Below are 144,179 nucleotides of genomic sequence, written 5' to 3'. Positions count from 1 at the left end.
ATAGCATAAGAAATCAGGGACAAATTTTTAAAAATACTTAGAGGTAAATGAGAATAGATACACAATATATCAACATCTCTGGAACTCTATGAAGGTGCTAATTAGAGGAAAGTTCATATCACTGAGCTCATTCATTAAAGGAATAGAAAGTCACCTAATAAATAACCTATAATTACACCTCAAGGTCCTTGAAAAAAAGAACAAATAAAAATTAATATCAGTAGAAGACAGGAAATAATTGAAATCAGAGCCAAAATCAATGAAATTTAAATAAACAAACAAAAAGTTCCAAAAAAATAACAAAATAAAAAGTTTAATCTTTGAAAAAGTAAGTAAAACTGATAAACCCTTTTCCATGCTAACCAAAAGGATGAGGGAAAAAACTCAAATTTATAAAATTCATAAAGAAAAAAAGGAAATATGACACAGGTATCATTAAAATACAGAGGATAATCAGAAACTATTTTCAAAATTTATACTCAAATAAAATAAAAAATCTTGAAGACATCGACAGATTTCCAGAGACATATGACCTACCCAAATTGATCCAGGAGGACATAGAGAATTTAAACAAAGCTAGGGGAGGGGGAATAGGAAGGGGATTGGAAAGACAGCAGAATACAACAGACACTAGTATGGCAGTATGTATAAACGTGGATGTATAACCAATGTGATCCTGCAATCTATACACATGGTAAAAATAAGAATTCATACCCCACTCGAATCAAATGTATGAAATATGATATGTCAAGATCATTGTAATGTTTTGAGCAACCAATACAAAAATGAAAAAAATACATTATTAAAAATTAAAAAAAACAAAATTTAAACAAATCAATTTCAAGCAATAAAAAGCCTATAAACAATGAAAAGCCTAGGGTTAGATTGATACTCAGCTGAGTTCTACCAGATTTTCAAAGAACTAACACCAAACTTCCTCAAACTATCCCATGAAAAATAAAAGGAGAGAATATTTCCAAACTCATTCTATAAAGGTAGTATCACCCTAATCCATAACCAGACAAAGACACCAAGGAAATAAAACATCGGACCAATACCCCTGATGAACATAAATACAAAAATTCTTAATAAAATACCAGAAAATTGCATTCAAAAACATATTAAAAAGATAGTGCATCATAATCAAGTAGAGTTCATCCCAGGGATGCAAGATTGATGCAATATACAAAAATCAATAAATGTAATTCACTACATCAATAGACTTAAAACAAGAATCATATGATGCAGAAAAACCATTTGACAAAATTCAGCATCCATTCATGCTCAAAACTCTGAAAAAATAGGGATAGTAGGAACATACCTCAACAATGTAAAAACTATATAGTTAAAACCAAGGCCAACATCATTCTAAACAGAGAAAAAATGAAAGATGGAATAAGACAGAGATGCCTCTTTCATCACCTCTACTCAACATATTCCTTAAAATTCTATTCAGAGCAATAAGGCAAAATAAATAAATTGAAAGAATATGAATAGGAGAAGAAGAGCTCAACTATATATATCTGCCAATGACTTAATCCTATATTGAACAGACCCAAAAATTCCTATCAGAAAATTTCTAGAACTCATAAAAAATTTCAGAAAAGTAGCAGGATAAGTAATTAGCACCCATAAATCTATTGTGATCCTGTACACCAATGATGAATCAGGTGAAAGAATAGAAGAAGCAGAGATAAACCCACATAAGTGCAGTTATTTAATATCAGAAAAGGGCACTATAAACATATATTGGAGGAAAGATAGCCTCTTTAACAGAAATGGTACTAGAAAAACTGAAAATCCCTAGGTAGCAGAATGAAATTCAACCTCTATTTCTTTCTCTGTGCAAAACTTAAAGTGGATCAAAGATTTGGACATTAAATGAGATTCAACACATGCTATAAGAAAATATAGGTCCCATGCCCTATCATGTTGGTTTAGGATCCAACTTCCTCAATAAGACTCCTAAAGCATAATAATAAAATCAACAATCAATAAGTGGGATGGAGTCAATCTAAACAGCTCTCTCAAAGCAAAGGAATCAATCAAGAATATGAAGACAAAGCCTAAAGAATGGACAAAAATCTTTACTACCTGCACCTCAAACAGAGCATTCATCTCCAGGATATATAAAGAACTCAAAAAATTTACCTCCCCTAAAAAAAAATAGCCCAATCAATAATTGGGAAAAGGAACTAAATAAACACTTCTCACAAAAAGAGTCATGAATAATCAACAAATGTATGAAAAAATATCCAACATCTCTAGCAATTATAGAAATGAAAATTAAAACTTCACTGAAAATTTATCTCACTGACAACAATTAAGAATGCATGTAATAATAAAAGTTGGCAAGGATGTGGGGAAAAGGTACACTTAAACATTGCTGGTGTGACTTTAAATTGGTGCAACCGGTATGCAAAAAAGTATGGAGATTCCTCAGAAATCTTGGAATGAAACTACTGTTTGACCTAGTTATCACACTCCTCAGTTTATACCCAAAGGACTTAAACTCAGGATACTATAGTGAGGCAGCCAAATCAAAATTCATAGCAGCTCAATTCACAATAGTTAAGCTATAGAGCCAAACTAAGTGTCAATCAACAGATGAATGGATAAAGAAAATGTGGTCTACATACACAATGGAATATTAGTCATATAAAAGAAAAACTTTATGGTATTTGCCTGTAAATGGATGAATCTGGAGACTGTTATATTAGGAAAATTGGCTATTCCCAAAAACCAAAGGTCCAATGTTGTTTCTGATATGTGGATATTAACACACAGTAAGGAATGGGTGAGAATTAAAAGTTCAGTAGATTAGACAAGTGGAATAAAGTGAAGGGGCCTGGAACAGGAATAGGAAAGAAAATGGAATGAATCTGATTTAATTCTCTTATGTACATATATAAATACACTACAGTGTATCTGCACATCATTTACAATCACAAGACTGGGGTCTTAATTAAGATAAGATGTACTCCATGTTTGTATAATTATCTCAAAATATACTCTCAAAAATTTAATCATGGTTTCATACTACATAAGAAACAGTTTCTCCACCAGGGCTGACTTAACCATCAGGCTCAGGTGTCATGGTGCCTAGAGCCCACAATATTATAGGAGTCCTTGGTAATGATTTTACATCAACTTTTTTAATCAAATGAAGAAAATGAGTATAATAATAATTATTATGAATATATATCAATGGATATAGCCACACTTATATTAGTCTTCGTACTAGTAAGTCATTAAACATAATTATTTATTTGTGTGTGTGTGTGTGTGTGTGTGTGTGTGTGTGTGTGTGTGTTGCTGGGGGTTGAACTAAGGGCCTTGTGCATGTGAGGCAAGCACTCTACCAACTAAGCTATATCCCTAATCCTATTAATTTGTTTTATTGTAAAATGGTCCCTGAAATACAAAATGACTAGAATTCAAAACAGTTATGATACTAGTGCTTCATATAGTGCTTCACTTCACAGAAAACTGCCCCCACCCCTTGGTATTTTCAAGTCCACTAGATTTAACTATTTTTAAATCTCCTTCTCTTTCTTGATGAAGGACACTGTGTTTTAGCATCAAAAAGGAACTCCAGATCTGGTTTTCTGTCCCTCTTTGCCTGCTCATTCCTTTCACTGTGTATGAAGGCTGACCCTGCCTTTCTTCCCCAGCATTACTGACTTTAGTCTTATGTCCGTGATTACTTACTTCTTCTCAAATCAGTTTTATTAGTTACTGTCTTCTTGATTTTTTCAAGTGTTGCTGTGTCATCTACAGTAGATTTCAAATCTCTTCATTTATCATTTCTTGGAAATAAAATAAAATGTGAATCAGTGTGTACTTGCTCACTTCAACTTAATGACCAGTAATCCCCTTTATTCTTATAATGTGTTTTACAAAATATCATTAGAATAGTATTAAAAATCATCATTTTAAAATTTGTAAGGGACTTCTAAATAACAAAAGTAAATGACTAGATACAGGAAAGAATAGAAATATGATTTTTTAAAATATTTTGCATTAATCAGAAAATGTCTATGGCAACTCCTGTTAAATGTATTTATTTTAACTGCCTACTATGTGCAGTGAACTGTTTTAAAATCTATAAATACCATATAAAGAAACCTTTATATTTTAGTAGGTTGAGGGTGGTAGTAAATTTTTAAAAATATCTAAATAGTAAGGTTCATGGTGTTAAGTCTTAGAAAAAATGATATCATAGAAGAAATATTTATAGGTGTATAGATTTTGTTTATGTTCTTTCATCTAACTCATTAATAGAAGAGTTAGTATTTTACCAACTGTCATTGCTTTAGAAAAAATGCTCACAAAATGACTTGCATTCAATTTCATGTATTAATATTTAAATCTTATTATTAAATTATTTTCTAGTATTAATTATATAGAAATTATTGGGAAGGTTGGAAGGGGTATTAAAATTTATGGTAAGTATTTAAATACATATGATGATGAAAGTATTATGAAATAGTTTATCTGCAAGTTCCTTCTAAGAAAGATCACAGATAACCTTGAAACAATATATAATAATGATGAGTATATAACATTTTCCCTGATAGAACTACAGCTATTTAAAAAGTGTTTAATTATTATATTCATTGTTCAATTCCATAACTCAATCTACCTGTGATTTGTGGTTATAGATTGAGGTACAATGCGCATTTTCAAATACCCATCACTTTTTTTATAATAAATATTAGCCAATTGGAGTTTTTGACACCTAAGTCATCAGAAACTTTCACTGATTCCTTCTCAAAACTTTAATAATATACCTCAAAATAACCTTAGACTCTCCTTCCTTACCCACCTGTCAGTTTAAAATGCCTAAGGCTAAAATAATATTTCTTGCCTATAGCAACCCCATGCCACCTGCCCCAACTTGAACTACCCAACTTTCCCCCATCTCTCAAATATTCCATAGATTCTATCATATTGTACCTTATTTTTAAAGTTAAATTTAAACTCCAGGTTAAGGTCATTATTGATGTTTTTAGTTTTGCATTTTCTTTGCTTTTCTTCTTTTTTTAATATATAGAAGCCAATAGTCAAATGTACAATGGATTTTTTTTCTTCTATGCAACTTCATCACTATTACCTCTACTGAAGAATTATTTAATGGCTATATGACTGATGTGCTGTGTCTTATCCCTTACTCCCTGTAGAAGCATAAGCCCCACAAAGCTCAGTTACCTTTAGTTTTAGATCTGTTATAGTCCCATTGAAATACAATGAGTAGCACAACTCTGACAGATAAGACATTTTAATGACTTTTTTTGCCACCTGATTTAGTTATTAAATTTTTTATCTTATAAGTGATTTATAAAGTACTACCTGTGCTAAAATAACTTATAAAATCAGTCTAACTGATAATGATAGCATCACTTTAGTATTTAAAAATAATAAAAATGATAGTCCCGATTAATTTATTTAGGAAAGTCTCTCAGTATTGTTAGGGGAATTATAGAAGCTATGATGTGCCATTTATTTAGCACAGTTCTAATTTAATGTGGGATTGGTTGTTTGAAAAACAATGAAGCCTGCTGACTTTAAATTTCTGTATGAGAAAAAGGCAAATGTCAAAATGAGTAAAATAAATAGTAGATCCCAATGCTCTAGTTGTTGTTCTCACGACTTTTGAGAAGCTCAAACATCTTTCTGTAAGCTCCCCATATGTCCCCATGGACTAAATGGAGGAAACACTTCATTGTATTTAATCCACAAAGTTAGAGTGTGTAAAAATACCCCTGGACTGTTTCTTCTGAGTTTGAAGAGTAAGAACTCATTTAAGGTTCATTTCATTCCTCACCCAAACGAATTAGAAGGAATATCAATAAAATCAATTTGTAATTATACAGTTGTGAATTATCCAATTGATTAATTACCAAAATAACAGAATCAATTTTTTAAAATTCAACTCAGTTTGCACCTATATTATCCTGGTAGAATCTACCCAATACCTCATCAATGTTTTCTAAGTGAACACTTTTGAACAAATTCAAAATTTGTGCTAGCTAATAGATTCTCCTATATCCTGCATGCAAGTCTCAGAATTTAATAATTTAGTATCTTCCATGTGCAAACATATGTCAAATGTCGAATAAGAAACAATTGCAAATCAGTCTAATTAATGATCCAAGACTCACCTACTAAACATAAAGAATTACTTTTATGTGTTAAATTCAAACTAATATTATCAAGACTTATGGTGCAGTCTATACAAGCATTCAGCAAAGAAAGGATTGGATTAGGTTGAGACAGCTGTCAGGGGTTTTCTATAAATGAGGAATGAATGAACAGGAAACATTTCTCATATAAATTCTTTTATTTAACTGACATCTATTGATTATGTCCTCTGTTGAGCACAGGAATGACATAATCTAATTTATATTTGGCATCTTTGTTGAAGACCAGTACAGAGGTATAAAAGTAATTAAAAGCAGATGATTATTGAAACAATGTTATGAGTTTTGCACTAATCTAATAGAATGATGATAATGGCTTACCTCAATGGTAGCAGCAAAGTTATGAGGATTTTGCACTAATCTAAAAGAATGATGATAATGGCTTACCTCAGTGGTAGCAGCAGAAGTGGGAAATGTTAATGGAATTGAGAAAGGTAGATTTAACAGAATTGTGTAGCAGATTGGATATGGGGCATGAATAGATTAATCATAGTTTATTGTCAAAATTTGAATAATCATAAGATAGAAGATACATATATAATCAGAAAACATAATAATTATGTATCAATTTTATGCTATATACTTATTGAATTTTAATTAATGGAATTATTGTTTTCCTTGAAAAATTACTTATATTAATGTTCTACTGTGGCACAACAAATTACCACCAAGTTAGCAGTTTATACAAATGTATTACCTGATATTTGGGTTAGAGGTCTGAGTATAGCTTAACTGAGTTCTTTGCTCAGGATATCACTACTCTGAAATTGAGTTCTCTGTGAAGGCCAAACTGTCATCTCACCATAAAGTGCAGTGGTTGTTGACAAAATTTATTTACTTATGTCTGTTTGACTAAGGTCAGTCTTGCCTGCTGTAAGCTAGGAAGCACTTTCAGCTCCTTGAAGCTCCTCTGTTTCCTGGCAAAGTATTTTACTCACAAAATTTCTCTTAAGATTACAAAGGAATAGCATTTTTCCTTTACTATATCAATAATTTCATTTCCATTTGTCTTGCAAAGAAAACGTGATTCTATTTCCCAATGGAAGAATAAGAACCACACCATAATCTCCTGACATTGAAGCTATCAGATTCCATGCAGGAAGGGAAAGGATGATATAAACCAGTAAACAATTGCTCCAGATATCAATTCAGTGAAAGGTCCTATGGAAAAGGGCCACTTTAGTTAGGTGTGGTAACCCATGTCTGTAATCCTAACTATTAGGGAGGCTGAGGCAAGAGAACCAGAACTTTGAGATCAGTCTCTGCAATTGAGTAAGACCCTGGCTCAAAATTTAAAAATAAACAAATAAAAAAAAAGGTTGGAGATGTAGCTCAATAATAAAGCACCCCTGGGTGTAATTCTCAGTATTGGGTGGCAGAGGGGAAGCTACTTCTGTGAGTCTCTGATGAATGGGATTGGATTGCACAGGGATATGTTGCGAAAAATTGCCTTTGAAGAAACAAGATCTTAAAGGAATAGAGGTTTTAGTTATTAATGTAATGTATATCACAAAGTGAAGTATAGTAAACACAAGGAAAGAGCTGGCAAACATATAGTAATTATTTCGGAATAAATATCAAATATAATTGTATAAATACACAATGTTTTGAATATATAATAAATAATTGCAGATTTAAACTTGCATCCGTGTATTAGCATTGTGGTTTATGATTTAGGCAGTAACTGAACTATCTTTACCTTAGCTTTTATTATTAAAAATAATAGAAAGAAGAGAAAATAATGAAACTGAAATGGCTAAATCTATTCCTATTTTAACAGATGCTGCCACCGTTAGGGGCATTTGGAAATCTCATGGTTGCACGTTTGTTCCAATTATCTGCTTAGAAAAGTAGTATTTGAGTGGGAATTCTCCAGATTTACTAAATTTATTAATATTATTGTTGTGGGGCAGTTTGCTCAGAAAACACACTAAGTCCCAGTTTTGTCGAAATTGAAGAGTCTTTATTTAGCAGGCCATCCAGCAACTGCTCCCCACAGGATCCACCTCCCCCCACCCCAGGATTCAAAACTATCTCTGCAAGGAACAGCCCCAAGCCTGAGCATTTTAGGATATTTAAAGGCAAAAACTACATCCCGGTTGACATAGCTGTAAGCAAGCAGGTATAGAAGCTGGATTGGGCAGTCAGCGAGACAATGCAAAGGGTACATTGGTATTTCCCCTAGGACTTTCCAGGTTGGCATAGCACCAAGCAAGGAGAAGGAAAGTGGATCAAAATGACTCTAATTCAGTACAAGTTAGAGAATGGTTACTAATGTCTAGACAATCAATTTCTGACAAGTTACATTGCCCAAGAAAAATGGAAACCAGAGAACAATTTTACATTGAATATAAGAATTGCTATTTTGTGTTGCCAAGTATACTATGCTAGGTAGCCATTAATGGGACAGAGGTGGGGCTTTCCCACAGGAGAAGCATTTCTTACATGATATATAGTCTTAGGGTAAAATGCAGTCTGTTTGGTCATTGCCCATGTAACCTGGCCCATAACATTATCAAGTAGATTTAAAAAAAAAAGAAAAGAACTGTTTCTAATAAATTGGGAATAAAATCAGGAATTTTATACTTTGATCATAATGGTTTATTACTTTTTAAGAACATAGATCGTAGAATCAAAAAGTCTAATTCTTCATGTGAACTTTAATTAACTTATAATACTGAAGTATTTATTAACTGATATCAAATCTACAAGTTAGAAATCTTATTGTGTGATTTAGAAATTGTGTTTTTTCATCATTTTTATTTTCTTAAACTGTTTTATTTTTTCAGAATAGTCTTCAATCAATAGAAAAATGATTCAGCATGAGAGTTCCCACATTTTCATACCATGTTTCCTTTATTATTAACATCATATTTTGATATATTTATCATAAAGAACAAATATTAATATTATAAACTAAAATTATACTTTATTTTACTTTGTCTTATTTTTAAACTTACCTTATTTTTTCAGCTAATGTTCTTTCTTTCTTTTTTGTATTCCAGGATCCCAAGTTACCATATTACCTTTTATCATCATGTTTCCTTAGGCAATTCTGACTTTGACAGTTTGTCAGACTTTGCTTTTTCAAAGATTTCCTTTAGAGTTGAGGACAACTTGTAAGGCATTTTGTAATGCCTCTTTGCTAAAATATCTAATTTTTTCTCATGATCAGTCTGTGGTTATGGAGTTTGGGGAGGAAAACCACAGACATAAGTTGAAAAGGATCATCAACTAACATTAAATGTACAAATGAATGATTTATCATGTTTATTACTGTGGTAATTAACTTTGGACACATAGTTGAGGTAGTTCTTTTATTTCTTTCAGACTTTTCTATTATAAAATTACTCTTTTCTCCCTTTCCATAGTGTACTCCTCATAAAGTAGTAATTTTGCATAGCCCAAAGTTAAGTTGTAGGAAATTATGTTCACCCCCTTGAAGTTAAAGTATCTACATGAATTATATGGAATTTCTGAGTATCAGACAATGGCTCTTCTTTCCCATTTATTTATTTATTTAATAGTTTCTTAAATCAGTATAAAATCTTGTACATGTCTTTAAAGTTTTGGGTTATAACCCAATATTTCTTTATATATATATTTTTTTGTTCAAATTATGCCACCTTTGGACATTGAAAGCTGTTTCATTTGTTCCTGGGTATTTTGTGTGTGTGTGTGTGTGTGTGTGTGTGTGTGTGTGTGTGTGTGTTTCTTCCACTATGAGGTGCTCAGGGAAACATTGTCTACTTCATTTATTTCTTATTTTAATTTTAGAATCAGTTATGTCTCGTAGAAACTCTAGTTCCTTTTTTTGAAAATGGCACTAGAAAACTGAACTTGATTATAAGTGTACTGTTAGCTATTCTAATGTCTTTTGCATCTAGAAAATCTGATTTGACAAATAAAGGGAATGCACATATAAGTGTAGCAAACCACAATTACAAACGTATAAGTATTTCTATCATACCCCTTTGCATCTATATTAAAGTAAGCATGAGTTCATACTAATTTCTCCAAAATAAGCTATTACTGCATGTATAATTCTAATCTTGTCTGCATTGCTTACTTGCAACCTCCCATTCCAACAACAGAAACTTGGTTCCCAATATCTGAAAACCATTTACTTAGGTGTTCAGTTCAAGTATACAAAAAACAGTGGTTTCAAAATGTTCACTCTCATTCAATGGGAAACAATTTTATTAACTAAAATAAAGCACAGTTTCTTTTTCATGGAGTTCTAAAAATCCCTCATTTTCAGTTATTCAAGACAATAACATTTTATTTTACTCTCCTCAGTGATATTACTTGATAAATGTGTGATAATTAAATTATTATGGGAAATTCAGTATTACATCCTGGGATTCTTTAAATTAATAAATACATTTCTAAACTTGCACACCTAAATAACATTTTAATTGGCATAGTCAAGGTTCGTTATTTATGTTCTGTATATTGACCAAAGGATAGTGGCATTTATCCATCATTATTTTATATGGTGTAGTTTCACTAAAAATAGTTAAAAATTCTGTGCTTTACCTGTTAACTCTCTACCCTAGACTCTTGACATCCACTGACAAATTATCAATATCTGCATGGTTATCCTCTTCCTGTGTGTATCATAGACAGAATAAAATATAAGTATTTTTTCAACCACATTTTTTCATTAGCAAAATGCATTTAAAATATATTCATGACAATAGTTTATTCCTAAGTTATTACTCAGAAAGTTCCCATTTTGGGAACTCATTCTCTACTGAAGGACATTTTGGTTGCTTACATTTTGAGGAATAATAAATAAAGATGTTATCAATATTCATATGTAAGTTTTGTGCATCTTCAAATCACTTGGATATATATCAAAAGCATCATCACTACATCATATGCTAAGATTATGTTCAATTTGCAAAACACCTGATTAAGTCTACTTACCTGGTTAATATACTGATGAACTCTCCTCCAAAGTGGCTGTACCATTTTACATTTCCACTAACATTAAATGAAAGTATGTTGTCCCACGTCTTCAACCACAATTATTATCATCAGTTTTAGAATGTAATTATTTTAAAAACTGGTTTAGTGTTATTTCACATGTTGTAATTTGTACTTCTTTAATGACATGCAATGTTGATCATCTTTTGGTATGGTTTATATATGAGGTATCCCCTTAAAGCTCTTGTGTTAATGCAGGGGATGAAATCATGATATTGAGAGTCTTAACCCAATCAATAGATAAAATTAATTTTATGAATTAATAATCTGAATAGATTACTGGTTGTTATCTGTAGGCAGATACACTTTGGTTGGAGAAAATAGGTCACTGGGGACATACCCTAGGAAATATGTATATTGTCTTTGGTGCTTTGAACTTTCTCTATGCCTCTAGGCCACCATGATCTGAGCAGCTTTCCTCTGCCACATGTTTACACCCTGATGTTCTGACTCACCTCAAGCCCAGAGCATTTGAACTGGACAACTATGGATTGAACCTCTGAAACTGTGAGCCCAAATAAACCTTTCCTCCTCTAAATTTATCTTTTGTCAGGTATTGTGGTCACAGCGAGGAACATCTGAATAGTACATCTTTCATAGGCTTATTTTCTATTAATATATCTTCATTGAAGATATGTCTGATCATATCTTTTCCTTGTTATGCATTTGAGTATTTTTTTAATTGTTGGGTTTTAATGGTTGGTTCTTTGTATATTTTTGATATATGTCCTAGTCAGATGAGTTGTTTTGTATACATTTTCTGTCAGATTATGGCTTTGCTTTATTCCCTTAACTGAGTCCTTTGTGAAACAAATGCACTTAATCTATTTTTTGCTTTGCTGGGGATCAAAGTTGGTACTTTGTGCATGCTAGGCAAATGCTTTACCACTAAGCCATGTTCTTAAGCCAATAAGTACTTACTTATATGGAATCCAACTTAACTTTCTTTCTTTCAGAGTCCCTAAATTTGGCTGTGTTTCTGAAACTCAGCAATGTTACAATAAATGATATATTTTAAAGTTTAATCTCCAAATGACTTATTATGATATTTAGAAAAAAAATTGACTTTATGTTGACATTTTGTCCTTTGATCTAAATCAACTATTACTGCTTTTAGTTCCAGGAGTTGCTCATTGGTCTTTGTGATAGCCTACCTAGACCATTATAGACTGGACTGTCTCCTCCAAAATTTGTATGCTGAAGCTGGTCCTGTTTCTCAGAATGTTACTGGATTTAGAAAAGAAACTTTACAGAGGTAATTAATTCAAAGTGAGGTAACTGGGTTGGCTTCCAATTCAATAGGACTGGTATTTTTATCGGAAGAGGAAATTTAGATCCAGAGGGAAGACTGTCTAGATGTAGAGGGGGGATGATCCTCTACAGCCAAAAGAGGCCTCAGAAGAAACTATTCATCCCTACACCTTGATCTTGGACTTGTGGCCTTCAGAATAGTAAGAAAATAACAATCTGTCATTTAAATCACACAGTTTGTGGTACTTTGCTATGGAATTTCTTGCAAACAAATATATAAACAATCCTGCTATTTGTAACTAACAACCTTTTTATCTTCTTTGCCAATATTTATGATTTTTTTCTTCTGTCTTTGTACTATGTAGGGCTTTCAGTATAATATTTAATATTAATGGTATATGAGAGCATTTTCCATGACATTTTCTAAAATTTGAATGAAAATCACTCCGTCTCAAGTATACAATTAAATATGATGTTAGCTGTAAGTTTTTGTTAATTTTTTCCCAAGTTGAAGAAATCACTTTTATTCCAAATTAGCTGAAATTTTTCATCACAAATGGATGTTAAATTTTGCCAGAATTTTTTTGGCATCAATCAATAAGATCATGTGGGTTTTCGCCCATATCTGTTGATACATTGGATTACACTGATTTGCCAACCTTGCAAATTTGAAATAAATACCCATTTGGATCTGATTATTTTAACATGATAAAGAAAATTATATATTTGGCAAACTTTATAAAAATGTAAAATATAGTTTTTACTGTGAATTTCTTATTTTGTACTGGAATTTAGCTTTGTGGCCCTTACCGCTGAGCGGCATAAGGAGTCCTTTTATGCATTTTTTATTTTGTGATAGGTCTTATTAATTTGCTGAGATTTTCATTAAATTTCTGAGGCTGGCCTCAAATTTACAATACTCTTGCCTCAGTCTCTCTAGTCACTGGCATTACAGGGATGCGCCACAACACCTGACCTATTGTAATTTCAAAGTATAACTTTATTATTTTTTATGTGAAGTACCTCATTAAATGCATACTTGTTATAAATCTAAAAATACTATTACCCCAAATAATACCATTACTGCAGCTACATTTGATTAGAACCATTTATAAACACAATGTTGTTTTTAAATAATACATTCTATACAGTTTGCATTAAAAAAGACTAGAAGAGGAGAATTTTATAGATACTTGCTTTCCATATAAGATGTTTACCCCCAAATAGAAGTACTTATTTGCTTCCTCTATAGTTACTTTAAATATATATTTTTTTGTTTTGTTTGAGTTTCTATTTTTATCCTTTTCTTTGGAAGTAAAATATAATAGAATATTTGATAGAACTCTCACTTTTTCTTGCTTTGATAATATTTACAATGTCTTTCCTGGATTTATCAAGAAATATACAATTCCCTATAGTTAGAGCCATTCAAACTAACAGTAGGAATTCTTAGTGTTGATGAAAGTATTGATCATACAAACATTAAAATTATGTCTCCTGTAGCAAATGCCAATAAAGGAGTTCTACATTAATCAGGAAATCAATGGTGCTTGTCAATAAAAAGGCAACATCTGAAAGGATGATGTTGTTGGAAGATCTGGTTTTTGTGGACCAGAAGCCAAGTAACTCAGCAAGTGAACTGTTTACTTGACTTCAGGCTGCGCTCCAATTATATATGAAGAAATACAGAATAAAACTAAAATATAAGAAACTATGTGTTGTTCATTCACTAGTGTTTTTTTTTCCAAGAGTAAAGGCAAGGTTACTATAGCCATCTCCATTATTCATTCAATATCTAAAACACTTATTCAATATCTGTTTGCTACCGAGATTCAATGAACTGTTCCAAGTAGGCAGAATACTTATGATAAACAAGTTTTAATATTTTTTTAAATAAATCTTCTGCTTTTTCCAAAATCCTGTTCATTACTATTTATTAAAGTACACATTTTTGAAGTTTACATCTATAATCTTTGTACTTAGTTTGCCCAAAATTATTTTAGATATATGGCTCAATTAAAGTGTTTATATAATAAGACACCCAATTTCAGGTATTTAAAAGAAGACTTTCATGTAAAAAAAACCCTACTTTTTTATAAATAACTGAAATGGGAAAATTAACAAGGAGAGAAATGAATTACAGAAGATGGGGTAGAGAGAGAAGATGGGAAGGGAGGGGAGTGGGGATAGTAGAGGATAGGAAAGGTAGCAGAATACAACAGTTACTAATAGGGCATTATGAAAAAATGTGGATGTGTAACCTATGTGATTCTGCAATCTGTATTTGGGGTAAAATTGGGAGTTCATAACCATCTTGAATCTAATGTATGAAATATGATATGTCAAGAGCTTTATAATGTTTTGAACAATCAATCAATCAATAAATAAAATTGTATTTCAAAATATCAACTTATTTATTCATTTGTAGTAAATATAAAATATGAAAATTGATTCTTTAAAAATGTTGGCATTTTTTGGAAATATTTAGCTTAATTTGTAGATCAGATAAAAAGCATCTTTATGAATCAAAATGGCCCAAATGTAATAGAAAAATTTTTCTAATAGTGTTTTTTTTACTAATGGAAGGTGTTTCATCAGTGCTTGGTAAAAAAAAAAAAAAAAAAAAAAAGGAGATAGTAACAACAAAAAAAGTGACAAGAATAGTGGTAAGAAAATATTTTCTTTAGTTTGTCAAGAAACTCTGAGTCTAAAATTGAAATCATTAGTGGAATTGATTTTAGTGTACTTTATATTTTTTCTATAACCAATGACATATTTACCAATCCTTAAAATTTTGAATTTCCAAAAAGAATTTAAAAAACATCTATTAGTTCACTTTTTCTAAAAATCTTCTTTCAGTTATGCAGGATTGATTTTTGATTGCATCTTAAGTGCTGTAGGTAATAATTACATGAGCACAGTACAAGGTAATATTCTTTCTTTCAGATGTCAGACATCCATAAATGGAAGTGAAATAATATTTTTGAATTATTGTTATTACATAAACAAAAATGCCAACGTAGAACAGAAAATGAAAAACTGTATTCTGCCAATATCAGTGTTCTAATATAATTTTCAGTGCAACAATAATACACTTGTAAACACATATCATAATTTGTTGTAAACAAAGGAAAGCAAAATTAAAGTCCATGAACCAATAACTTCTACACAGCACACTGCATAGATTTATAAGATTTAAGGCTATTGTAACTTAGAAAAAGGTCATTTGATATGTTCAGAACAATTTCTTATTATTTTTTTAAATATATATGTTTTTAGTTGTAATGGACACAATACCTTTGTTTTATTTTTTCATTTTTATGTGGTTCCAAAGATCCAACCTAGTGCCTTACCTATGTTAGGCTAGCAGTGTACCACTGAGCCACAACCCAGCCCTCTTATGATTTTGTTGTTGTTATTCTCATTCCAAACAGATGCTTCGTAGTTTAACAATCACACATTACAGATGACCACATTCTTTAAAATATGGAAACATTTTTTTAACTAGCCAATGATTTAATTTAGAGAACTACTTATTTTGATCAGAATGTATATTCACATAAGTTTGCATTTTTGTAATATTTAGCATGTAATAAATATAGCCTTCAAAAAGGTCCCAGTGTTTTATATTCTGTTAGATATTACTGTGAGTGTATTATTATAAAGTGTTCAGACATAAGGAATCCAAGTAGATTCTACTTTTTAAAGAAATTACTCCAATACTAGGAATGTTCATGTAATAATATATGTAAATATATGCATTTATAATTTGTATGAATAACTTAATATTCTAATTTACTTGATTTATTTTTACATTAAACATGAACTTTCGAAGATTTTGATGGTCTTTGCGTGCCAAAACAATAATGGAAAAAAAATCAATGTCATTAGAAAACATTTGAAAACTTTAAATCATAACTGTTTTGTATTAATAAATATGGCAAAAAGTTAAATATTGATGTATTGGAAGACAATGACAGTGAAGTAAATGGAAACAATGTGTGTTTCTATTTTTAAAATTTATATTATCAAGTACAGGGGATTGAAACCTGGGCTTCACACTTGCTAGGCAAGGAGTCTACCACTATGCTATATTCCCAGCCCTCCTTAACCTTATTTTGAGACAGGTTCTGGTGACATTGGCCTGGAAATTGTGAACAGGACTCCTGCCTCAGCCTCTCAAGGTGTTTGGCTTTAAGGTGTGCATCACTATACCCAGCTTGAAAACAATATTTCAATACAATAAAATTGAAGAAGGAATCATGGTCAAATCATTTGATATAAATTATAAATTATTGTTAATTTTAAGAAGAAAAAGACAAAACTGAGAACTTAAAAATGTTGGGGAAATTACTCTGGGAAAAAAAGCAATTATTTGGGAAGTGCGTTCAGTCTAAATTATCAACCTTATTGTGATTAGCCTAGCTAATACAACTGACAATAATTAAGTTTTTAAACATATGTATTCTAGACTTATTAATCTAGTATTTATCATGCACAAAAACTAATATTAAATCATTTAACACCAGCAAAGTTAGAATAATTTCTATGCTAATTCCCTTTGCTGAAGAGCATAATTTTAATTATTTTTATTTGAAGAATATTTAATTCTAACAATGTTATTCCTGCAACAATTATAATTTATATAAATTTGAAGTTGATGTTATAAAATGATTAATATCACAAACAATCAAATTCAACTATTAGGAGTGTTTTAGTATCTATGTTACTAACATTTATAATTTTGTACAGACTCATTTGGAAACCAAACAGATCAAATCCTACTGTTTCTGTTTAGAATAATAAATTATGTATGTACCAGGATTTGAAATTATTTATTTTAAATTTTATATAATAAAACTTTTATTCTTGAAACTGAACTTTTGATATATATGTTTTTTACATTCAAATTTAAGAACACCATTTTATCATCCATGTTATTATTTGGCATCCTAATAACATCGATGATAATACTGTCTAAGTCCATTAAATGTCATGTATCAGGTCCCTGAGCTTCATATGGCTTATACTATCTGGAATTAATTTCTCTTATTAGGCCTTTAGTGTGCCAGGAATTTCTTGATTACTTGGTTGAATACAATATTGTGAACCATTGTTACACTGTGGGATAACAAAGTGATCTAGATCTCTTGGTGTTATAAAATGATGGAGGTCAGAAGAAGTAATATAGCCCTAGGGCAAAACTATAAATGTATATTTTGCTTGTGCAATGTAAACATAATCTATTTCTAATTCTCTTCTAGGATGTCAATAAATAATGAAAATGAACACACTCACCAAATCATTTCCAAATAACCACACCCAAGACCATAACATTCTTTTTTTAAAAACAACAACCAAAAAAAAAAAAAAAACCTTACATATCTAACATAGTAATTGGGTCTAGCATCTGTTGAGTTGTTAACAGCCTTGAGAAGTCCAGGTTCCTTTTTGTTTCTGCAGTGGTTATACTGGTAAATAAATGGAGATAGAATGAAGACCATTGACTTTGCATCTTCAAATTTTTTATTAATTCATGTCATGTTCTCTAGCAGCAGCATCATTTTTCCTTTGCTGCATTGGTAGAGTGTAAATTTCAGTGCCTTTACTTCACCTTCTACACTCTGAAAAATATTACCTTTCATACCAAGAAATCAGTGTGGTGGTTGTGCCAAATATTAAGTATGGCAATTCCAATTGCACATTTAGGGATTATATAAAAATGATCACCTGATGGTTTCATAGTACTTTGGGCAAGATTCCGTTTATTACCTTAAATGTCATAATGATGCTCTAGGTATCGGTGTCCAATAGAACCCCCAAATTTATTTCTTTTGGACACAACTTATCAAGTAAGTAGACATACATATCTTTGTTGATGGACTGGTTAATCAATATTGGTGCAGATTCCATGGTGCTGTGGCATACGTTCTTCCAGGAGATTTGGTCTCCTTTTGTATAAATAGATTCTGAATTTTAAAAAATGACAGTAATCCAGGAATGGGGCACAAGTGCGTATCTTTTTATTAGGATAATTGCTATCAGTCTCCTGGTCCTACCTTCTTATTTCCTTTAAAATTGGACTGACTAGTAACTTCTTTAGCTGACCACCTGCTTTGTTCCTTGTAAGACTAGGTTCTATAAGCCATCTCCTTAACTAACAGTGGGTCAAAGACACTTGGTTCTATAAGCCATCTCCTTAACTAACAGTGGGTCAAAGACACTTGGCTGCCACTCAAACCCTGCCAGTCATTAAGACAACTGGATAATTGTTATCTGATAGCTTCTTGAATTAAAGCATTGCTTCTTGTCTTCTCTTGTTTCAAGGTCAAATTGTGTACATTGCTGTCAGTGATTCTCATTCAGATTAGTGTTTTAACTTTCAGACTGACTACAGAGGAGAACTAAATCACATTTTTTTAAAAAAAATTATATTGGAGCCTCTCTTATCAGTGCATTCCTCATAGTTTTGGTAAATGTGTTCTCATTCAGGCCTTCACATGGAACATAATCATCTGTGGGTTTTATATTACATAATATATCCACTCCACTAAGATTTCTTGAACCTACTATTCCCTTATGTTGTCTGCTACAGCAATGCTACAATGTTTGTGTTTTACCTTCACTTAACATTGGTCATTGCTTTCTCTGGCTTCTAGGAGCAATCCATGCAGTCAGTTGCCACAATCTCCAGAGGTTTTTGTCAGAGATTTAAGTGATGTATCTTGGGAGAAAGTTCACAAATCAGTAAATTCTTTCCTAAGCAATCTTTTGTTCTTGGTCCATGATCAATATAGGCTCAATGCAGATTTGGTCAATACCATGGAGATACCAAGAACATGCATACCACAGGGGCCCCATGGTGCACTGAAATAGAAACTTTCATGTCTTCCCTTTGGTTGGAAACTGAATGACCACTGCCTTTGGAAGGCCTGACCTTGTGCAAGGTAGTATTTTGCAGCAAAGAAAACCCAACAAAACTGAGAGCTAGGGAAGCTGTCTGTTGATAGCTGGGTAATAAGTCCCTCTTGAAAGAACATCTGCATGGTGTATCTTCCTCCTCTCCATACAATGAACTAAATATTATATGAATATATCCAGAAAATTTAGACAACAAAAAATCATATTGATACTTTGGAACCAAGCAAAATATCAGCCTGCACTGTTATTGTTGACTAGATGGTATGGCAGTGAGTGGCTCATCACTGTCACAATTAAGGTAATTAATAAATAGATGTGATTATAGAAAACTAAATGCTTTCCTTAGCTATAGAATCCAATCCTCCCTCTTGAAATAAATAATAGACATGTTTGAATGAGCTAATAATCATGAACAAAAAAGCACATTCCATCCAGTCAACCACATGGCTTAATTTTCTGAATCTGTAAAATGATTCATATAAATAATCTGTCAAGAGGAAGTAGTTCATTAACTAGATTTTATATCCATGTCAAAAGGAAATTTTACATATGCACAAAATAACATATTACCAGAAAAACAAAATTAAAGGAATGCAAAACAAAAGCCCAATCAAGATTATTATATTCAGCATAAAGTTTTATGTTGTCACAGTATTAAATTGCTTATTTTCTAAATACTTGCTTCCCGTTGTTCTATTTATCTCATTGTGGAAAAATGAATGGGAATTTGCAGACTGGCTCTGGTATATAAAACACACTTTATCTCTCACTTAAGCCATTTTTTCCTTTAGTACTGGAAATTTAACATAGGAGTTTTCTTCATCTGAGCCAAATCCTAAGTCTTTTTTTTTTTAATTTTTACTATGAGACAGTGTCTCAGTAAGTTGCCCAGGCTGTCCTCAAACTTGCTATCATTCTGCTTCAGTCTCCCAGGGTGAACACCTGAAATTACAGGTGTTCATGAGACTAAGCAATGGAGACTAAGCAGTGTCATTGAGTGGCTGCATTGTCGCAGCCACCCCTCCTCTGGGATTTTCAGTGATCCAATAAAACCCCAGATTACTTATTTCAGTTTGAGTCAGATTTTATGGTTCTTAAACCAAAACTGGCTTAATGATTCAAATATTTTAATAATTTTGCAAGCAAGGAACTGGGATATTGAATTTTCTGTTCCCAGTTACATGTGGTATAAATTTGTAAGAGGCTGAACATTTTGTTAGAGGAACTAAATTTGTGCCCACTTAGAAGAAAAATATTGATAAAACAAATAAGCAAACCATTTTTAGCTCAATCATGGGAAAGTAGGAGTGCTGATCACCTACACCAACAAAATTATAATAGGGCTTTTTTCTTAATTTATTTCACTTTTTCTGTTCCTCCTGTGTTTTGATTTTGATTATTCTAACTTTTTAAGCAGAGGTCATGGACAGTGATGGCGTCTATGATTATATTTTTCTAGGTCTACCACCTGACAGAATGATTCTCTTCCCTTTTGGTATAAACTTGAAAGAATTGAGTAAGAGTTCTGTGTGGCCTCAGTCAGAACATACATATACTTGTCTTTCCAGAGACAACTTGTAAATCAATTTGTAGCATCTAATAAAGATCTGTAGTTGGAATAGGTAAAAAAAATAATTATTTTTAAAAGAAGGTTTGTTGAGTGGGAATTCCAAAAGCTATAATAAAATAAAAGTTCGGTAAAATGGTGGAAGAGCTTTTAGTATTGGTCTAGCTTAAGGATCTACACTTTTATTCACAATGGACAAAAATAAAACACTCTCCAAGACTGATTAAACTACCAGAGTCATTATCACTATTAGGATAATAATTTTAAGGTGAATTTAATAAATAAAGCTGAGATGAAATATGAGCTTTAATTTCACAACCTGTAGAAATGTAAAGGGCTTCTTAATCTCTTTTCACAATTTAAAACTTACAGCACAATGACAATCCACTTTTGTAATCATAAATACATTTATGTTGTTGACTAATAAATCATTCCTCCAAATGTTCAACTACTACTTATAATAGTTCTTTAAATATTATCTTATCAAAACTTATTTCCTGTAAATCTTATAGGAAATTTAACTTAAGACATCAGATATTATAGAGGATAACTTCAATGATTCCTCATCAATATGTTCAATAATATTGAAGAATATTTTACATTTCCCTATATGGAAATAATCCTCTTATGTAGAAATATTTTGGAATTTCTTTTCTTTCTTTCTGTTTGTAGCTTGTTCCGTACATCTATATTTTATATAAAACCATAATGGCACAATCTAACTTCAGAATCAGAATGATTCAAAGACAGATGCTCTAATATACTTAAACTCCTTGTTGTCTTCAATTATGCTAACATTTTTTTCTCTCTGAATTACCTGCATCTTATCTTCACTTAGTTCTCCAAATTTTCCTTACTTTTCAAGTGGTTGTTTGACTTGTGTTATTGACTATTACTTCTAACTAGCAAACTCTTTGCTAAAATGTGTTTTTTTTTCACCTAAACTTACATCAAATGATACAATGTATTATAAATCATCAAAATTTTATATCTTCACCTAATTTCAAAACAACAATATTTTTTATGATTGTACAGTGATAACTCATATTAAATATTGTAGTTTTAAAATATTTGGCTAATAGAGGCTTAGTTATAATGGAAATACTGAAAGTTTGAGGAGGGAATGTGAGTGAAACATCTCCCAAGATTATCTTTCAGGTGTAAGAAAATTATTGTGCATCTTTTTCTCTTTACACATCTCTGTTGTCCATGTACTACATGCACATTTCAACAAACTGTTCGGAAAAATATTTTTTCAACTTACCCATAATTAATGATTCTAAAAATATCATTTTAATAATAGCTTGAATTCCTAATAATTTCTACCTTCACTATTTTCTCATTGACTTTAGAAATATTTAAAGAGTAGAAAAGGAACAGCTAGTACATATTGTCTTCAATAGCTTCTAACTTGCTGTATTTAACAGTCTTATGTTAGAGAATGTATTTCTTAAGAATTATAGGGTTTTTTAATTGTTCACTCCATCCTTTAGTGGATTCACTGCCATAGAACCAATTAAGTTAGTGGACTCAAATACAAAGATATTTGAGGTATGATTGTAATGTCAGTCTTTCACTAATAAATATTCTAGGCACCAAGTCTTCTAAATCTCCTTTCTATATCTAATGCCTTGAAGGTGCTTATAGCACATGGATGTTTATAAATATTAAATCAATGAGTTAAATTTGATAAGATTCATGTAAAATATTTTCTTAGACAAAGAGGCTATGTGTATTTAATATAATACCTAAAATTAATGACTTCTATTCTTGTAACCTGGGTTACAAATAAAATATAGAAAAAAAAAGAAATAAATAAACAATTTCAAGGACTCATTATAAATAATGCACAATTATGTTTGTAATAACCGTTAGGGTTTTAACAAACAACATAACTGTTTACATAATTTTTTGTCATGTTGGCAAAAAAATTTTGAAATGAAGTGTATTATGTAAAAATCTATACCATGTAAATGTAAAAAGCAAAGACTCTAATATATGTGACTTTTGTGAAACATTCACATTTAAGAAGAACTCACTGGAGTCTATTTTTCTACTTATTTATAAGTCAGGGTAGAAACAAAGAGAAATGTAAGTAAATTATAATACATCTTTAATTACATCTTCAATTTTGGAGACTAAAATTATTCAAATTTATTGAAAATACTCTAACAATATACAGTACACTTTTTAAGTCTAAAGCCATGATAACTGTAGGATCTTGTTTAGATGTGAACATGAAGGTAGGCTCAGAGAATTTAATTGGTGAATGCCATTAAACACTGGAAATTAATAATAATTTTAAATAAAAATTCCGGAAGATGGAATAAGAAGTAGATCCCAACACATTTTATGAGGCTAATGCTTCAACACTATCATAACCACACAAAGACATAACACACACAAACACAAACATACAGAACAATATCTTTATGAACACAGATGTACAATGATGATTAAAATACTACCAAAACATATATAGTACCACAGAAAGGGGTTTCAATCTCAATAAAACCATGATGGAATAAAATATAAGCATGACCAAGTCAATTTATTCCAGTATTTCAAGATTCACTTAACATAAAAAATCAACCATTCCAACAAACCATATTAGTGAAACTATAAACTAAAACCATGCACATCTCAATAATTGCAGAAAAATCATTTTTTAAAAAATGCAACAAATATTTCTGATTAAAGTGCTCAACTCCCTAGAATTAGATTGATAACATACTCAACTTAGAGTTCTGTAAGGAAAAATACGTATAGGCAGTGTACACTTAAGGATAAGAGATTGACTATACTTTCCTAAGATTGAGAACAAGATAAACACCTCTTTCTCTCATAATTTCCCCTTAGAACCACACTAGAGATTCCAGTTGACAAATAGGTCAGAAAGATAAGTAAAAGCATTACATTTGAAAAAGGTAAAAGAAAAATGTTGCTACTCATAGATATCAGCCTTTTATGTAGAATATCCTAAGAAACTAACTTAAAAATGAAAAGAACTAACATATGAGCTCTTAAGTCAGCTTATAAGGGCAACATGGTCAATTCAGTTTAATTTTTATGTATTACCAGTGGGTTAGCCAAAATATAATCAATAAAACTATTAATAAAATATCTTTAAAGGAAATTAATTTCTATATTTGACATAAAGTTGTTGGAACAACAGGATATTTATTAGTGAAAGACTGAAGTTACAACCATACCTCACATAGTCCACACAAGTTAACTCAAAATGCATGAAAAAGCTAAACATATAAAACTCTCAGAAGAAAACAGCAATGAATAACTGTGACTTGAATTAGACAATTATTTGTTTGATTTAAAACCAAAATCACAAGAGACAAAAAAATAAATAAATGAGACAATCAATATTTAAATTTTTTTGTCATAAGTGATACCATCAAAAAAGTGACAATACAGCACACAGAATGGGAAAAAATGTTTGTGAATCAAATATATAATGAAGCACTGGTATTTGGTATATATAAAGAACATTGTAGGTGCTGGGGTGGTGGCTCAGCAGTAGAGCTATGCGAGGCCCTGGGTTCCATCCTCAGCACCACATAAAAATAAATAAATAAAATAAAGGTATTGTTTCCAACTACGTCCAAAAATTTTTTTAAAATGTTAAAAAAAGAACACTATAAAGTAAAAAAAATCAATCTAACAATAGGCAATAGTTTTAAGTAGTCATATCTTCAAAGATACACAAACAGCTGACAAACACAGGAAGATGCTCAGTATCATTATTCACTGGGGAAATGCAAATCAAAATCACAGTAAGTTATTATCTACCACCTACTAGATTGACTATAATCTCAAAACAAATGATTACCACTGAGAATGTGGCAAATTTGGTCCTATCATAAATTTTTGACAAGATTTAAAACGGGACATTTATATTGAAAATAATTTGGCATTTTCTCAAAATGTTAAATGTAAAGATTTCATACCTGGAAATTCCATTCCTAGGTATAGACAGTATATACTGAAGTGAAATGAAATCATATATTCTCATAAAAATTTGCACAAAAATATTCATAGCACCATTTTTCATAGTAGCTCAAAACGTGGAAGCAACCCAATTCCATCAATGCTGAATGAATTAGCAAATGGTTTTATGTATCATTATATATGTAAAAACATAGCTGTCTGAAAATAACACAGACTGTTTTTCAAGATTTACATATAAATTATTACTGTTGCTTTTGGAATGTGTACACTCAATATTTTAGATTTAGTTTAAAATTCACTGATGTACAATTTCTGGAATTTTAAACATTTCAATTTTATTAAAGATGTGAATATAAAATTAATGTTTTTTTTCTTGCTATTCCAACTTAAACTATCAAATTCTCATTATTATATCTTAAAAATTATAAAAGAAATCCTTACAGAATTTCTGTATTTACATCAGTTTTTACTCAGCCTACTTTCTTCAAAATTATATCTAATTAAACATTTATCTTAGGTATTCTTTGCACAAATGATCTCATGGGCATATGATATTAAAAAAATTAAATTCACTCTCAGTTTTTGTTCATTTATCCTAACATTAATTTAAAAACTTCAACTCATTGATTTTTTTTGTATAGTACAAACAAATGAAATCAACAGGACATGAACATCATATTCATAAGTATTAATCTATTCAATCTTTGCATATTTAATGGAGCAAAAATAAAACTCCATTTACTCACAAATTTATTTATAAATGTCAACATTTTGATTTATAATACACTGTTCAAATGTATTCTCTAAGTGTTTTAATGAAGTGAAGTCATATTCTTCATTTTGGTAGAGTCCTCAAATTTTTATTTGGTATACAAATGATACTATTTTTTTAATCTGTTAACAAAATATGTGAATTATAATCCTTTTATACAACCTCTCTGAATCAAATGCAATCTAAAATATTTCAAAATTTGAAGAAGACTTGGAACATAGAGAGGTTTTTTTTTTTTTTAAATATGCAAGTGCCTTTTTAGTCTCTGGTGTAGAAAAGTTACTTCCACTGTAAAATAGTCAGTGTTGTAAATTTAGATTTTACTGCATTCTAATCCTCAGTACCAATTAGCACATTTTATGACTCTATTTGGATGTTCTCCAAGTTTATATCCATGCCACCACACTTCATAATTACTTTATTTAAAGAGACTGCATCAGACCCTTGCTATATGGAGGTGGTCTGCTATCAACTTCTGGAATTACCACGTATATTAAGCAGATGTCAGCGCTACAGATTTTTAATTAGTTGCAGAGCATTTGTGTCATTTCCTCATATGTCCTAAGACTGTAGTCAGTCATTGCCAGACCTCCAGGTCACCATTCGAATCAGACAGAAAACACCCAAGGGAAAGTAGCATCCAAGGCCAAGCATATGTTACCCCAGCACTCTCTTAGAGTAATAACTTGGCAATAAAAATGAATATTAAAAAAGAAAGGAGGAAGAATGAAGGCAGCAGGGTCTGCAAATGATCACATTCTCACTTTACTTCCCATGAAGAAAGCTTCAACTGTACTGTAGCCCTCGGACAGGGTCTCTCCTGTGCCCTCAGCTCCCCACTGGAGACAAACTTGCTGGTGTGTGTGTGTGTGTGTGTGTGTAGACAAAGTGGTATACATGAAGTTTTGCATTGTAAGATAACAGACAACTGGCAGAAAAACTGAAAAGATACTTAGAATCTACGTGAAAGAGGAAGAGTTTAAGGTGATCCTCATATTTGAAACTCAAGATTACAAAATATTCAGGAAAATTCACTTTGGGTAATGGTTAGAAAGTAATCTCTGCGGTGAGATAGGCATGACTTGCATTCCTGCTCTGTCCTTCACATGTTTGGGAACATGGGGAGGTTATTTAACACCGCAAATCAGGTTTCATTCACATACTCATTCAATAAGGGTAGTGAGCAGTACATAAGGACAGTATGCATCTCCTTTTGCCCTGGTTTTACTGCTGTGGCTAGATGTTCCATAGAGGAGGGAAGAGGAAAAAAAGCGATCCCTGTGTCTAAAGATACAGAAGGCTGCTATGCCTCTCCTTTCTGAAAGGATCTCTTTCTTCCTCTCTTTGGTTTGCATGTAAACAAAATTTGTCCCTAAGTTAGATATTCCCAGAAGTACTGGTTTTATGATATGGAGATGTCTCCTTGAAATATATGGTAACTTTAACACTAATCTGGGTTCCTATCTCCTTGAAATATATGGTAACATAAACACTAATCTGGGTTGCTATCTCAGCATGTTAACTCTGGCTACTGAAGAGATAATAGATGTTTTAAACAAAGAATTGCAGGTCGAACTTCATGGTACATAAAAATGTTCTGGGAGAAGTGAAAGTAAATGTCCTCTAACATTAAAGCTTATCAGTTTCTTTGTCTTCTAGGTCTAGAAATCTAGTGACGAGCACTGAGAAATCCACAATTTTTTGTTCTTTTTTTTTTCCTTAAAATTTGTATAGAAAAAGCCAATACCAAATATAGAAACTATTCCTACTCTCTCCCTGATTATTTTTTTTACAGCTAAACATAGGCAAAATGTGTTCTTACTTCTAGATGTGTTTGTAGAGTTCCAGGAAACTTTATATTAATACAGAACTCAATTGTCTTGACAATACTTTGATGAAACTATGCTGTGTTTACACAAGAATTAACCTTATCTCCTAAAAGGAAAAGTGGTTTCTAAGATTGGGTTTGCCATCATAAAATTTAAGATGCAAATTTATTAAGAAAACATTATTTGACTATTGTAGTTACTAGATAAGAAGCTCTGGGTGGTTTTTTTTTTTTTAGATGAAGTTGGCTTTTATCATATCAGAAGTAGCAGTATCATACTATCCTAAATTTCAATTCAAGTACTATGTTTAATCTAAATGAAGTCATACTTTCATACTGGCAAAGGTCCCCAAATGTGTAAACACTATGAAATCTGCTCTCAAAAGGTCATCTGTGTCCTTGGGTGGAGGCCCTGAGCTCACCTTCCTCTTTGCCCCATCCCAAGTGTGCATCAATGGAGGGAGTGCCAATTCTCTCCATTCCCCTTTTTGATTCAGTATACTCCATAAAATTGAACACTGAAGGTGAAAGATAAGAGGTGCTGCAAACGCAGTTTGATAAATAAATTTTCAATAATAGTATTAAAGTTTTACCAATACTTCTCCATAAATGCCTATGTTTTGTGTAAGAATATTTTAGATAAATATATATCAAAGAATATAGATAAGTATATGATCTATAAGTCATCTTACCATTGTTAATTCCCATATGTGTAATTAAAAGAAATATATTGTTAGGTTTACTTACATACATGTATAGGTATGTGTTTAATAGCAGATTTCTCATTTTTCAACATTTTTTAGTATATTGTAAGATGTATTATTTTAAAAAAATTACAATGTCTTAAATACAAAGGAAAAAATCACCTTCATATTAATTTTAAAAGTGTGTCCACCCCTGAAGCAGGAAAAATTCGCAGGAAAGTGTGGCAGATCATAATTTCAGTGGCAGAAAGAGAATATTTGTAGTACACCAGAGGCCTGAGTATTTGAATTTCTGTCACTCAGCAGGTCAGCTAAATTTGAAAAAGGACCTTATCTTAAAAAAGAATAATGAAACAGTGTCATAATTTAGATTAAACTACATATCTATTATAGTTCAAAACATATATCATACAATTTATAAATGATTCATTATATAGTTGAAAAATTGGAATAAAAAATCTAATTCAGAAAACTAAACCAAAAGTAAATCAGAAAAGGAAAAGAAGAGATATAAACCAGTGACTAGATTAGAGTTCAATCATGATATTTTGGCCACTTTTCTTATTAGACCAAATCCATATTTGTGACTTCCATTACTCTTTACAATTTAATGATATTAATACATCTAATTTTTAAAGTTTTTATTAATCATATCAAAGTAATATATGTGCATACTTAAGTAGTCTGAGCTCCTTTTATTATGTCAAGATAAATAGAAGAGTTTAGGAAGTTAGTTTATAAAATATAATTTAAAACTACAGCCATAAAAAATAACTAATGGCATTAAATCTAATTAAGAATATGCAGGATTTTGTGAAGAAGATGAGAAAACTTTGTTTAATGATAATACAGTCATTTTTAATAAATGAAAAAAGATATAATATTGGTGAAAATGTTAGTTTTCACCAAATTAGCATACAAACCCAATGCAATGTCAATTTAAAATTTTATTTCTTTGTGGAAATTCATATGCGGTGTCTAAAAATCATATCAGAACTATTTAAGAAGACAAATGGTCAGAAATAATTCATCAATATTGAAGAAGAATAAAATGTGGAAACAATTGTCCCTAACACACATTGATTTACAAATTCTACTACTATGAAAGTGGTATTTGGTGAGATATACCAAAATAACAAAGAGCAGAACTGATACCCTGACACATGACGAGGTGCTACATGAAAATGTGGCATTTTAGATCCACATTGAAATAATGGACTGAGAATATCTGCAGAAAGATTAGTACCTCTGGAGAAAGCAAATAAAAATATCACATAGTTAAGTATGAAAAACAAAATTTAAAGCATGTTAAATAAGCATTAGTGAATATATTTAAGCTTTCAAATTAAGTAAGGGTTTTATAAATAACATACTATATATAAATATATTGAGAATTTGATTAGCAAAACTATAAAGGGCAATATTGATATATTTTATTACATTAGATTTTGAAATTATGTATATCAAATATGCCAGAATATTTTTTAAATAGAATAATAAATTTACAAATTAAGAATATATTCACAATGCATAAGGATTAAAATGACTATTTATAACTCTACTGACAGACATTTATAAAATGACAAATTAGGTAAAGAAATATGATAAGGAAAAAGTGTGAATAGTCTAACACATGACTCTAAGAAGATGAGTCCATGGGAAGGTGAAGCATGCCTCTTGAAATGGCTCGACACATAAAAAAATTCAGAGATTAATTTGAAGGGTATCATAACCTTATGTGTAATCCAATCTGTGTTCGTTATCCTTATTCTCTGTTCCAGATCCAGTTTCCATCTCTCATTTCTTTTCTTCACTTTTTTCAGTCTTATCTCTGCACTCTAATAGTTCATATTTGACTTTAACAATGGTACTTGCAGCTCCCAATGTGTAGGTTACTTTTTATGGCATAAAGATCTCTTCTTGACTAAAGCCTACAGCAAATTTGTATCCTAGGTCAAGTAGTGTTCTCTGAACATAGCTGCACTCACTGTACCTGGAAGATTGATATAAGGAGAGAATAACCCTGAAAGTTCAGGTAGCATCTCAGCAAATGGAACATTGTGCAAATAAAGTTTGCTATCTGTATTTGCTCCAGGGCTACCTTTCCAAGAATGTGTGGCAAGGAATCTTGAAAAATAGTGATAGTGTTTTCCTCTAGAGCAGAGGGCAGTTTATTTCCTGCCCATGAAGGAAATGTGTTTTCAAGGAAAAAACTTTGTGGCTTATAAAAGTGGAGTTTTCTTTAATTTAAGGATCTTTGTCTGTGTGACACACACTTATTCTGTGTGCAGCCTCCATCTAAGCTCACTTTGGTGTCATCTTAGTGAGACTTGGGGGAAAATGGTAACTTATGTGAACATGAAGTCTGTGCTGAGTCTGATGCTGTGAGTCATAACATTTCTTTTTTCTGACCCAGGAGTCTCAAGTGTTCTGCCAAACTTTTGTAGGCAAGATGTGAATTTGAATGTTGAATGAGTGGTTGGACTCTCTACAGCTTTCGCCATTGTACCTTATGCTCATCCAGTTAATTATCTCCATAGAACAATTCTTCTAGTAATGACACACCTGGATCTCTTTTACAATTTCCATCCATTTTCTTTATTTTTCTTTGAAACTTGCTTACATGTAAAAGCACAATTTACTCATAAAGTATTCCTAACCATCAAAATGAAATCGCAATGAACATATCTTACCAAAGCAATAATTATGACATTAGTGTGTTAATGCAAATTGGATCACATTAACTTTAAGAAATAAAACTGTGGCATACAGAATTAGTTTTATGGATAAAATCCCTTATTTGTAGATTCTAAAAAGTTGATATTGCTTTATGGTGATGAAAAAAAAATTTACTCCTTCCTTTTATTTAAATGAGGATGCCTAAACATATCCAAATACAAAATAACACTGTAGTGCTTTAATTATGTTGCCAGAATTATTTTGGAAATTCCTCTTTAAAATTACTTATAGAATTAAAAGAATATATTTGAGTATGTAAAATTACGGTGATGTTTATCTTTCAAAGTATATTTTATTTTCTTATAATGTACACATTAAGGATAAAATCTAATCATAAAAGTGGGTTGTGAATCTAATGTTAGCACTAAAAAAAGATGCAGCTATGAAGACACAATGGCAATGTTATTTCTTCTGTGGGACAATGAAAATATTTTTCATATCCATGAACTCTGAGAACAATAATGAATACACACTTATAATTAAGAAAATAAAGATGGAAATTCTGATTCAGGATAAGCTTTGACTCATTAATTGTTCAAGGTAACACTGCTCTTTGAGAAGAGGGAAATTATCTCAAACAAAAGTAATAAAGTAATCCTGGGCAATTTGCTCAGTAGTTTTGACCTATTTTTTTATGTTAAGTGGGGATATTCCTAACTAACTTACACAGACATTTTAAATACTAAATTAAAAATTTTAATCTATGTGAGGTACTTTGCATAGACTGTATGCAACATGTAATGTTCCTATTAATGATGGTATAGCTATGTTAGTTTTACTGTTCTTAGCTTCTTCTGAACTAGAGCATTTTATGCATTTAAAACTGGTAGGAAAGGGGTTGGGAATGCAACATGGGGTGTGTGTGTGTATGTGTGTGTGTGTGTGTGTGTTTGTGTGTGTGTGTGGGCGCGCGCACGTGCGCACACTGCTAGGGCTTTGAGTATCACTACTCTATATATCTGGGCTTAAGAGAGAATGTTTCTTTTACTTCAATCGAATACAAGGAATTTCAATAGAATTCCTTGGTGAATTTGACATCTGTTATATGGAAATTGAAGAATGCAATGCCTCATACATAACTGAAGCAAATATTACCAAAGAGGAAAGTAAAGTTATATGTGGCACCTTGTGCCCCAGAGGGTGTCAGGGGAAATAATGTCTATGCTTCCTTTAGACAAGTTGTACCACATATAAGAGAGACATTTCCCTCTGAGTTTAAATTCTCTCTGAAGAAACTGCTTGGAGAAGTCAGTTCACAGTAGTTCTGAAAAGCTCCTGGTATAGCCCTGGAATCTTAGGGGATCAGAAATCTACAAACCATATTAGATGCATTTGCCAACTGTTTATCTTTCCTTCCTCCTCTCTATATGCAACACTAGAGAAATCAGATGCAACCTGCCAGAGAATCAGGATAGCATGCAGAAAAGATGGAGACCAGAAAAAAGACAGCTGTGCCATCCTTTCCCAAGTTAACTTTTTAAAACATTTGAATATATCCACAGAAAGACACAAAATCAAAACTGAATAATTCAATATTTTTAACCAATTAATTACATTTATATAATACTATGAATATTAAGAAATATGATTCCTATTTCTTCTGATGTTTCAGTCACTACATACTTCATTCTAGTCAAATTTAACTGTAATCTTTATGTCTAAGTATCCATTTAAGTTTTCATTGCTCTTGAATTTTAGATTCATTGAATAATCAAGTATGTAGTTCTTGTACTTTTATTCTATTACTCAATAACATGTTTGCAATATAAATCCATGCAGGTATAAATTAATGCAATTTAATTTTTATTACTGCAATTATTCCCATGATTAAATATACAATAATGCATTTTCAGCCCTTTTTTATTAGCCCTTCTTTTAATGGGTGACTTATGTTGTTAACAGAGCAAATATAAATAATTTTGCTTAAATATACAAATATATGCAACTGTATAACTGATGTTCAATTGTGTGGCTGCCCAACCATTCTTCCTTTGAAGAGTGAGTAGAGATCCTGAGAGAGAGACCTTGAAGCATTCCTGTCTTTGACTTATCTTCATCAGCTATGAGTTTCTGATAATTTCCTTTCATTCAATGTTAGATTGATAACACTGATTTATATATTGCATAAATTTATATATTTTATTGTACATGTTTATGCATTTCTGTTGATTATGTTTCAGTAGAAAGAATTCTAGTCTTAAATTTAATAGAAAAGGATCAGGAGATTTCCAAAGTATATGTAAAACAGACACTATCATCATCAGAATATAGAAGCAACAGATGTCATATAGTTTTGTCAACCTTTCATATTTCATTCATTTTAAATCCTTTTTTTAGTGATGATATGACATTGGTCTAAAGTTTCCATCTCCTTAGTTGCAGGTGAACAGCTCTCTAAATGATCTGGACTGAACCATCTTTTTCCCTATTTGTGTGCAAATTTCAGGCAGAATGTATTGAAAAACTAAACATCCTGAGATAAAGAGGAAGTTTCTAGAATGCCCAGAATTTGTCCTCATTCTTCCTATAAACGAATATCATGCAATACCATAGCCCAGCAACTTAAGTGTATAAAATACAGAACAGAGTGCTATCAGGGTCCTTCAGAGGTGTTGTGAATTGGGACATGCACATATCTGCTCCATCTGCTCTGGGTCAACTGTCTGAGCCATGGGGAATTGGCTTTATATAGACCACAAGCTTCTTTTGATTCTTCACATTTATCTGTGTGTAATAAAATTGTTAACTGAGATCCCAAAGTGCAAATGGTAGAGATCTGAGTGATGTAGTATCTGTGTCTGCAGTGAGACTGCCAGCCTCAAAAACATTGCAGAGCTCTTGAAGCTGAGTTTATTGAAGACCTCCTTCCACTTAAGACCCTTGCAGAAACTGGCAAGATGTTTAGAGTCTTCCTTGAGACTGGAAACTGGTACATGAGGTTTCCTCTTAGAAATTAATTCCCATGAGTAGTCCAGATCATTCAGGGACCTAGAATCTCATTAGGTTAAGTGCCTTTTGACTGATTTACTAATTCTTGGATATTATCTTCAATGGGATATCCATGCTTTTCTGCTAAGGTATCTAAATTTCCTTTATTTCTAGGTAGAGACTTTAAAGTACATTCTGGATGAAATTCATAGCTCTGTTGGTTATATAGATTGCAAATACATTTTCCTTCTCAGTCAGGTCAGGTGAAGAAAAGTTCTTAATATAAATGTCAAGTTTACCAGTCTTTCTCTTACAGTTAGTCTTCATTTTGTCCTGTTTAAGAAATAATTTCTTACTCTACATTTGTAAAAATTATTTGTATATAACTTTTAGATATGTGATGACTTTACTTTTAACATTAAGAACTTCTAATTAAGTTATAACTTCTAATTAGATTGCAAATTCTAATTGCCTTTTTGGTATGCTGTGAAGCAGAGGTCAATACAGTTTTTGTCATGTAAACCTCCAAGGCATCTAACACCATTTAAAAAGACCTGCCATTTCCCCTATTATGCAGAACCAGCTTTATCATGAGTTAACTATCCATATGTGCATGGATCTATTTTTGGACTCTCTTCAACTTTATTATTCTATATTTTTCTCTTTTCAGTAATACTACACTGTTCTTATTATAGATACATAATGTTTAATACTGTCTTGGCTATTCTGGGGCTTTAGCATTTCCAAAAAAAAAAAAAGCCAATATAAGCTTCTTAGTTTACATTGTAAAAAACCGCTGTCATTTTTCCTGTTAATAACTAATTCAGAGAGGAACATCACACACAGAAATTATCTGATGAGTTATGTCAAATAAATGCATGCAACCTTCACAAAAATATAACTTTGAAAATTATAAATTTCTATTCTTACTGTTTCCTGAACACTATTTTATTCTTTTTGTTCCTAAAAGTAACTTCTATCTTTATTTCTAACATTTCTCAATTTTGCCTGCTTGCCTTTTAAAATTTGTAAATATGATTATGCCATATTTAAAAAAAACTTTCACTTAAGTTTTGTTTGTAAAGGTCTCTTTGATGCTTCTGCTAGTTGTTTCTTCATTCTGTCACTGGGTAGAATTCCCCTTTTCTGAATATATCATAGGTTATTTATCTATTCTTTTGTTTATGAAGGTGTGTGTTGGTTTCAGGTGTGAGATGTTTTAAGTGATGCTGCCAACAGAGCAGCACTTGCATATACATTTGCTTGGATATATTCATAGGGAAACATTGATATGTCCTAAAGTGTGCTCCCATTCACAGTTAGTAGAGCATTTTTTAAAACATTTATATTAATTTATACTTCCACCTGCCTGCAGTGTATGAAAGACTTGGTTACTATACATTCTTAGCAGCAGTTCTTGTAATTCTCAAAATCTTTAGCTATTAGAAAAGTTAGGACATAGTATGTTACTAAGGTAGTATATGATAGTCTAATCGCCAACTTTTAAGCACAATTTTGAGCATTTTTTTTCTCTTAGATTTAGTTGACTATCCTTGATATGACATATCTAAGAGTTTTTCCCATTTAACTTTTATAGTTTTGTCTTGGTTATTATTCATTGTAAATACAAGTCCTTTGACTAAGATACATATTAAAATATTTTTTTCACCCTCTGTCTTTCCTTATTAATCTCTTAATGGAGTTTTTGGATACTCATTAACTTCTAATTTTAAAGTAGCTTAAATTGATATATTCTTCAGCATGGTTCCTTTGTGCTTAGTAAACCAACAGAAAGAAAATTATATATTCTTCTATTTTTTTTCTTTGAATCTCTTCTGCTATTTGTTCTTTCCTCTGATACTGTGAGAAAATGGTTCACTGATGGACTGGAATATCTTCTTCAGCTACAAAGATACTTGAGCATTGGGTCCCTGTTTGAATTGTTTTCATTTAATTTATGGAAAATGGGTCAGTTATTAAGATTTGACATAATTAATCTATTTATGAGGATGAACATATGGGTGTAAATGTGGTTGTCAGGGATTTAACTTGTATATAAGAACATTGTACCCTTTGTTCAATATTGTTTAGTGTATTTAATTGTTAATGAGGAGTAAGTTATGCAATTTTGAGGAGCTGTGTGATTTGAAAGGTATGATATTTGGAGATAAACATAGCTGATAATTTCCTTATGCTAAAGTAGTCAGTCCTCTTGTAAGTTTGTCTCTTTTGGCTCAGTGTGTGTGGGGGGGGTGTGCATGTGTGTATATATATGTGTGTGTAGATCCACACATGTGCTTGTGTCTGGAAATTCTAGAAGCTGTGGCCTGAGGGTTGTGAGCCCTCTGGCACGCTGCTGTTCTCTTGTAACCTTTTCTTACCCCTAAGTAAACTTGGTACAGGGTCAAGCCCAAAATGTCAATGAATTTGACTGTCCTTTCAATACTCTATTGAATCATTTTTGGTGACCATACATGTATTTAGTTCATTACTCATCAGAGTTCAATATTTAAGAATACTGGGCAGCGGTTAAATATTCAAGTGTATTTAGAATAGTCAATAAAAAAGTTCTGTAAACTTTACTGCAAAGTTTACTAGTAACTATCTTTTCATAAACAATTATGCACATATTTGTTTATTTCAAGATTCTTTTGTTATACCATTTCTTTATTTTCATTCTTTTACCAGAATTATTTTTTTAAAGTGTAGTTTTTATTAACTATTCATGTATAGGTATTATAACTTTGTAATTATTTAAGGTTTTGTTGGCTGTTTATGGACTCTATAATTTCTGTGCAAAATTTAGAACTGAGCTGATCAATTCCCATTAAACATACACTACATCAATTAATGAGTTGAATATATAGGTCAATTTTAGGAAAATTGATCTCTTCACAGTATTTAAATTTCACAGTGCATTAACCTGATATATTGTTTTAACTAAGTTAAAGAAGACTGTAAGTTAAACAAGTGGGAAAACCAATAGGAAAATTGTTTAATTTCCTTTATAGTCATGGTCCCATGCTGTGCTCATTTACGGTCATTATTTAATTGTATCCTAGCAATAAACTTGTGACAGCAATTGTATTTTCTTTGCTTTATAGTTAAAGATGCTGATAAATTTTGTCTCTCTCTTTCCAATGCAACAGCTTTGTTTGGAAAAGTTTTAGTTATTAACTATTATTTGATATTTTATAGTAATTGTTCTCATTAAAATATCTTCTTTCCATTTTCATTTCACCTATATTTATATTTCAATTACATTTAATAAAGGCATTCTCATCACTATGATTTATGTACTTATTTATGTACATTAATAAACTAAGTTTAGTTTTTATTTATTAATGTATTATAGCTTCAATGATTTCACAGGACTTTATAATAATACACAGTATAGTGGAGTTTTAATAAAATCAAATAATGGAGTAAAAAAAGAGGACACATGGAGAAGAAAGACTCCAAGCTGGAAAGCCCAAGGTGCTTTCTTAGCCATACAGAATATGCTTTGTTTTGAGCCACCAAAATGAGTATAATGAATCTAGATTTCAGGAACACTCAAGCCACAGTTTCTAGTGGGTTTTCTAATGCTCAATGAGTTATCAAGCCACAGTTTCTAGTGGGTTTTCTAATGCTCAATAAGTTAATTTGGCTACTAAACCAGTTAATCCAAGCATTTATATTTTTAAAAATATTCAAGTAGAACAAAAATGCTAGTCTTAAGTAACACTTTATAAAATAAGTTATTATAAAATTAGTCCATTTCATCCTTATTTTGTCCAAGACTAATGGAATCCTTGAAGATGTGCATGAATATGTCCCAATCCAACTGTCAAATAACTCTATCATATGGAACACCCACAGGTATCAATTGTTTATATGTTTATTTGGAGGAGGTTGCATTTCAAATTTTATTTATCTCCAACACCTTTGTTATCAAATTACTTTGTGACATATAATTCCAGAGAACAATAGCAAGCAAAGTCAATTGAGTATTTCTCCAAATTAATCATACAAGTTTAAATTTCACATATTAATTTTGTCTTTATTTAAATATGTAGAGGGCTGCTCAGTGGTAGAGGCTATTTAATATAAATAGCTCCTAAGAATGAGTTCTAATATATAGATCATATAGAAATAAATATTTGCAGAGGCAAAACCAACACTGATAACTCTGTTCTTTAACTGATAGGTAACTGATAAGTACTTGGATATTAAGAAACACTTTTTAACAAGAGTTGCCTTTGCTAAACAATCAAGAGAAAAAATAGAAATATATAAAGGCACACTGTAATTTTTAATTAAGTAACTATACATTCACCTGAGCACAAGTCAGTGGTTTTCAGTTTATTAATTTTTAAAGAATAATAAATATCACCTTATGATTCAACCTGATTTCAATTAATCACTTTCTAAGTCAAAACTTGTTTTCTTTTAACTGGTGATTCAGTGAGGTCCTTATTGGGTCCTATCTGATTGAATAGAATTTCCCAAGTAAAATTTCCAAAATTAATTTTCACAACTTTAAGTAATCTAAATCGTGCACTTCACATGTATTTTAGCTATTTGCTAGAACTTCTTTTTTTCTTTTCTTCTTTTTATGTATCAGAAATTGAACCAGGTACACTTAACCACTGAGCCATATCCCCAGCCTTTTATATACATAGATACATATATACTTTCTCCTATATATATTATATTTATATTATATATGTATCTATATTATATATAATATATATAATTTTTTAAATTGTGATCCTCCTTCCTCAACCTCCAAAGCCACTGAGAATATAGGCATGCACCACTGTGCCTGGCTAGGTAGAACTTATTTCTAAACTAGAAAATTATAAAGTTAGAATGTAAGGCTAGGGAATGCAGCCCCCTATTTCAGAAAATGGAATGCAGAAAAACTTTGGATATATAATTCACCAGAGAGAAATAAATGTTCATGATACCAAAAAGCAACAACTTTACTCTTCATAGGAAAATACACTAGTTTTTGGAGAGAATGCTAATTTTAAATACAGATAAACCCAATATAGAAATTTTTAGCAACCACAGAATATCAGCAGAGCTTCTGAGATAGAGATAGGACATAAGAAGTGGCAAAAAGAAAGGCATTTTGGAGAGATTAAAAAATGTGCTCTATTCACACTTATGAAATACATATTGACCCCCAATAAACTTTAATATTTATTCTAAAGAATCATTATATCAGATGGTTTGTATAAGATGAATGATGCATAAATATTCATTTCATAAATCAACATATCAATAAAGATTATTTCTTGAAATAAGAGATGTAAACAGTATAGGAAAATAGTTTTAATCAAAACCAAAGGTATTTGTGCTGGGAATATAGCTCAATTGGAAGAGTGCTTGTTTTCTATGCACGAGGCCCTGGATTCATTCTCCAGTGCTTATTTTGTAATTTATATTCAAGGCCTGGTTATTTTTCTCTTCTTTTTCTAAAGAAACATGTTATCTTACTATTAAAAAATATAATAATAACTGCTAACCTGTATTAATTCATTTAACCCCCAATCAGTTATACTTGTATATTTTTATGATGTCTTTTCAATACATTTTTATTTAACTTGTGACATATTGGCTAAATTACAACATAATTACCAAAAACAAAAAAAACAAACAAACAAACAAAAAACCAGAAACAATTTCCAGAGAACTAGGCAGAATAAATAAACTGATAATATTAAAACATTCTCTTTTAAATATCCTGTTGGATATTTAAACAATATTTTTTCATAAAGAAAATTGTGCACTAAATAAATGATCACTCTTATCACAGTGATACATGTTAGCTTTCTGTATTTTGTTGAATATTATAATATAAACCAGGAATGATATATTACACTAAATGTCATCCTTCTCTGTGCATCCTGAACATAAATTTTGTATTTCAATTAATGTGTCAAAAGATGTTCTCAATTTAAAAGAAAAGAAAAACTAGCTAGTCATGGTGGTGCATGCCTGTAATCCCAGCAACTCAAGATGCTGAGACAGAAGGATCACAATCAGCAACTTGGTGAGGCCCTGTCTCAAAATTTAAAAATAAAAAAGGCTGGTGATATGGCACAGGGGTTGGTTGAGTGCCCCTGGGTTCAATCTTTAGTACCATTAAATAAAAAAAATATATTTTCATCTGGGGTTGTCAACATATTTACTTGATACAAGACCCAAAACAGAAATATTCTAAATGGTTGATTTGATTATTTTCCAGGTTAAGAAAGCTGCCGTTTTAGTTTTAATGAAATCAAACAACGTATACTAACCTCTGTTAACAAAATCTTTGATTACAAAGAATGATAAGGCTATATTTCTATTACAAAATTACAGATGAACTGCCAGTTTTATGATATATTTATTTTACTCTTAGAGGATGTAACCAAAAAATCGTCAATGTCAGGGGAGAAAAATTCTTGTGAGAAACAGAGGCATTAAGTCCAAACTCTGATGAAATGTAGGCAAAGAGACTATATTATTTTTTTCATCTGATTAGTTTTTTGTAGAATGTATAAATTATTCTTGATGAATATTTTAAAAGGACACCAAGATTATCGCTGTCATAGTAGTTGATGAAAAACACTGTTTTACAAATGATGTAAAACATTTGTTTTACTAAAGAAATGACAAATGGATGATGTAAATTTCCTTCTGTATTACTTTTCTATAAGCATTGTGTCTCACACATGGTGTCAGAGAAAGCAAATTACTGGATCAGAATGTCATATCCTACTTGGCTTTCTATCTTTTATTCAACAGCATTTTGCTATCTCTGATGTGAGAGAACACCTCCAAGCCTGTGCTCAGAATAAAACTCTAAACTTGGTTGCTTAAAGCATATTATGGCTAACAGAATGGGTGGAGACATAAGTTATGCCCTCACTATAAAAAAAGGCTCACTCTCTGACAAAATATTAGTTACCAACTCTAAGCCTTCTTCTCCATAAGTCTCAATCTGGACTTCTTTTTCATGTCCATTCATAGCAAGTATCCTCAGTCAGGTGAGAGGTAATCCCCACACTTCATGTCCAGTCTTCCTGGTCTGCTTTAAATTACAACTATTGAGTGCCTGCCCCTATCCTTGAGTTTCCTTTTACTAATTCCTGCTTATTGGCTATCAGTTTAAATTTGTCTTTGCTGTATCTATAGCTGAACCTGATGTCTTCCACAATGGATTTTCTATTGCAATAGTATTGAACAATGTCTTCCTTACTGTTTTAGCCAGTGGCAGAATATGTTTTTATTTAACAAGATAATTATGCTCCCAGTGGCAAATGTAAACAAAAAAAAAAAGATTACAAATAAGCTTTAAAAATTAGTTTATAGCAACATGATATGTAAGGAAAGATATTGTCACATATCTTTTAAAATGTCTTTAAAAATAAGGCAAATTTAATATGCAATGATAAATTGTATATTGGGGCATTGGCCATGGGGATAAAAATTATTGTTTTTACACAGGACAGAGTAGATTTATGCACCAGTAAGCACAGAATCTCCAGGTAATTAACTTTGTGACTATTGAATAATGTATAGTAAAGTATTGCCACTCATATTCTCTTGATTTGTTTCCAAAAATTGTCTTATAATAGAGAATGTGCTTGGATTATCCTCCTTAAAGGAAACATTTAGCTACTAATTAATTAGTTTCAAATAGCCTAATGAGAATTTGATTCTTTGATTGATCTTTCTTGCTCTTACAATAAAATATAATCATTTATACTATCTATTAGAGTGAGGAATTTCTCAATTAAATGAAATGCAAGGAATATTGCAAGTACCTCAATAATCATTAATATTAATACATTATTGATTCTACTCTGTAATATTATGGTAATAAACTTGAATAGTCATTTACTTTGATATCACTTTTCTCACCGTATAATTTGAAATCTCTTATTTAAATGAATATTGGAATCAATATTATATAAGATTAAATTCTCACACCAACTAAAGAAGAAGAAATTAATTGCCAGTTTGTAAAAGAATTTCTGGTAAAACATCTAGAAATAGTTTTGAGTAAAACAGTCATTAACAGCAACAACAATACTCCACACAAACTTAAAAAAATATATAACCAGAAATGATAAATCTCTAAAATAAACAAATAAATAATATTAAAAAAATATATAAACTTTTGTTTATTTTATCCATTTGGCTGAGTTGATAGTTATTACACCATCTTGACTAAAACCAAAGATTTTTCAAGGAAGACATTTTTACACAATGAAGGAAAGAATATAGCTGTGAAATATGAAGACTGTTTTCTGGAAAACCATGCATTTTCTCTTGAGTTTTAGAAGCCAAATTTGAACCTATTTTATAATCATTAAATACTCAAAGCAACTCATCCAAAACTTCCAGATAAATGCATAGCTTGATCTTAAGTGAAAGCTTAAAATATCTTTTGTTTGAAAAAATTAGAATATAACTTAACTCTGATGTTAATAATACATATCTGGAAGAAGATTAGGTTTTAGATAACTGGAAATAAAGCACCCCATCTTGGTAGAAATGCTCATACAAAAGATCTAATTCACATGTATGAATAAGTTATGGATTTCATTACTAATGCCCTTATAACTTCTCAATAAGATCATTGGATTTTTAAGTATTTTCTCTTCAAGAATCTGAACAAATCTTTCACATATTTGCACACATAAATATTTTCACATATTTGCACACATAAATACACAGTTTCTATTTAGTTGGTAGTTATTTTTAGCAATTAATTTATTTTGTATATTCAAGTGACATGTATATGAAAATTGTCTATATATATATATATATATATATATATATATATATATATATATATATATATCTGTACATGTATATACACACATATATACACATATATGTGTGTGTGTATATATATATATATATATATATATAAATACTTCTCTTATTTTGCTGTTATTTTAACTCTACTAAAGGTGTTTTGTTTATTGAAAACAAGTTACTGATTTTATAATATATACCCTCCACTGTTTATCTACTTTCCAAGGTCATGAAAGAGAGTTTTTTTTCTTTTTCTTTCTCCTCCTCCTCCTCCTCCTCCTCTTCCTCCACCTCCTCCTCCTCCTCCTCCTCCTCCTTCTTCTTCTTCTTCTCCCAAGCACTTCATTATTTTGCTCTCACATTTAATCTAAAATCTATCTGGACTTATTTTTGTGTGCCATGATGTAGGAGTTTAAATACTTTTTATTTTCCATGTTATTTTTTTTTTCTTGTGTAAAAAAACTTTGGTATTCAAAAATTATATAGACACATATGTGCATATCAAGTTAGGTTATCTACTCTGCTCCACTTTTGAAATTATCTAAATTTTGTAAATACTACACTTTTTAAATTATTATTGGTTCCTTTTTTTAAAAAATCCTGGCCTTTTACATTAGTATTCAAATCTGAACATCATATAAACTATAAGTTAAGCAAAGTGCAAGTTTGTTCAAATTTAAGATAAACTTCAGAGCATAATTACTAAGATAATTGTAGAAGAGTATAGAATCACTGAGTATAGAGACAAAGGGAAAAATGACCACAACAAAAATAATCATTAAGGGCTAAGAATGTAGTATACTGGTTGAGTGCTATCCTAGAATGTAAGAGACCCTGGGCTTGAAATCCAGTACCATCCCCACCACCAAGGCTTTGATAGAAGCATTGATCAATAAATTCTGCCTGAGTCATAAAATGGAGTACTATATCATGAAAAAGAATGAACCTCAGCTATAAGTTATGACAAAGTTAAATCTTAATATCATACTAAGTTAAAAAAGCAAGCACCAGAAATCAAAATAAAATATAACAGTGTTTTAAAATTTTAATTAATATAACTAATTGACATGTGTATGGCTAGGTAGATATAAATAAATATGTTCAAACTCTATGAATGCATATGTGTATGATAAATGTTTTAAAAGAAGAGAAGCTTAAAGCCAAAAAATAAAAAATAAATCTGGCACAAAAGAACACATATAAGTAAGAGGTTATGATACAGAATTTAGCAGATTACTAGATATGTTATGCTTGATAGGCAGTGTTTTTATGTATATGCAAAAGTAAATATGTCAAGTCTTTTAAAGTAGTAATTTCCATATACATAAAATCATATGTTTTTTAGGATATATACCATATGTGTACTATATTATAAATTTTGGAATTGTTTTCAGAAAACAACAACAACAACAACAAAAAAATCATGTGTTCTTATTTAGACCTTTGATCTTGGTCAAAAGGTGTAGAAGGGATGCATGCATTATTATTTGGAACTCACATACTTGAGATATAATATAATTATACAATTAAATACATGTCATACAGATATTTAATTCAATTAATATCATACTAATGACTATGAGTGTTTTGCACTGATTATTTTTTTTGTTTTGCAGAATATTTATGATTTTAATTGAATATTTTTAAAGAAATCCTGCAAGATTCCTTAACCATGAATTGATAAAGTGACAAAATTGAGGGTAATAAAATTCCCATCAAAATTGATATTTTGAAGAAAAATTAAGTGCAATAATAACCAACTTACTTCTAGTAGATTTGCTATTCAGGAAAGGCCATTTCTTCAATCAAAATCTCCTTAAACATGTTATCAAATATTGGAAACATTCTACTGGAAATGTTATAACAAACATACCACTAAAGTTTCAAGAGCATCCAAAACAAATTTTAAAAATATAAATAATTATAGATGCCATGTATGTTACTTACATTTGCCAAAGCATTCTTTATACAGAGTCTATATTCATCCCATTGCCTACCAAAGTTTTCTTGTAACTAAAAGACTACACTTGTAGTAAATTACCTAATAGTGTCATTATTTTTAAAAAGTATGGACTTTAAAAGATTGAAGACTAATTCTTAGCACTCTTGAGTGGAAAACAAAGAATCTTCAACCATCGATACAAGTTTTCACACAGTATCATTCCATAGTGATTTCAGATACCTAAAGAGAGATGTGTTTAATTTGTTCTTGTAAATTTTCAGTCCTCCACACAAAGTAAATTATTTTATAGCAACTTTGAAACTGTGCTCAAGACACTGAAAACCAGTGTTATTTAATAACGGTAAAAGGAGAAAAGCAAGATGGTTTGTCAATAACATTATGGGCCCAACCTTGTTATTATTTTATGGTGTTTGCCACTACACATAACTCTGAATGCTGAATGACTTTCTCCTTTTTCTCCTTCTTTGTCTCCCTTTGGTTATCTGTTGATCTCATTCAGAAGCAAGTACCTTCTGCAAAAGACAACTCCTGCATGTACACCCCCAATCAATTTGTCTCCCTTAATTTCAGATTTTCTTTTTAAATTACTTACTATATATCCACTTAGATGCCTATAAGTGAGTCCTTACCCTTAAAGAGTCCAAACTGAATTTTGGATATTACCCCCAAACCTATTATAAATTACTCATTTTTACTAAATTCTAATTAAATTATTTTATTTGCACATGTTGGAACCCAAAAGATATCTTTGACCTTTCTCTCAATTTACATTCAATCTCCCAGTATGTTCTGTGTACTCTTGTTGAAAGATATATCTAATGTTTGGTCATTTCCTATCTCCATTTTTACTTTTGCTACTGTCACTATAATTTCTGATAATGTTTTTTTGCAATATCTAGTTGGTCATCATTTGACCTTGCCGTATTTCTGTCTTTAATCCAAATGCACCAAACATGGACCTTGGGGGACATTAAGTCTATACATAAGATTATGTCACTGTCTGAAACTCTCTTCCAGAAAGGTTTTCTAAATCACTACAGAGCAAAATTCTCTAAAGTCAGCTATTTCCCTACTATCTTTGTGAATTTTTCACCTACTGTTCACCTCTTTATGAAAAGACCTCAGTATCCTTGCTGTTACATGTCACATTTAACATTATTCTGTACTAGGGCTCTTGACCAAAACTCATTTTCTCTTTCACTTTGTACTTTTTAAGACCTAATAAAGATGATAAGTACCATTCAAAATTGGACAGGCACTCCATGAGCATATCCACAATAATTCAGATAGATAGATAGACAGATAAATAGATATTCATCATATATGTATCCATATCAATTCATATATATATGTATGCCTATGTATATGTGTATATATATATATATATATATATATATATATATATATATATATATATATATATATATATAATAACTCTATCCACCTATATCTTCATGTGGATGTCTTACAACTGGTGTATGTATATGCATATAAATTACAGTTCTTTAAACATTATTTACTCTTTTAAAGTAATTTTTTTAAAGAGAGAGAGAATTTTTTTAATCTTTATTTTTAAGTTTTCGGTGGACAAAACATCTTTATTTTATTTTTGTGTGGTGCTAAGGATTGAACCCAGTGCCCTGTGCATGCCAGCCAAGCATGCTACCACTTGAGCCACATCCCCAGCAACTTAAAGTAAAATTTTAAAGTAATGTGCCTTTTAGAGCTCATAAAAACATTTTCCTCTTAATCTTCTCATGTAGAGAAGAAATGAAATTAAGAAATTGTTGTCTTCTTTTCATGTAAGATAACTAAGGTTAAGACATATTACATTAGAGGTCATACATGTTCACACATGGGGAAAACACATGGTGGCCACATCTCTTTTGAGAGAATAATTTGAGAGATTCCCTCTGTTTCTATGTTTTAGTTTGAGCCAGTTTAATTGTAGTGAAGTGCTTCATTGATGCCTCTCAAATTTTCACTTTCTCTGCTCAATAGTGAATTGGAGTATTTCATTAGCTATTGGGGAAATTATTTGCTCTTCTGTGAGTTATCTATTCTCATATTTTATTTGCTATGTATATAAACTTTGGAATCTGTTAATACCTGAAAAAATAGCTTATTGAGGGTTTTACTATGCATGTGGGTTGATAAAGTTGGGAAGAAATGACATCTTAATAGTAATGAGTATTTCAGTAGATGAACACAAAATATCTTCCATTCACTGAGAATTTCTTTATTTTTTTTCATCAGGGTTTTGAAGTTTTAGATATCATACATTTACAAATACACTTATAGCTAAATATTATCTATTTGTTTACTACTGTGTTTTAGTTTTCAAATATTGCTGCAACAAATTGCAACAAATTTGTTGACCAAAAAAAAAAGAGAGAGAATTTATTTTAATTTAGTTCTAGGAATCAGAGTCCAAATGACTCACTCAGCTAAAATTTAGATATTGGAAGATTTTCATTTCTTCTGGAGGTTCTAAAGGAGAAGCTATTTCTATACTTTTACTTTTTTTAATACCTAGAGCTGGTCAGAATACTTTGGTACATAGCCCAAATTCCATCTTCCAGCCAACAATAGACTGCTGAGCTTTTATATACTGCATCACTCTGAGGCTGTTTCCCCCTTCAACATTTTAATCTGCTTCTGATTAACTTGATTCCACTAGAATAACCCAGAATAATGTGTATATCAAAGTCATCTGAATACCAGTTTATATCCCATCTGCAACCACAATTCACTGTTAACACGTAATCTAACATGTTGCAATGTTCCAGTGATTAAGGAGAAAACTTGCAGAGGGATATTATCCTGCCAACCACAGTTTACAATCTTACACAAAGTTTGCATGTATCCTACATCAATGAAATGTTAAAATCATCCCAATGTTTATATTATAGATACATTTAAATTGAAAATTCTCATCTAACTTTCATCAGCTTAAAACTCTCCTATCAGAATTTAAATCAGTTATTGGTGAGTCTCTGTTTATAATCTATCCTGGGGCATAATTTCTAACTCTGGACCTTTGCAATTCAAGAAATAAGATCAAGTCTCTTATCAGGATGCAATGCTCCTCTTTTAAAAATCCTTTATAAATCTTCTTCTTTTGAAATTTTCTTTGTTTAAATACGTATTACCATTCAAGCTGTCTTCTGATTATGTTATCTTGTGTATTAGTTTGCTATGGAAAAAATACCACAGACTGAGTTGCTTAAACAGTAGAAATTCATTTTCTGACAACTCTGGGGACTGGAAGTTTAAGATGAATTTTGACAAGTTTGTTTTCTCCTGATGCTTCACTTTGAATTGTAAATGGCCCCTTCTCATTGTCACTCACATGACATTTTTTTTCCCTATGTCTAAACCTCAAGCAAATTTTCCCCATTTTATAAGAATACCAACCATATTGGAATAGGTTCCTATGCTTATGACCTCATGTAATATTAAATAACTCTGTAAAGAACTGATCTCTAAATGCAATTACAATGGGATTGCCATAGTTTGATCTGAAATCTCCCTTAATGGCCCATGTGTTAAAAACATGCTTCTTAGTGTTATATGATTTAGAGGTAATGGAAAGTTTAAGAGCTGAGACATAGTGGTCATTGGGGTGTGCCCTCAAAGGGGATTGTAGAACATCAGTCTCTTCCTGTCTTTACCAGTGGCCATGGGTTGCATATGTCTCCTTCACCAGACATTCTTGCGATGATGATATACTGTACCATGATAAGCCTGATTGCCCATTGACTGAAACCTTTAAAATTTAGACTCAAAATGAAACTTTCTTCTTTTTAAATTGATTGATATCAGGTATTTGTCATAATAACGAAAATCTGAATAAGAGAATTCATAGACTTCAATATATTAATTTTGCAATGCATATTTATTCCATGACACTATTAGAAAACAGATGAGGATAGTGGGAGCACATGGTTAACAGAATAAGATGGGTCCACTGTGCTGAGCCCCCACATTCTTTCTGTTCCAAGAAACAATTTACTTGAAGTCCTTTGTGGCCTAAATGGATAGGATATGTCACATTCCTCAGCCAACTACGTGTTATCTGCAGGAAAAAATGCAGGCCCAAGATAATGTGGATGGGAGGAACCCAGGAGATTTTTGTGACCAGATTCTGAAACTCAGGGAGATAAAGTAATTCCTCCTAACAATAAAATCTATAAAAATATATGGTTAAAATGCAATTAGAACCTGTCTGCATGGGCCAAGGTGACCCAGAGTTGCCATGGCTGTAGTCTGATGTCATCCTGCTAAAAGTCAAAATTCAAGAGGTGGACCTGGGTGGAACTCTCTGGAAACTTCTCTAGGATCCTCAAAAAGACGGGAGTGCAGGAGAGGTTCATTTTCCCTCTTGTCTCCCCTGTTCCTTTTCCTATCCTTCAATATACTCATGCCAGTTACTCTGAACAATATGTCTGACATATTTCTAACTGGATTGCAAGAATTAGGTTTGAAGAGCGTGCTCTGCACACTTTCTCAGTTCCCCAGAAGCTATGTAACATCACCATGATATATCGTTTTTCATTTCTTTATCCTACTTGTGAATTTATATTCAGGATTGATTTCTTATAGATAACATATAGCTGATTCTGATCTCCTTCTAATTTCTATTTCTGACATTTTTAAAATTGGTGTGCTTAGACTATTCACCATTAAAGTAATTATTGATATGTTTGGGTTAACATCCTCTATGTTTAGAGGTTAACATCCTCTGTGTTTTATCATTGCTCTTAATCTTTACTATTTTATTTTTCCTTTACTGACCTCTTTAATTGGAAATTTTAAATAATTCAATTTTTATGCTTTATAATATGATTAATATTAATATAATTGATATTACATATTTCTTCAATATTTTAGTGGTTATTATACATTTTCCAATAAAGGAAACATAATTACTAAACAGTATTTTAAGAAGAGTATTCTCAATACCTTTTCCATATCCATTATGATTTTTACATGACTGAATGAATGCACAGTGTACTTCAAGGATTCAATACACTGTTGCTACTATTACTTTAGAATGTTATAACAACTGTCTTCCTTTGCATAGATCTGGTTTTCTCTCATTCTTTACTTACTCTCAATGAACTTATTTTAACACTCTTTGCTGATATTTTCTCCTCAAAATAACTTCATTCAGTTCTTGTCATATTATTTAGCTGTGTTTGAGTCTGTGTGATCTAACTGTACCCTACTTTGACTAGAAATATTGCTGTATATACACAATCCTGACTTTATAAATATGTCATTAATATGATTTTACAACTTTAATAATTATGAAAGCCAGCTAAGGTAAGAAATCAGTTTGATTTTTTAAGGGAAAGACTTAAAAATTATCATTTCAATTCTGTGGGCCTCAGCTCTTATGTAAATATAAAACAAGAAAGTAGAATAATAAATATGATAAAATTATAAGAGAATAAATCTAATAGCTAAACAGAACCAGTAAAAAAATATACCATTAGTACCATGTAAACAGAATATTTTCAACACAAAGATTTATTTGAAATAAGACTGCTGAAAGAAAAAATATTTATTTTCCTATAAAGAATGTTTATCCAATAGGATTTTTGGTAAAATGTATGCATTTAAAATTATACAGCCATCATTTTTATTAACATTTCGCTTTGCAGATTTTTAATTTTGTAATTAACTTAAGTTTCAATATGTAAATAGTATTAATAATAATAATTATGCATTATATTAAAATTTATGTATACAATTAAACTGAACATGCAACAAATTTAGTGGGAACTCTAATAATCATATCTATAGATATTTTCTGCAGTGGAAAGCAATTAATTCTCATAATTTACATTATATTAAATCATTTATGTGTGTTTATGTTAGAAATCATTGAATACGTAGCACCTTAATAATTAATATTCATAAAATTGCTAGACTTTTGTTATAAAATATCTATAAAGTCACAAATTTTTATATTTTAAGAAAAAAAAGATTTTTTTGCCTGCCAACTATTAGTATATAAAAGTAAGGCATTGTAGCCTTTAAGTATATATAATAATATTATTCAAATTATATAATTCTAATATATATATATTAATTACTACAATTATATAAATTATAAAAGAAGCTTCACATGTAAACTTGTAATAAAATAGACTCAATTTTTTTTTTTTTTTGTATTGGGGATTGAACCCAGGTGTACTCAACCACTAAGTCACATCCCCAGGCCTTTTTTTTTTTTGTATTTTATTTAGAGATGGTGTCACTGAATTATTTAGGAATTCATTAAATCGCTGAGGCTTGCTTTGAACTTGCCATCCTCCTGACTCAGCCTCCTTAGCCGGTGGGATTAAAAGCATGTGCCATGACACAGGGTGACTTGAATGCTTTTTAAGTAAATATGTTGATGTCTATATAACTAAATTATTATTATAATCCCCACCACAAAACCTGGTTCCCAGGACCTAAAATGAATTTAAACTTATTTACATTCAGAATTTTTGCCACTTTTGAAACTTACTTCTCAAAATTTGTGAAAATTGCATCCTTATTAGTTTATAGATCAATTTGAGTTATAGAAGGAAAATTTAAAAGAAAGATTACTTATAAAAGAAAGCCAAATCGGTAGAGTATCAGGGTTTTTAGCCCCCCTCTCCATTTCCTCCTGACCTGCGGGAGAGATGGGGAAGAGCCAAGAAAGGCAAAGGTGTACTGGCCACCCGCACCCAGCCCTCTCTTGTGGGAGGACAATCAGAGGCGCCAGGGAGACCAGTCAAAGCAGGATCTCCTTTATTGAGAAAGTACACATAGCTAATATAATGCACAGGAGCCAATCAAGATAAAGGTCAGAGGGGTAGAGCGAGTTCATGTGTACACCCATCCCATGGTCTGTAAGGGAAAGAATGAGCTGTCCACAAGGGCAGAAGAGTCCCAGACCTATCCTGGAGATGGTCTGTTTTTCCCATCACCACCCACAGCTCCACCTCCTGGCTGATCGCCAGGAGCTATCCCAGACATATGTGCGGCCCAAGACCAGGAAGTAGGCAGCAAGTCATGCCCTACAGTAGAGAACTCTGTGGTCTATATCACATGCACCATTAGGCTTCACCAAGCAAGCAAGAGAATCCAGCTGCCTAAACCAGTGGAACCTTAATAGCCACATGGAAGGGTACAACTGTCAGAGCCACAGGGAGGACATACTCAACTAAAGCTAAATTGGGAGAAACAATTCCCTGAATGTTCTTTTCTTCTCTCCTCTGTTTTGGAAAGCATGGTCTGGCCAAATTCAGCAGTATGAGATGCAGATCATGAGAAAAAGAACAGTTTGAGGCACAGACACAAAAACATGGCTAATGATTTGGAAGAAAACCCAGCATTTATTTCTGTGTAGTTGAGGATGATTATGTCTGAAGAATATGGAAAATAGCAGAAAAAGCAGTTAGGTAGATAGGTAGGAACCAGATTGTGAGAAACATCTAATACTACAGCTGAGTTTGAGGTTTTAGCTGTAGAAAAGGGTGAGGAATGTTTTGAGAAAAGGTGTAACATGACCATATTTGTATCTAAAAATATCTCATTCTGTCTATGTTCCACTGTGTGTGGGGTGGTCAAAAATCAGGTATGACAGGATTCTGAATAACACCTTGAAAGCCATTGATTTTAATACCAGGAAAGTAAGTGATTACTAAAGAAAAGTTTGTAGTCAAAGAAGGAAAGATAATTACCACCTTAGAGTCATGAACTTTAGTTTTTAAAAAATAATTAATCAAATTAGAATTTCCAGTAAGTAGTTGGATAACCTTTTCTGGTGATTAGAAAAAGCATGAGTTGGCAGCAATGAGTTGGAAGTCATTTACCTAAAATGACACTTGAAGTCAAGCTAGAGAATGAAAGTGAATCACTCCAGGCACATGTGGAGTGTGCATGAGAGCACTGAGAAGGGAAGTCAATTCAAAGGAAAACATCAAGGTATTTCACAATTTAAGGAGTGAGGAGTAGCAAGGTTTTTGTTAAAGTATTGCTGAGTCCTGAGCACTCAATTACTGATTCATAGTTAAGAAATTGTGGTTTCTTATAGGCACTGTGCTGGGTCTTCTGGGTAGCATGCTGAAATATTGCTTTGCCTTCACAGAACTTCCTTTTGGTAAGCAGGGAAGTAGTACACTTATTAATCAATCCATGCATAATTATCTGGTGAGATTTCTGTTAAAGAAACAAATACTTGCCGCAGTCTGGCTGGGCACAAATCACCGAGCCACCATAAAGCACTTGTATGTTCAAACAGGAAACTTTATTGCCTGAACTCCAACAGCACTCCACACACCCTCTGGGAACTCTCCCGAACGTCACCCACAGGGTCCTTTCAGGCACACCACACCAACCAGAACTCCCTCCCCCAGAACTTCACCAACCAGCGCAAACTCCCCAGGAATCCCCGCGAGAACTCCCAAGTAGTGGGCACCCCAGGCGGACAGGTCTATATACAATTGAATACACAACGTGTTTCAATCCAGCATCATCTTAATGGCTTGCCTCTCAACCATTACTTCTGGCAAAATGCCAGGCGTCATCCCGACTCGGCTGTCGCCCTTAACAACACTTCAATGACAATTTGTGTAGGAACACAGTTAAGTAAGATCTTTTATGGACTAGTTATTTCAACTAAAGAGCAGAAGTATAAAAAAACAGCTAACAGTATAAACTGTAGAAGTTGAGTACAGTGTCACCTGAAATGCCAATAGTAAGTCTCTTTTCTTCTCCAAAGATCTTGAGGACAGCTTCCATGTTCTATGCAAAAAGTTTTTCCCCCCACATTGAATCCTCCAATTTATGATTACAGCATCATTCTTCCATGTATGTAGATTCTTTATTTCTCTCAAAAGAAATTTTTTGTTGACAATATAGAGATCTGACCATTATATTTTTTGTAGATTTACTTGTAGGTATCACTTTTCATGGCAAGTTTGCACATTTATTCATATAATTGACATTAGGTTTCTTGGATTTACTTTGAAATTTGAGTAAGCAGAAGTTTTTGAGAAGATAAAAAATTAAGAAACAATGAATTGTTCTCTACCAAATGTTAAAATTAAGAACTCAAGTTTGGACTGTCACTAACCAAGATACAGTAACAGAGACAAGATATACCTTCCTTCCTAAAAACAACCAACATGATATACAAAAATTATCACAGATACTGGCCATCAGAAAGTGAAGACCAAGATACTTGATAGTTTGGAAACAAATGAAGTGATATGAGTTTGCCTAAGTTTACTGTCTTGTGTGAATTGTCATGAAGAAGGACACAGAGGGGAAAATAGAGTAATGTCCTCAAGTCACCTTTAGTTAAGGAGACAGAGATGAGAGTCCAGGTTCTAGAGATTAGGATGTGGGCATATTTGGGATGCCATTATTCAGCCTACCATAATCAATAATAAGAAAGCAAACAATTCAATAAAAGATGGACTAAACTATTTGTTTACTTCAATTAATAGTAAATGAACACATCAAAAGACGTTCAACATCTGACAGAAATTAGGAAGTTGCAGACTAAAACAAAAACTATATATCACTGTATATACCTTTTAGAGTATTCTGTAGCAGTATAACGATTGACTGGAAAATATTGTTGAGGATTCAGAATTCTTCTTCCTCCCAGTGGAAAACAAGATGACAGATTTCAACAAATGGTCTACCTACTATGTTATCTAGTCATTCCATTACCCAAGAGAGTTAAGTCCATAATAGACATGTCAAAAATTTCCCTAGAAGTTCAATTTGTAATAACCAAAGCTGGAAATATTTCAAATATCCATAAACAAATAAAATGGAATCATAGTCTCTTGTATGTTCATTGATGATGAATGAAAGAAGCAAGTCAAGAAACATGTCTATTTTTAATACCATTTATTTAAATTTCTAGAAGACACAAAATAAACAATATTGACAGAAAAGAGATCAGTGTTTACCTGAAAATATGCTGGAGTTAGGGCTTTGGAAACAATGACAGGATAGATTGCAAAGGGGCACAATGAAACTTTTGAGTAATAATACATTTATTATCTTTATGGCAATGGTTTCTGGAGTATATGCACTTGCCAAACTTCTCTAATTGTACACTTGGGATATGTTGAGTTCATTTATATCAATTATACCTATAGAAAGCTCATTTGTATCAATTATACCTATATGAAATGCTTTATTTGTAGAAAGAGACGACTAAAAGTTAAAAAAAATCAAAAAATGATAAGAGATATATGCATGGTTTTTATCATAAGATCTTATCAAGTATATTTAATGAACTAAATATTTGTTAATACAATGTGTTCAATATTTCTGATTATTTATAGGGTGGTTATATAAACACATTTGTCTAATACTACAGGAGTATAAGTTTGTATTATCCTATGGAACTTACTCAAAAGCATTTTATTAAGATACATACATACATACTTTAAAGCATAAAATGTGGATACTCTTTAATGACAATATAAAACTGTAGGATTTTGCAAAAAAAAAATATTTAAAAAATGTTTCAGGGGCTGGGGATGTGGCTCAAGTGGTAATGTGCTCACCTGTCATGCGTGCGGCCCGGGTTCGATTCTCAGCACCACATACAAACAAAGATGTTGTGTCCGCCGATAACTAAAAAATAAATATTAAAAAATTCTCTCTCTCTCTCCTCTCTCACTCTGTCTTTAAAAAAAATTGTTTAAAAAAAATGTTTCAGATATAAGTACCATTGAAAAATTTGTATTGTTAGGTTAAAAATATTGGAAATCAAATGTCTCAGAGAACTGTTAAACTACATTATGGCATTTTAAAAAAATATAATTAAATACTTCCAAAATCATTAGTGATTTACATAAGTCAAAAGGAAAAATGTGCAAAATAGTATTTTTACTTTTGCTTATAAAATATGGTTATATATGAAAAAACACCATATTTTGTAATTATTAATTTTAATAGTGTGTCAAAGTTAATTTTCTGAAAATAATTTTTGCCAAATTGTAAGCTTTTCATAATAGATAATCATGAAATGATCTAAACCCCAAACCTAATAATTGTAATTATTAGCATTGGTGAACATAAATCATAATAAATAAAATTGCAGGAAATATTCAGGCATTTAATTGGTTCTAGAAGATCACAAAGGTTATACTTTTCAAGTTATGGATTTTAAGTGATTTAAAAGTTTGTGCCAGTAAAAAGAGGACAATGTGTCATCTTCCCTACCAGAGAATGCTATAAATATTATGATTTACAGAAGATGCTGTCAATTTGAAACTCAATGCTTTAATACTATTAGGAATATTAATTGTATTTTGCAGTTTAAGGGTTTTTTTGTATACGAAATATTCCTTGATTAATTTTTTTTAAATCTTGTCATGTTTCTGTAAGCAAATAATGCCCTCTTACAATGTAGTATGTAATTTCTCCTCTAAGTACCACTTAGAAAACATTTGAAGCATATTTACCTGCTAAATAGTCAAAAACATGGTGGGAATTTTCTACCCTTTTGCTAACATATATATAAACAAAGCTCTCCCAGCTTGCAATGTGTAAGATTCAGAAATACATGAGTAATCACCAGTACCCAAGCAAGTTCAATAAATACCTTTAAAACCTATTCACGCTTATGTAAAAATCATTATTATCTTTACTTCAGATATATCCAATTATGCTATCTATCATTCTTGAATAGTAATTGCGCTTAAAATTAATTCCAATATGGAATATTTTTTGAAGAAGATTTTTCTGATACGCTATCTAAAGAAATAAGGTATGTGTGAAAAATATGAATTACTGTAATGTTAGTACTGTGAGAAATACTAATTATTATAGAAATAGCACTAATTAGTACAGAAACCATGCCTCTCTTCTTTCTCTTCCCTCTTCTCTGGTCATCTATTCTTTCCGTTTCTTTACTTTTATTTTGTCTCCCCCGACTCCTCTTTTTTCCTTTTCAATAGATTCAGGATTCGGGGTGTGGATAATCAGTAAATGAAGAAAAAGACAGACTCAGAATAGCCCTGACAATGGAAGTCTGCCTTAAGGAGAATGATAATCTAAAGTAGTCATATGGATCATGCCTCTGCCTCTGTCTATTTAGGGAACAAAACTTAGTAGTAAAGTCTTTGAATGGAAAAGTGCTGATACCTTGCTGGTGGGAGTAATGAACAATCCCCCAGGAACCACAAGGGCAGATATTAACCAAAACAATTTAGAGGAAAAAAGAGCATCTTGATGAGCTGATGTGTTAATCAAAAGCTGAAAGGAATAACCCAACAAAATTCTGAAATATCAGTATATAGACATCTTAGTTCTTGATGTAAATTTCAAAATGGGCTACTGAGTTTAAAGGTATTAATCAAGTTTCAGTTTGGTCGCTGCTTTTTGTTTTGTTTTCCGATTTGTTGATTGGCTTTTTGTTTGTTTCTTCATTTTTAACTTGTAATTGTCATAATTAAAGATAAATATATCATTTGATAGGTAAGAATAAGAATATTACCCTGCTAGTACTTTGGGAAAAAGTTATGACCAAATATTAAATAAATATTTTAATTAATATTTGCATTTTTGAATAATTCCTTTTTTATTAGAGAAACTTTGAAAATTCACAAAATTTATTTATTATTACCATATATAACCATAATTAGTTGATTTAAATAGATACAGATTAAATAGATCTATATAAAAATAGATCATGTAATTGTTTCTAGATAGATAGATGCTTCTAGATAGCATTATCTTTTTATTTTTAAACTGCAATCAATTCACATTCAGATACCTAAGTATATAGATACTAAATAAAATAACATAATCATACAATTTTCTGTCTTCTTTACTGATTTCATGTAAAGTCTTGGCGAAGACAGGCTTCTCCAGAAAAGTGTGGATGTCTCTCCTCATGAGTTCTGTTTCTTTCAAGGGTGATTGTAAACCTCATGTTTCAAAATGGCTGTGGAAGATAATAGAACCAGCCTAGATACTAGAACTCCTATACTTAGGATTGCTGCCTTGAACAGTAACTCAGTCAGCATAAGATTTTGTGAGAAAGAGATAAGCAAAGATGTACATTATTACTATACAGTGTTGTACTGTTTAGGATTTCAGGTCTGGTAGACACAGTAGTGTTTACTAATGCAAAAAGTGTGGAGAGCAATTGTGCTGCATAAGAAGGCCACAGAGATGCAAGAGGTGGAAGGTGTTGGGGAATAGCAGGGAAAATCACAATCTTAGGAGGAGAAAAGCCTGAGTGGCTGGTGATAAACTAGGTGTAAAACAGACAGGAGACAAAGACATTGTGAGGAAAAAAATAGTAATCCAGACAATGTGTTAGTATGATGACATAGTCCAGAAAGTATTTTCTTGTATTGTTTTGTTACATGATCTATAAAACACTTTAATTCCTAGGCATAATGTAGGAATTAAATAATGCAAATTATTACATAATATTAACTCTGTCAACGTGAGTGGCTCTCATGTATGCATTTAACTTACTTTTACTCCTGTAAAATAAGTACTGTATGAGTCAGTCTCAGCAGGGAACAGAAAACACATACTAATTAGAATATGTAAGAAGAGTATAATAAAGGAGTCATCTGCAAAGCCTTGTACATGAAATCAAACATGCAAAATAGGGCTAACATTACAGTTGCAATTATCATCCTTAGGAACATGAGGGATGGAGGAAGGACGCAGGTCCTAGGAAGAGGGAAGGAGAGGGTTCAGTGAAAAGTAGTACTGAATGGACAGTAGCCTTCAGTCAAGGAGCACAGGCAGACAAAATCAATCTCACAGACAGGAAGATTAGAGCAATAAACATCCTACTCTCTTCAGGATTCCTTTCAAATATGTTAGATCTAAAAGCACAGATGGAGTGAAGCTATCTATTGAAGTAATCTTTAGAGGGCAGCTTTCTGAATTGATGGCAAGGAAGGAAGAGAGAGAGTATGTAAAGGAAACTTAACCAAAGATACCCAACACTCCATATTTCTACTCTTCAGTATCCACTTAGGCTTTCATCTGTATGAAAAAATCTTACTTTTATTTTATAAAGATGATGCCCAAGTACAATTACATACTTCATAACTTGGAGTAATGTCAATTCTCTCACTGTCATATAAAACCTAAAATAACAGTTCATGACTACCCTTACGTCTCTGGCTGTCAGTGAGGCCAATTCTGGAAAATATCAATGCTGCATTCACTCCCCATTCCCTGATCCCGTTGACTTGCATGAGTACTTCCATGTCTACAATGTTCTCTACTTGATGACATAACATGAATTACTGGTGTAATAGTAATAGTTGTGTGTGTGTGTGTGTGTGTGTGTGTGTGTGTGTGTGTGTGTGTTGTGTCATTTTCCCTAGAAAATATTGGTCAAGCAGTTACCAACAGGTACTCACTCAACTCTGGAATGTTGTATATAGAGCTTCTTGTTTCATTTTGATCCATTTAAAACAACTCTGTCTTATTATCAGTTGACAAATTAGATCCAAATGGGTTTCATGTGGAATCTGATTTGCAAATTCACATTACCAGTAGCATTCAGGTGTCTAGCTTGAGCTTCTTTACAGAGGTTGTTCTTTAAAGAATAGAGGTGGAAACTACCAACCCTCATAAGCATTAGGTCATACCTCACACTGTGATACTTCCACTGCATCCTCTTCATCAAAGTCAAATCAAAGTCCAGTCCAAGAAAAAATGGTTTCTAATTCTGGGTGGGAAATGGATATGTACAATTTCTGAAAAAAATATTAATGTCCATTGTTGGAATCAACAATGGACAAAATACATATAATCAAAAATATTAATGTCCATTGTTGGTTACAATCAAATTTGGAAAATTTCAGTACTATTGAAAATGTTGAGTCCTAAGAGTAAGGTTCAGAATAGCTTGTGTGTGGCTTGAAAGGGTTGTACAGTCTTTTCTTGATGCAAGTCTCACTCAAAATTAACATTCTATGGAAACCTGGTAAAGAGGTCACAGAAAAATTGCAGTGTATGTTTTTCCCCAAACCTGAAGATCCACATAATGTAATGTCTTATTCTTCATGTCACATATGCAAACCATGGTTTTATCAAATTAAAGGGGTACCCTAACATTTATTTATCTATTTTTTGAAAGGGGTGATTTACCACTGATCCACATCCCCAGTCATTTAATTATATTTTATTTTAGAAACAGGATCTTGCTAAGTTGCTTAGGTCCTTGCTAAGTTGCTGAGGCTATTTGAACTTATGATCCTTCTGTCTCAGCCACCCAAGGTGCTAGGATTATAGGAGTGTGAAATTGTGCCTAGTGGGGGTACCCTAATTTGTCTCAGATCTCCAGACTCTTGAAAATTTAACTGATATAGCAGTTTTCTACACTTTCCCAGACTTAATACCATAACCTTTGACAAAGATATGGTTTATTAACTCATTTAGTTTTCTTATGTTGTACTCACTAGGCTCAATAAATATAATGTCATTCATATTAAAGAATATTGATTTTGGGCATTCATAATGTTCCCACATTTTATATTATAACAGAGATGCAGAGATGATAATTCCTTGAGGAAAGATGTCAATATCTACAAAGTTCTGTTATTCCTCTCAAGTAAAAGAAAACTGCTTCTGATTCTTCTCAAGGATAGAAGAAAAAGAATATTTCCATCAATTCAGGTCATAGACTCTGTCCATTGGTCTTTATCTCCCCAAGAATGGTGTTGATTTACTCCAGATATATCATTTGGGACTGTACCCAGGATTATCATTAAGATATGGGTCTTATATTAGTCTAATAAGCTATTAATATAGAGATATGTTAGTAATTAGTTTAATTTAAATTCTCTACAATGTATACATAGATCAAAACATTACATTTTTCATCATAAGTACACAAAATAATTACTTGTTAATCAAAATAAACAAAAGTAATGTTATTGATCTCTGTGATAGAAAATAGAAAGGCAATATTAGAATGATAATGGAATATACAATGATTATCTGAATTTTGCAGTAGTCAAAAGTTAAATTTGAATGCATTAGCAAACTTATATTAGTACTCTAATGCTGCTATAACCAATTACCACAAAGGCAACACAATTTTTTTCTCTTTTATAATATTTGAGGTCAGAAGTCTCAAATTAATGTATCTATGCAGGATTCTTTTCATTCTGGAGGCTTCAGGAACAAAGTAATTTCTTGTTTCTTTCCACGTCATTCCACGACTTGTGGTCCCTTCCACCTAACACTCTAACTTCTTTTTTCTGTGGTCACATCAACTAGTGACTGATCAGCTTCCGTCTTTATGAGTTCTTGTATCTCTTAACACACCTGCAGAGTTCTTTCTATCATGTAAGGTAAAATACTCATTGATTTTGGAGATTACAACGTGGATATCTTTGGGAGCAATTATTCAGCCTAAGACACCCAGCAAGAGAAATGAGAATGGAGGATTGAAAGCATTCAGAACTTTGGTGAGGTATGTTTTCTCATTCCATTCTCAATAGCTTTGAACATTTACACATTCTCCATGTTCTTGAACCTCTGGCAGTCATGTTGCACAGATTCTTACATCTGTTTTCTGTTTCCTTAATCCTCTCTAAACTCCTGCTAAATTATAATTGAGGGAATACTGTTAATTTATAAATAGTTTCATTTCTTAATTTATAAATTTTTAATTGGTATTTATATAAAATATTTCCAACTATTTGTCAGTTCCCTAAATTTTCATTAGAACTTTTATATGCAATTATTTGATATGCGCTATGAATTTACTGCATTATCTGAAGTACATAATGGTATAAAAAACTATATATTGTTTTTGCTAAAACTCACATCTGGTGGGCCATTATTTTTTAATTTGTTATATGCCTATACAATTAGACATCACAAGCATATGATTCCTACTTGTTCAGACTAATGAATTCTTACAAAATGAATGTACTATTCTCACCATGCTAGAACAAGGAGAAATTATCGCTCCTAGAAATTACTTTGCCTCACATTTCCTAGCACAAAGATAGCATTTCTTTGATGTCTAACTATATGATTAAGCTTGCTTTCAAGATGTTTGTGTAATGTTAGTAGGTTGATTTTCATTGCATGCAATTAGACTATGAATATGGTACACAATAATTTAATTATAATCTCTATAATCATATGAGTTCCTTGTCTGGATAGGTTATTATGAACAACGTGTTCAGGACTGAATGTAAATAACATGGAGGTACTGCAAAGGCTCACTTTTTTGGTCCTCTTCTCTGGGTTCTTGATCCACTGGTTACCCCCTATTTTCTTTGAGATTTATCCATTACTTCTCTGAAAGCCACTAAACAGATAATAAATTCAACTTAGATATTTAATGTTCTTGACTTATATATCCAAATTTCACTTTGTGTTCTCCTAGAATTTTATATAGGGATTCAAACTTAATTCATACAGATTAGTCATTTCCCCACAAAAGTTGGTTACCCCTTTTATCCATGGTTCTGATGTTTTATCACATGACTTTGAGTTAGATAATAATAATTGAAACACTGACATTTACTCAGTGCGTGAAATGTATCATATATTAGATGCTTTCTTCATCTGAAAATACAATTTGGATAGGGCTTTACATTTTTTAGATATTGTGGAAGAAATATAGACTCCCACGGGCAGCTAGAATAAGGACATTGAAAATGGTCAGGAGGAGAGTGGGATAGCATGCCAACCTAAAAGGGGACATCATCTAATAAATCCTAGTACTTTGCTCTCACCCTTGTGTCTGTGGGATTCATTCCTCAAATTTGTAAGACAAAGAACATTACTGCCTAACTCTGTGTTACAATATGAGTAATGGAGAAGTTATGAACTTCCCTTAGGTTGTGTAGCCATAAGTTGTGCCTCAAGGATCTCAATTCAGGTAATCCTGCTTCAGAGGCCACAATGCAAAGTAACCTATTAGGTGAGGTAATTCTGTCATAAACAATTTAGAAGCCTGACAACATATATAAAATAACGGTATTCTAATATCAAGCAAATTCGGTAACACGGGACTATGATGAAAATAAATAAAGATGTCATAAAACACTCTTGACTTATTAATAGAGGCACCTAATAAACTACAATATAAGAGAGAACTCCAAGAATGCTTACCCAGGTCTGGGGAGAGTTTGTGCTGCCATTAGCGAGGGCAGTAGAAATCATCAGAAAGGTCATGTCTTAGAAAAAGATCAATAATCCTACATGAAGGCCAGCCTGAGCATACCCTAAAAAATTCTTAAACATCCATCCACATACACATTTGAAATGATTAAATTGTCTGCAGCTAACTTAATTGTATGCTTGAATAAAATCCAAATTCATTTAAAAAATGCAATTAAAAAAATAAAAGTCATAATGCCCAGAAATTTTTTTTTAAAAGTGAGGTTTATAAAGAAACAGCTATATGTGAATCACGAGCAAAAACAAATTCTATTAATGAAAACAAATATAGAAGTGACAAAAACAATGAAATAGTAAATAAAAATGCAAATATTGCCAAGTACTTGAAGAAACTAAGTGCATGGAAGGTAAATAAAGATATAAAATAGGTTTAAACAGAACATTTATAAATGAAAATTACTTTATGTGAAACCAGAGTTCACTCAATAGGCTTACTTGAAGATCAGATATGGAAAGAAAAAAAAATCAAAGGAGTCAAAGAATAGTAGTAGCCATTATTTAAAATAAAGAACTAAGGCTGAAAAACACTGAAACATCAAATAGAGCTTAGCTGATAATATCAGTACCAAGCACTATTTCATTCACGTATTTGGCATCCTGGAATTAGCAGAAGATGAAAAGGTGGAAGAGAAAAATATTTGAAGGAAGTATGGTAGCAAATTTTCTGAATGTTTCACTAAATGTAACTTACAAAATTATAGGCTACCAAAACAAGATGTTCAATGAACTGCAAACAGAATATAACTAAAAAAAAAAAGGAATGCCAAGGGTTTTTGGTCTGATACTTAGGTTTTAATCCATGTGAGTTGAGTTTTGTATAGGATGAAATACAGGGAATAAATTTCCTTCTGTTACACATGGATTTCCAGTTTTCCAACCACAATCTGTTGAGGAGGTTGTCATCTCTCCAATGTATGTTTTTGGCACCTTTATCTGATATGCTATAACTGTGTGTATGTGGGTTTCTCTCTTTGTCTTCTGTTTTATTCCATTGGTCTTCATGCCTGTTTTGGTAACAATACCATGCTGTTTTTGTTGTTATAGCTTGGTAGTATAATTTAAGGAAAAGCTTAACACACACACACACACACACACACACACACACACACACAACAATGAATAAATAGACAAAGGAATAAGCAGACACTTTTCAAAAGAAGAAATATGAACAGTCAACAAATATATAGAAAACTGTTCAACACCTCTAGAAATGAGAGAAATGCAAATTAAAACTACACTAGATTCCATTTCACTTCAGTCAGAAGGTGATTATCAAGAATGCAAGTAACAATACATCTTCACAATAATGGGGGGAAAGGGAATACTCATACATTGTTGGTGGGTCTAAAAATTAGTGCAACCACTCTGGATAGCAGTATGGATATTCTTAAAAATCTTGGAATGGAACCACCATTTCATTATGCCATCTCACTCCTCAATATATTTCCAAAGGATTCAAAATTATCATACAGTGATGTGTCCAAGTCAATATTTATAACTGCATAATTCATAGTAGCTAAACCAAGAAGCCAAACTAGATATCCATCAGCATATGGATGAATAAAGAAATTGTGGTGTACATACACCCTGGAGTATTACTCAGTGATAAATAAGAATAACTGTATGACATTAGCCAGTATATGGATAGATGTGGAGATTATCTGCTAAGTTAAATAAGCCAATCCTAAAAAAAAAAAAAAGGGAAATGTTTTCTCTGATATGTAGAAGCTAACCCATAATAAGGGGAAGGAGGGGAGAATAGAAGATCAGTAGATTAGACAAAGAAGAATAAAGGGAAGGGATTGGAGATAGAAAAAGGAAAGATAGTGAAAAGAATCTGATATAATTTTCCTGTGTACATACATGAATACACCACAGTGAATCCCACCATCATGTATATCCACAAGACTCAGCCCCTAATTAGAATAAAATATATTCCATGCATGTATGATTTTGTCTAAATGAATTCTACTATCATGTCTAACAAAAAAGAATGAATAAAAAATAAAAATTAACATTAAAAAAGTATTTAAAAGTGTTCAAAATTTCACAAAATTCAAGTAGAATGTGTGAAGCAGTTGTGATGGTTCAAGAGTTTAAGACAATCAGAATATGGTAATTGATCTTATATATTTATAAGAATAGACAAAATCAGAGTAAAGGAGAGAGTTAGGAGCAGCAAATGAATTATGATCCTTGAGCTGTTCAGCAACAGAAGCGATGCTCTCCACCCCCACCCCAGGGAACTCTCTGTGCAACAGTGCCAATCTGAGACTTCCCAGATGCTGTGGTGATGCCCTGTTCAAAAGGAGGTTCTGTGCCAGCCATGGAATTATCAATTCATGACCTAGATTCTAAAACCTGCTGCCCAGGGTAGAAAATTAAGCTCATACTTCTAATTGAGCTGTTTATACCCTCAAATTTAGTCTGTTTATCTTGAAGAAACTTTCTCATGGTAAATCCTTTTGATGTTAAAACCTATGTAATAAATGTGCTGAGCTTGTTTGTGGTCACTATTCCCTATAGGGTTGTTAGTGAACCACCAAGTCCCAGCTTTTTCACTACTTGAGTGTCTGTCTTTTCTTCATCCCCTCAAGGCCCACTTCAGTTACTTGAATTAACTGTCATGCAGATCACAATAGGGGCGCAAGCAGGGAGTGAATCAGAGGGGTGCAGATTGAATTCCAAAGCTGTGTGTTCACTGGCAAGTTACTTTCCATGTTTCACCTCAATAGGACACTGCTTCAGTCTTTGTAGCCTGATCCACACTGATCATGAAAATTTCAAGGTGTCTAATTAAGGAAAAAACTATCAAAAACTCTCTGTATTTTCTTTTCCAATCTCTCTTCCTCAGTGCCTGATGGCATATAATAGAAGACTATTCTCCTTCCTCAACTGCTCCCCAAGACAACATATACACACAGAGATGATAACACTGGGGTCTGTTGATTTATTTTGTCTTTTAGATGCACAGAGAACAATACCCAAAATATTTCTGTTGATAAAAATGGACTTTACACACTATCTCCACCAGACTTTCCTACTTTTTCCCATTAGTGTCTCTGTGTGTCCAGACAGTAGCAAAACTGCAATGCATATACCTTAAATGGATCATATCTTTATTTCTCTGTACCATCTTACACTGCTCTTTAACCTCATATTTTCTAACACATCTATCTATCTATCTATCTATCTATCTATCTATCTATCTATAAACTTATTATGTTAAATTTATTTCATAACACCTAACACTATTTCATTCCTTTTTCCAATTTATCTGCAAACCTAGTGTGAATTAGTCACTACACTCAAGAGAATTGTATTGCTATCTTCATATACCATGATAGCATTTGTTATAATTATATAATTAAAATCTTATAAATTATACATCTCAGAGTAAGAATATAAGCTGTGTCCATCTCTGTATGCCCAGATACATAAAAATAACTGAAACTTCTTAATTGCTCCAAATAAAATTTCAGTGAGTAAACTATCATTTTATTCTTGTTAGCTTTACTAACCTAACACTACTACCTATGGATTTAATATTAAATCTTGTTCCATTTTTCAGCTTTGTTTTTATGAGAAAAGGATTACTTCTACATCAGGCTTCATTTCACATTTTCTTAAAGTGGTAGTGGTGGAAAAATCTAATTAGCTTCGCCATTTGTTAATTATACCATTCTAATACATTTGTCATGTTATAACAAATAAAAAGTCCCTAATCATTAAAATACTCAGTCTAATTGAAATGTAAAGTTACCAAGGGATTGTAGATTAATAGTTGTGACATTTAAAGCTAATTTCAATGTAGGTTTTATAATTAAATATGCAAACTTTTCACATGAAAAGATAATTTGCATATATAAATTAAAGAGAATAGATTTCTTACTGAACTGTTTGCATGCACGTTTCTGAAAGTTATTTGGAACTTTTAAAAACTTTGAACCTTCAACAAATTTCTATGTTTTAAAACTACTACAAAGCTGGACCCTTTACCTAAGAAAACTAATACCTCAAAAACATTATCAGTTGATATCTTAATAGCCAAACAACTGGCTGTTTGATATCTACATTAAACATAGACACTTTAATTTTAAGTCTTCTAACCAGAGATGCACAACTGAACAAAAATAACTATCTGCTAAAGTACAAATGGTTTCAATACCTGAGAAAATTAAACAAAGAAAAACTCTACCTTTCATATTTTTAATTGCGTATACATCAGTAATAGCGCAGTTAAGAGTTTACTAAATGTTTTAGAAATTCAACAGAGGCCATATAAGATCACCAAAGGCTTCTGATGGAAGACAGAGCCTTGTCAGTGACCTATGTTATGCATGAGAATGCATGTGACATAGATAGTATGGCTGGGTTAACTCATCTCTTTGCTGAAATCAGGCAATTAAAGATCCAGTCCAGCTTTGCGCATCAAGGTCACTTTCTTGATCGATGACTGAAGAAAGACTTCTTAAGGAGAAATAGCACTTATAACCCAATTGTCTTTTTCATTTGTATACAGTCCACTTTTCTCCCTCTGGGTTTGTTGTCTGTTTTTCAAAGAAACCAAACTAAGCCTACAGACTACCCTCTGAAGGTAAGACAAAGAAAAGACCTTTGAATAGAAATCAATGAAGTGAATCTCCTCCCCTCCATAGCTGTCTTTGTTTTTATATCATGCTACAGGTAAATTCTTTTACTGAGATTTTCTTTTTTTGACAGAAGCTCCTATTTTGATACTCTTCTTCATATTTCAATTAAAATGCTTGTGATATTTAAATGAACTTTAGATAAAACTTAAAACATTTGAGGTTAGCAAACAGGTTTTTATTAGTGGTATTTGATATTTTCCTGGAATCTTATTTCAAATTCTTAATTCTGTAGCAAAGGTCACATGTTTTCTGGTTCATCAAAGGAATAAACATTACATTTTTAACACAGATCTTAATATTTTTTTATATTTGTTATTATTATATTATACTCATTTGGACTTTCCATAACCAGAAATAATATTCTTTATTATTACCCACCAGATAGGTTCTTGGTTTTAGTTAAATAACCCTAACCCAGTTTTGATCAGTGAAAATAAAAATGAATACATTTTAATAATTAAAAATATTTCACTGGTTTTCCTGTTTATTTATAGTTGTTTTAATTAGTGATATATATATCACTATTCACTGTGGTATATTCATATATATATATATATATATATATATATATATATATATATATATATATATTCACTGGGGTATAGTCATATATGTGCATTGCAGTTTGGTCAATTTCATTCAGTAGAGTAGAGGAAAGGAGACAGGGGAAGGGAGAAGAAGAATGGAAGGGAAACTATGGAGACTGAAGTGTACTAAATTTCATTCCATGCTTATATGATTTTGTTGAAACAAGCCCCAATATTATGTATAAAACTAATGTACTAATAAAATACATTCCATTTGCTTAATATTCATTATGATGCTTGAGTACTCCTTTTCTTAGTTTAAAATATATAAGATGTTTCTTCAAAAAGAAATTTTTATTTATTACTTTATACTTACGTATTTTAATATCATTTCTTTTATATATCTTTTCCTCTGAACATTTTATTATTATTAATTATTAGAGACACTATATCATTACTTCTATGGATGATATCAACTCATATTCTTTAAATTTTCACCAAAAAATATTTATACACAGTTTTCGATTTCCCCCCAAAATCAGTGTCACTAGTGATTCTAAATTGTCACAAATATACATGAAGTCTCCATGAGTATGCAGCAAATGTTCACAACAGAAAAATTAGAGAAAAAAATAGATGCCTATGAGGGTTAGAAAGTTTAAGGGCTTTGAAAAGGAAGGCATTTATACAGAACATGAAAATAAGTCATTGGATATGCCACTTTTTGCTTATGTGAGAAGTGTTAAGTACAAAACAATATCAAGATTTTTTTTTTCTATTCCAAAGTTTGGTGCCAGATTGTTTTAGAAGAACATGCTAAGAAAAATGGCAAAAATAGATTCAATCCTCACAATACATAGGAAGAATCAAGGCAGAGAGTTAATCAAATGATCTCCTACAATTGCACTTATTCTGAAGCCAGGCCAATATGTTGAAGAGCCTAAGAGACTGTCACTGGTTAATTTGCTATATGGTAAACAGCATAAGGAAAATGACTTTGTTTGGAATGGCCTGCTCCTAAAATTCTAAGGGACAAAGTATAAATAATATAGTACTCCATGGGCCAAGTGGATGTAAGAATATACCCAAGGCTAGGACAACAGGTCAGCCTTCTAGGGTGCAGGGAACCCAACCATCAAAAAATATGCAATGATTTTACAGCCACGTTTATACATACGGCCATACTACTGCAATATGTACATGTGGAAAAAAAGAAGAATTCATACCCCATTTGAATCAAATGTATGATATGTCAAGATCATTGTAATGTTTTGAGCAACTAATAAAAAATTTTAAAAAATATATGCAATGAACTATTGAAGGATTTCAGGAGAAGAGTCAGATAACATGTTCTCTGAATAGGTGAACTTTAATATATCAAGATCACCATAGGGGATTTGAAATTACATACATATAACAACACTTTTAGGTATACATATAACCCAGTGAGTGCCAACATTAAATTTCAAAAGTACCAATCAAATAAGAACTTGATAAGACTATTCATTCCTTGCCCTCAATTTTTCCCCAGCTTCTCACTCCTTCCCTTCTCTAAACTTTAATTCCACTTGATTATAGAACAGCAGAGAATTAAGACTCAAGAAATGAAAGAGGAGGAAACTTGACAAATTTGGGAAAAAGTACAATAACCCATTGTGTTAGTAAACTTTCTGTTATGGTAACAGATACTTAAGCTTATGAAGAAAAAAGGTGCATTTTGGCTCCCAGTTTTGGATGTTTTAGCCCATGATTGGTAGTCTCAAAACTCTGTCCCATTGATTTAGGCCTGTTGCAGCACAACATGGTGCAAACTTGTGGCAGAAAGCAAAACAACTGATTTCACTGCCAGAAATCCAAAAAAAGTGGTGAAAAGATCTGTGATCTCAATATCCCCTGTAAGGGCATGTTCAGAGTGACCTGAAGACTTCCTACTAGGTCTCATTACTTACCTGTTCCTTTACGATCAAATTTATGACTATATTGAAATATATCAAAGTTATTTTAATTTTCTGAGAATAAATAAATTTTTTTGGAACATTGTGAAGATTTTAACCAAGGGAACTGAATGAAGAATGGTACTGTCATAACAGGTTTATAATGCAAAGTGCCAAGACATGAGTTGTTTTGCACTTTATAATCTCATTTTATAGAGTGCCATTGTTAAACACAATGGTAAACACATTAAAAAATGCAGAAGTGTAGTTAAGTTTGACTCCTAAAAAAGTAAGACCAATTCTAGGACCAGGACTAATTTTTCATAACCAGTAACTAGAAGATTTGTAACAATACAGGAATAAAAATTGGTAGCACTTAAATAAGAACACACCTATTATGCACAGAATTATACCTACCTAGGCCACATCTGGGAAAGCAGAGTACAAATCATACATAAGAGTTCTGTTTTGTTTTACTATAATAATTGATTAATCCGTTTCCAAAATTTGGTTAATCTCAATTTGGGTGCTATCGAATACCTAAAAAAAAATCTTCAATCCACCATTACATAAAATGACTAAGTGACTTATCTTCTGCTTGACTGAAATGCCATTATACTTACTTACTGCTCAGTAATTACGTAGTCATTTTATGCAATCTCAGTGTTGCTGAGCCAATTTAATAATATATTCCCTCATTGCTACTGCCGAAGTCCGGCTGCAGCAAACTAGCTGGGGGTGACGAACAACTTGTGTACATTGATACAGCAGGAGTGGGAGCCGTTTATTGTAGGACAGGATGGGTATTTATACATTCCGCACAGCTTATCTTAATTAGCATAAAATAGAGACAGCAGTCAACCAATAAGGGATCTCCACACTTAATGGCTCCCTGGCGTTACTTCACAAACCACTCCCTCTGGCATTTTGCCAGGCGCCATCCAGACTTGTTTACAGACTCTAACATTTCTCTGGCAAAATGCCAGGCACAATCCTGACTTGTTTACAGACTCTAACAGCTACACTCTCACTTACTACCTAAATCCAGATATTATGCAGATTATGATTATATTAGACTGTTGGCTTAGTGATATCCCCAAATAGCTTTTCAAGTATCTGATATGGAGTTCTAGAAATATCAGTCGGAATGGTAGCTTCACAGAAATTTCTTAGTGGTTCCATTCTCTCCTATTACAAATAAGGCTATTAAACCTAAAGCCAGAACTTGAGAACATGGAAAACAACTCTCAATTAACCTGAGAAACTACTTTCTCTATTTGGTTGGATAACTATAAAGCTTATACTTATGAGACAATGCCATTTTTTTTCAGTAGTCATGTCCTGAACTGTGAGAGGCTAGATCAACTTGGCTAGTGGAATAGAGATGATTTCCCAGGGTAATATGATAATTTACCTACAGTTTCTTTCTAGCAAATTTGGAGTCTTACTAGTTAAGGATTACCAAGGTGATTGACATGATTTTTAATATACTGAGTCAACCATAAGTGCTAGACAAAAAATTGAGCATAATAAAATAATAAAAATAATGACTTACTTTAAACTACTCAGATTTTTCTTGTTTCTCAGCTTTTCTGTCACTTCTGCAAATATAGTTTTTAATTTTATCTGTTTTATACTTTCTTCACGTATAATAATATTTTTCTATATTGTAATATAATAATAAATTTTATTATATCATTATGAAGATGGTAGCTTAAGTGTCTGCCTTGTATGTACTTAAAAATAAGGTCTGAGAATACAGAAACCATAAGATAAAGGTCTTCCTTTGTTGCTATACAATCAGTCATTAGAACAGTAGCTCATCCCGTTTGTTCATGTGAATGATTATTGACCCTTGTGTAGATGTTATAGTTATTTTAGCGTACTTCTTTGATATAAAATACTAGGCTACTCGTATCATATTTTGTAAAGTTTATTAATTGTTACTAAAACATCCTAACAATTTCTAACAAGTTATATATTTTTGTAGATTTGTCCCAGTTAGTTAAAATGTGCATTTAATATTTTTTTTAAACAATCTATTCCAGATCCCTTAAAATGTCCTAAAATTTCAACATTGTGATTTTTTTTGTGTGTTCCCCTGTAAATGCAGAATCACATATGAAGATTAATTATCATGCCAAAGATGCAATAGGGATTAGCTAAGAGTGGCTTTCTGGACATTTGAAGTTATTTAGTACATACAGATGAGTGAACAAGGTACTGCTAATGAGTCCCCAAAAGTACAATAAAATACCAGTTGCCATATTTCACACTTAACATTTCCAAATGATTCCCATTGAATTAATGGTAAAACAAAATTTAATTTTATTGTTTTTATTATTTAACTTTTAGTACTATGTATAGTATTGAATAGTATTTTAGTTTCACCTTTCCATTGACTGCTACTGCTTTTTAGACATAAAAATAGTTCACATAATGTTCCCACCGGAAAAATACTATGTAGAGTTTCCATTTAATGCCTGAAATTCGCTTTCACTCTTAAAAACCCATAAAACCAGTTCAGGCGAATCATTTTCTAACCACTTCTCTTTTATCCTTAAGATTATTTCATGTTTCTGACTTGCATGTGTGCTATTTGTCTCAAGGGAAATTAAGATAATTTGGGATGAAATGTTACTAGTGATAAATTTCCTTAAAAAACGAACTACAGTATTTCTGAAGAGAATTTGCACTGGACTTAAACTCATCTAAGGTTAGTGTAATAAAAGTGGTAAACATTGTTCTATTATTTCATTGAAAATATATCAGAAGTTTTTTTTTAGGTATTTACTTATATTTTATTTCATTCATCTGTTTAAGAAGAATTATTTGTACACCTGGAAAAAACTGAAGATCAGAATCATTTTTTTTTAAATGTATGAGTAAAAATGGGTCATGAATCTTTTCAGTGCATTCTCCTGTTTCCATGTCTGGATGAAAAGTGCTCCTGAGGTCCTTCCAACTTAGAATCCCTTAGAAAATATACTAAACATACTAAGATTCAGAAAGCTTAACCTTTGAGAAATGACTATTCACAGTAGTTGTATCCTGAGGACATAAAGCACTTTTTAAAAAGAAACTTACACATGAAATAAAAAAAAATCTACATGAAACCAGTTAGCAGAATATCATAGGGAAACAATAATATCTCGAGTATTACAGAAACACAATAATATTCTATTGTTATGATTCATCAAAAACAGATCATATAGAATTTATAGTTGCTCTGGTAAACTTTTACAAAAAATACAAGAAAAAAAATTTAGTTGAATTTGTGTTACTACAGTAAAGTTGAAGCTGCAATGAAATAATTTAAAGATTTTATGCCCAATGATATCCATTTTAGTGGGTTTAGCAGATATATATATATATTTAAATGAAAGTTCAGCAGTAAATTGGCAATATTTCCATTCATTAATATCTACATTCAAGGACATGGAAAAGGAACTGTGAAGTTGGAGGTAGAAATCGATCTTTGGTATTTGCTTTTGTCAGCATTTTTTGCTTCTGTGACCAAAAGACCTCATAAGAACAGTTTTAGCAGGAAAAGTTTATTTGGGGACTCAGGATTTCAATGGTCTCAGTCCATAGATAGATAGTCAGTTCCTTTTCTCAGGCTCAAGGTAAGGCAGAAGATCAAGGTGAAATAGTGTGGCAAAGGAAATCAGAACAGGGCATGGCTGCCAAGAATTGGGCAGAGAGTTCCCTTGTGGATGAAGTATAACCCTCAAGGGTATGCCCCCAATGACCCCTCCTCCTTAGCATGTACCCTGCCCACCAGCCACACCCTACCTACCCACAGCCAGTTAATCCCTATCAGTAAATTAGCACACCATTTATAACCCAATCATTTCATCTCTAAACTTTCTTACATTGTCTTACACATGAGCCTTGTGAGTCACCGAATCTAAACCATAATAGGTCTTGACTCTGGCATTTGTTTATCGTATTCCATTTAACATTTTATATCTGATTGTGAAAGGTCTCCCCTTTACCTGTGCCATCCATTTCATTTACAGGGATTGTTTATATATCAAGGCTAGCTTTGAGGTGTTCACTTCCAATTTTAGTGTTTCATGGTCTCCTCCATGGAGTCAGTAATATTTGAAACTTTCATAAGTAATGAAAACTTTCTCTTCAGTGCAGTCTTCTCTGAATTAGATTTCTAATCTCTTCTGTGTTGATGATTCTATCAACACTATTTCATGAAACAGACCTCTTCCAAGTTTTTCTTGTTAGGTATTTTGGTCACAGTGATATAAACTAGTTAACACAATAATTTGAAATATTCTAAAGTGAAATAAGTAAGCAATCATCATTGGTCTCTAAGGACAAATGAATTACTTCAAAGAAAAAAAATTGAAGAGTTCATAAGGAACCATAATAGGTAAATCTGACTTACCAGTAAGTATTTGCGCTATGGAAACAAAATATCAATTTAGAAATCCAAGAGGAATTCGATGGTTTACAGTTTGGGTAAAGTACACATAACTATAATATCTTGGGTAATGTAGGTTCTGCATTGCCCAGTAAATTAATAATATTAGTTGGCAGACTGTCTACAATTCTAAAAGTAGGTTATGTTGAAGGTTATTGTATCTTTGTTCATGAGAGATGTTGTTCAGAGTGGGCATAATTTCTTCTTTAAATATTTCACCAGTAAACTCACTTGGCCTACTGTTTAAGGACAGGATATGAAGAGTCACTTATCTGAAATTGGAGAATAATAAAGTTAATGTTCACTATCAATGTTCCTTTTATATAGTAGATTATGGTATGTTGTAAGCAGTATATAGATTTCTTTGAAATAGCAATATATGAATGATATAAGAAGAGTAGCTCCCAATTTCTCTTCCACAGTTTCTATAGCTTTGCTAAGTTAGGATTGTTAGTGATCATCTAAAATTACAAATTTGGGATCATACAACAAATTATTTTGATTCCTTAGGTTTTTAAGTGGAGAGAGTAAAAGTTTGTTTTAAAAATGTCTATAATAATAAATATAGGGCTGGGGTTGTGGCTCAGTGGTAGAGCACTTGCCTAGCATGTGTAAGGTACTGGGTTCGATTCTCAGCACCACATATAATCAAATAAATAAACAAAGGTCCATCAATAACTAATAAGAAATTTTTAAAAATAATAAATATAAATAATACAAAAATAAAATATGGACGAATTAATGTATCCTAGAGTCTTCAGAGAGCAAGGACTTAGATGGAGTATGAATATGCAAGGAAGATGTGCTATTTAATTTTGTCTTTAAAGGTTGTAGAAAAAAAATATTAAGAGCAAATAGATTTAAAACACAAATTTTTATTATGAAAAAATATATAATTATTTTAAAAATACAGAGATACATTGTTTAGGAGCCCTGGCTTAGAGGAAATGGTGACAAAAAGCACACTGACCATGGGGTGTAACTAAATGCTGGAAGCAAAAATATCAATATTTCCCAAAACTTGGTGAACTTCATTAAGGGAATGTTTTACAATTGTTGATAGCTGACTCCAATATCTAGGGATTCAAATTTTATTGGTTAGAGGTTAGAAATGGCCAATTATAATTTTTTAAACTCTCCTGGGGATTCTATGTGCAACCAGGATTAAAAAGTTATACAGATATTAGAATGAAAGGCAAAAATATGAGAAATTAAAAACACTAATGGGAAACAAAAATGTGAACAATTATAAATAGATACAGGTTTTGGCTATGCCCTTTATATCTGCATAGCTAAAATACTGCTATCACTTACAGTAATAGATAAAAAAGAATATTATTTTGCCCAGCAAAATATATATGGTAGGCAATCTATATGAATTTAAGAATTCATTGAATAAAATTTTTGTTAAATGGATCATTGGAGATAAAGAATATTTTAGTGAAGAAAAAAATTTGTTCATGCCAATTGATATAAAACTGTAACATCCTCTTCATTTATAGGACAGAGTATGGACTTGCAGTCTATCAACATGGAGATGGTTACTGCAGCCATGAGAACATACAAAGTACATAAAGTAGAAGGTATATGGAGAAAAGTAATAGATGAGAAATCATCATTGGTGTCTTCCTTCAAGAGGACAAGGTAGAAACAGGCTGAGAAAACTTCTGTAGAACCTTTCTTCTCTATTTCCCAAGAAATAATAGCATGAGAAAAATTTCCAAAATAGGTATAATCTACTTTAAATTCTGACCCTTTGTTAAACTATATGCTCTTTGATTACACAGATGTTGTTCTTCATCTACTTGCTTCAGAGTAATTGGGAAAAAGTAAAGAGTACTTAATGGACATTTATTAAATCTATAAACAAGAGATATACCTTCCCCAACTCAGAATGCTGTATATTAAGCTCCCTCTTCCACTTAATGTTAAATAGTGAAATTAAAGCTTCAATTAGGAAAAAAACAACAATTGATATTAGGTATGACAAACTTCATAGGTTTGTTGGATAATAATTAATTGGGTATTTTTTATTGAATGATTATTTTATTTTAGTAATTAGATATTTATTATACTTAGATATTTAAATGTGTTGACTCACTTATTCCACAGAGCAACAATTATGCTAATTTTACCAAAAATGGGAAGTTAGCACTTCAATAAGTAAATAAGTATCAAAGAATCATATAAATTTAACATGCAAAATTAAGATAAAAAGATGACACATGCAGAAAATATTTTTTAGAAAGAATCAGAAAGACAGGGAGGGGAGGAGTACAATGATTGATAATAAAAATAAATACCTACATAGTACCTACTATGTGGCAAACACAGTTCTAAGTTTTCAAAACATCATCAATTCATTTAATATTCAAATATCGTAAGTAAAAAAGCCATAATTATGCTCTTTTTCTCCAGGCATTTATCCAAATCCACAGACTTAGTAAGTGTTGCATCTTTAATTTCAGTTCTCTTGTTCCACACTATTCCACCTCAAGGAAAAAAGAGGACCAGGGAACATGAAGTCATATATAATTTTTTTTAAAAAAAGTTGAGGCAAATGGGTTTAGACATCAGGATTTCACTAATGGTTTGAAAGAATAGTTTATTCAGATTTGCAGAACTATAAGCCAGATGGTGGAGTTTTTATTAGAGATGATTAATAATTTAATGAAGAGAGTATAAACCACTGATTTTAAAAACACTAGTCAGAAACATATCAGATATACTGAGACGGCTGTAAGGAATATATGGACCTTCTGTATTTTCATAAAGTGAAGAGGTTTTTTTTTTCTAATGAAAAAAAATATTAAAGCCATTAAAGAGAGTAATCAAGTGTGAAAATACTATTGGAAGATCTGAATGTAACATAAAAAATAAAACAACTAGGCTTATAAGGTACAAAAGAGAGGAAGTAGAGGGAGGATATTGAGATTGGTTTTGATGCTGACAACCTCCTATTTCCATTAAACCAGGTCTCCATGATGAGGGTGTTGAAAATCTCAGGTACACCTTTTAACAGGGAAACAAAAAGACAGTGGTATAAATGAGCACTGTACTGAAGGTACATTAATTTTTTCTCATATTTTCCAGTTACTCAAGTGCAGTTGGAATAAAATACAAGATGATTTCTATATGGTTTGAAACACTAGTTGCAGTTCAGAAAAGCTGATGTGAAAACAAATTATTTTAAATAAACAAGATCATAGTAATATATTTAAGTGTATCTAAATATATTTAAGCATTCCATATATCAAGTCTCCAAGATTATATGACTGTATCTTCATGCTGCTTTCTTCTTTCCCTTTAATTTCAAAGACAATTTCTTCTTAGTTTTGATGTCTTCATTTTTAATATTAGAAGAGGAAAAACTGGACACTACATATGAATATATGCTGTATTATACTGCTGTCATTCACTGAAACTGGCAGGAAAGGAGGGGACACTTCTCAGGTAATTGGGCTGTACTTTTACTTCAAAATAGCCAAGGCAGCAAGCAGAGCAAGAACTTGCAGTTTTATACTTTGCCATCCACAATGTGTGCAGTGGAAATTAGCTGATGAAGTATGATTCCCAACATAGAAAAATAAAAACTTATGTAATTCCTTTATACTTAGATTAAAATTGAGGTTAAATTAGTTTTAATCACAATATGTAGTTACTCTGTGGAGTAGTAAGAATAGTAGAGTTTACCAATAAGTTTCTTTAAATATATAGGATTTTATAAAATTAAAGTCCTCTAGCTTAGAACTGAGTTACACAAATTGAGGTTGTACATCATGTGTGGCTATGCTGATGGTTAATAATGTCCCAAAGTGCACGTGAGACCTTAGAATTCTTTTCAAAATTCTGGGGCATAAAACCACAATTGAGAATCAGAAATGATCCAAAAAATGGAAATTTATAATACTATGATTCCCTGATGAACTTGCTATGGTCCCCTGATGAATTTGCCTCTACAGTTCCCTGGTAACCTTGATTCTCTTCCTAGAGTTTGATCTTTGTAAATGGCCTTCTTCAAATTTTATCCCCCAAACCAATATAGTACTGTTTAATAACTCAAATTCTGCTCAGTGTCTGAAATGGAGACACAAGAAATTGGTACCCAGAATCCCATTCTTGCTTTGACCAAAAGATGTGCATCCAGTGATCTGTATATATTAAAATTCCTGGTGAAATGTTACCATACAAACATGCTTCTTTTGATTTTTTTTTAATTTTTAAATCTCCTTTGGTGTGACAGAGAAAGCAAGATTACTTGGGCATTTTGCTGAAGGGAGATATACGCAGAGTTTCCTCAGAATTTTTGAAGGCTGTCTGAGGTCCTGTAAGTGCTCAGTGTGACTCTTCTTGGCATTGTTCATCAGGTTCATTATGCTCTCTGTTCCATTGATGAGCTTTGAAAGTCTTTACAACACTTTCGTTCGGATTGAAAAGCTACTAAATTGTGTGAAATGACCGAAATTCTGAAAAACTTGAAATGTCTATTAACTGACAAATCTAATTGTCTAAAATATTAATTAGACAAAATTTTTATCATGATTCATTTTTACTTTGAAATAATTGATGATAAAGAAAGAAAATTATGTTGCCGTCGTGTATAAACTAATAGGCTCCATATACACAGTACAGCACATAGACTATACCATTATTAAATTTATGCCTTTCTTGTGCTGATTTAAAACCTCAACGAAAAAGAACATCGAGTTGAGATTGTGTTAATCCCACATTTTGTGATAAGAAAGTAAAGCCTGGGTCCATTATACACATACAATATCTGTTTACTTCAGTATGTGTTCTGCCTTCACAAAAAATTAAGCACATTAATTATGATCAAATATAGTTCATAAGTATAAAAATACATAGGTTTTTAAATTTACTTTTCTCATCTAGAAGAAACTTCAAAAGTTTGGATAACATTTTCTAAGATCAACTAATATTAAAACATTGTTTTATTTACCATTAATAGTTATTTACAACCACTTACAAATGTCAGGAAGTTTAACAAAAAGTGTAAATGTTATAATATTACTAAAACATAGTTTATGCGAATTTTAATTTTTGCAATTCAGAAAGATTACAATTTTTAAAATTCATACATTTGTAGTATCTGGTACCATTTCCAGCAGATCATTTATAACCATTAGCTTCCTATAGTACAGTTTAGCTTAGATATTTTTCCTTTCCCTCCTTCCATCCCCTCTTCCTCTCTCAATTCCTCTTCTTTCTTTCCTTCCTTGTTCTTTCCTTTTATTTCTTTTATTTTTTTTTGTAATTCCAGTCACATTTAAAATTCCAAATCAAAATTGAATAATAAATATTACAAAAATCACAAAGGAAATAAAGACCTTTCCTCTACTCATAGCTTCCCACTTTTATTGTATGTAATAAAGATTTTTTAATATCTAAAATTCCCATCAAAGTATATGAATCTCATTTTAAAGAGAAATAAAGTGAGTAGCATTAGACTGCAATTGAAAAGTCAGAGCACAGAAAACAAGAAATTGCACTTTGTAGAAGTTAATTTAATTATACAGTTTTAGAAAATATAAAAGTTGCTATCATTCACTAATAATTTGTTTGCACATCATTTTAATCCCTCAAAAATTATTGTGAGAATTTTTCACAGTATGTGGTAAGTAATGAATATCCTGGGATGGGAATATAGCTCAGTTGGTAGAGTGCCTTTCTTGCATGCAGAAGGCCTTGGGTATAATCCCAGCACCACAAAAATAAAAAATAAATAAATAAAAATAAATGAATATCCTATATAAACTGTAACTATTATTAGTCATATTGTAGCTAGATGCATATGAAATACTCAGTAAGAATTATAACTCTGGTTACAGAAAAGCTAGACAGGTAAATTTAATAAATAAATTAAATATCATGTATTTCCAAAAACAACTTTTTACTACTTGGGACAAATTTTTATTAATGCAAATATTTAACAGATATGTCCTGTGCAAATAAAAGTTCACAGAGATTGTGGATGATACAAATATCACATATTAGTTAATGTTCTTAAAGAGCTATCTAAAAGTAACTGTGTCTTAGCAAAAAGACAATAATACACTGAGATATTTTGGATTTTAAATATCCCCCAAAAACTCATACATTAAAGGCATGGTCCTAGGGTTAGTCTTCGAGGGTCATAAAACTTATGAGAGGTGGGGCCTACTGGGAAGTTGTTTCATCACTGGAGACATGTCCTCAAAGGGGATTGTGGAAGCCTCGTCTTTTCCTTTTTCCTAGCTTTAATCTCTGGCCATGAGGTGAGTGATTTTGCTTCACTCTATCCTCCTGCCATGATGTACTGCCTTGTAACTGTTTCAAAGCAATGGGGGCCAATGGATCATAGAGTGAAACTTCTAAACCTGTCAGCCAAAGTAAGCTTTCTCTCTTACTGAGTTAAGCATATAAGACATTTGTTATAATAACAGAAAGATGGCTATCAAAGAGTTTCTTTTGGATTTTCAAAGATAATTCAATAAGGAGTTTTGATGTTAGTCTTAGCTATTAATAAGAGTCGTTAGAATTCATTAAGTGGAAAATGCCCAGAACATTCTAAACAGATGTAAAAAAATACAAAGAGGTTTACAGAAATAAAATAGCATATTGCATTTGAAAACTATGGTTTTCATTAAATAGAAGACAGAAAGTGGATGTCATCACAATAATTTAAGAGTCTGAAGGAGATTAAATCAATGAGAATCTTGTTTGTCAGATAGCTACATAATTAAATGTTAGCCTATATGGTAAAGAGAAAACAGAAAAGGGATTTAAGCAGTAGTAGAGCAGAATCAAATTTATTTGAAAAAAAAATTATTCAATGTTTAGAAGATATATTAGAAAAGAAAAAAATAAAAGGTAAGAGCTAATATAAGAAAATATTATACTGTACCTGGAAGATGAAGAGCAAACCCGGATAGCACTCTGAAGGTAGAAATGCAGTTGGTGGAAGCAACACAGAATTAATGAGCATCCAAATGTTGGAATGTGTGGTAAATTTTGAGATTGAATCCCAGGTCTCCAACTTCTGGATCAGATGTATGAAAAGTGCTGGCAGAGAGAAAATATGAAAGAAAGTAGATATTTGCACTGAATTAGTCAAGGTAATGAGACAAAAATCACTTACGGAGTTTGGTTTTGCTTATAGTGGTTTTAGGTATGGATACAGGATGAAGTTTTCATATTAGACATATTATCTAGGAAACTTTAATCTTATAAGCAGTTAGGAAAATTTTAGCATTTGATCCATATGGAAATTAAATGATAGGACACAGAACAAATGTCCTGAGTAGCAGGAGAAAGCAGCCCCAAAAAGTCATTTATGCATGTAACTGTACTTACAAGCACACATATTATGTATGTATGTAAGTATGTAAGTATGCATTTGAGGCCTGCAGAGTATTTGCAATAATTCTGATTTTAAGTGTATTCAGGTAGGTAGGATTTGCATTTTCTCATTGTCCAAGGCATACTACAGCTCTCTTGTTTAATTATACCTGTCTACATTATTTACTTTATCAGCCTAACTTCCATAAATAGCTACAGTATTCACTAAATATTCACTATTTACCAAACAATAAGGTGTATTATAAAAATAGTTACAGTGAATACTGAATGTTTATTATTTAAACAGCCCTGTGATAAATTCTGAGAACTCTTCAAGGTCTTAAAATGATGTGCAAACAAAATGATACTGAATGTTAGCTACATTTTTTTATTATTCTGGCAAAAATAAAGCTAGCTTCTGCTAAAGGTATTTCTTTCTACTGACTACATTAACTAAGGTAATTCTACATTTGAGTTTCTAAGCTTAAACTTTATTATACTAAATAAACCATTGAATATACTATTTTATTTTTTCAAAGCTATAAGCAAAAGTTAGAAGCTTTAATAGTTAATAAGGTGGCTTAACCAAAATTTTCCCTAGTACTCTATTGCTTTCTCCATTTTTCTCTCAGCCTAGACAGTTTCTTATGCCTTTAAGTGGTTTCTGTATTCTATATGCACAACATAATTTTATTTCAAACAAGAGACTCACACATAGAAATCTTAGGTGGGAAATAGCTTTTCTGGGTCATTTGAAGCCCAAAGAATCATTTTTACACAGTAAAGTTATTTCAAAGCAACAAATAAATATTAAGCTAGTAATTTTCTAATCTGAATATTTTTGCAATATTCAGTTAACTGAAAAACATATCAATGAGAAAAGGCTTTATATATTATTAAAATTTAGCAAAAGAGATAATGATAAAGACAAATTAATTTTGTCTTTTATTATCCTTATATGAAATTACCTAAAATAGCTCCATTACAATATTTTTTTCGTGTAAGTATAGGGAAATAATTCATTTTAAAACCTAATAAAAATAAAATATCCAAGAGGACTAAAAGAGAAAGACTGGTGATTTGTTTTAAAAATAAGATTCCTTTTGACCCTTATTTTTGCAAATGCATTATTTCATTTATTTTTCCTTCTTACTACTTAACACCATACCTGAAATGTAGTAGATATTTTTAAAATTTTTTTGTTGAATTAAGGAAAGATGAGAGAATTAATTATAAATGGGTACACTATGGGTCCATGTAGTGATAGATCTTACTATTATTCAAATACACAGATGTGGCAACATCATTATTTAATGCTCAATTCACAATAGTTAAGCTATGGAACCAACCTAGGTGCTCTTCAATAGATGAATGGATAAAGAAATTGTGGTATATATATGCAATGGAATATTACTTGGCCATAAAGAATATGAAATTATGGCATTTACCAGTAATAGATAAAACTGTAGAGTAACATGCTAAGTGAAATAAGTCAATCCCAAACACCAAAAGTCAAATGTTCTTTCTGATATGCAGATGCTAACACACAACAAGGAGGGGGCAATGCAGGCAGATAGAAGGTTATTATATTAGACAAAGGAGAATGAATGGAAGGGAGGGGGGATGGGGATAGGAAAGATAGAAAGAATCAGGCATAACTTTCCTAGATTCATCTGTGAATGCATGACCAGTGTAACTCTACATCATATTCAAGCGTAAGAATGGAAAGTTATATCCCATTTATATATAATATGCTCTATTGTCAAGTATATTTAAAAAGAACAAATAAAAAACATTTAAAAATAAACAAAAACTGAAAGAAATATAAGTGCAAGACAAAACACATTGACTTTACACAACAACTTGAAAAGCTATATGGAAAATAATAGTACATGGCACATATAGCCTCCCATGCCCATCCAGTCTACTCAACCAGAGACTTTTGGGTTTGGGTTGAAACTGAAGCTAGTGACACAAATGAAAGATTTATTTGTTTTTTGTTTTTGTTTTTGGTATGTGTATTTATTTCTAAGGTGGGATAATACTCAGATTCTATGCAACAGGAAACTTTCAAAACTAGATACAACCTAAAATATCTCCCGAAGATCCATTTACAAGCAACAATATGAGTAAAAAGTGGTTTAACATATTCCATATCTGAGGAAAAGAAGTAAATTGTAGTTTGACTACCACTTAGGCAAATTGAAACAGTTATGATAATGACGTAATTTTAAAATTTATTTTTTTTAAATTGCAAAGACATTTATTTAGAGTTCATATATAACATCACTTCATATTCTTATATAAATTTGTCTTATAACTATACAAACCAAGACAGTACATATTACTAGATGTCAAGAAATTTTAATTACATATTTTGTTTGAAAAATTAAAATCATGTCATTTATAATACATTATTTTGATTTTTATAAAATTCTATTACTTAAGCTTTTTTATTTTTTACACTTATTAAATTTTTCAGTTTCATGATTAGTAAAATTATATTTTAGCATTTACAAAATTTCCTTTAAAACTAATTTCATGAAATTTTAGAAACATGCACATTTGTTGACATTAGAATTGTTTTTCATTTTAAGCTATATAAAATGAAATATTAAATGAAAGAGTTCACTGCAACTTCCAAATTTAGCACATATTTGTGGAGGGAAAAGCACCATATTTTGACAGTCAGAAATCTCTTTAGGACTAATATGAAAGAACACTGGGAGATGTTTCTTAAAACTATGATTACCACATTCCTGAAGCCATATTTCTAAAAGATGCATTTCTAGCACTACTGTTATTCTACTTCCAACCCCTCTAATTCCACTGGGAAAATAACATTTCCTTTAGCCAAGAATTTGATGGTATTCAAATGTTTCCAACCATCCATTTTTATAACTTTCAGTGGCTGCAAAAAATCTTCCAATTATGGAACTTGGGAAGTTCAGCACTCTTTAATTTGCTTTTGCAACTCTGTTCTAAAAAGGGATTCTCTCTGCATATTGATATGGACAGTTGGAGGCTTATCTTGAGAGCTATTTTCAGGTCAAATGTTACCAGAGGACGTTCTTCACATTTGCATGTTAGTTGTTGTGTCATGTTACTCAAGTACATCCAACATTCAACAATTCCCTATAATAGTGAAGCTCCAGCTATATATAATAAGTAGTGGAATTTTTCATTTGATAGCTATATATAATATCTGAAAACCTATATTGTTTTCTGACTTTCTGTAATGACAAGTTAATCTTAGAAATTATCTTTCCACAGTATTTATTAAAAATAATATTGCTCTTTTTACAACTAAGAACTGAGCAGGGGGAAAGAGCATGAGAAAAAGATTAACATTAAACTGAGATGAGTGATGGGAGGGAAAGGGAGAGAGAAGGGAAATTGCATGGAAACGGAAGGAAACCCTCATCGTTATACGAAATCACATATATGAGGTTGTGAGGGGAAAGGGGGAGGGGAAGGGAGAGAACTGAACAACAACAGATGAGGTAGAGAGGGAAGATGGGAGGGGAGGGGAGGGGGGATAGTAGGGGATAGGAAAGGCAGCAGAATACAACAGTCACTAATATGGCATTATGTAAACATTGTGAATGTGTAACTGATGTGATTCTGCAATTTGTATTTGGGGTAAAAATGGAAGTGCATAACTCACTTGAATCAAATGTATGAAAGATGAAAAAAATAAAATAAAAAAAAGATAAAAAAATAATAATATTGCTCTTTTTAAATGTAGATATTCACCTGAATAAATCTCAACAATGAACAGTTTGCAAAGTAGTTTGTCCACTTATATAATTTGATACATCACATAAAATGTGTCACTACACCAATTTTATTTCTAAATATGAGGTATACTCAAAGTTAGGTTAAAAATATAATGAATATACAGTTTGTAATAGATTAATGCAATTTATGTTACTGTCAGCATTTTTACATATTAACACATTTTAAGTTAGAGATGAACAGGGTAGTCTCTAATAAATACTTGTAAAAAAATTAGACATATAACTTATCTTATTATATCAACATACAAAAGCAAAAAAAGATGAATCAGAATATGTAAGAAGTAAGAAATCTTATAACCTTTAGTAAATGATAAAACTCATGGGATATGTACAAATTAATTCAGAAAATTATTTCACGTCAAATTAAATAAACTTAAAAATATAAATATTTTCAGAAGTTTTTCAGATACTTGATTAGTTTTATCCCAAAGTATTTTTTGGTTTTATAGTTTTGAGGTTATTGTGAATGGAATAGTTTTTCTGATTTCTTTTTTAGCAGATTTATTAAGAGAGTACAGGAAAGTCATTGATTTATGACTGCTGACCTTGTATCTTGCTACTTTGCTGAATTTGTTTATTCATTTTAGAAGTCTTCTGGTAGAGTTTTTTTTTTTTTAAGTCTTCTAGATATAAGATCATGTTATCACCAGTGATAAATAATTTACTTCTTCATTTCCTGTTTGTTTCCCTATAAATTCCTCTTCTTGCTTAATTGTTCAGGCTAGAGTTTCAAGAACTATGTTGAATAGGCATGGTCAGCATTGTCAACTTTGTCTTTTTAGAGAATTTTCTCCACTGAATATGATGTTGATCTTGAGTTTGTCATATATAATCTTTATAATGTTGAGGTAAGTTCCTTCCTTCATAGTTCCTCCAATGTTTTAAACAAGAATGAGTGATGAATTTTCTTGAAGATTTTTTCTGCATCTGTTAAGATGATCTTATGATGGGGCTGGGGCTATATCTCAGTGGTAGTGCACTTACCTGGAATGTGTGAGGCACTGGGTTTGATTCTCAGTACTGAATATAAATAAATAAAATAAGGGTCTATCAATGACTAAAAAATAAAACTAAAAAAATTAATAAAAAGGTGATCTTGTGAATATTGTTCCTATTCTATGAGGACTGTAGAGCACTGAGGAAAGAAATTGAAGAAAACCTTAGAAAATGGAAAGACAGCCCATGTTCCTGGGTAGAGAGAATTAAGATTGTTAAATGGCCATACTATCCCAAACATCACACATATTGAATGCATTCCCTATCCAAATGCTAATGGCATTATTCACAGAACAAGAAAAAAAGTTCTAAAATTCATTTGGAAAAATAAAAGCCCAGAACCCCGAATTACCAAAGAAATCTTGAACAAGAAGAGTGATGCTACAGTATTGTAATACCTGATCTCAAAGTATAGCATAGAGACATAGTAATAAAAACAGCAAGGTATTGGCATTAAAACAGACTTGAAGGCCAAAGGCATAGAATCGAAAACATAGAGACAGACTCTTAAAAATACAGTCAACTGATACTCTACAAAGGTGCCCAAACCATGTTGGAGAACACCTAGTCTTTGAAACAAATGGTACTAGAAAAACTACAGACCCACATATAGAATACTGCAACTAGATCCCTGTCTTTAACCTTGAACAATTTTAGAAATTCAAGTATTTGCATGCATTTTAAGTAAACAATTTCAAAAAAAATTAATAAAGACTTGGATGACTATTGGAGATATCAGGAAAAGAAAATATATTAAATAATCATATGGATAATATGTTAGAAAAATATTCTCTCAATATTTCAGAGGCCACTGATGTTATTTTTTAGCTATTATGTATTTATGTGTAAGTGTAAACCATAGGAAAATCAGTGCATCAGTACCATAAAAGCTATGATGGTCAGGCCACAGGGGAAAAAATCATGAATGATCACAGTTAAAAAAATAAAAGTAATGAATGTTTAGAGAAAAAAAATGAATTGCTGTAAGAGAATGAATGAGCGGCTCTTTTCTTTTCACTTTTATATGTTGCAGCTTTCCTCTCTGGGACAGTTATAAGAATATTTATTTTTAATGTAACTTATGTAGTTCTTAGTTACATAAGACCTAAAATAGTTTATGAGGCAGAATAGTATCCTTTAAATCTAAATATTTTGAATATTTTTATTTTTGTTCTTTGTATCTATTTCAGTAACTACTATACATCCACCAGTTAAAATCTCTGGCATACAATATTCACTCAATGAGGTAATAGCAAATCACAACATTTTTTTAATTATGGAAATTAATTTGAAATAAAAAAATCTTTTCCCACTCAAATAAATTAGATATATACATATATATGTATATTATATATTACAGATCTTCATGAACAATTATTAATGTGAATAGAAAGAAGGGAGGAAACAGACACTGTCCATCCCACACTTAGCTGGATTGCTGTGGAAGACAAGCTGTGATTCCCAGTTCTCCCCATAATCTGATATTCATGGTTTGATGTAATCCTCTCCCATTGAATGTGGATGGTGATAGTAATTTCCTTCTTATCAAGGAACACAAAAGATGATGAAATGTTACATTATATGAGGGAAGCCTCTTGGTAGTCAACTTTGTCATCTCTATTTCTCACTGACTTAAAAGAAATAAGCTGCCATATATACATGGCCAGGTACAACAAGGTGAAGAAGGTCTCAGTCCACCTATTGGTTTTCAGTTCAAAATAAACTGAATTCTACTGCTCCACCCTGCACAGTGGTTAATTCAGGAAACCAGAGGAGATTAGAAAAGACAACTAGACACACAAAGAGAGAAAAAGCTGGTGCCCCATGGACATTACCCTCTGGTGAAAAAAAAATGACCATGAGCCAGTTTGGCATACTTATTATATAACTTATATTATTAAAAGGATTTATTGTCAGAAGCTTCTTCAAAGCACTCAGTGTGAAGGACAAACTTTTGTGCAATCCAATTAGAATTAAAAGCGTGGGCCTATAATTCTCTACCCCTGGGCAGCTGGTATCTGAACTTGAGGTCAAGAACTGTTAATTCCATGGCAGGCAGGGAACCTCCTTTTGAGCAGGGTGTCACCATAGCAATTGGGGAATCGTCAGTCCGCATCTTCACACCCAAAATTTCCTAGGAGAGGCATTGTTTCTGTTGCAGGACAGCTCACAGACCATAATTCAATTAATACTTCCAATACCCTGCCAACAACCTTGTGAGATTAGAAGCAAGTCCCTTCCCACATGTGTCTCAGAAGAGACACAGTCCTTATTGACACATTTGCAGCCTTGTGAGGAATCTTGAAATTCTCACATTTCTAATTTATAGAAATTGAAATAATATGTGCTGCTTTTAGTTGCTAAATTTGTGTTAACATTTTATAAGGCAAATATTAATACAATATAGTTACCTAGGTATTTGAGACCAGACAAAAAGTCATTTCTTATATTTATTTTCTGGTTATATCACTGATAAATATCTAAATTTAAATGCAGGATAGTTTAACTAGTAGAATTATGTAGCACAGAAGTATATTCATACTCTTTAGGGTTTCAGATTACAAATATGACTTTCAATAATATTTACACAGAAAGTACTTGTGCAATAGCAGAGAACTATCAAATTTGTTCTATAGATCAGTTATTTTATTTTTAATTTCATACAAACAAAACAATGGATGAATAGTGTTACTCCATTCAAGTCTTGAAAGTATCAAGGGAATGACAATTATTGACTATATGTTAGATAAACACTTAAAAAGAATGTTTATAGTTTTTCTTTGAGAAAAAATAATTAATAAAGCAAGTTCATTCTCTATTGATATTATTCCTTTAAATGAAAGCTAAAATTATTAGAATAATAATATAGTAGCATATTTGCCTTAAAAATAAATATGTGTGCATGCATACAGTATCACACATATATGTATGCATTTTATATATGTATCTTTATCTTTCCAAATGTTAAGCCTAAATCATATATATATATAATGAGAGAGAGAGAGAAGAGATTGCATTATGTCATTAAAAGCTTGCTTTAGGACTATATCATGGATATGGTACATAGAAAAAAGAAAGTTTATTCTAACTAATTTGAGTTTCTTTTCTTATTAATTGATGTGTGTTTCTTATAAATATGCATTACCCATAAAAATATGTTGGATTATGTTTTTAAGTGGGTCACATAGTATCATTCTGGAAGGTAAAAATATAAATTAGATTAATAATAGGAAAATTGAAAACTAAATTTTATAAACCCAATAGCATTTCTTTGTCAGTCAAAATATTGAGCAAGAAATTTACAGCTGCCAAGATAATCGATAAATAAAAAGTATTAAAAAGAGAAGTGTCAGTGATCTATTAACAGACTAGCTGAAAGAGGTACACATATAAAGCCAGTGTGAGAAAGAATTATGTTCATGTCATCTGCTTAGAAATATTTATTAAGAATCCCCAATGTAATTGTTCTATGTTCTCCTTAGAGTATATAGCATTTACAGATTCCCAAAGGATGATGATATGATATTGAATAATGAACAGGATAATTCTTGTTTTTTTTCTAAAGTAGAATAATTAATTCCTATGAGAAAAGTTATGCATTTCTTTACTATCAATATGGTTTACATGGAATCAAGTATCATTATTTTCCCTTAAGTTATATTAGAGTTAGAATTTTAAATTTTTTAAAATTGCAGTGTAACTGACACAATTATGAAGATAATACAAATGAATAAAATATTTTATTTACTATTTTAAAATAAAAGTTTTCTATCATAATTTTTATTTAAAATTATATTTTGCAAAATTACAATGCTAAACAGGTATTTAAGTATTAGCAATTTAAACAATCAAATGATTTTTTTAATTAAGAAATAATAGATGCAAAATTTTTTGAACCAAAATTTTTAAGTCTGTATGCTTTATTAAGATCTGAAAAAAAAAATGATCTGCATATTTCTTATCCAATTGTGGATTTATTAAAAATGAGGCTTTTTAAAAAATATATCTAAATTGATTTTAGATGAGAAACCAAAATTATTTTTACAATACTTTTTTGAAGCATATTCTAAACTTTGTATTTGCCTTAACAAAGACATTAAATAGAAATTAAGTCATAATAATGACAATCATGTGTTGCTTGGAAAATATACTTAATGTAGTTAACAACTATCTTTACTAAATTTAATAGTCATAGTAAGAATATAAAGAGAAGGAAAGATGGTGAGCTGGAGGGAGACTGTGTCATTCTGTGACCTGGGATTCAAGTAGTGGGAATACTGTTTCTCTGTGAGTGATAAGAGGACACCAACAGCTACTCCCATGAAGGAATCACGGCCACCATGCCCCGCAGTTCTCCAGGCCTGAGTGTCAGTGCAAAACTCCCACCACCTTTCCATGCAGGACCTCCAGGGGCCCAAGAAGGACCACTGAGGGCCCCAGAAGGACCATTAGCATAGACACCAGTGCAGAACTCCTAGCCACTCACCCATGCAGGAATCACAGCCGTCACTCTCGTGCAGGACACCCGACCACTGCCCACATACAGGAACTCCAACTTCCACTGCCATGTGTATCCCCTTCTACCAATGTGGGGCTCCCCTGGTCACCTCCATCTTGGGACACTGCAACCACTGCTGTAGTCCACTGCACATGGTAGCCTACAATACACAGGGTCTGGAGACAGTTGCCAGCCACAACATTGCAGCCACAGTACTGCATCTCTGAACACACCACCCACAGCCCCAGCCTGGCCCCAATTGACCTGACACCCCTTCACTGAAAGCAGCCACCTCTATCTTGGGAAATTTTTCTCACCATCTTTAGTTGAGGCAATCCCCAGCTTGGAACACTGGCTGGGGCCTAGAACCAATATCAAGGTACATTTAGTCCCCAACTCCCCATCTCCCCAGCAGCAGCTAACTAGGCACAGTGCTTGCACCTACATAGCCAGTCTGTAGCTCACAAAAACACTCCCACCTATTGGAAAAGAAGGGAAGCAGAAAAGATACTGATCTCCAACAAAAACAATCTTTGTATCTTTCCTCAAGATTTTTTTGTTTGTTTGTTTGTTTGTTTCTCTTTCTTCTCCTACCCTCACATCCCCAACATTTGTGAAATCAAGTACTTTTCATGAATTAGGCTACTGAGGACTGGAATTTCTGAAGAGTATATTACAGTTTTGTTCTGTCTCACCCATGCCCTGTGCAGTCAGTGGAATTTGGGTTTCTTCAGTATGTAATGGGTTAGCTGTGAAAGAAAGCTGAAAAAGAAAAACAGCAAAGAAACCATAGGCTGCAGGAAGAAATTTTAGAAAATGTGGATGAGACGGCTCTTTGACCTTAGGGGTCAAACTTCCACCCTGGAAAGTAAGAATGAGAGACTACTTTTGCTTTTTTTATATGAGGGAACTTCAAAGGTTTCCATGGAATGTTCTTTGCCAAACTGGAAATCCATATGCAAATAAATAAATAAATAAATAAATAAATAAATAAATAAATAAATAAGCCTCTAGATCTCACCATGCACAAAACTCAACTCAAAGTGGTTCAAGTAACTAAAATTTAAACCAAAGACCCTGTGCCTAATAGAAGAAAAAGTAGGCCCAAGTCTTCATTATGTTGGATTAGGCCCCAACATCCTTAACAAGACTCCTATAGAGCAAGAAATAAAATCAAGAATCAATAAATGGGTTGGATTAAACTAGAAAGCTTATTTTCAGAAAAAAACAATCAGTGAGGTGAATACAGAGCCTATAGAATGGAAGCAAATTTTTACTACATGTTCATCAGATAGAGCACTAATCTCTAGTCATATAAAAACTCAAAATCTTAACAACAACAACAACAAAAAAATAAACAAATAACTTAATCAATAAATTGCCCAAGAAACTGAACAGATACTTCTCAGAAGATGTTATACAATCATCAACAAATATATGAAAAAAATATTCAACATCTCTAGCAATTAGAGAAATGCAAATCAAAACTACTCTTAGATTTTATCTCAGTCCAGTCAGATAGCAGCTATTAAGAATACAAGCAACAATAAGTGCTGGTGAGGATATAGGGAGAAAGGCACACTCATACAATTGCTGGTGGGGCTGCAAATTGGTGCAACCAACATGGAAAGCATGGAGATTATTTGGAAAACTTGTAATCATACCACCATTTGACCCAGCTATCTCACCCCTTGGTTTATACGCAAAAGTCTTAAAAACAACATACTATAGGAACATAGCCATATCAATGTTTATAGCAGCACAATTCACAATAGCTAAACTGTGGAACCAACCTAGATGTCCTTCAGTAGATAAATGGATAAAGAAAATGTGGTATATATACACAATGGAATTCTACTCAGCATTAAAAGAGAATAAAATCATGGCATTTGCATGTAAATGGATGGATTTGGAGAATAATAAGCTAAGTGAAGTAAGCCAATCCCAAAAAACCAAATGCCAAATGTTTTTTCTGATATGAGGATGCTGATCCATAATCGGGATGGAGGAGTGGAGCATGGGAAGAATGAATGAACTTTAGATAGGGCAAAGGGGAGAGAAGGAGGGGAGGGGATGTAGGGGTAAGAAAAATGGTGGAATGAGATGGACATCATTGTCCTAAATACATGTATGAAAATACGAATGTTATGACTCCACTTTGTGTACAACCAGAGAAATGAAAATTTGTCCTCTATATGTGTACTATGAATTGAAATGCATTCTGCTGTCATGTATAACAAATAAGAATAAATAAAGTTTTAAAAAAGAATATATACAGAAGGAATTTCATTTTCTATATGAAAACCTGGATGAGAAAATAAAATTATTTATTAAATTAATTTTTAATTAGCACATATTATTTATTAATTGGCATGCCCAATTGAAAAATATTGAGATATTTCTATCTTCTTGATTTATCAATATTTATTTCAACAAATGTGTTCAAAAATTTTTATAATTTGTTCCTCTAATATTTGGTGTCTAATGACCTTGTGCTCAATCATGACATAAATCTATAATCTAAGAGAGTTAAACATAGTATGTGTTTATAGATTGTAGGAGCAAAAAATCATGAATTTGTATCACATGTAAAGTCACTATGAGAAAATGGCCAACACTGTAGACTCTTCCACCTAGACTGTTGCCACAGAGCACCATCTTGAAACCTCATCTACTTAAAATCCCAAGAAGAAGCCAGCTGATCCATCCTCAGGATGATCTTGCCCTTCCTGGCATTGTGGGCCTGGGTTTCACGGTCACAACCTGCATCTCCATGAATAAAACAGGCAGTCCATCCCAGCAGCAAACCACATCCTTAGGAAAATCACACCCCACTCACCAACTAGTGTCACAATTCCCTGCTTCATAGGATACTGAGAATTGATTAGAAAAGAAAAAAAAACTGCACAAAATCTACACTTCTTTGCTCACCTGAAAATAAAGCCAATGCACCCTACTCAACTGGCATTTATGGCTGATATCTAGGGAACAAACTTTCACTATAAAAAATACCATTAAAAAACTTGGAGAGTCAAATATATATATATATATCTCAATGTAGGAACATAAGAAATAAGAAATATGAAAAAAGTGTAAAACACCACTTTCATAGAACACAATAACTCCTCAGCAATGAATCCTAAAGAAAAGAAAATCTATGGAATACATGAGAAAAAAAAAATATTGGTTTTATGGAAAGTTAGTGAGATCCAAGAGAACATAGACACAATTCAATAAACTTAGAAAACCAAGGTATCGTATTAATGAGAAATTAAATATAGAGACAGATATCATAAAAAATAAAGAACTAAATGGAAATTTTGGAGGTAAAGAATTCAATGAAAAAAATAAATAAATAACAGAGCTTTAACAACAGACCAGATAAGAAGATAGAATTTCTGAACTTGAAAACAGTTATCTTGAAATAATCATGTCAGGAGAAAGGAAGAGAGTGTTTAGAGGTGGGGGGGGATACTTTAAAAAATTAAGAAAGCCTATGAAAGTTGGGTACACCATTAAGCAATCAGATGTCCACATTATGGAATTTCCTCTAATGAGGATAAGACTAAGATAAAGTCCTTTCCTTGGAGAGTAGACATTTTTATAGACAATATCTTAGCATATTTAATATTGAGTTCTGTTTCCCTTCTTAAATCAAAGAAAAGAGGTAAGATTTCTTCTTGGACCTTCACTTTTTAAGATGATAAAATTCCTATAGGCACAGCCCACTTAATTGTTTTCCCCATTCCCCCACCAAGGCTGCAATCTCCAGGGGTTTCTCATTTTCTTGCTATTCTACTCAATCTTCAAAATTTTGTCAAAATTACCAAATTGTTCTGCCAGTTTATGTACCCAGTTGTTTCTAGGCCAACTAAGTAGATCTTGTATGTGATTCTTGGAATGCACCTGCTTCTCCACATTTCAAAGTGGCACTTTTCCCTAAAAACACTATACTCTGATGAATCAAAAATGTCATTGATTTTCAATTTTCCCAGTGTTTCTATGTAATGATCATGGTGAAAACTTTCAAACTCTTTATAGGTCACAGCTAAAGCCAAAAGCCCCAAAAGTCATGGAAAAATTATTTATTATGGACTTCACCAACAAGTTTTCTAAACTCCATTATTGATCCTTTTCAACAGATTTGATTGCACAATTTGAAAAATCTACAAACAAGATATTCTCAGGATAATAACTTCCTGGTACACACAAGAATAAAAAATTGAAAATCATGCTTTCCAGGAATTCTTATAACTGAGGGAACTCAGTACTACATGAATACAAGAATAACAACAATCACACTTGTTAAATATAAAATCATATAAAAATTCAAAATATCAAACAATGAACTTCTAATGTATATAGGTTATCAGAGGAACCGAAAGTTAAAATAAAACCTGAAACTAACATGACAGTGGGAAAAAAATTAAGTGTACTTAAAATACTGAAGAAAAGAAAGTTAAAATAGATACCATTAAGAAAATACAAAATATAAGAAACCGAAACTTTAAAAATAATGCAGGATTAGTAATTCAAATATGGACAGCAATATTTTCCTTTCTGATTATCCATCTCTTTCTTTTTTAAAATTATATAAGCCACATAATTGATCTTTGTGATCTCCCCCTCCCTATCTCTTAATGGAAGTTCATCTTTGGTTTATTTTTAATTTCAGTTTCATACATCCTGAATACTGCCATTATCTATTTTCCATTTGGCCTATTTGCTTTTTCTTCTGTGTTTAACATGCTGTTTAACCCACATATTGAATAGGAAAAATATAAATACAACTATTAAAAAACAGAGATTGTCAGAGTAGATTAAAAAAACACTCAAATGTACGTTATCTGTATGAAAAGTAAGACCTTAAACATAAAGCCTCAAATTAATGGTAAAGAAATAGAGAAAGATCTGTCATCCTAATACTTACTTAAAAGAACATAAAACAACTCCATTAAGTCCAGACAAAGTGATTCCAGGTCAAGGGGAAGTATGAGGAATAAATAAGCCAGCTTTTCATCAGAATATACTTGTCCTCAAAGTTTATGCACTGAGCAAAGAAAGTAATACTAAAAGAAGAAACAGATAAACTCAGTGTTATTTGTGTACTTCAGTACTCCTGTCTCAGTTATTGATAGATCAAGTGGATAGAAAATCAGCAAAAATAGCATGAACCTAACCAACACTATCAACTAGCTAGAGGTAATTGACTGTTTCAGGCTACAGCATTTAACAGCAAAATACATATTCTTCTTATGACCACTTAGAATTTTCACTAAACCGATCAGATTCGGGAACACAAAATACACTATGACAAATTTAAAGAAGAAAAAATCACAATGGATTAAAAAAAATCAATAATTGAAAAAGAGTTGATAAAACAACAAATATTTGAAATAAATCAACATACTTCTAAATAATACAAAGATTGTGAGCTCAGTAAAAAAAGAAGACACAATTGATCAAAGTTTTGAGCTGTATTCTAAAGAATATTTATTGGAGAACACAAAGTCTCGAATGCATACATTAGAATATGAGGAAAATCTAAATTAATTAGGTTTCTACTTTAAAGATGGAAGAAATAGGAAAAGTTAAATCTAAATCGAGAATGAGAAAAGCTATAATAACAATTAAGGCCAAGAAATAATTAAATCCAGATCAGAAAAACAATAAAGAAAATCAACAAAACCAAAAGCTGGTTCTTTGGAAAGATCAATAATATTTATAAATTTCTAGGCATGAAAATCAATATTTCTCCATGTACTCAGATCTTTTAATAATTTTATTAGTGAGTTATAGTTTACAATGATTAGATCCTTTATATATTTTGGTACTAAGTACACCTGATGTGATATACTAACAATTTTTGCCATCTTTCTTATCAAAATTATTACCTCCAGGATAATAAAGAGGAATAAATCATACATATCCCAGTTTAGAATTGTTCTACAAAGAGTCTAATCAGTACTTCCGTACTTAATAACTGTCGAGGTCATGAAAATAAACTTTGAAAAATTATAACAGCCTAGTGGATTTTTATCCTGTGTGTGTGTGTGTGTGTGTGTGTGTGTGTGTGTGTGTGTGTGTGTGTGTATGTGTTACTAGAGATTGAATATGAATACAAGGGCACTGAGCCAACCCCAAGCACTTTTCTTATTTTTATTTTGAAACAAGTTCTTGCTAAGTTGACAAGGCTGGACTCAAATTACTGTTTTGATGTTGTTATTTTATATATTTTGGGAATAATGAGTAATTTTTCAAAGAACATCTTGATCTCAATATCTTTATTTTAAAGATGAAAGAAATTCAGATGAGACATCTCCCCATGATTCCATAGTGAGGATCAGAGCTAAGATTGCAGGTTTCTGTTACTATGTTGTCCAAAATATTTCGAGAGTTCAAAGTTCATTTCATATTATAATGTTATATACTTTGCCAACATATTCATTTGAATTTGCATTCTTATTTCTCAAATGTGATTGCCTTTTATAAAATTTTAAGTAATTTGTAACATTTAAGAAATTAGAACCCAGCTGTCTGGTTCTTGCTTAGATACCTATAATAGTCTCAATCTGGACTTGAGAAACTAAAATTAAAATAGTCAGCTTTACCTGGTAAACTTTGAGATTACACCTTTCCAAATTATACTTATGTCAAAATCATTCTCATTTTAATTGCCAGTAATAAAATAAAGAAATAAATTTTATTAATTTAATTTGAAAGAGTCTTATCATCTGCCAAATAGGTCTTGCTCTGATGTTAGCAGAAGAGCCATAAAGCATTTATGGCTCTAAAATAGATCTGAGAGAGGCACATCTGCTGCAATAGATACTAACTCCTCTTTCACTTTCTGTCCTTCAAAAAATATTGCATGTGACTAAATTGTTGAGTGTCAGGCTCATTGTATAAATGACAGTTATATCCAGCCTGCCCTCAGTGACATTTAAATATTACCAATGCATAAAGAAACATACATTTACAGGGGAAATAGAAACATTTTAGGAGCAGCTTGATATCTTCCCATAAGCAAAGTAAAAAAAAAATGAAATAAATTAACATAGCTCCAGGGATGAAAGAGGAGCAAGTCAAATTAATAGATACCAAATAATTTTGAGAGACTTAAAAATAACTCATTTGTGGACACTAATTGGCCAGAAACAAACAGAATTTTCTACTCCTTTACTCAATCAATGGTTAAACGTCATGGGTTGTAAAACATAGTTTATAAAGTAGTTTTACCTTCTAGCATCAAAACTTAATAGCTTGTTTAGTTTGATAATTCTTTCAAATATATGTTGTCTACCCTACTGGGACTTAAAATTAGTAGAAAATATGAACACAAAAATTATATGATATTTATATTCTCTTGTCTTTCAGTTTCAGCTATATCATAGAAGGAAATTTTTGAAAAGAAATATATTTATGAAGTTTGCATGCTTTTGTTTTTTGTTTGATTTGGTAGTATCAGGATAAAATAATGAAAAAAAAATTTGGGGGCAAATGAAAAGCATGAGCATTATGTTAGGGACATGTAACTATGTTTTGTGCTGTATTACCAAGTGCTTGAGTCTGAGTAATCCACAATGAATAGAATGTATGACTCACAGATCTCAAGTCTGAGAAGGGCATAATTAAGGGGCCTGCATCAAGTCAAGGCCTTTTTTGCCATGCATCCCACTGGAGGTGAGATGGGGAGAGAGAAAAAAAAATGAAAGTGGCCATACCCACTCTTTTCCAGTGGCACTGATCCCAACATTAGGGTGGAGTCCTCAGGGCATAATTATCTCTGAAATGCCCCACTCCATAATACTGTTCCATTGGCAGAAATTTCAGAATTAATGCTGAAATTTCAGCTTTAATTTTGAAACAAACATTCACACCATAGCAGGACTTCACTTAGCCTTATCAATTTCAAAACAATTTGAAAATGAGGTATAAAGAATGTGTTGAATGCAAACCAGTAACAGGGTGCTTATGCTTATTCTATTATTTGGCTTCTGTGTTAGTCTATTTTCCAGAGAAACAGAATAAATAGGACATACATGCGTGTGTGTGTGTGTGTTAAGAGAGAACTTGGCTTTAGGAATGGACTCATGTGATTGTGGGAAATGGGGAATGGCACAAGGCAGGCTGGCAGGCTGGTAATGCAGGTAGCATTAATATTGCAGTCTTAAGTCTGAATTCCACAAATCCGCAGGATTGAAACTCACAGAATTTCTATGTTACTGTCTTGAGGCAAAATTTGTTTCTCATCAGGGAACTTCAGTCTTTACTGTTAAGTTCTTCAACTGATGGAATGAAGTCCAGTAACATTATCAAGAGTGAGCTTCTTTGCTTGAAGTCATTTAAATATTAATCACACCTAGAAATTATAAATGCTAATCACATCTGAAAAATACTGTCACAGCAACATCTGATTTTTGACCAAATAACTGGACACCAGAGTCTAGACAAATTGATATATAAAGTTAATCTTATTGGCATGTTATAATAATGTCAGTGCTGGCCATGTTAGTTTTGAGATTCTAGTACCCACTGTCTTTGCCTGTGGTCAAACTGGCATCACATGACATGCAATATTCTTTTAAAGTATGTTCATAGGATTGAAGAAATCGTATCTAAAAGAACTTTAGAATGCATGATGCATAATACCGATATAATTAAACACTGTATCTTAGCTCTATTATTAAACTTAGAAAGGAAAATTTTTCTGACAAAATATTTTAACATAGATTGCCATAAACCTAAAAAAAAAAGAGGAGGATTCTCGGAGGAGGAGAGGGAGAGGGGGAAGAGGAGGAGAAAGAAAAGGAAAAAAAAGACAAAAAAGGAGAAGTCATTTTTATAATAGAATGCTGAATTGTTTTTCTTTTTTCATTTCCTCCTTTCCACTGAAATTAACCTGTTTATATATTATAAACTACAAATTTCTTATATCAAAGAAATTTATTATCAAATTTTCTTTGTTTTATTGGCTAATGATTCCTAAACATTTAGAAGAGCCCAGTCAAGGTTAGAAATAAATGGAAAATAAACAAATTTAATCACTGATAAAAGATGAGTTGTATAAAAACATATTCTATATTCCTAGACAAAAGGTATATATAGTATGTTACATTATGATGTAATGTTTTCTGCAAAGTTTTAAAGATCTAAGTATTTATTCACCATTACTATTTGTTGGTATTAAAATATCACTTCAGAATGTGACCAGCTACATAATATCACATATTTAGTTTAATAACCAACCTCAATAGGAGTGACATTTAAATAAAATAGTTCTAAAATGAGCTAAAACATTTTTCTTTAAAATGTAATTCATTATATTTGATTATAAAATTGATTTCCTATTTATTTATGTGACAACACTGTAATATAATAAGTTTAACAAATCTAATCTTGTTCTGTGAAAATGTTTAATTTTAAAAAATACGTATTTTCACTAGTGTTCTCATCAGTGTAAAATATATCAGTTTAAAGCATGAATGATCATAACTGCTGACCAAAGAATTAATTTAAGACTCATGTTTCTTTAGAGGCTGACATTTTTGCATGCACAAATTAAGTTGATTACTTTACATTTTTTTTTTCTCTTTTACTATTCATTCTCATAGATGTATCTCACAGATAGCTGGCCCTTACTGAGCTCTTTATATTTATTTTGATATTCTGATGGATAAACAATCTTTTTTAATAGTGTTATTGAAAAATGAAGATTAGCAAAATGACATTTGGAGAAATACTGTAGTTGACTTAAAATATTATTATAGAACTGTTCTTTATACATATTATATCCATTTTCTAAATGGTTATTTTGCTTTCATTTAACAATTGAACAGGTCAAACATCCTGGATTAAACATCATAAAAAAAAGACTAGTTGCAGTTCACATGTTTCTAAGCAACAGGAAGTGATGCCTTAATACAACAAAGAACAAGTCTTTTAAAACAAAGATGAAATGTACAATGAAGGACATTGCAACCAGGCAGCTGGCATACTGTCCTCTGCTAAAACAGTCCTTGACCTCTGCCCTGTTCTGTCAGTAGCCAGATGGTCTGAGAATCATTTTAAGTGTGTGATACTAGATATGTGCCAACAAGGAATATGAAGTTAGATGTCTTTACTACGTGACATTGACCCAAATAGGCAAAAGATACATCTTTCAATCAGCAAATTAATTGTTTGCAAGAAAACCTAAAGACAACAAGAACAGTTTTAAATACATAGTTTTCTAGCATCCTATTTGCTTTCCAAATAGTACAATGCTTTATGTTGTAATCACTGTTTTGATGATAATACCTTATTATTCATGGCAAAAATGTACATTCTATAAATAGGCAAGTTTTCATTTACTATCCCTGATTCCTCAAGAATGTGATAGTGAATTTCCTAGGTTTAGAAGTAAAGAATATTGTAATTACATTCTTTTAAAATTTATAACCTCTATATGCTTAAATAAGTAGATGCATCAACATAAAATTTTACTTAATATATAAAAACTATTTGTATACATACTTTATATATACTTGAATTTCTATGTTAAAGATTAAATGAAAGACAAGTACTTAAGAAAAAAGTGTGTATATGAATGCTTTTCCATTTCAAAATGCACAGTAAGATTTTTATCTCACCTAATTTCAGTAAGATTAAAGAAAATAATATGTAAGTTAAATAATTTAAACCTGGTATTCTAGGTAAAATGTTCAAGGTTTACAAGTGAAAATATATTTTATAAGATGACAGATTTTTGATTTCCTGAATTTATAAAACCATAATTAATATGTAATATGGAAATGTTTCCAATTTTTATAATAACTAATTAAGTGTTAATGAAAACACAAAATTATTTTCTGTTTCTCAATAAGGAAGATTCTGATACTTGACATGCAGTCCTGATTTCCCTAAAAATGGTTTCTATTTGAATCTTAGTATTATAGAACTTTAAAGAAGACTGAATTTTCAAGATGAATGTGCAAATTTAGGAAACAAGATACATTTGCTACTAGCATGGGCCCTGACTATGACAATAAACTTTATCTTCATATCTGGATCAAACTATGTGATTTAACCAAATATAATCAAATGTAATCATACTTTACCATGTACAGTGTCCCTCATTATCTGCAAGGGATAGGTTATGAGAAACCTAATGGATTTCTGCAACCAAATATAGGAATAAACCCTATGTATGCTATGTTTTTTCTTACTCATTTGTACCTGTGATAAAGTTTAATTAATAAATTAGGCAGAGTAAGAAATTAAAAACAATAACTAGTAACAAAGCAGAACATTTGTAATACTATCCAGTTACAAAAGACACGTGAATATGGAATCTCTCCCTCTCTCAAAATTTCTTATTGGACAGTGAGATAATACTGTGCCTACATGGTGAGATGAAGTGTGCTGATTGATAGAGGCATTGTGAAATAGTATTAGGTTACTATTGACCTTTTACTTGAACACAAGAAGTATGATATGACACTGTAGTTGATAACGAGATGGTTACCAACTGCCAAACAGTTGTAGTGTATTCAGTTTAAGTATTCTGGTAAAAGGAATAATTCAAGTCCCAAGCAGGAAGAAGCAGAATAGCGCACGATTGCATGACATTCAATATAATATAATATTTGAAAGTTATGAATTGTTTTTCTTTGTATTTTCTTTTTTTTCTTTGAACTGCAGTTGATTGCAAATAAATGAAACTTGGGAAAACAAAACCAGAGATAAGGGAGGTTACCATATAAGACTACCTGATGCCCTGAAATCTGAGTTAAAGACTGAAATAATTTTGTTTTACTAAAAAATGCATGGATTCAATTATTTTTCATGCATTCCAAAGGAATGCATTTTACTACAGTTTCAAGTTAAATTATTCTTTTTATATGAATAGATACATTTTTCTAACCTATTCTCATTACACAACTCATGAAAAAATACAAAATAATGAAGCATATACATTTCATCTTAATCATCAAAATCTGAATGTATTTGGTTTTGGAGTCATCATTCAATGAATCTCATTTTTATCTTATTGACATAAAATGTGTGAATGGATGCTTTTGACATTTTGGCACCAAATAATTTACTTGGCTCTATGTCACCCTTTTTAAGTTTAAAATTGATACCAAAATATTTCATTTTAATTAGGAAAAAAAAGAGAAGAAAACCTGTCTGACTATGTAAATATGTCACATTTTTAAAAAAAATGTGATTGATACTAGGTGACACTTTTCATTGACAGGAAAATAATAATTAGAAAAATATTTTAAAAACTTTCCTGGAAGACAAAAGAATAAAAATTTAGCAATAAAATATCTATGCGTTGTGTTTACAAAAGAAAGTATGTAACCGAGCCAAATTCTTTTGTATTACCCTCATTCTAACATCATGTCCTGTTGCACTGCTCCATTTAATATGGCACGTTTCATGTATTTAATAATTTATTTTTATTTTTTAAAATAATTTATTTAAATAAGATGTTCCTGAAAATATTCATTTCCATCTTCATCCTTTCTTATTGTACAAAAGAATTTGGACAATAAAATTTTGGATAAAACAATGTATGAATTTTAATATAGGTAACCTATAAATTATATGGTTGATTATTTCAATCTGTGAGAGAAATCTTTGGAGACATTTCTGCTTTATCCTGGTAAACATATGAATATTATATTTTAATAAAATAAAATTTAGAGGATATAATTATATACTTTATAATTTTACAAAAAGTGTTATAAAAACAAACAAAAAATATTTTGTTGAATTTATTAAAAGTATTTTTTTCTAAAAAAGATGGTGTTAGTGTATACAAAAAGAAATAAACAATGAAAATATTTGAGCTGAAAAGTACATATTTCAATATGAAACTTTAAAATGTAAAGATCATTTGGCACATCAAGATTAGTGGATTTAGAACATCATCATTTCTGATCTTACATTCATGTGTATTTATTTAAATAATTCATATACCTTGAAATTAAAAGCAATGTGTAGAGATATTGAATATTATAATGAAATTTTATAATTTTGTCCCTGTAGTTTTATTCTCTTTCATGTATATTGCTGCCCTCTTATTAGTTTATATGATTGATATGTTGATCTTATTAATTTTTTATTAAATATTAACAATATTTAATATTATCAAAATGCCTTCTTTTTTCCTAGTGATATTTTTATGTTAAATTCTAATGTGTATTTGTGAAACCATTCTTTTCTTTTGTTTACCATTTGCCTAGTATATTTAGCTCTGTCAACATCTTTAATCTGTTTATGTGTTTAAAATGTAAAATCTATATCCTGATAACGAGATATAAATCTTGTTCTTATTAAAGTCTTGTTTAATTTTGTTTACTTAATAGATTCTCATACTTTGTGACTTTTGATCGAACACATAATATATGCTAATTTACTGTAATTATTGATACAGTTTGATTTAGCAACTTTGTTATTCTTTTTTTAAATCTTATGGGTTTGATATGTTCCTTGTTTCTTTGTGTTAAATAGTTTCTTAAATTCTTAAATTTTTGTTTTATTTCTGTTTACTTTATGAATTACAATATGCATTAAAATTTATAAACATCCATCTCAAATTCATAGTGCCTTAATTGCATTTAAAATATAAAATTTAAAAATATGAACTTTAAAATACTTATTTTCTTTTTTCTTTGTCCTTTTATCATCATGTATATTATTTATTCATGTAAATATGCAATTATACAATTTTTATAAATAATTAAAATAAAAATTTTCCATTACAGTTGAATAAAATATTTCCAAAAACAAATTAAATAAAAAATAAATATATATTAACTATATTTTTCCCTTTACACATGTTCTTTGCAGTTTTTCAGTATTTGTAGAAGCACAAAAGCAATTCACATCCATTTTACTTCATTTTATGTTGCTGTAACAAAATATCTGAGGCCATAATATTTACAAAGAAAAGAGAGAAGTTTGTTTCATAGTTCTATAGGCTTAGTAGCTGACAGTATTTGCTTGGCTTGTGTGAGGGACACATAATTCTCCATGCAGGGTGGAAAAGCACAAAGAGAACCAGGCACATGTGAAAGACATAATCTAGAGAGAAAAAGAAAAAGACAAAACTGCCTCTCTTTATACCAAACCACTCCCTCAAAAAAGAATCTATTCTTTCTCAATGAAATTATTTTAATTCCTTTTTGATGCTGGAGTCCCCACAACCTAGCTACCTTTGAAAGTTCTCCCCACCAGTCAGCACCATTTATTCTCAATTTCCTTAAATTTTGTTCTGCTCTAGTTTAACAACACTATAACAATTGTGAAATTACTTCTATTTTCTTAGTAATTTCATCATATTTATCTTTTACTGCAATTATTATTATCACCCTGTGCGCACTGGACATAACAATTGGAACACAATATGTATTCAATAAATCTATACTAAATTAATGAAACCACACCTTATAATAAAAAAACGTAATATGTGCTTGAAGAGAATTATATGATTGGAAAGAGTATTATATGATTGGAAAGCCTAATCCTATAGGTTGTATCAAATCATGTAGAAATTTGTTTATGTTTATGTAGTTACATATTTTACTACAAATGTGGGAATACCCTTAAGCAGGGGATATGTCCACACATGTCCACACACACACACACACACAAACATACAGATACACACAAACATACACATACACACATACATTTATACTCATAATTTAACACACTGAGGTCACATGTAAGTATGAGGAATTTTTTTAAAAAGCTATTGTTGTTGTTTTTTTTTTATTTTATTTTATGGTGCTGAAGATTGAATGCAAGATTTTACACATCCTAGGAAAGTATTCTAAACCATATCTCCAGCCTCCAAATTGGTAACTATTTCTGTTTTAAATATATGAAGAGGCAATTCTGGATGTCCTTGTTCTTGTGTTCACATTTTATGTTTCATTGCCTTTGGATACGTTTTGCAAAAGACAAATAGAACTACTTTGCAATTTCTGGAAATCTTTGCAAGTCTTATAGTTTAATGTTGGTTTATACTGTACACTGAAGATATTTATAAAACATTTTTGGGGCTTCTTAAAAGTTGTATACAACTTTAGTGTTCACTTTGACAGCATAATTACAAAATCATAAAATATAATTTGTTCTAATTCAATCCCCAGTACTTCTCCTATCCCTCCTCACCATGGACCACCATTCCCTCCCCTCTACTCTACTATTTACTTATAGATAAATTATTTGATTATTTCCCTGTGGATGTACATGGTAGTGAAATTCACTGTGGCATATTCATATATGTACGTAGGAAGATAAGTCAGATTCATTCCACTGTCTTTTCCTATCCCATCTTTCATCCCTCCCCTTTATTTTGCTTTGTGTACTCCACTGATATTTATTTAATTTTTATGCCCCTCCCACCTTATTTTGGATTAGCTTCCACATACGCAAGAAAACATTCAACTTTGAACTATTTGGAACTGGCTTATTTCACTTTCCAGGACAGTCTCCAGTTCCATTTATTTGCCAGAAAATATCATCATGTTATTTTTTTCTCTATGGAAGAGTAATTCACCATTATGATTATATATCAATTTTCTTTATCCATTCATCTGTTGAAGGGTATCTAGATTGGCCCCATAGCTTGGCTATTGTGAATTATACAGCTAGAAACATTGATGTTGTGTGTCAATCTAGGATGGTCATTTTTATTCCTTTGGGTATAAACTGAGGTGTGGGATAGCTGAGTCATATGTGTGGTTCCATTCTTTGTGGGGGGTTTTGTTTGTTTGTTTGTTTGTGGTTTTTTTTTTGATACAACATATTGAATTAGGTGCTCTTAACTACTGAGCCACATTTCAAGCCATTTTTTATATTTTATTTAGAGACAGGGTTTCACTGATTTGCTTAGCACATTGCTAAGTTGTGAGGCAGGCTTTGAACTTGTGATCCTCCTGCTTCAAGTCTTCCAAGCTTCTGGGATTACAGGCATGCACAACCACCCCAAGATATTCTTAGCTTTTTGAGGAATCTCCATATTGCTTTTCAGAGCAGAAGAACAAATTTGTGGTCCCACCAACAATGTACAAATATACCATTTTCCCCATATCCTCTCCAACATTTATTGAAACTTGTATTCTTAATAATTGCCATTTTGAGTGTAGTGACATGAAATCTCAGTGTGATTTCAATTTACATTTCTAATTGCTAGAGATGTTGAAGATTTCTTCACATATTTGTTGGGCATTTGTATTTCTTCTATTGAAAAATGTCAGTTTAGTTCTTTTGCCCATTTGTTGATTGAGCTATTGGTAGTTTTTTGTGTTTGTTTTTTAAAAATTATTTGTATATCTTGAAAATTAAGGCCCTATTTGATGAGCAGCTGGCAAAGATTTTCTCACGTTCTGTTGGCTCTCTCTTCATGGTTTCAGATTACATGTTCTGCTGTGAATAAAGTTTTTAATTTGATGTTATTCATTTATTGATCTTTAATTTTATTTCTTATACTTTAGGAATCTTGTTAAGGAAGTCATTTCCTGTGCCAACATGTTGGAATGTTAAACCTACATTTTCTTCTAGCTGTTGTAGGATTTCTGTTCTTATTCCTAGGTCTTTGGTCCATTTTGTGTTGATTTTCTTTTCTTTTTTTGGGGGGTGGGGGTTGAGTTGGGGGAACCTGGTATTGAACTTAGGGGCACTCGACCACTGAGCCACATCCCCAGCCCTATTTTGTGTTTTCTTTATAGAGAAAAGTGAAGCAGGAGGCATCACAATACTGGACCTCAAATTTGTATTTCACTGAGTTGCTTAGTGCCTCACTTTTTTTCTGAGGCTGGCTTTGAACTTGTGATCCTCCTCTCTCAGCCTCTGGAGCTGCTGGGTTTATAGGCATGTGCCATTGCACCAGGTTTGAGTTAAGATTTCTGCAAGGTAAGAGGAAGGGTTTCAAACTCCTTCTACTACATATGTATTTCCAGTTTTCCCAGCAGCATTGGTTGAGGAAGCTATCTTTTCTCCAATGTGTGTTTTTAGCACTTTTGTCTAGTATGAGAAAACTGTTTTTATGTGGATTTTTCTCCATGTCTTTTATTCTATTTCATCTATCTTCTTGCCAGTTTTGGTTGCAGTACCATGCTGTTTTTGTTATTATAGGTCTGTAATAAAATTTGAGGTACAGTATTGTGATGCCTCCTGCTTCACTTTTCTCATTATGGATTGCTTTGGCTATTATGGGACTCTTATTTTTTCGAAATAAATTTCATTTTTTTTTCTATTTCTGTGAAGAACATCATTGGAATTTTGATGGGAATTGCATGGAATTTGCATTGTGCTTTAGGTAGTATGGCCACTTTTACAATATTAATTCTGTCTGTTCAAGAACATGGGTGGTCTTTCCATCTTCCTCCCCCCATCTTTTAAGTTCTTTTTCAATAGAAATTAGTATTCTTTTTATTGCAGAGGTCATTCACCTCTTTTGTTAGATTGATTTCAAGGTTTTCTTTTTTATTTTTTGAGTCTGTTGTGAATGGGATAGTTTACCTAATTTCCTAATTTCAGCAGATTCATCTCTGGAGTATAGTTATGTGAATGATTTATGAGTGTAAATCCTGTATCCTGCTATTTTGCTGAATTTGTTCATGAGCTCTAGAATTCTTCTAGTGTTTTATTTTTTTTTTTTTGGTTTTTTAAATAAAGAATTATGACATTAGCAAACAGGGATAATTTGAGCTCTCCTTTTCCAGTGCATAACTTTTTAATTTTCTTCTCTTGCTCCATGGCTCTGGCTACAGTTTCAAAGACTATGTTGAATAGCAGTGGTAAAAATGAGTATCCTTGTCTTGTTCCATGTCTTTAGAGGAAATGCTTTCAGTTTTTCTCCATTCAGTATAATGTTGGCCTTGGATTTGTCATACATAGCCTTTAAAATATTGAGATAAGTTCCTTCTAGCCAAACTTTTTCTGGTGTTTTAAACACGAATGGCTGCTGTACTTTGTCCAATGCCTTTTTTGCACCTATTGAAAAAAGAATGTAAATTCTTGTCCTTAAGTCTACTTATGTGGTGAATTACATTTATGGATTTACATATGTTGAATCAACCTTGCATTCCTTGGATAAAATCCAATTTATCATGATATGCTATCTTCTTAATGTGTTTTTTATGCAGTCTGCCAATATTTTACTACATTTTTTTGTACATATTTTTATGAGTGAAAGTTTTGTTTAAGTTTTGTTTCCTTGATGTGTCTTTGTCTGATTTTGGTATCAGGGTGACATGGGCTTCATAACTTGTGTTTGGCTGTATTTTCTACTTTTCTATTTCATGGAATAACTTGAGTAGAATTGGTATACATTCTTACTTAAAAATCTGGTAGAACTCAGCTCAGAATCCATCCAGACCTGGCTTTTGAAAACTATTTCAATTTTACTATTGAAATTGATTTGTTTAAGTATTCTATAACCTCATGAATCCATTTGGGCTGACATGTCTCTAGAAATTTGTCAATATCTTCAAGTTTTTCTAGCTTATTGGAGTAGAAATTTTTAAAATAGTTTCTGACGATCCACTAAATTTCAGCAGTGTCTGTGGTGATATTTACTTTTTCATCATAAATTGTGTTAATTTGAATTTTTTTTTCTTTCTGTTGCTTAATTTTGCTAAGGGTTTATCAATTTTATTTATTCATTCAAAAAATACCTCTTTGTTTCATTGATCTTTTATAACTTTTTTTAATCTCAATTTCATTGTTTTGGCTCTGATTAAACTATTTCCTATCTTTGATTTATTTTGGTGTTATTTTTTCCCTTTTTCTATTCAGAAAGTAAATCTTAGCAAATACAATAAATTGAGATTAAAAACTTGTATTGTATAAGATCTTTTAATAAAATGAAATTAGAAATCAATGATAAGATAAAGATCAGAAACCACTCTAATGCATGACTATTAAATAATGCACATTTGAATGATAAATTGATAGTAGAAGAAATCAGATGAGAAACAAAAAAAATTCTTTGAAGTAAATGAGCATAGTGAAATAACATATCATAATCTGTGGAACATTATAATGCCAATTCTATGAGGAAAGTTCATAGCATTGAGCTCATTCATTTAAAAAAATAGATAAATATGCCAAATAAATAGTCCAACATTACATCTTAAAGCCCTGAAAAAGAAAACATTATCTTTGTATATGAAGTTAGTTGATAGGTCTCATTATAGAGTACCAATTACTGCTCTGATTTTCTGGTAGATAAAATTCAGTTCCTTTGATTTCCTTTTTCTTCACATATAAAATATCTCTGAAAAAGTCAGTTAAATAATTTCAAATTAGCTGTTTTGCTCTGAATGAATTCTGGCCACTTATATATACAAGGAGAAAGGGTTTTGCAACTAATATCAAAGGACTAGAAGTAGTCAAAATACTACTCCTCTAGAATTTGCATTCTCATTACCAATGTGTCATTTTTTTAATCTTTAGAACTCTGGTTTGTTGCCTGAATTTGTTATATAAATTCTCAGTATCTTCAGACTTATTTCAGGTGCTAAGGCAAGTTAATTTATTTCATGTGTAGTTTAGTTTCTAAATTTTCAGATCTTTAACACTTAAATGAATTTACCTCAAAATCTTGACACCCCTTAAACCTCAAACATATAATGTTAATATTAAGAACTATATAAGACTTAGAATAAAAAGGAAAGGAAACCCAGTAAGTCATTTTGATTTTATGTGTATTCCTAACTGAAGTATCTTTCTCTTCATATCCACAGTGATAATGTGTGCTGTGCTGACCTGCAATAGAATTTTAAAGATTCATTTAATTCCTCTTTGTCTTTGGCATCTACAAGAGAAAAGGAGATATAAAATTTACCTGGGTAGATTAGAAAACATATTTATATTTCATGAATTTTTAATTTACATGTAACAAAATTTATTCTATTTGCTATATAGCTCTATCATTTTTGACAGTCATGTGATCACAACCATGAAGTGTGGCTTCATCTATACTCATCTCAGCCTCTCACCAGGAGCTTTGTGTCCACCCTCTTTTTGTCCTTGAATCCCAGATCTTCTCACCATCCCTGTACTGCTGGGGGTTTGTGACTGTCATTTAAATGAAATAACACGTTCTTTGTATCTGGCTTCTGTCACTTAATTTTATTGTGTTTGAGAATCACCATTTCATTAGTACATCCACAGTTCATAATTGAGTAGTAGTTGTTATGTAGATAAACCACAATTTATCCATCCTCCACATGAGGGACATTTGGGTTGCTTTCAGTTTTGAAAAAAAGCAGCTATCAACATTTACCTACAGTTTTTCTGTAAGTCTGGGTGTACATGCGTTTCCAACTCACTTGAGCAATGCTTATTCCCATGAGAAATGTAGTTTTAAGAATGTGTCTGGGATCTATGCCAGGAAATATTCCGTGGGAAGAATGATGATTTCCTTTCTTCCTTTCCATTGGTGGAACTCTAACATCTTTTTCTTTCTTTAATAACCTATGAAGATTTCCACTATAATGTTGCAGAGAAATCAGGGAATAGACATACTCGCCAAGTCCACAATATAAATTAAAATTGATTTTTTTTAAGATTTAAGTAAAATACTTGTTGTTCTATTATTAAAATGCTTTTATAATATTAAGAATATTTTCTTCTATTACTGATTGCTAACATTTTTATGCATTAGTAAGAAATTTTATCAAAAGCATGGAGTTATTTTTATACTTAATAGGTTCATATAGTGTAATGAAAAAATTAGTTCATATAGTGTAATGAAAAAATTATTTTCAAATGTTAAATCAGTCTTGCATCCCAGAAATAACCTCTCCACCTCCAGGGTCAATATGCATAATTCATATATATATATATATATATATATATATATATATATATATATATATATATATATATATATATATATATATACCTTCCTGGACGCAGTTGCAGATAATCTAAGAATATTTCTTTTTAGTATGATGAGAGATATTTTGGTCTGAAGATTATCCCTGAAGATTTTTTATCCTTTTTTAAGAAGGCGTTTTTAAATATCACACTTTTTGCTTTGAGGATTTATGTATTTGTGTTTTATTTGGTTTTGATATTAGAATAATTCTCACTTGATAAAATTAGTTAAAAAGTATTTTTTTCTGAAAAATATTGTGCAAAATTTGTATCATTTTTTTAAAAAGTTTGTATCCTGTAGTAGTCTTCAGATAAAATATCTTGACCTGGTGTTTTCATTTCAAAACATTTTTAATATAATTTATCTAAGAAACTTTACTCAGGTTAGCCATTATTTCTTAAATAAACTTTGGTAGTTTCTGTCTTTTGAGGAAGTGGTTTATTTGACACAAAATATCAAATTTGGGGCACTGATTTTTCTTTTTTTAATTTGCTTTTTTTCCTGTGTCTGTAATAATAGATGTATACCAATTTTAATTTTCTGAGCAAAGAGCTTTTGCTTTCATTTACTTTCTGTTTATTTCATTTTCAATTTTATTAAATCTGCTTTTTCTTTTTTTTTGTCTTTGATGATTTCTGATTAATTATTCTAATAAGCACTAAGATTATTGAAGTCACCAATGTAACAATGAATGTTCCTATATTGTCATTGAGTTCTACCTTTTTTTCATGTATTAAAAGATAAGTTTTTAGTTTTAGACACACTTAGTATATTTTTTACATTAATTGATCCCTTTAATAATGTGAAATGTTTGTTTATTCCTGGTAATTTTCTTATTCTTAACTTGACATTTTGTGATAGTACTATAGACATTCTAGTTTTCTATTGAACTGTGTTCATATGTGTGTATTTTCTACATTATTTTTTTTCTAAATATTTTGATGCTTAAGTTCTTTATGTTCAGTGTAAGTTAATGCTGATTTTACATAATTTTTGTTTATGCCCTTTTGGTTCCTTTGTTTCTATATGCTTCTTTCTTTTAGATGATTTGACCATATCCAGCTATCAAATATAACTTATCTATGGTCTTTATGGCTATGTCTGTTTAACATTATGATTTTTAGCATTTCTTCTAGGAATTATATATATATATATATATATATATATATATATATATATATATATATATATACACACACACACACACACACACACATATATATATATATACATATATGCATTTTTTTATTTATTTATATTTATATTTCTGTAGATTGCCTTAGGTAAGATTTTACTACTGCATGTAAAATGTAGAAATCTCTCAAACACAACCCCTAACTCTACCTACTGAAAGGGTAAAGTTTCTTTAAATTCCTCTGCTACACCCTGAGGCAGTTAAGACAACACCCTACTGGCTATTTTGCTGATTCATAGCCTAGGGCATACAGGGCCCGAACCAATCAGTTTGAATGTGTACCCCGCTTAGGAATAACCAATCACCCCTGCCCAATCTGTTCCCGCCAATGAATGTACTAATCATGTCTCAGAGTTGTTGTTCAATTTTCCTGTGCCTCATGATGATTTGTTCTGATGTATGCAAAGCCCCCACCCCCTCCAAAAAATGTACTTAAGCACTGCTTGACCTCTGCTCTGGGCTCTGGGCTGCTCTATCTTCCTGAGTGAGCCCAGAACCTCAGCATGCTGAATCAATAAAACCCCTTCTGCCAATTGCATGAAGCCCGTCTCTTGTGGTCTCTCCCTCCGACATTTCGCCGGACCCTTACACTACTTTATATTATGATTGGTTGTGGTGTGCATTATCTGACATACATCAAAATCCCTGACCATACTACAGTAAGTTTTCTTTCAATATGTAGTAATGTTTTAAGGAAGATATTCTGTAGTATTTTCCAGATATGATATCCTATTATATTTACCCAATTTCTCTTGCTCTTCCTTCATTTGTAATTGCCCTAAAGAAAATTATTTAGCTTTTCTTTTGGAACTAGTTTGCTATTCTCTTATTTTTTTCTTGATTTGACAGTGTCTCTGTTTCACTTTCATCTTAAAAGATATTTTTCCTGAATATTCAATTATGAGTTAGCAATCATTTTCTTTCTGTATTTTACACACATTCTTCAACTGTCTTCTGAGGATAAATGTACAATCACTCTAATATTTCATATATATTTGCACACATATATATTGAGTCTGCCACTTTTGCATGTACTCCTCAGGCACTGTGGTGGGCTTGGAACAGTGCTATATTGTAGTTCTGTTCTCATAGGCTGCTGTCTGAATTTGTGTGTGTGTGTGTTGGGGGGTGGGGGTGGATGTGTTATGCTTCTGTGCAGCTTGAGGAAGTTTCTAATACTGGTTTCTTAGTTCATTTATAGAATTAGAGATCCAGTTCTCTCACTTTCTCTGGCTTCCATTGGCCCAGTTTTGTAATCCTCTGACCTGAAAAATGAGACGATTTCAGAATTAGGTCCCCATCACTGTTCCGAAACTTCGTGTGACTAGGGTTTCCCATCATAACAAAGAAGTGACAAAAACAGAGATGGGGAGCAATACAGAGTTCTTTCCCCTGGATTCTTCCTCAAATAGGGGTCACTTTTATCCATGCTTCTGTGTAAAAGATGTGAAGTTCTCCCAGCACTCTGTGGTGTCTCTGGCTCTGTAGCAGAAGTACCACTCATTGACTGGATCTGCCCTTGACACATGGCTGCTGAAGAAAAAGGAAAGAAGTTATCCCTACTTTCCCTTGCTGGAAGAGTCCTCTTTCCTGGCTCTGTAAATACTAAGATTTTGTTATTGTTGCTGTTGTTTTGTTGTTTATTTGTTTTTAGCATGTTTTGCTGAATATTATAATTTTTATATACATATTTCTTAAAAAACAAAATCCTGAGAGATAAAGGAGAAAAAGGAAGTAAATTGGTAGAGTTGTATTTTCAAGTTTTGATTATCCTTCAATTTGTACTGATATGCTCGAGTTTGAGACCCCCCAAAAACCACCAGAGACCAAGATCCATGTAAGCAGCAAAGAGATGTTTATTGCAACGAGCTACCACCATCCTCCTTGCACACAGCAACTGGTGACAATGAGAGGCCCAGAGCCCAGGGTTTGCAGCAGTTTTATACACTCTTTGGGGGAAGGCTGGGACTTTATATACATCATAGCATCTCTTAGCAAATCATCACACACCACGGGAAAATCATAAAACAACCCTAAAACATGATTAGCATATCAAGTGGCGGGACAGAATCTGGAAAGGATTATTGGTTAGTTCAAGGGGTTGACGCACTTAAAAATGATTGGTTTAAACCTTAAGGGTGTCACAAGTGGGGTATGTGCCAACCTGCAGGGCTTCTGGTTTAGATATTGGTCACCATACCTAGGTGGGGGCCATCTGAAATTTCAGATATTTTTATATCTTGGCCCATCTTAGGCAATCACCATCTGTGGCTTTTCACAAAACTATTGCGTGGAGCTTTCTGTGGTATTTCCTGACTTTAGGACTGCAGTAGGTCAGGGGTTAAGTTTCAGAGCAAAATGAGGTCTCAAGTAAAATGAGGTTGCTTAGGTCTTTCAATCCTCCATTATTTTATTTTGAGAACATTCAGGAAGTATTTATTTGTTTGTATTTTATTCAGAGTTTTATCCTGAATAATTGAGAGAGGTGGGTTATATTGAATTTACCTGTCTGGGTCCAAATCAAAAAGTTACTACCATAATCATTTACTACGCACTTATTATATTGAATAAAGCACTACATTTTCACAAACTCCATGTCACAGTAGTTTGAATAAATTATTGGAATTTCTATTGTATCTAAAAATATTTTTTTGTGAGGATAGAAACGTTCTGTAAATGTGATCATCTTTATGTGATGCAAAATTCAGCTAGACTTAAAGTCATTAATTTTAATTAATTAAATTTATATTTAAATAATTCACATTCATAGTGGCTACTGCATTAACCAACACAGCACTGTATTCTACATGAATTATCATACTACTGAAATATAATTGCCTCAGCTCCCACAACATACAGGATAAAATTAATTAGCCTTATAAATCACCCCATTCTGTGATCCAGGTAATTATCTTGAGGGGGCTATGTTGTGCCACCTATCTAACACTTCTAAATATTGACAGTAGCTCTATCTAAATAACCCAGAGCAAATTTAACTCTTTACTTTTCTCTTTAGGGAAATGAAGGTAGTTTGAATATAAAGATTGACATAACCAAAGAACTTTTATGTGAGTTTATATTAAACTAGCAAAAAAAATGTAGAAAAAATATGAATTGCAGAGTACAAATGAGATTTCAAGTCTCTGGATGTTTGTTCCCCCTAAAACTCATGTTGAAATTCAATCCCCTAAATTGTGTAGCATTTGGAAATAGAGCCTTTGGGACATAATTAGAATTAGGCAGAATTATAATAGTGTATTATTATATTAGTGGCTTTAAAAGAAGAAGAAAAGGGACCCAAACAAGCAAGCTTGATCTGTTTTGCCATGGGATGCCCTGGGGCACATTGGAACACAGAGGCCCCACTGGTAAGAAGGATGTCACCAGATGTGTCCATTTGAGCTTGGATTTCCTAGACTTTAGAACTTTGAGCTGACTATGACTTTCATTCTTTATTAATTACTCAGTATGTGACAATAAATCAGAGCAACAGAAAATGAACCAAGAATATCAGTCACATTTGGCGGCATAGGTGCAGTCACATGGTATTTTGTAAAGAGGAGTATACTATACTTCAGAACCATACCAATTAGTCTGTTATAAGGCTTTATAGCACTGAATAGAAGGGATTGGGTAACCTGGAAGCATGTGAACCTTCAAAATGTCATTCTCTTGTCACATAAAAAATTATTTTATTTTATTCTTATATACCATGTTCATATTTTTCTCTATTTCTTCCTTATTCATCAGCCCTGGTCAAGGTTTCACAGCTGCAGACTTGCAAATACTCAACCACACCCAGGCTTCAGTTATTTAACACTCTGACTAACTCTGCTTTATATCTAATGCCCACATTACTTCTTAACTTTGGCAAATCATCTCTGGTTCCTCCATTGTTTTGTTTATCAAGGTTTTAGAACCTTTAGTAATTGAGTGCTTTTCTGTGATTATATCAGTGACTCAGTGGCTGTATCTATCAGGATGTTTTGTGTACAAATGCATAAAAACAACTCAAATTAACTTTTCCCACTTGGGAAATTATGTGACAAAGATAACAATTTCCTGTCAAGGAAGAAAAACAATGTAAGAGGAGAGATGCTGATACATTCAGTTCACCAGAGGACAGGAACAAGAGTTCTAGGAAAACATGCATACAGATGTACACTGAATAGTTTGAGAAAAAAAAAATAGCCTGAAAGGAATCATCCATTGCACACAGGGCCTCTGTAACTTTTAGTAGTAGATATAAATTTATGACTATTATTTCTAAAGAGGGCTCCTGGCATATTTATCTTCCAAGTAGCTTCACCCCTCTCTGTATCTCCAGCATATTGAATGGGTCCTTGACTTCAAAAATTTCTTACCTATAAGATGTTACAAATATGATTTCTGTAACTGGGATAGTCTAACATTTTGTTGCTGTTCCTTTATCTAATACTCTGTGTGTGTGTGTGTGTGTGTGTGTGTTGTGTGTGTGTTAGTTACTGGGCATGGAACCCAGGGCCACATACACGATAGGTAAGCACTCTACCACTGAGTTACAACAAAAGTCCTATTTTTATTTTACTTAAAGACAGGTCTCACTAACTTCTCCAGGATAGCCCAGAACAAGAATTTCTCCTGATTCGAACTACAGAGTAGCTAATCTTTACTTTATTCTTAAGGTATACATAGCAAATCATCCTAGAAAATTCTTTATACCTCTGTGACAGGTGAGTTTTCTGAACTCTCTGTCTTGTACTCCTGTTATTCAAAAAATAGTAATATAATTTTATACTCACTACCTCCAGTGACTTTCTTTTCTATTGTACCTCCAAAACTGAACACAGAACATCACATTGAATAACTAACTGTTAAGATAAATTAATGAATTGTAGGGCTTGATCAGTATAAATCACAGTAGAAATTTACTACTTTTTTCCCCTTTTGAGATATTTGCTATAATGCTGTTTAAGATCAAAATAGCTCTTAGGAAAAGAACAGAAAACATTTTCTACATTAAACTTACAGCCAAACATGATGTTTTTCTTTTTCAGACAGAATTTTTTTTAAAAGTATTAAAACATATATTACAATGGAATAATATTTAATAGTAACAGTCTGTTATGTTATTACATATCAAAAAAATTTTAAAAATGAATCCATAAGTCCACAAGTGAAATGCTTAATTTTAAAAGACTGCTCATTTAGTTGTATAAAGGCTATTTTAAAAATACTTGATCCATTGTTCAGTATTCACATATCAAATATAACTTTTTATAATCTTGCCATGATTACAATATATTTTGTGGATAAACTCCCATGCTTTACTCATGCTGGACTTTTGTAATAGATTCTCTGAGGTTGGAAAATGTAAGTTCATGTTACACTGCAAGGTTTTAAATTTAAATGTTTAAAATTTACTTTCTTGAGCAGCACTTGTTGTGTCTGTGTATGTTGTTGCAAAAAATAATAATAAATGAGACTGGATAATTTATAAAGAGTGTAAGAAAACTACTTCTTACAGTTCTGGAATTTTCAAAACACAAGACCAAAGCATCAACTTTGATTGATGCCTTGTATGTCCTCATTCATGTAGGGGAAGATGGAAGGGTAAGTGAGGACAAAACTGGCATCCTTGCATGGCAGAAAAAAAGAGAGCTCCACTCCTACAAGCCCTTGTAATAAGGGCATCAGTCTGAGCCATCATGAGTTAAGCACTGTCCATAGGTCCCTGCCTCCCATCACTGTTGGGGATGAAGTTTTTAACAAATAAGAAGGTGGCAACATATTCAAACCACAGTCCTATGTTTCTGTTTCTGTGCTTGTAGATTGACTGTCACAAGACCATGGTTGGACAAGTTTACTTCTAAGCATTTTATTTATGATTTTTTTGGTAAAATTTGTGTACCAAGAATATCACTATTTTATTGCACTGTTTATTTTTGATGAATTTGAAGATCTTCCATTTCAAAGACCATGATATTTTCATTCAGAAGCATATTAAGGTTGAGATTGAAATTTGAATTTCTAAAGAGTTTTTTTTTTTTCTTCACCCACAATTGGGAGCTTTGGTTTTAACGTTACTTCTACTTGAGGTAATAGGTCAATGTCCCAGGTCTTCTTTTACTGAAGGTTCTTTATTTATATGGTCCCTGCTCCCATGAGCTTGATGTATGTCATCTTTCCCTGAATAAGCACTTAAGTCCAGAATTTTAGTGATTAAGATTTGTTTCTAGGCTTGAGGTTCCTCTGAAGTAATAATAATAATAATAAAAATGTGGAGAAAACAGTCATTTGTTCAAGAGCTGTTTTTTTTTTCGTTAATCTTAAATTATGCTAAATTGGATTTTTCTGTGGGCTTTGTTTCCAGACATAATTCCATGAGCCTTTCTTTCACTAACATTTTTCCCTGAACTTTTAACAAAATAATCCTATATCAAACTAAGTGAAAATTTTGATTAACTTAAAAGTTGAGCATAAACAATGTAATTAGAGATCTTGACAGTTTCTAAATAGCTCACAGTAGCTTCCCACACAGCAGGACATAAAGCAGAAAATCACTTTGACTTTGATATATAGTCTAATATTTCATCTAGGAATATTAAAATTTCATTTTTCTAAAAATCCAAAAGTGGAAAGATACAAAATGTGATTATATATAATATGGGCAGAACTAAACTTACATCAATTTATATTCATGGCACTAATCAAATTACATGTTTATTATCAACTTCCAACACATAGATAGTCTGAAATATTCATTCTGTGGTGGTAAAGATTTTCTCAGATCTCTTTTCGTTCTTTTCATCCAGTGAAAGGACAGTACTGAGACAAGTCAGAAATACAAGTTCATGGTAAAAGAAAAACTTTTTTGGAGTTAAGCTGAATTATGTTGGGACAGGAACAATGAATAAGTTATCTAAATAAAAAGAGAGTTCAGTGTCTATAAAGAAATTTTGCATTTCATTTTTCTGCAATTCAATATTTCACCAGAAAAACTTACCATGTCTTTTGTAAAAAGAACTACCCCCCATTTAACTGTATATTTTTAAGTATGCTCTTTTGTTTGCATAAATTTATATCATGTATGTTAATTAATTACAATAATTTCCTTTCTCTATGTCTCTGGAATGATAGTTCTATAAGTGAATGGATTTTATTGGTTCAACATTACTGTAAACATTGAGAAAAATGACTGGCATTCTTGACTATTTCAAAAATATCTGATAATGAGTAAGCAAATGAAGACACAAATACATATTTTAAGACTTCCTGAGAACATTATGAAAGAAGTATTTTAAAAATACAGTGAGTAATAGTGGTATCTTTGGGATATATATATGTACATATATTTATGTTTGTGTTGTGTGTGTGTATATATATATATATATATATATATAATCATCCCATGAAAAATTAAAATAATTTAAAACTAACTGTATATATATATATATATATATATATATTTAATATATATATATTTAATATATATATTTAATATATATATATATTTAATATATATATATTTAATATATATATATATTTAATATATATATATATTCAGAGAAAGTTTTTTATATGTAAAATAAACTTACATAAACTATATATAAGTTTATATATATAATAAACATATATATCTTAGTAGTCTATTTGAACTACTATTAAAAACATATAATGAGTAGCTTATAAACAACATAAACAACTCTCTTTTTATTTAGATAACTTGTACATCATTTCTCTTTCAACATAACTCAGCTTAACTCCAAATGTTTTTTTCTGTGAACTTGTATTTCTGATTTATATTAGTACTGCCCTTGGATTGAGAAAATACTTAAAGAGGGAGAAGATACCTGAGAAACATTTTACCACCAAAAAAAAAAATTAGCATAAAAATAACATAGTTTTGAAAAGTCCTATACCAAGGCGCTACTATCTGGTGAGAGGTTGGTCCTGTTAGAGGATTCCTTCCAGCCGTGTCCGAAGTAGAGAAAAGGACTAGGCAGTCCTTTTGGATCTTATGAGAGACTCTAATCCCATTTCATGAAGGCTCTTTCCTCATCACTTAATCACCCTCCAAAGCCCCATTTCCAATATCACTTATGGATCAGGATTCCATCATACAAATTTGGAAGGACACAAACCCTCAGAATACAGTGAAAATGTATGTGTGTGTGTGTGTATGTGTATACATCAATTTGCACTAATTTCACTAAGTGAGTACTGTAATACAGAAGAGAATAAGAGAGAAGTAAAAGAGAAAGTAAAAGAGTAACTCGTATTACAGAATATGTATATATGTTCGTACATACATTTGATATATGTACAAATATATATATATATATATATATATATATATATATATATATGTTCGTAGGTTCACATTCATAAACTTATGTACTATACATATTGATCACATACTCCAATTTACTCTGAACATAAGACCATTATATAGTTAAATCTTAAAAATAACAATCCCAAACCTTTAAAATTATTTTTAAATTGTCATATACGTTATCCTATTCATACCTGATGCCAGTCTACTGTTAAGCTGATGAAGCCTGTAGTTTTCTTAACTTACAAATGCCCAATTCTGTGTTCTGAGTGCCCTTGGTAATGCATTTACATTTTCAAATGCTTTAAAAATTAAAATTTGCAACCTAAAAGTATATTTAGAGTACTAAGTTAAGACTACTCTCTTTTTCTCTGACTTTCTTGCCAAACAACTGTTTCTCCTGATGATCATTTTTAGAGTGGTCACAGACATTTTTGGAATCTGTTGAAGGAATTTAACTTAAAAAACGTGTTTCTTGAGCTTCAAAATACCTTTATATATAGTTGAGGTGATACTAGTTATCCTCAGAAGAAATAACATCTCGGGGAATAACATTAGCTATTCACCAAATTGATACCTAGCACACTAACCCAAGGTCTCACCATCAGATTCCATGAAACAGGAAAAGGTCCTCAGACCCCCAACAAGGAAAACATATGGAGGGTGGAAAAGAAACCAATGTTAAATACATGAAGCCAGAACCCTGTTTAAATTTTTTTTTTCAAATCATTATGCATATATAATAGTTCATGTACGACTTAATTCCATCAAAGGCCTAGCAAAAATAAAATCTCCCTATCAGAATAAACTGTATAATATAGTATTTATAACTATAATGGTCCCACAATGGCATACTAGTTTTTCTAATTAATTTTCACAAAACATACTTTACTCATGGAAAACTAGTCTGTTGCATTATTACAAAATTATGTCTATGTAAAGTTTCATTATTTCACATATTCAAAAAAGAGACTTGAATATTAGCATATTTGACTCAATTCTATGGAACAGAATCTTGTATTTCTGATGACATGATGTGCTAAATTACCAAAAATGAAGTGAAATTGTCTATAAAAATGAGGATACTACTAGTGACCCTTCAATATCTTTTTATCAAAAAAATCAAGAAATATTATGCAAAAGAAATTTAATTACACAGTTCAGTATAATATGCATGAAATTTTAAAGGCTCTTGATTATCTTTTAACTTCATATTAATTTTTCTGTTTCATAATTATCATGTATACCAATGTTTGCCTCTAGTAGGAATTATCTAAGAAGAGGCTAAAAGCATAAACTGAAAAAAAAGTCATTAAACTGAATGTTGTTTAAAATACCAACTATCAAAAGACATTTTTATAATGAAATGGAAGCGAAAACTCTCTTGGGTCAAAAATCATAAAATGAAAGAAAAAAACATCACAATAGAAAAGAAACTATAGTTAATGAAATGATAATTGACAAAAGATATAACAATCAGGGCACACTAAACTGGAAAATTATAAATAGAAGATGAAAGTAATACAAAGAAAAATGCTATCTGAACTGATGATCAGACTATACATGAAAATCACCAGCCAATAACTTAATTTTGTGAATTCATTACCTTGAGAAGTATGATTCTTTCATATGATCTCTTATGGGCCATGACTTCATGGGGGCCATTTTTTTAGGTTAACTCAATAATATTCACAGATCTAAGTCAAATGCTTAATAAAACAAATAGGTGAATACCTTTATTTCATTTATTTCTTAATGTGATGTTGAGGATTGAACCCAGCGCCTTCCACATGCAATGTTACACAATTATTGCTAGCTTTTTTAACAAATCATTTTTTGATTGATAACTTCTTTTCATCAAAAAATATTAGTAATAGAATTATAAAACTGGTTATATATGAAAAACCCTTGAACCTGTCTTGAAGATGCCACAAAAGATAGGAAGGCTATTTTTTTTTTTGTTATATAGAAAGATAACTGTGGTACTCTAAATTTTTAAAGTTCATAATATTTCAATATGATTTCATATTAATATTCATCTTCTTATGTGGTTTGTATTTAATAATGCTTATTTTTATAATTTTGTGTGAGGACTACCCCCAAATTAGGGAACCATTAGCCCTCAGTAAACTTGGATCCACCCTTCCTTAGCCTTTATTAGGTTTTCCTTGAGGAGTCTGCTGGAGTCCGGTTGCAGCAAAATAATGGGGGTGGGGGGTGGGGTGGGGGGGTGGGGGGGTGGAGGTGGACGGGACTAGATACAGCAGTCAACCAATAAGGAATCTCCACACTTAATGGCTCACTGGCGTTACTTCACAAACCACTCCCTCTGGCATTTTGCCAGGCGCCATCCAGACTTGTTTACAGACTCTAACAGGAGTTGACTCCAGTTGTGCTAGTTTGCTTGCTCCTCCTTATCAATGGTAATGATAAGGGAATTTGTTTCCTCCACTGGGCTAGTTAGCTAACAAAGCCTGTCTGCTGTGGGAAGCCATTCCCCAGCTGTTTATTGTCTTCACTTGGCCTTGCAAGTCCTTTTGTGGCTCTTCCCACTTAATGGATTATGCAATGCATGTGACCTCAGCTCCTAACTCTGGCCTGGACAGCCCACCTCATGCCTTATTTGGCAGAAGAACATTCTATGAAAAACCTTTGAAGTTCCCCCCACATGTGATAAAGCAAACATTGGCTCTCTCTCTTCCCAGTGTGGAAGATCAATTCCTGAGTTCAAAGAGCTGTCCCACCTGCACTTTCTGAAATTACTTTCTGTGTAGTGTGGATTTCTCACCGCCCACCTTCTTTTCTTAGCTTTATGTCACAGGCAACCTTCCTACCTCACGCAGAGGAAACCCAAATTCCACCACCAGCACAGGTTGTGGGTGAGAGGCTGCCTCACTGGCCACTTTAGGAACTGCTCAAGGCTTACCTCTGTAGAGAAGACTTCTCTTGACATTCCAACTCAAATAATAACTTCCATTACTTTCCATATCTTTTCTTGGCAGTTTTTTTTTAGTTTGTAATACTATTATTATAGGATATATTATTTATTAATTTCTTATTATTAATTTCTTACTATCTTTGTAGAATTAGTAAGATAATAATTTATACTAACAAGTAATTTATATGTTTTGCTAACTTCTGTGACTACACAAAAATCCTTAGTACATGGTCATTGTTCAATAAGTACTTGTCTAACAAATGAACAAAGGATTATAGCTATTGAAACTGTGAAAACAATAAACTGATGATTAAAATAGAGTCATTTTTCATTTAAGCTGCTACATGGTGTAGCCAAATTTTTTTGGACTCTGTAGATCAGCTATGCCAATAAAACATCTTTTATAACTTAAAAATATTCTTAGAAAATTGTCTTGAGATTTAAGAGTGAAATGTATACTTTGAATAGTTTCTAAGTGTTGGTATTTTTAAGTTTTTTTTTTTTTTTTTTTTTTTTTAGTGTTAGATGGACACAATACCTTTATTTTCTTTATTTCTTAATGTGGTGTTGAGGATTGAACCCAGTGCCTTCCACATGCAAAGTGAGCACTCTATCACTGAGCTACAGCCCCAGCCCAAGGATTGACATTTAATGCGTCAGGATTTAATACAGTACAGTAAAGTATCAAGGAGGAAAAAGTAATTGTAAATTAAAGTTGGTTTAGGCTTTTAAAAGAAAGCATGACTTTATAATGTAACATGGGGCATTTGTTACTTAAAATAACATGTAGAAAAAGTGACCCTTTAATAAGTCTTATTAATTTGCAAAATCTGCTATTTTAAAAAGTACAGCAAATATAATGTTAAATACATAATTCATCAAATGAAAACACAGTAAGCAGATGAACTACAGAAATACTATCATATTAAAGAAAAACAATATTACAATACTAAGTAAATTATTTAACTTTAAGTTAGAAAATAAATAAGTTTATCACATTCATATGAATTGCCAGCATGCATTAAAAGAATTAGCAATGTCAACTTACTTTGATCTAGTTCAAACTGACTCATAGAATGAATTTTAAGAAAATTATCAATGCAGAGATTATGCAGAAAACACATTTTGAGAAATAGAATAGTATTAAAAACTTAAAGAAAATGTAAAAATATGAACCAGGTCAGAAAAATTAATGTTATTTTACTGTGAATGAGTGCTCTAAATCTTAAAGGTACAAATTTGTTTTAAATTTTTATCATAAATACTTGAAATCAAGAAAGAGAAAATATTTCTGGAAGGATCCAGTTTCAACCTAGACTTAATATTACCCATAAAATATATTTCTTGGAAAAAATGAGGTCAGAGTAAAAATTTAAAAACTCATACATAAATAAGGCACTGTTTATAATAATCAGCAGAACAACAGACACAAAAAAATTTCAGTTCTTAAAATTCAGAAAAGAAATATTAAGTATTAAATTTTTTAAATATTAATTTTAGTGTGATTTTACTCAGCTTTCATTCATTGGGACAAAACACCTAAGATACTTATCAACATACAGAAAGAAATGTCAAAAACAGGTTGATAGAAGAACCTGCATTTCTATTTACTGTGATCATTCTCAGGCTAAAACTGACATTCCATAGCTCCTTCTCCCTCTACCTCTTCTAGATTACTGGCTACCTTCACTAGTATCCTTGGTGGTCTAGGTGCTTTGTCTGTGGGGTGACCCAGTATTACACACCCTACACTCGTCAGACTCTGGTTACTATATTCACCAATTGCCAATTTAGACTGAACATAAATATCATTGAGAGATGCCCTCAGTGGGTCCTTTGAATTCTAAGGATTCTCCTTAATCATTGCATCAAGTAGCAGCAACCCTACCTCCTCATTATAATAAGGGTCACATATAACTGCCACTGTGTTATTTCTTTTAATTACCTGCTGATTTATTGACAAAAGCAAACTTAATAACTAACCAAAAGCTGCATATTTAATTTTTTGTCTTAATTTTTATGTGTGAATTTTGGAAATCATCCTCACCTAGAAAAATGGGAATTTAAAATTGTGGTACCAGGAAGATCAATCTCCTAAGCAGTTATCTGGTACTGAGTTTCTTTGTCGAGTCCCTTGATTTGTATGTTCTCTCCCTCAATTCCACAGCACAGACATTGCATCAAGCTGTATAGTGAAAATTGAGGCTATGAACAGTTTTGTGTAGACATGTGCAAAGTACAGTTCTCTGAGTGGAGTTAGATAAACCCAGTTCTTCCCCTATTTCTCAAATGTATTTGCAAAAAATAACTGTAGAAGTGGTGGGAATGTGGTATCCTGAGGTCAGTATGAACTGGCAAGGCAGACCAGGCTCTGTTCCAGTCCTCCCTAGGAACAGGACATCCTTCAACATTTTATTCTAGATAGTTAGGAAAATGAAGATTTACTCCTCTGTTTTCTTTGACAGTTTCATAGTTTTAAATCTTCTATCCCAATATCTCCCAGGTAGTGCAAATGTGGCTCATACAGATGAGATTGTATCTGCACTGAACAGATTTCTGAGCCTTGGGGAACCAGCTCAACATGAATCTTGTACTTCATTCTTGCCTCTGTATGAATAGTAAAATTGTTTCCCATAGTTTCTGTGTGTATACTGTCTTACCAGGCTCATGAAAGTAGCAAAGATTGCAGCCCAACATGTTGTGGGCCTAATGAATTATATAGCTATATACATACATAGATATAGAGATTAAATATTTTATGTAATTATAGAATTATAGAAAATACAGTTTTCAAATAATTTCTTCCATTCTTTGGGTCTTTAGATCTTTTCACTCTCTAGATAGCATTATTTGAAGTACAGAATGTTAAAGTTTAATGTAGTCTATTTTATGTTTTTTTGTTATTATTATTGTTTGATTTTAATGTTATGTCCAAGAAATAATTTCCTAACCTAAGGAAATGAAGATTTAGTTCTATGATTCTTTGAACATTTTTAAATAGATTTAATAGTTAGTTTACAGTTTTGATTATTACATTTAGATCTCTCCATTTTTAAATATGTTGTGTGAATAGTGTGAGACCTGGGTCCAATATAATCCCGTTTTTTAAATATCCAGTTATCCCAGCACCATCTGCAGAACACATTATTCTTTTTCTACTCAATGATCTTTGTTGAAAATTAATTAACCATAGGTATACATTTTCAGAGTTTGATTTATTACTCTTCTTATTTATGATCTTTTTTTCTCCTATTTGCTAATGTTATAGAGAACAACTATACAAAATATTCAGGAAAATGTGAGAATGAGAATTTTCATTACATGGAAAGAGCTCAAAGTATTTGGGATAAATATGATTGAAAGATAGTGCACTTGCCTAGCATGTATGAGGCATTGGGTTTGATTCTCAGCACCACACATAAATAGAAAAAATAAATAAAGGTCTATCAACAACTAAAAAATTAAAAAAATAATAAAAATTAAAAAATAATGTTAGTGTATTGTCATTACAATAAATGTTAATTTCTGCTAATATAAACTCATTTGAACCTTTGAAACATTTTCTTTTGAAGTAACTCGGAAAATTTTTTAAATAAAAAATGTATGGGGGAGTAATAATGAACATAAAAGAACACTTATGAGTCTACTCTTCCCATACAACTATTAAGTTATAGATATAAGAATATCTCAAGCAATCACTATAAGTTCCAATGTATTCTCTAGATGTGCGTTTGTGAGAGAATCATATTAATTTTCATTTGTGTAACTAAATTTTGCTTTTCATAGAATAATAAAACTAGAATGAACTTTTTGTTTTGTTTTGTAAAATCAATTTCAATTACATGTTTACTTCTTTTTTCCAGGAGAGAAGCTGTAAACAAAAGATATATACAATACATTTTTACATCCAAAAAATATCCAATACATAAAATGAAGATAATTTAATTATGTTTCTAACATTCTTATATTGGAAAATCTTTTAACCCCAGCCAGCACATTTTCTGAATACTGAGTTACAGATGCAGACATAATTGTTTCAGACACCAATTCTAAAATTGAATATGATGAACTGTGCAGACAATGAATTTTCAAAACAACATATTTTTAGCCATTGTACTATACAAAAGAGTGCTTTTTCCTTCTTCTATGCCAATTTCTAAGTTAAAACCTCCAATAATGAATTAGTTATTATCGTACTCATCATGAGTTAGCCTTGTGTTTTTTTTTATGTATAATAAATAATTAAAAGCTTTTTGTCCCAGAATCATACCAATGAAAGAATTAAAAGTTAAGGAGATCACAAAATAGCTTTAACTAGAGAAATCTTCAATGAAATTTAATGTGATCATCTAATTGTGTCAAAGAAATATATTAGGAGACACTGCTTTCCTCAAGTTAATGTATACTGTTCAAACTAGAACAAGAACTAGTTAATTTAGTGTAAATACCAAAAGGCTTCTGAACACTTTTGGTTTTAGTTATTTCTAAAACTAATGACTGACAATAGTTTGTGTTAGTATAAACTTTAGTTTCAGTGGTTGATGTTAATAGCTTCCATGAAGCTAAATATCTTAAGTTATATGGACAACACTCCCAAAGCCAATATTTACAGGATAGTTATGCTTATTAAAAAATCTTATTACAAATATTACTACAGTTTCAAAAAATTATACAAATTCTCTCATCTTTTTTTTCTGGGGCTTTGCATGTTCTCTTGCTTTTGCTGACCCATTAATTTTCAGACCAATTAATTTTCAGATACCCCGGTTACCCTTGCACTTTTATTTTCTAAGCTTGAACATATGCTATGACAGTTATAAATTCATTGCATGTAATAAGTTAATTGTGTGTGTATATATTTAAGATAGATTATGGTATTGCAGTGAAAATAAATAATATCTATGACTCAATGTAAATAATTATGCAATTTAATTTTTTTTTTAAATAGGTTGAGGCTAGGTCTGGGGATATAGCTCAGTTGGTAGAGTGCTTGCTTTGCATGCATAAGGCCCTGGGTTCCATCTCCGGCAACAATAACAACAACAACAAAAAAATAGGTTCAGGATAGAGTTACAGGGTTTAAAAATGGCAATATATAAATTACCAAAGCATGTGAAATAAAATAATATATTTAAAGGGGAGAAATCATAATAAAAAACTTAATGATAGTAGTTACCTTCATAGAAGGGAGAAGGTGATAGGAACAAAAGATAAAAAGATATGAAAGTATTTACTGTGCTCTTGTTCCTGATTTGGGTTATTTGGTAGGTGTAATTGCAATTATGTGTATCTTACAAATATTCTTTTATATCCTTCTGTATGCATTCTTATTCAACTGAAGGCACCTAAAACTAAATACAAAATTTCACAAGTGCTTTCTCCATAAATAAATAATATTAGCAGTTCAGAAAACATTATATGAAAATATTACCTATAAAAATAAGGAGGTGATATTTTTCAAGTTTTGATGGGAATATCTAGTATATACTATTTGGGGGGTTCAAGTGTCTTACAGTAATAATAAATGATTTTGTACTGAATATCAGTTACTTCCACTACACCTTAAACAGTATTATTAAAAACTGGTTAAATAATAAGTACTTTGATAATAATAATCTCTAAGTGATATGTAAATTGTCATATGGTCAGCAGTAGAATTCTTGTGTAATTTCAAACTCTAATTTTCATCAATCAATCTTTTAAGCTAAAAGGAACATTAAGTTTAAATGTTTCATGTAGCTCTAAATGTCTTTAATGTGTCTTATGTTTGGGGTAATTCTTTCATTTTCAGAATTTTTGATGATTCTTCTACTTGTTAATATTCAAATTCTCCATTCTTCTCTAGGCTTATAAAATTTCTACAAATAACCAATGTAGTGATGGCACAGAAATGAAAAGTTTATTTCAACTCTTCAACCTTTTTAATTAAATATTAAATATTCAATATTTTTCCTGAATATAATTTATGCCAAAAAATGTTATTTTTTCAAGAAAATCTTTAGAACAACTTTCTCCACATTATTTCCCTTTCAAGTTCTCTACGTGCTCCATAATTGGCTGGTTGCTTTGACTATGGCATTTTCATTTACACAGACACTGGAAACCAGTCATAAATAATGTTGCCTCCTTTCTGTCATACAATTTTACATATAGGCTTTCTTGAGGGTCTGTAAACTTTGTTTTGTTTACTTACATGACTTGGGGCCAATCATTTTATTTACTCTACTCTCACTTTACTTTATTCTATGTTTCTGTTCCAATACTAAGATTTGTCACTTTCCAGAATCTTCAGTATCAAATTGGTATTTCTCCCATTGTCATATCCTTATTTTATTTATCCTTTATGTCACTACATTAAAAAGAGAATCATCACATATTCAAGTAACATATTTAAAATAATCTTTTAAGAGGTGACCAAAGAGTTATCTAACAAACATCATTTAGAAAGAGTTCTGTAATTTATTCATCACTATATACCATCTTCTGTAGCTATGCTGTTTGATTGATTTTAAGATGTATTTCTTTGGTTCTCTTTTATTCTAGTCAGCTATATCACTAACTCAGAAAAGCAGATTATTGGTGTACATTAGAAATCAAGAAGAATTTGCTGCTTAGAAACAGAGCGATTATTTTTCAACTATACTTATTTTTCTGTAAGAATTATCTGAGTAACACTGTGACTTGTTAAACTGAAATATCTGCTCATGGAGGTTTCCAAGAATACAATGTTATAAAACCTTTCTCAATTTAGATGGGAGGTAATAAGAATAGTTTCATAAAGAACCTAAAATTGGGGCTGGAATTGTGGCTCAGTGGTACAGTGCTCTCCTCAAATGTATAAGGCCCTGGGTTCAATCCTCAGCCCCACATAAAAATAAATAAATAAATAAAGTTATACATAGATAAATAAAATTATTTCTGCTTTCTAATTTTTTTTTCTTTTCTTACTACTAAATTACTCAATTTAGAATCATATATTATTAGATTATATGCTTAAGTACCCTTCATTATTATTATAATCTAACAACCACCGTGTCATTCTAGGCTCAGCGGTAGAGCTGTTACTCAGAGTTATTCCTGAATTACTGTCTTTTTTCCAGTACTACCCCATGGAAACTGTTGGTGCTTTTCATACACACATCTCAGGTGAAACTTACACATCCTGATTTCCTGTTGTATTACCTCCCCTCCTGCAGTGATCCAGTACTTCCCATTGTATACCCTTTTCCTTACATACTCAAGGTGTATGTTGTCCTTATCCAAATTCCAATCTCTCTAGAATCCACACCCTAAGCTTTGAGAACTATTACCCCTTTTCATAATGTCCTCCTGTGTTGGTTAGCTTTGTTTCACTATGACTAAAATACCAGACAAAAACAGAGGTTTAGTCCATGATTGGCTGTGTCCATTGCTCTGGGTCCAAGGTGAGGCAGGACATGATGGCAGAGAGGTGTGGTAGAGAATAGCAGCTTACCTCATGGTATCTGTTGGGTAAACTTATAACGGCAGCAGCACCCCAGAGAAAACCCCAGCATGGCGTCTAACGACCCTCCTTCTCCTCTTTGTTTCTTTCACTGGCGTGAAAAGTTCAGGCCGGTGCCAATGTTCAAACCCTGCCGGTAGGAAACCTTAGCCACAATTAGAATTAACTTCTTGAGCTCCGGAACTGACATATGGGAGAGCTTGTCCATAAACGGGTGACCTGTTATCTACCTCAGCCCTGCGACCTCTCCTTAGACCTATATAAACACACAGCCTTTTGTAATAAAGTGGAAACCTCTTTGGTAATCGGTTTCGTGTGGTGTGGCGTTTTCCAGTCTTACAGTAGCCAGAGAAAGAAAGGGCCAAAGGGAACATGTATCCTTCTAAGGCACATTCTCAGTGATCTACCATTTCCAAACATACCCCATCTACTTACAGTTACCATAGAGTTAGTCTATTCAAACTAAGATGAACGGATTAGGAACAGTTTTCAGCACCTAATCATTTCACCAGCAAATATCCATGCATTAACATAGAAGCCATTGGAAGACTCATAGATAAACCATAGCACTCCCTTTAATATAACTTTGCATTTCTCCCATCCTGTGTGTACTTCATTATCTTAAAATCTACCATTTTTTTCATTATACTGAATCCTATGATATCCTACCTCATATTTACCAACTTTGAATTCCATTGTCAATTATTAAAATAATTTCTTTTCATATAATTTTGACTCTCTTGGCCTCTTTCGCTTTCCTTGTGAATATTTGGTGAAACCATAACCCTAGTTAATTCCAATTAACTGCCAGCTGAAAAGCAGACAAACAAGTTCTCTTAACACACCTCCACTAAATACTGCCCCAATTCTTGTCACTGATTATACTTACAGGTTTTAAATATTTTGATCTTTCTTCACCAGTATTCTCAATCAAGATTCTGCTATCATCACTCTACTAAAGCTGTACTTATAAATATAACTAAAATCTATATACTCTGTCTTTCTCTTATTTAGCACAGAACATTTAATCATGATACAGTTCTTCTCTTGCCTTGGAAAGCTAGTTGGTCTGTTTATTCCACTGTTCTTTTTCTATATTTTATCTTTTTTTCCCCCTGCTAGGTCTCTTAACCTTACCATTGGAACATATTAAATTCAAAACCTTAGATCTCTTTTATTTCCATTCATCATCTTATTGACTTTATACATTCTCATGTTTGTTTCTTGGTTGGTTGGTATTGGGAGTTGAACCCATGGGCAGTTTACCATTGAACTACATTCCCATTCTTATTCTTTTATTTATTTTATTTATTTGATACAGGGTCTTTCTTAATTGCTGGGGTTTCTGCTAAGCTGCTGAAGCTGACCCCAAACTTGGGATTCTCCTGCCTTAGCCTCCACAGTCACTGGGATTATGGTATGTGCTGCTATACGTGACACATTCTCATGTGTTTAAGTGATACATAGAGTAACACCTCCAGTTGGAACACCTTTAACAAATTTAATACTCATATGCTAATCATTATATTTGATATTTCTGTGTGCATATTTAATAGACATCTCCAATTAAATATGTCCAAAACTAAATGGCTGCCATGCCCCCCACCCACCAAATCTAGCCCAAACTTCTCTACCTCATGCTACTTTTCCAGTTATTTAGTTAACCTAGGGCCAAGATAATATTCTGCTTTTTTTTGTATTGAATATGTAGTTTTTCAAGACCATAGTTGGATTTAATTTTAAAATAGATCCAATTCTATCAGACCTTTTGCTTATTGTTATTGGTTTTGATGTCCTATTTAAGAAACTTTGAATATAATGGTGATGGTAATTTTCTATGTTTACCTGTAGAGCACCTACTGTTTGTACCATTTAGGTTTATATTCCATTTGAAAATGATTTTAATGGTGTGAAGACGGATGTAAATTTATAATTACTATAAGTTTCATCAATAATTATCTTATCATGCTAATTTGAAAGAACACCAATATGGAAATATCCCAGTGGGCAGTGAAAGTTTGTGTCCCAAAGAAATTCACATATTGAAATCCTAATACCTAATGTGATGAAATTAAGAAGTGGGCCTTTTGGGTAATTACACCCAAAGACAGAGCTTCCACCAATGGTTTAATGGTCTTATAAAAGTGACTCCAGATGGCTCCCTCAAACTTCCTAAAGACTTAGTAAAAAAAATGACTGTCTATGAATCAAGAAGTGGCCCCTCTCCAGATATCACTTCTGCTAGCACTTGTAATTAGGAATTCCTAGTCCCTAGAAATGGAAAAAAATCAATGTTTGCTTCTTATAAACCCAATTGTCTATAATAACTTGAGATAGCAGCTTCAACACAGTAAGATATATATATCTAAAGTCTTAGATATTAAGATAACAGTGGATAATTATCACCTACTTAATGCAGTGGAATATTGTCCAGTTATGACATGGCTAAATCCAAGATGTAAATCTGAGTTTAAAAATCACACAAAATTATTCATTCTGCATGGATTTTATTTATATAAATTTCAAAATACACAAAATTATTCTATGATTATAGTATTAAAAATAGTGTGTTCTTGGGGGCAGGGAGGGTCATTTACTGGGATGAGATGACTAAATGGTGTTAAACAGATGTTTATATATGTTAGAATTAATAAAATATACACTCAAGATATATACAATTTCTCCAATGTTTGCTATGTTTTAAGTAAAATATATATATCTGTATCTAGGAATCCATCCTAGATAGAAATACATCCATTTCTACAGTTCTGGTCTCATGCACAAACACTTTCCTACTAAACTATACTGAAGCTCTGTGTTCTGTGAAATGATGCTCCCCGCCTCAAAGAAGTTCACTTTCTAATCCACTAAACTTGTAAATATGTTCTCTCATATGGCAAAAGGGAATTTTCAGATATCATTAAGTTAGAGTTCTCAAGATAGAAAGATTATCCTGGATTATGTGGACGGTTCCAGGATAATCACAAGATTATTAGCACAGGAAGCAGCAGAACCCAGGGTCACAGAAGGAAATGTGAGGAAGGACAAAGAGGTCTTGTGATGAGCTGGTTTGAAAGTATCCCACAAGTCAAGAAATACACGCAGTCTCTAGAAGACAAAAAAGGCAGCTGACAGATTAGCCTTCAGAGTATCCACATGGAATGCAAGCCTTGTAACACATTGATTTTAACCCCACAAAACTTATTTTGAATTTCTGACCCAGAACTTTAAGAAAACTCATTGTTTTGAACAATGCACTTTTTGTCCGTTTATTACAACAGCAATACGAAATGAGTGGAGCTTCTAAAATGGAAACTCACATGATATTTCTGTCCCTTAAAGTTTATTTTCAATGCAAATCTCAATGCAATACTTTTAATTCATAGTAAAGATTAAGTCCCTTTTCAGCTGCAAATGCTGCAGTAGTTTTGTATTTTACTTAGAGTAAAAGTCCCAGTCCTTGACCATGATGACTATTTCTTCCCTTGCTCTCTCTGCTTTAGCTGCTGTGGCTGTGGGGTCCTTGCTCTTCTTAGTCACAGTGATACAGGTGATGAGAATGGGGGCCAAGTCCTGTTTCTCTGATGAGAAGATTGAATACCTGAGAAACACTAAGGCAAGTGTAGAAAAGCAACTTTTATTTAAAGGATAGAACAGAGATAGACTTCTCCGGAGAGAAGGGGCCCCAGAGTTGGGTGTCTTGCCTCTTTTATACATTGTAGACATCCTGTGTTGTCATGCTTTCTTCTCCTGCTATCCCACCTATGTGACAAGTGATCAAAAGTTAGGCCAAAAGGTGGAGTGATCCAAGGGAAGAAAGAAGCCACCCACAGGTGGAGCCAGGAAGGGAGTGGCCCGTTTATGAATGTCTATTCATAAATCACTCCTACAACTCTTTTCAAGGAGGAACAATCTCCTGGATGCAGGTTACCTTGGCAACAGGTGGAAGAGGAGGGGGGAGGGATCTGGAAATATCATATTTTATTTCCTTTTGAATCAGCCCTATCTTCCTGACCCAACCATTCATTACCTACACTGACTTTCCTTTTATTACCTATCCCCCAGCCTCAACAATACACATGCTCTTGCCAATGAGTGTTTTTCTTCTTCTACTTTCTGAGTGGGACACTTGTCTTCTAGATGTATGCTTATGTAAATATATCATCTCCTTCAAATATTTGCTGAATTTTTACCTTTTCAATGTGGACTAGGTAAAATCTACTTTTTCCAACCCATTATCCTTCTCTGATAACTCATTGCCCTAAATTTCAGGTATTGTAATTTATCAGATCATTGAATGACATAGCAATATTTAGATATCATGTTTACCATTCATTGGCTATTAGAATATAAATTAATAAAATGAGAGATTCTGGTCATTTAAGCAATGTGAGTGCTTAGAAGAGGGCTGGACACATGGTGGTTATTAGATAAAATATTTATCCAGGGACTGGTAAATGGCAGGCTGTATAACATGGATCATATTTATAACAGCAAATAGAAAAATATAGTGTCTATCTTTCCTGAAGCAAAACCATCAGGATAATAAAGATAACAATTCAAATGACATATAGTATGATGTATGAAACCACATAAATTATATGAACACATAGAAAAGTACTTAACTGGCTTGGAGGTACCTTTGAGGTTCGCCTGGAGGAGGCAACTGCAGTTTGAAAAATAAATGAGTGTGCAATATAAAAGATGAGAAGATGAGATAATAAAGGACATTTCAGGCATATCCAAAATAAGTATGTGAATACAAAATAGTGCCGGGACGTAGCTCAGTGGTCAAGTGCCCCTGAGTTCAATTCCCAGTACCCAGAAAAAAAAAAAATAAAAAATACATGAGTGAAAATTAAGGCAACATAAAACACAGTCTTTGAAATCACTAAATTTGGTAAATATAGATTGAAAAGTAGGGTAAGTGATGAGATATGATGAATGTGAGTAACAGCATGCCATTTATAGCTTTGTAAACCAGATACAGTGACTTGGACATGTATCTAAAAGCAGTGGGGACACATTGAATGACTTTAAAACAAGCCAGTGAAATGATTAGTTATTTTAAAGGTGATAAATTGTTTCATTGACTAGAAAGAGCTCAAACAAGTTAGAATAATCCAATTATACCCAGCAGTAGGGGAATCTATAAAGAATTTATAAATGATTCTATTGGTGGAGTGATGGCCATGGATTCTTAAAAAAAAAAAGTTTCAAAAGTACTGTAATAGACCATACAGAATCAAGAAGTTAGTTGACACAGAAATATATGAGTTACTGGAACAGGCAAGCTTTACGGAACATTTAAGAAAATTGTTTGGTTAAGTCTTTTCTTTAGAGTTACTTTAGAAAATGAAAAGAAGCCTTATACTAAAAACCAAGAAAATATTAAAGTTGTCAAAATTATTTTTCTTCTAAAGCAACTACAACAATAAAAAAGCAGACAGAATATATGAAATAATGATTTGCAAAAAAAAAATGTGCATCAGACAATGAAGAATGTTAACCCCTTCATTGAGAGACAATAGATGAACAACAGTAGTCCTAATATGCTTCAGGTCACTGCCTAGAGATGGTTCAAGGAACAGGAAAAAGAAAAACTCAATTGAATTTTTGAGTTTCAGAGAAGGAGTGCAGAGAATTGGGAAAACCAAAAAGCTATTATTTTCAAGATGGAATGACAGTAAGAAAGGATCCTCACAGATAAATCAAAGTATCTGTAAAGGATCCTCACTGAGCATTAAGCAGGGTGGAGATCTGTACACATGTGTGGGGAAACTACCTGATTCCAGTGGAAGAACAAACAAAGAAGATTAGAGGAAACAGCTAGGCTAGAAATATTCACAATTTATTGGTGATGAGTTGAGTACACACAAGAATTTTATATCAGTAGCAAAATTTTCACATTTTTTAAAACAGTAAAAAAAGGATGAAATTGGTTCTATGTAATTTGATTCCATCAAATAAAATTTATGACAATATTGAACAAATGTTCAAGAATGATTTTATGAGCTAAAAAAAAACTCCAGCTTTTGTCATATAAAATCCACACTATCTGGTTTTCTAGCTGGCAAAGACATTAAATTTAAGCCATAATGTGGATCGAATGCATTGGTAGGAATTGACTACCAAATACCATAGATGATAGAATAAGTAGTCAAAAAATTTAAAACACTCAATATAGGAATCTATGTGTGTGTACATACACACACACACACACACACACACACACATATGGAAAATAATGCAAAGCATTGAATATATTAAGTAAAGACATATAATATATTAAGTAAAATAGAAAAAACTGACCCAAATTGGACTTATAGATATGAAATTACATGACATATCATCAAACATATACTTGACTGACAATGGCAGCTTAAACATTGCAGGATAAAAACAGTGATTTGAAAGTCATATCAATAGAATATTCCTAAAATTGTAAACAAAGATAATTTTATTTCAAAAGAAGAGAAAAAGAAAAGCACATCAATGAACTTGGGACAACTTGAAGTGGCCTGTAATGAAAATAATTTTTGAGTCCCACAACTATAGAGAGAGTTCATGTTTGCAGATATAACAGGGAACATTCTTCAAATTTTATGAAATTGAGAAACCCAGATGTCTAAGAAGTTCGATGATTCCTAAACACAAGAAAAAAAAGAAAAGTACACCAAGACCTGTAATTGAATAACAAAAATCCCATAACAAATAGAAACTCTTTGAAGCAGTTAGAAAAAAATATATAATACAACAGAGGAAACAAATGTAAGGATGGCAACATGTGTCTCATAAAAAAAAAAAAAAAATGAAACAAACAGTGGAAAGTGAAGCAATATGCTCCAAAATGTGGACAAAAAAAAAAAAAAAAGAAAGAAAAAACTGTCAACTTAAAACTCTTAAGTCCAGTGGAAATATATCTCAAAAATAAGTATTTGTGAATGATTGTTTTTGGTCACACAAACAGTGAGGAAATCCTTTATCTGCAGGCTCAAACTCCAAAAAAATGTATTAGAGATTGTGAATGAAGAGGGAAAACATCACCAAATGTAAATGTAGTTTTCTACATAAAAGAAAAAACAGCAGCAAAAGTGATAACTTCTTTTGTCAATATAAAATATTTTTCTTACTATTTAATGTGTTAAAGATAATCGATTCTTTAAAATAAAATAATCAACATTCAAATAAGAATAATAGTCATTCACTGTGATATTTATAATGTATGCATATATAAAACCCATACCAACAACAGAAAATAGCATAAATTTTTGGAAATGAGAAATGGAAATATACACTTGGAAGGTTTGTATACTATATGTGAAGAGTCATCATATCATTTGGCTGCAAATTAATACATTAAAGATGTATAATATAATGCCTAAAGTGATGCTAACATTACAAAAAAAGAATTATGATACATTACAAAAAAAGAATTATGATACATCAAAAAAGAATAAAAATGGAATCATAAGAATATTAATTTAATTACAAAGAAGAAAACAAAGAATGGATGACAGTGATGATGAATTTATACCTGTGTCAATAATCACATTAAATGTAAAAAAGACCTCTGGCACTCTAATTAAAATTGCATTGAAGAAAAATATCAGGAATTAACAAAGACACAAATAGTTCTAATGTCAAGTTGGAGTGGGATACACTAATATTAATATTAACAATAATGCAGATTTCATGGAAGATATTTACCTGAGATAAAGGAAGTCATTTTCAAATGATAAAGGGAACCAAACCCCCATGAATGTAAAAAAATTCAAATATTTATACATGTAACTACACAGTGTTTTGATACAGGAAGTAAAACTGGTAGAATTACAATGAGAAAATAGATTTCTGCAACTCAAATCATATGTTTTAATTTATAACCTGATATTGAATTGAGCAGAGGTAAAATATCCCTTGCTATATTCTTTCAAAATTGTGCTTATTATAAAAAATTATTTTTATTTATGGTTGTCAGTTTTGTCATGGTTTCATAATATATATAAGTAACTTTTCTTGTACCAAAATTCTAATATATATATCCAAGTCTCTTAAGGAACAGGTGGTTGGGTGAAGCTTGGAGGATGTTTGGAGAGTTGGTCGAAGCCTAAATTTTCTCAAGGATATGATTTGTAGTAGCCTGATGCTCCTGAAGAAGTTGTCAATGATGGTTTAAAGGAAAATTAGACACATTACTAGATGCTCGAAAAAGTGGGATTTTCATTATGTAGTAGTAAAAATTAAAACTATGAAATTGTTAAACTAAAATATGCAAAATGTGACTCAGAAGTTGGTAGTCCATGAGATTTCAAGGCAGAAGGACTCAACAACTACCTGCATATAATTTACTGCCTATGATAAGTAATACAGGAGAAAGATAAGCTGAAAAATTAATATTTTCAGTTTTGAACCAAATTTACATTAAGTAGTAAAGAATTAGTACTTGGGGCAAAATAAACATGATTGCATTTTAATTCCCAGGTCTTTAAATATTTTCATATTAAAAACAGATTTTGAACAAAGGTGAAAGAAGAATGGGACTATATGGCCTTCATAAAATACCAGAAAGATACTGGGTTCTGTGGTGCACACCTATAATCCCAGGGGCTCAGGAGGCTGAGGCAGGAGAATTAAGAATTCAAAGCCAGTCTCAGCAAAAGCGAGGCGCTAAGTAACTCAGTGAGACGCTGTCTCTAAGTAAAATATAAAATAGGTCTGGGGATGTGGCTCAGTGGCCTGGCCGAGTGCCCCTGAGTTCAAACCCCGGTGCACCCCCTAAAATACCAGAAAGACATAAGGTGGTGTCTCAGAGAATAACCCTTGTCAGAGAAATGCCCCTTGAAGCATCTCCAGTGACAGGCCACAGATCCTCCTCTTAAAGAATAGACCTTCTAAGAAATTAAAGCTGGAATGTTTTACATAAACTATATTTACAAGTAGTTTAGACATGGGTTATCTTGCCTAGATTTCTGGATTTGGGGAATTTATCAAATTACAGTTTGAGCCAGCTTGATAAACATGAGGTAAGGTAATGTATATAAATTCATTCCAGTATGGAGATCCCCAATCATCAGAATAATTTTATGATTTTAAATGCTATAATATAAATTCACATATCAGATTTAACAGGGGTCTACATCATGCTTTGAATATAATCCTTGCATCTCTTTCTGTCACTGTAGCTTATTTTAAAACTGACATTTCTTTTTCTCTTCCTCTTCTGCCTTTCTCACTGCCTAACCATGGGGGAAGCAAGATTAACCTTCTTCACATCCTAGGCTGAGTTATCTGTCCTTCAGCTCATGGATCAAAGTAATGAAGAAATCCAGACTGGGGCTGGTACCTGTAGATCTAAGAAACAACTCCATCTCATGGCTGTAAATCAATGACTCCTGACAGGGAACAGCTGGAGTATAGCCTTTGTTCCCTTCTTTAAACACCCACTCTTCCCCCTGGCACTTAGAATCATAGCCCCTGGGACAGCAGTCTTCTATATATTCTCATTGCTAACAAAGCAATAAAAATTCTTTTTCCTTTTTCTCGAAACCTCATCCTCATCATTAGACAGGCTTAGGGACAAGGACTGAGCTTTCATGGACAATATCTATCCTCCAAGGACAACAGGTTGGGAGGAGCCATTTATTAAATTGTAATTCATGAACCCAGAGGTTTTGGAGAGTAAGAATTATATGTCCTCAATGTTTCTCTCAGCTCCTGACTTTGACTGTTTTCTCATGGTCCTTGTGTTGTTGTTGGGTACACTAGCACTGGAAAATTGAGTTACTGATAATGTTGGATGCTACTGTTGGCCCCAGCTCAGTGGTCAAAGAGAAGCAAAGCCAAGTCCAACACATCCTTTCCTCTTACCTTCCACAGCTTGATTCCTGCCAGGACAGGCCTCTACCCTCATCTGGTGTAACAATGCAGAAAATCCTTCACAATATTCTTTGTTACTTTAGAGTTGCTGGAGGGGTAGCGTGTTTAACATCTAAAGAATGTAACTCTCCTGTGCCTGTCCACTGTGTTTGTTTGTTGCAATTTCACAAAAAATAATATTCATGTTATGACATCTGTTGGATTTTTATTTTCCTATTAAATGGAGATGATTAAACTTTTTTTTTCCAGAAGAAATATTTTTCTATCTTTGTGGTGTGTGTTGGCCCATTTTATAGGACATAAGAAAGGAATAATCTATCACATCCTGATACAAATTGGTTTCTCTGATTTGTGCATAGTAACCACTGGGTCTTATCATTCTGGTTGGCTTCCTGTCACACTGTTCAGCCATGAGTGTTGTAACCCCCATGCACACTGAAGTTGTTACCTGTATTCATCATGTGCTTTCACAGTTGCATGGTTTCATCCACGCTGTTCCTCTTCTTGGAATATTGTCATTCTTCTCTGCCTGCTCCAATTGACCACACCTGGATTTCTCCAGGACTTTCTCTTTAAATGCTGTAAATCTGATAAGTTGGACTGTTTCTTCTTTGTGCTCTCATATCACCTAGTATAGTTGTTTATTTTAGTACCCTCTACTTAAAGTGTAAGGCCAATTTATTTCATATGCAGTAAAAATTCTTACCTTTTTGTCTCCTATGCTTAACCTAGTTACTGAGACGCAATAGACTTTTTGTTGATTATTTAAATAAATGCTTTAATGATACTTTGCTACATAACGATTTTAAAAGAAGAGAATAACTTTTGTAGCCCTTTCTTCTTAAAGCAAACCCCATTTCACAATTTTAATGCTGAATCTTTCCCATACAAAGTGTTCATTATAGAGAAGACCTGTATATTTATATTTCCATATGAATAATACATCATGTAATTTTTAGACAGTTACTTTAACTTATTCAAATCTTCAACTATATACAAATATTTTAAGTAAGTATAATGCTGCAGACTATTTTCATGGATACCACATTTTCATTGTCTCTCACTTTTCAAGAATATCTCCTTATTCCTTTTTGCCTCTTTTACCCAATTACTTCCATTGGCAAAAGCTTGAATTTTGTTAAACCTGACTTTGCTAACTCAATTCAACCCATTGGTCTGATAGATCCATTACTTAATCTAAAATTGTGCATTTTTCCTTCTGTTGTAGAGGATCCCCTCCCTGTTTAAACTTCGCTGCTGGATTTTCCGAGAACATGGAAACATGGTATTTCCCATCTTTAAAAGTATTTCCCCACTCTACATCTTCTCCTACTATAGGATTTCTTTTCTTTCCTTTAGAGCATGATTTCCTCAGATGTTTTCTATACTCACAAATCTGCATTATTATTTTTTTTCATACTCTTAAACCTTCTTTGGTCTAGTTTTCTCATACTTCATCAACATAACCTGCCCTGGTCAAGGTCACCAGTGACTTCCTTATTGTCAGTCACCACAAGTAATTCTCAGTGCTCATCTTAGATTTCTTTATAATTAACCAGTAGAAGAATTTGACAGAACTGATTTCAACCTCTTCTTTAGGTAATCTCTTCATTTGACTTTCATAACACCTCACCTCTGCTTTCCAAGAGTAGGTGTTTGCTCCAGGCACAGCCAAAAAGCTATAGATTATTGTTCATAGAGAAGTTAAAAATGAAAACACAAGTTACTAAAATGCTGTTTGTATTTCACCATTTGCCAGCAATACTTCTTCCAAAAATAAAAAAAAAATAATTTGTCACGCTGATTTTTAATTACTATAGATCCTATAGAATTTTACAAATTTATTTTGAATCATTGAGTTTTTGACTCTGTAGAAACTCCGCTAGAAGCTTTATTTCTTGGAATAAGTTTGTGACAACTCAAAATGGTTCGAGCTCCTTTCTAGAGTGGTTTGTACTTCCAGCCCTTTCTAGAGTGGTTTGTACTTCCAGCCCCTGGGGATATTGCTTTTAAACAAGAGACTCAAATCAGAGTGATGCACCAATGACTGTAAAGATTTAGAAACATTATTATGAGTCACTTCAATTCTGTCTTTTTATGTTAAATGTGGAGTGTGTGTGTGTGTGGGGGGGTATGTATGTATGTAGAATACAAAATAGTGAAATAAAGAGCACTTTATAATGTATAATAGTTTTGTTTGTGACATACCAGTTTTATATCTACCAAAAATGAATAATATCTTTAATATTGGAATCGAGTCCATCTGTCCTCAAAAAATTGTAAAAATAAAGAATGAAATAAGAAAAGAGAAACTGTCATAGTATTATAAACGATTGTGATGGATCAATATATCTAGGCTTTTTAAATGTCAGATTGTTAGAAATATACTATTTTATTAAATATGCTACACAGTTTTTATTTGCTTTTTAAAATTTATACTGGTTGACTCAAAAAACA

Source organism: Callospermophilus lateralis, unplaced genomic scaffold, assembly GCF_048772815.1.
Source record: "Callospermophilus lateralis isolate mCalLat2 unplaced genomic scaffold, mCalLat2.hap1 Scaffold_84, whole genome shotgun sequence".
In the NCBI taxonomy this organism is placed as follows: domain Eukaryota; kingdom Metazoa; phylum Chordata; class Mammalia; order Rodentia; family Sciuridae; genus Callospermophilus; species Callospermophilus lateralis.
Note: the sequence above shows the minus strand (reverse complement) of the source record.